The sequence below is a fragment of the Bufo bufo genome, chromosome 1, assembly GCF_905171765.1.
Source record: "Bufo bufo chromosome 1, aBufBuf1.1, whole genome shotgun sequence".
NCBI lineage: Eukaryota > Metazoa > Chordata > Amphibia > Anura > Bufonidae > Bufo > Bufo bufo.
Genome location: NC_053389.1, coordinates 666,460,882 through 666,603,463, shown reverse-complemented (window position 1 = coordinate 666,603,463; position 142,582 = coordinate 666,460,882). Strand labels below are relative to the sequence as shown.

The window sequence follows — 142,582 nt, the reverse complement described above, 5'->3', positions numbered from 1 at the left end:
TAGACACAGAAGTGGGATGGTTACGCTGATAATAGCGTTATCGCCGCTCACCATTTGTGTTGATTCCTCAAAGTTGCATAAAACCTCACAGAGGTCAGACATCAATGCCCACTCGTCGCTTTGGAAGAGTAGTAGCTGACTGGAAAGGCGAAGACCATGTTGCAGCTGGTATTCCAATACTGCCCTTTGCTGCTCACAAAGACTGGCCAACATGTGGAACGTCGAGTTCCAGCGCATGCTCACGTCGCACAATAGTCGGTGAGCTGGCAATTGCAAGCACTGCTGCAGCGTTGCCAGACCAGCTGAAGCTGTCGATGAATCGCGGAAATGGGCACACACCAGTAGCTCAGGAAAATTGGGGTAGATTTTGAGAAACCGCTGAACCACTAGGTTGAACACGTGGGCTAGGCATGGTATGTGTGTGAGCTTGCCGAGCTCCAAAGCCGCCACCAAGTTACAGCCATTATCAGACACAACCATGCCTGGTTGTAGGTTGAGTGGCGAGAGCCACAGCTCAGTCTGGTCCCTTATCCCCTGCCACAGCTCTGCGGCGGTGTGCTGTTTGTCAGCAGATCAGTTTAAGCACGGGCTGTTGCCGCTTCCCCACTGCAGTGCTACACTGCTTCCAGCTACTGACTGATGGCTGACTGGTGCTGCAACATGATAATTCAGAGGTGGAAGTGGAGGAGGAGGGTCAGGAGGAGAAGGGTGGGTTGCAGCCACGAATGTAGGTGGCGGCGGAAAATTCTGATGGAAGTAGGGCCCGCAATCCTTGGCTTCGGTAGCACCTGTGCCATCCCAGGGTACGACTCGCTCCCGGCCTCCACAAGATTCACCCAGTGTGCCATCAGGGAAAAGTAGCATCCCTGGCCAAAAGCACTTGTCCATGTGTCAGTCGTTAAGTGGACCTTCCCAATAACTGCGTTGGTCAGGGCACGGGTGATGTTACGGGACACATGCTGGTGTAAGGCTGGGACTGCACACCGTGAAAAATATTGGTGGCTGGGAACAGAGTACCGCGGGACAATCGCCGCCATCAGGCTGCGGAAAGCCTCAGTGTCCACAAGCCTAAATGGCAACATTTCCAGGGCCAGCAATTTGGAAAAGTGCACATTTAGTGCTATGGTCTGTGGGTGGGTGGCTGGGTATTTGCACTTTCTTTCAAAGGCCTGGGGTATAGACATCTGTACGCTGCGCTGGGACACAGAAGTGGATGTGCTAGCTCAGTGGTGGGCAACCTTTTTTTCAACTGAGCCAAATCTCGCCAAAACCACGATTGAAATTTATTTTGAGAGCCACATTTTTAAAACCGAAAATACATAGGATGGTACACTGTTTTTAGTTTCAATAAGTTTTTATTGAGAATATTGTGCATGCAAGTATCCACATAGGTCGGGTACTGTGGGACTCTTTGCACCGGCCCTGTCACGTGGACGTGACCAGAGCCTGTGCAAGGATTTTTTGGCAACACAAGCGAAGCTACATCTCGGTGACCCCCCCCCCCCCCTCCCCCCGCCCCGCCCGCAGCTCACCTGGTCCTGGTTCTGTCTGCAGCAGCTGGCTTCTCCTCTGTGTGGTCCTGATATCTTCGCTCTGCTTCAATCTGGTTTGAGGACTGTACTTTTCACCCTATAAGATGCACATAGGTTTTAGAGGAGTATAATAAGAAACAATATTTTCCATTATACCTCAGGTCAGACCACCAATCAGACCCCCAATGTTAATCATACCTCAGATCAGCCCCCCATATCAGCCGTCAGCACCCCATCCATCATGCCCATGTCAGCCCCCATCCATCATGCCCCCATGTCAGCCGTCATGCCCCTATGTCAGCCGTCAGCCCCCCATGTCAGCACCCCATCCATCATGCCCATGTCAGCCGTCAGCACCCCATCCATCATGCCCATGTCAGCCGTCAGCACCCCATCCATCATGCCCATGTCAGCCGTCAGCACCCCATCCATCATGCCCATGTCAGCCGTCAGCACCCCATCATGCCCATGTCAGCCCCCATCCATCATTACCCCCCATGTCAGCCATCAGCCCCCCATGTCAGCCATCATGCCCCCCATGTCAGCCGTCAGCACCCCATCCATCATGCCCATGTCAGCTGTCAGCCCCCATCCATCATGCCCCCCATGTCAGCCGTCATGCCCCTATGTCAGCCGTCAGCACCCCATGTCAGCCGTCAGCCCCCCATGTCAGCACTCCATCCATCATGTCCATGTCAGCCGTCAGCCCCCATCCATCATGCCCCCCATGTCAGCCATCATGACCTTATGTCAGCCGTCAGCCCCCCATGTCAGCACCCCATCCATCATGCCCATGTCAGCCGTCAGCACCCCATCCATCATGCCCATGTCAGCCGTCAGCACCCCATCCATCATGCCCATGTCAGCCGTCAGCACCCCATCATGCCCATGTCAGCCCCCATCCATCATTACCCCCCATGTCAGCCATCATGCCCCCCATGTCAGCCGTCAGCACCCCATCCATCATGCCCATGTCAGCTGTCAGCCCCCATCCATCATGCCCCCCATGTCAGCCGTCATGCCCCTATGTCAGCTGTCAGCACCCCATGTCAGCCGTCAGCCATCAGCCCCCCATGTCAGCACTCCATCCATCATGTCCATGTCAGCCGTCAGCCCCCATCCATCATGCCCCCCATGTCAGCCATCATGACCTTATGTCAGCCGTCAGCCCCCCATGTCAGCACCCCATCCATCATGCCCATGTCAGCCGTCAGCACCCCATCATGCCCATGTCAGCCCCCATCCATCATTACCCCCCCATGTCAGCCATCAGCCCCCCATGTCAGCCATCATGCCCCCCATGTCAGCCGTCAGCACCCCATCCATCATGCCCATGTCAGCTGTCAGCCCCCATCCATCATGCCCCCCATGTCAGCCGTCATGCCCCTATGTCAGCCGTCAGCACCCCATGTCAGCCGTCAGCCATCAGCCCCCCATGTCAGCACTCCATCCATCATGCCCATGTCAGCCGTCAGCCCCCATCCATCATGCCCCCCATGTCAGCCATCATGACCTTATGTCAGCCGTCAGCCCCCCATGTCAGCACCCCATCCATCATGCCCATGTCAGCCGTCAGCACCCCATCCATCATGCCCATGTCAGCCGTCAGCACCCATCCATCATTACTCCCATGTCAGCCATCATGCCCCCCATGACAGCCGTCAGCCCCCATCCATTATGCTCCCTAATGGGGGACAATGTTGGAGTCTGCACCATCGGGGGGGTGACATGATGAGGGACAATGTTGGAGTCGGTACCTGATATATCACTGGGGTCTGGCTGGAGTCGGGTCGGTCTGGTCCTGGCTCCAATCTCAGCTGGCTCTGCCTTAAGGTGTCTTCTCCAGAGTCCAGACTAGAGTCCAGCAGGGTCGGCCAGGTTCCAACAAGTCGTGCCTCAGTGTTACTCTGTGACTGTGTTCTTCTGCTGCCAGCCTGGAGGGGCAGCTTTTACAGGCCATAGCAGACAGAGCAGCTCCGCCTCCTCGCCTCCCTCCGCCGCGGCCCCACTGACAGTCAGTGACGCCTCCTTTGGCCTGAGCGCCGCACGGCACACATGTAGGCAGGACAGCCGCAGGCTGCCGCCCCCGAGAGGAGGGAGGGGAGCGGGCGCCCGGCACACAGAACAGTGCTCCAGACTAAAAAAAAATCCTAGTAGCCATTGGCTCCTGAACTGAAAAATTTAGGAGCCAAATCAAATTTTTTGTCGCCAAATCGAAACTGAATCAAAATTTTGGTATCGTGACAACGCTACGCCGATCAGATCGGCGTAGGGTTGTTTTGAAACCAAAATTTTGATTCGCTTTCGTCACCATAAAGTATTGTGATACTCAATACCGTGCAAAAAAAAAAAACACCAAAAAAAGCTGCGTGCATTTCGCATTTTATGAAACATTCGGCCCATAATAGAACAGTCCTATGCTATTTTTTGGGGTGACAAGGTGACTAAAAAGGCTATGTAATATGTTTATTTATTTATTGTTTATATATTTTATATGTAAAATTGGGAAAGGGGGGATTTAAACGTAATATTTTAAAGTACTTTCACATTTGCGTTTTTCATTTCCGGCACTGAGTTCCGTCACAGGGGCTCTATACCGGAAAATAACTGATCAGTTTTATCCCCATGCATTCTGAATGGAGAGTAATCCGTTCAGGATGCATCAGCATGTCTTCAGTTCAGTCATTTTGACTGATCAGGCAAAAGATAAAACTGTAGCATGCTACGGTTTTATCTCCGGCGAAAAAAAATTAAGATTTGCCTGAATGCCGGCTCCGGCATTTTTCCCCATAGGAATGTATTAGTGCTGGATCCGGCATTCAAAATACTGGAATGCACCCGCACTAAATCCGGACCCATTCACTTCCCTGGGGCTGTGCACATGAGCGGTGATTTTCACACATCACTTGTGCGTTGCGTGAAAATCGCAGCATGCTCTGTTGTGCGTTTTTCGCGCAACGCAGGCCCCATAGAAGTTAATGGGGCTGTGTGAAAATCGCAAGCAAGTGCGATTTTCACGCATGGTTCCTAGGATGAAAGTCTATTCACTGTATTATTTTCCCTTATAACATGGTTATAAGGGAAAATAATAGCATTCTGAATACAGAATGCATAGTAGAAGGTCAATATAATAAACATTGGTGGCGCAGTGCGCCCCCCATCACCCCAATATAATAAACATTGGTGGCGCAGTGCGCCCCCCCTCAATATAATAAACATTAGTGGCGCAGTGCGCCCCCCCATCACCCCAATATAATAAACATTGGTGGCGCAGTGCGCCCCCCCTCAATATAATAAACATTGGTGGCGCAGTGCGCCCCCCCATCACCCCAATATAATAAACATTGGTGGCGCAGTGCGCCCCCCCTCAATATAATAAACATTGGTGGCGCAGTGCGCCCCCCCTAAATATAATAAAAATTGGTGGCGCAGTGCGCCCCCCCCCCCATCACCCCAATATAATAAACATTGGTGGCGCAGTGCGCCCCCCCATCACCCCAATATAATATACATTGGTGGCGCAGTGCGCCCCCCCAACACCCCAGTATAATAAACATTGGTGGCGCAGTGCGCCCCCCCAACACCCCAGTATAATAAACATTGGTGGCGCAGTGCGCCCCCCCATCACCCCAATATAATAAACATTGGTGGCGCAGTGCGCCCCCCCTCAATATAATAAACATTGGTGGCGCAGTGGGCAGTGCCAATGAGGGTTAAAAAATAAAAAAATAATTAACTCACCTCCTCCAATTGATCGTCTCCTGTTCTTACTTCTTTCTAGTTTCTTCAGGACGCAGGACCTGTGGTGACATCACTGTGCTCATCACATGATCCATCACCATGGTAATGGGCCATGTGATGAGCTCAGTGACGTCACCACAGGTCCTGAAGAAACTAGAAAGAAGTAAGAACAGGAGAACGGCAGCTACCTGATAAACTGGAGGAGGTGAGTTAATTTTCTTTTATTATTTTTAACCCTCATTGGCACTTCCCACTGTGCCACCAACGTTTATTATACTGGGGGGGGCGCACTGTGCCACCAACGTTTATTATACTGGGGGGGGGGGGGGGGCGCACTGTGCCACCAACGTTTATTATACTGGGGGGGGGGCACTGTGCCACCAACGTTTCTTATACAAATACAGGAGGCGGGTGCCGGAATCAAATAGCCGGCACCCGACCTTTGTGACAGGGAGCTGCGATCAGCGGCAGTTAACCCCCCGTACCGCACCTGAAGGGTTAACTCAACTGCAGCGGATCGCAGCTCCCTGTCACAGAGGTCGGGTGCCGGCTATTTGATTCCGGCACCCGCCTCCTGTATTTGTATTAACAGGTCAGTTTTCTTCATTGGTGGCGCAGTGGCCACAGCCCCTCCCCTCCTCCTCCCGTCTCTTCTTATTGGCAGCGGCGGGGGCAGCAGCACAGTGGGGAGGGAGAGACTCCTCCTGCGCTGCTGAGAACGATCATCTCCTGTGCCCCGCCGCTGTATTGAGCAGAGCTGCGGCGGCAGGTCCAGTCGCAAATGGCATCTGGAGCCCTGCAGAAGAGCCGCATTAAAGTGTGTAAAGAGCCGCATGTGGCTCGCGAGCTGCGGCTTGCCGACCACTGTGCTAGCTGATGGTGCTTGCGAAAGTCCAGGTGCATTGTGGGAGGCATCACGTAACACAGGGGAAGAGGAGGCAGTGGTGTGACCCGCAGACACTGGTTGGGGACCCAGGCGTTCCGCCCACCTATTAGGATGCTTTGATGCCATGTGGCGGATCATGCTGGTGGTGGTGAGGTTGATAGTAATGATGGACGAACATCGGCCGGGACAATTCGTGAACGCAATCAAATAATCGCGAACCGCAAGTTCGCGGTTGGCCCCATTCACTTTAATGGCAGGCGAACCTGAAAAACCTTCAGGCCATATTTGCAGCCACCAAATACTTACAAGAAGTGCACAAATCGTCCCACAACATGGACAGTGACATACCAGAGGGGGATCAATGGCAAAAATTCCCCCCAAAAATATGTATTTTAATCAGGGGCCATTTTGATGCGTCTTAAAGGGGACCTGTCACCTCCAAAACACATTTTAAACTGACATCATTACCTTAAATTAGCCCCCAGTGTGTTCCTAATCATATTTTTCATTCCTCCACTGGTTGTTGTATACTTTATAAAAACGCAGTTTTAATCTGTGTTTTCACTATCCTCAGAGTCAGCTTGAAGTCAAGCTAAGCCCGCCCCTTATCCGTCCTCCCTTCATTGTGATTGACATCCTGTGTGAGGCTGGGATCGTGCAAGTCTCGCGCATGCGCGGTGCGCTCCTTGTCACTGCGCGATCCCGTCTCCGGCTCCCGCATTCAGCCGGCCGCTTTCCTCTCTCTGCGCATGCGCCGGGCTTTTCCATTGTGCGCGCGCGCACCCAGCGCATGCTTAGAGAGAGGAAAGTGGCCGGCTGAGTGCGGGAGCCTGAGACGGGATCGCGCAGTGACAAGGAGTGCACCGCGCATGCGCGAGACTTGCACGATCCCAGCCTCACAGCAGGATGTCAATCACAGTGAAGGGAGGACAGGTAAGGGGCGGGCTTAGCTTGACTTGAAGCAAGGAGGCCGCTGCCCTCATGACTTCAAGCTGACTCTGAGGATAGCGAAAACACAGATTAAAACAGCGTTTTTATAAAGTATACAACAAGTGGAGGAATGAAAAACATGATTAGGAACACACTGAGGGCTACTGTAAGGTAATGATGTCGGTTTAAAATGTGTTTTGGAGGTGACAGGCTCCCTTTAAAGGGAAATTCTCAGAAATGTGCCCTGCTGGAGCCTAGAAATTTTTTATTTTAGGCCACGGGAGTACGGCTCGAGGTACATTATGCGGTCAATGGATAAAAAAAAAATTTGCGGGCCACTGGAGTACAGGCCCCAAACATTAGGCATTCACCGGACAGAAAAGAACAAGTAATTATGTGGCTGGAGGTATATTAGACGGTCATTGGATATCAATTTTACTGTAGGCCAGTGGACTACAGGCCCCACACATTAGACATTTACCAGATAGAAAAGAACAAGTAATTATGTTGTGGCTGGAGGTATATTAGACGGTGTCACGAGGGTATCAAGAGCCACGTCTGACTCCGTTATACCCGGGGTCAGGAAGTCGCAGCGGGTGGCTGCGCGCTCTATATCTAAAGATCATGGTGTTTCTTAGTTATTGTTTTCTGTGTTTGCCTTGCTATCCTTTTTGTCTCTCTCAGGGATCCGTAGCTTCTCCTCCTCAGCTGTTTCGTGTCTGCCACTCCCTACCTCCTTATATTCTCCCCTCACACTTCTCTAGTTGCCAGTTATAGAGCTTCCTGCCTGGACATCTATACTGACCCACTGGAGTGGTTAATCCTGGTTGTTGTTCCTGTGTGCTACCCTCCGGATCCCTGTTTGGCTTATTGTTGTCTCCTGTTGTCGCCCACCTGGGAATATATGTTGAGTCTGTGTTGTCTGTCCTCCCCTTGGTGTTTTCCCTTAGATTTAGTGGTGCGGACTAGTGTTCCCATCGCCCTGTTCACTACCTAGGGCTCAGCTCAGGGAAAGCCAGGGCTTTAGGCACGTGATCGGCGTACGGGTGAGGAACCCGTCTAGGGACGTCAGGGCAGCCAGGTGCCAGCCGCCAGGTGAGTCAGGGGTCACCATCTTCCCTCTCACTTGGGCAGGGCCTTCCTCGTTCCCTCCCTCTGTGTCACGTATGTGATAGCCACGCCGACCGTGATAGACGGTCATTGGATATCAATTTTACTGCAGGCCAGTGCACTACAGGCCCCCAAAATTATTCATTCATCGTTCAGAAAAGAACAATTGATAATGTGGCTGGAGGTACATTAGGCGGTCACCGTATAACAATTTAACTGTTGGCCAGAAGAATACAGGCCCCAAAAATTATGCATTCAACGTACATAAATGATCAAGTGATTATGTGGCCGGAGGTATATTAGAAGGTCAATGGAAATCAATTTTACAGAATGCCAGTGGACTACAGGCCCCAAAAATTATTCATTCACTGTACAGAAAAGCACAATTGATAATGTGGCTGGAGGTAAATTAGGCGGTCACCGTATAACAATTTTACTGTGGCCAGTTAGATTACAGGCCCCAGAAATTATGCATTCCACTGTACATAAAAGATGAAGTGATTATGTGGCCGGAGGTATATTAGACGGTCAATGTATATCAATTTTACTGCAGGCCAGTGGACTACAGGCCCCAAAAATTATTCATTCACCGTACATAAAAGAACAATTGATAATGTGGATAGAGGTACATTAGGCATTCACCGTATAACAATTTTACTGTTGGCCAGTTAGATTACAGGCCCCAAAAAGTATGCATTCACCGTACATAAAAGATCAAGTGATTGTGTGGCCGGAGGTATATTAGACGGTCAATGGATATCAATTTTACTGCAGGCCAGTGGACTACAGGCCCCAAAAATTATTCATTCATCGTACAGAAAAGAATTATTGATAATGTGGATGGAGGTACATTAGGCGGTCACAGTATAACAATTTTACTGTTGGCCAGTTAGATTACAGGCCCCAAAAATTATGCATTCTCACCGTACATAAAAGATCAAGTGATTATGTGACCGGAGGTATATAAGACGGTCAATGGATATCAATTTTACTGCAGGCCAGTGGACTACAGGCCCCAAAAATTATTCATTCACCGTACAAAAAAGAAAAATTGATAATGTGGCTGGAGGTACAGTAGGCGGTCACTGTATAATAATTTTACTGTTGGCCAGTTAGATTACAGGCCCCAAAAATTATGCATTCACCGTACATAAAAGATCAAGTGATTATGTGGCTGGAGGTATATTAGATGGCCATTCAATATTCAATTTTACTGCAGGCCAGTGTAGTACAGGCCCCAAACATTAGGCATTCACCGGACAGAAAAGAACAAGTAATTATGTGGCTGGAGGTATATTAGACGGTCATTGGATATCAATTTTACTGCAGGCCAGTACAAATAGATGGCAAATACATATCATAACATAACAAAAAATATAAAATTGGGAGGGCGTGACTGGAAGCCGAGGAGTGAGGCCGCAGTTCCACGCTGCTCCGTCTGTGCCGGACCTTTGAGGTTCTTCCCGCCCTGACCCGACGTACCCACAAAGGCGACTCTGCTCCGCTCCGCTCCGCTGTCGGGGGTCCTGTAGATCATTTTGAGATCTTCCCGGTCCCGATACGCGAGTCGGGTCGGTATCGCCCAGTGCGGCCTACTTCACGGATGGAGGCCTTCTGACGGCGCTGGTGCGCACTTGCGACTCCCGCGCTGCACGGGTCTTCAGCGTGGTTGGCGGTCTTCTAAGGCCAGGAGATGGGTGAGAGACTGACCCTTTGTTACAAGAGGCCTCCTCCCTGCTTACCTTAAAGCTGCAGGAGTTTGCAGCCTGTGGCCACAACTGTCGGCACTCTACAGGTCCCAGCAGCCGGCCCTGATTACATTACAGGCCGGCCCTGGGGGCAGCCGACTCCTGGTAGCCAGGACCTTTATATATCTGGATTTGTCACCCCCCTCCACCGTCAGTTATGAGAGGCTGAGACATCAGTGGCGGGGGTGCCTGTGGGGCGGTTCCTATCCTACAGCCTGCATCTGAATAGCCCACATGGTGGGCACCAGGAAAAGCTCTAAAAGTAATACGCCTGCTAAAGGAAAGCCCAGTCCACACAGGGGTTTACGTAGCTACTTTATGGTGCGCGATCGACGCTTTGCAACTCAATATTGACGCACAGCCTTTTGCTCCTGGTGCACGAATCCCACGAGTTCTTCTCCAGTACAAGGAAGCTCTGTGGCCTCAGCTATTGTGGACATCCCAAGGTACTTGCCTGTTTCACATTTGCAGTCCCCAGCTTCTGCAACAATGGGACCTAAACCTAACTGGGACTGGAAAGAACACGTAAAACTTCTTCCTACCAGACAAGAAATGGAGAAATTTATGGAACGCTTGGAAAATTCCTATAAACAGGAACTGTCAGTAGTTACTGCAAATATACAAGCTATTGAGGAATGGGTGGCAGATCAGATAGAAAGATCAGCGAAAGATCAGATAGACCGGCCGAGGGACGCGACGGGTGTGGAAGCAGCGGTACGAGCGGCAGGGTAAGTATCATAATCATCCCCTAGACATCGCTGCACTTTAGCTCCTTCTGCCTGGCTGAGAGAGGAGCGCTCTGATTGGCTGCGCTCTCAGCCAAGGCCCATAGCAAAGAAAAAAGTTTAGCAACGCCCCATACAAAAAAGCGCTTGAGTGACAGGCGCTGCAGCAGAACAAACGGGGCTATTATTTCAACATTCGGTGGCCGATTTGAAAAAAAAAAAAAAGGGGGAACATCAGTGGAAGCCGCACTATTAGGTAGGGTTATTAGTTTATTAAAATTATACTGATGAAAGGTCCTCTTTAAACAATACTTTGAGTCTTTATTTATGGGAGAGGCTTAGACCATGATGAGGGGGAAGCGCTTCCCCTGACCTAGCTGGCTGTGTTGTGCCGGAAGCCAGGAGCGAGGGTAAGCCTAGTAGTGGGCGTACCCTAAGGGGAGTGTTTGAAAACAGGGGTGGGTGGGTGGGTATGAACAGAAGCGCCCTGAGGAGCTGGGGGCTGGAGCTTAAGAAGGTAAGATGCTCCTCCCACAAATTCAGGCTGACTTTTCAGCCTTTCACTTATGGGAGAGGCTTAAACTATGATGAGGGGGAAGCGCTTCCCCTGACCTAGCTGTCTGTGTTGTGCTGGAAGCCAGGAGCAAGGGTAAGCCTAGTAGTGGGCAAAAATAGACGAGGAGAGCAGAGTAGTGTCCAAAAAAAATCTTTAATTCCTCTCAGAGAGCAAGGTTACAGAACGCCTGGGAAATCTCTACGTTCGGGTTCGGGATGTACCTCGTGAAGCAAGAAGAGCGCCAGCGACCCATGCATTTAATCACGTGCGCCGATTCGGAGCGAGTGTCCTGTGATGGCCAGCGGGTTGTAACCGAGACCCGAGGCCAGCGTTCTGATGTGGGACACGAACTGGATTGACGTCAGCTACCCCCCATGCCAAGGAAGCAGCGGGCCATCTAGGGGGGCATATTGCAACAGGGCTAACAATTGACGGAGGACCATGACCGGGCACCAATCGTTTGAGGTTTTAAAGAACCTGACCTCCGAGGGAGGCCCATGCTGATTGGCCTTCGTGGAAGGGAGCCAGAGGACAAAATGGTCATGGACCCAGGACAATTGCCGCACCTGCAATCCCTGACGTTTAGGGGAGGTGCTGGTGAACTCACCTGGCCTAAGGAACCCGTAAAACCCGAGGTACATGGCTGCCTTAATAACTAAACTAGGAGAGTGCCCAAAAGGAAGTCCATCCAGCACGGACGACAGTCTCCTAAACATCTCGCCGGAGACAGGCTGCCTACGGGCGGGAGGGGCTTCCCCGCACTTCTGAATCCCCCTAAGGGCCGCTTTGACTGCCTGCACTGAAAAAATGGAACCTCCATTTGGGTTATGAAGCATGGCGCAGTGCTGTATCCCCGCTAGGTACAGCTTGATGGTGTTAAATGATAGCCTGAGATTGCGGTGACAGTGGGCTATGAAGGCCAGGGTGTAGGAGACATCGTCCAAGCCACCTTGCGGGTGGGACCTGGCAAAACCTTCGTAAACCTTGATGCCGGTTTGGTAGTTCCTGATGGTATTGGAGGAGAGGGAATGCTGAACCAGGTTCCTGGCGTGAGCAAGGAGGGACTCTAGTCCATCACTAGAGTTTGGAAGACCGGAAGGGGGAACCCCGTGGGGTCCGCTCCTGGCAGCACCTGAAAAAAGAGGGGGAAATTAAATCGGGACAGGGCATCCGCCGCCACGTTCTCGACTCCCGGGATGTGGTTGCAGAACACATGGAAATTAGGAGTGAGAGAAAGCCAAACCAGTCTGCGCAGGAGGGACATGATCCTGGAGGATTTAGCCCGACCTCTTGTGATGATGTCCACCAGCGCTTGGTTATCGGTGATGAACATCACCGGTGTGTTTGCCCACCGATGACCCCACACCTGGGTCGCCGCCACAATGGGGTAAAGCTCCAGGAGGGAAGACGAGCTCAGATTTTCGGAGACTGACCGGATCTCTACGGGCCACTGGCCAGCCAGCCAATGGGACCCAAAAATAGCAGCATACCCCCGGGACGCGGCAGCGTCCGAGAAAACGGTGGGGTATGACGGTGCCCATGATGGTACGAAAAGAGAGATCCCGTTCCATGAGGATAGGAACAGGGACCACATGGCCAAGTCCGCCCTGGCATGGCTGTCCAAGTGGACGATGCTGCTCTGGTCAGGAGCCGAAGGCAACAGCTGGAGCAACCTGGAGGTTAAAGCCCTGCCCTGGGGCATAATTCTGGAGGCGAAGTTGAAACGCCCCAGCAGGGATTGGAGCTCCACCCTGGACAGATAGCCCACGGACATGGCGTGGGAAATTGCCGCACGGCAATTCGCCAGTTTTTCCTCCGGGAGGCTGGCCTCCATCCGGATGGAATCCAGGGTGACGCCGAGGAACGTCACCCTATTGGCGGGGCCCTCAGTTTTTGCGTGGGCTATCGGGACCTGCAGGCTGGAAAAAATTTGGAGAAGAGTAGCCAGGTTGCCCGAACCGCCTTGTGGACCCTCGATGATCAAGAAGTCATCGAGGTAGTGGATGACCGTGGGTAATCCGCCATGGTGAACGAGGATCCAGTGCAGGGCCTTGGCAAATTGGTCGAACAACCATGGGCTACTCTTTGACCCAAACGTGAGCCTGTTCACGAAATAATAGCGATCGGCCCATCTAAGCCCGTAGTAACCCCATAGGTGCAGTTTAACGGGGAGGAGCTTGAAGGCGTCCGAGATGTCCGCCTTTGTCAACCAGGAACCCCTGCCGGAGTTCACTATGTCTTTAATCGCCTCGTCTATAGAGGAATACTTCATGGAGAACTCCTCGGATGGAATGAGCGAGTTGAGGCTGGGGACGGCAGAGGCATGAGGCGCGGACAGGTCATAGATTAACCTCTTTTTATTTGAATTTTTCTTGGACACCAGGCCAATGGGGTTGATGCGACAGGAAGGAAACGGTATTGACTCAAGCGGCCCGATGAGGAAACCCTTGTCGACTTCTGACTGGAGCAACTCCTCAACCGCTGCTGGGTCCTCAGAAGCCGACCTCAGGTTTCCGCCTTCCTAAGACGTCTGCGGCAGGGCGATGAGGCCCGTGTGAAATCCCTCTGCGAAGCCGGACAGCAAGAATTGCACAAACCCCCTGTCGGGGTGCTCCTGCAGAAGGATTCCAAGGAGGTCGAGGTCAATGTCGGATAGTCATAGTTGCCTCGCAGACCTCTTGGGACAGGCGGGACGCGGGTGAGCCCTGAAACACAGCGAGCAGATATGGAGGGCCCTGCAACTATTGAAGCCGCAACCGTTCATGTTAAAATTGTTGCAGACCTGGCTCTTGCCCAGGTACGCAATGGGCCTGCCCAGGGACCTATCCTGGACAGGGTTGACCGCGTTCGGACACCAGTCCGAGGAATGGAAGATGGACTGGCACCCTGAGCAAGACGGGGCCCTGAGACCCGCGAAGTGGCGGCAGAACAACTCCATATCTATATTTGCCCAGTTGGTGACGAACTGGAATTGAGCCAGGGCAGCCGCAGCCTTAGCCGAGAAGGAGCGGTGATAGTCATAGAATGACGCACCACCGTACTTATGCCCCAGATTGGTGACCAGATAGAGGTAGGAATCTAATTCCTCCCTTCTTCTAGGCTGGGCCGAGCACACGATATCCCTGAACAGGCTAAACGCTAAAACAAATTCCGGGATGGTGAGCTTTCGGTTCAGCCTCGCGTCTTTGGCCCTCAGGACGAGGGAGACGTCACCACAGTTGATGACCCTGTTCTCAGGGAGGTCTTGTGAGGCGATAAGGATGGACGCCAGGTTCACATCCTTTCCCGCCAGAATATCCTTTTTAATACCGTCCGGGATGAAATGAGCCGGGGCCACCCGGGGGGTGAAAATGGCCGTACCTACAGAGGCCGTCTGAGGAACAACGGACTCGGCCGGAGGGTGGGGCACCTGGGGGGGCGGGGCCCGTGACTCCAGTACCGAAACCCTGGACTGAGCATCAGTCACCATGCCGACCAGAGAGTCAATGGTGGTTTGCAGGTGCCTCAATGACTGTTGAGTGTCCGTGGTGCCGTGGTGCCACGGACCCGGAGTGGTCATCAACAGCTTGTATAACTCTGCTTTGCAGGCAGAGGCCGGGTGAGGGATGCCCCTCTTATTGAGTTCGGCGATGAGCCTGGGAATCGTCCAGCTTCTCAGGGATGTGTTGCCCGGCTGGCCTGAGACGGACGTTCCAGGGAGTGACATGGTGTCCCCCATGTCTGAAGCATGTGACATGCTTAACCTGTAAAGAAAGAAATGGTCCCGAATAACTATATGTGATCGGAACGTAGTACGACCGGTGCCTACGAGAAGGCTTGAGTTGGTCTGGGTAACGTACCTGGGCTTAGAGGCTACTACCTGTACTGATGTCTTGGGTCACCTGACCTTGGTCCAAATGTCGTACAAGTGAACGGTCAGGACACGTTCCTGAGAGGACAAATCCATAAAGTTCGGAAGGGAAAGAGAACATAACTGAGGAGAATGACAGGCCTGGGTGAACCAGGAGACAGAGGTAGGTGCTTGCATGGGCGATCCAGGAGGCAGAGGTAGGTGTGAGCCTGGGCGAACCAGGAGACAGAGGTAGGTGCGTGCCTGGGCGATCCAGGAGGCAGAGGTAGGTATGAGTCTGGGCGAACCAGGAGACAGAGGTAGGTGCGTGCCTGGGCGATCCAGGAGGCAGAGGTAGGTATGAGCCTGGGCGAACCAGGAGACAGAGGTAGGTGCGTGCCTGGGCGATCCAGGAGGCAGAGGTAGGTATGAGCCTGGGCGATTCAGGAGACAGAAGTAGGTGTGAGCCTGGGCGATCCAGGAGACAGAGGTAGGTATGAGCCTGGGCGAACCAGGAGACAGAGGTAGTTGAGAGCCTGGGCGATCCAGGAGGCAGAGGTAGGTATGAGCCTGGGCGACCCAGGAGACAGAGGTAGATGAGAGCCTGGGCGAGCCAGTAGAGCAGGGAGACAACAGCATATAACGTGAAAGCACATACATATATCACGTGGCCCTGTCGCCACCATAGAATAGATGACTGCAGTGAGCGTTTAGTGACCGCTGATCGCGTATGGCGTGTGATAACGACCTAGCCTACTCGTGGTGAGACCCCCAGCTCTCTTTGACCACCGCCCTGAAACTAGCGCCCTTCCAGCCCAGCGGGGACCCAGGAGCCCTCCCCCTATATGAGGGGACCGAGGATGACTTTGTCTTCCTCCCACCTGGCGCTGCGTGGCACAGCGGGAGTGCGTATGAGATGGCTGGCTGTTGGATAATCCTGCTGAGGTTTTTTTTTTATTTTTTTTGGAGGCTGTTTGTAGACGTGGGCCGTTGTTGCCCAGGGGCTAGATACCCCTACTTACTTCGTATGTTTTGACGTGCGTTCTACCCTGGAACGCACCGCCATCTGCCCCGGAAGTAGATGGTTCGTAATGGAATGTGCAGGGGGGTGACCATGTGGACTGGTAGACTGGGGGACGGGGCCCACCCGTCCCGAGTAGTAAGTGGGGCGGGAGACCCGGGTGTGGGGCAAGAAACGGCGTGTGTTTTCAGAAGGGAAGGGACCCAGTGGGGACAGAATTTTACCTACACTGGAGCCGCCGCACTGGAGTCGCCAGGTCGATTAAGTTCGCTGGGCCTGAGTGAAGATTCCGGCGTGCGCTCCACTCTGGAACGCACGCCGAACACGTGACCAGGAGCCCATGCCTGGCGGCGGATTTCCGGCGTGCGCTCCACGCTGGAACGCACGCCGGGCTGCAGCGGCGCCCAAGCAAAAGACGGGGGACGGGGGAGGCCTCGTGGAGGGGGTAACCCGCAGGCCGGACCCTGCCCCCCCTGCCGCCTCAGGAGGGAGGTGAAAAATTGCTTGGACCAGGAATGTGTATCGGCGACGCCGACCCAGGGAGCCGGAAGTATGTGACCGCCGCTGGAGGAACCCTTGTGGAGCATCGTTGCACATTATTTACCTCTCCTGAAGACGTGAACGGCAGTGTATGGAAAACTAAACGAAGCAGATGAAGCAACTCACGACATGCACAGATGCAGTACCAGAGCAAGCGACTCCTTATCCAGTGTATGAACAGAAGCGCCCTGAGGAGCTGGGGGCTGGAGCTTAAGAAGGTAAAATGCCCCTCCCACAAATTCAGGCTGACTTTTCAGCCTTCCACATAACATTAATCATCAGTTAGATAATAGCGCAATAAATATTCTAGATAGTCGCATTCATCAATATATTATGGACACGGCCCTCCCCACTATTCCCGTGGACACAATGGCTGACATTGAGAATGATTTCATGGAACCCGAACTCAGAACAATCATCTCCAACCTAAAAGGAGGGAAAAGCCCAGGCCCAGATGGCTTTACGGCTTCCTTTTTTAAAATATTTGCTGACCTCCTTGTCCCTTTCCTTCTTAAAGTTTTTAATAGCATCTCCCAGTCTAATCCTTTTCCGAAACAGGCGCTAGAAGCGCATATAGTCCTAATCCCGAAACCTAACAAAGATGCCTCCTGCTGCAGTAATTACCATCCCATATCCCTTATCAATGGTGACATTAAGATGTATTCCAAATTATTGGCCTCCCGCCTTAACTTGGTGCTCCCGACGGTGATTCATAGGGACCAAGTGGGGTTTATCCCTGGCAGGGAAGCTAGGGATAACCCTAACAGAACCATTAACCTTATTGTGACAGCAAAACGCCTGCGGAAACCCTTTTGTCTTATCTCAATAGATGCCAAGAAGGCTTTTGATCGGGTTCGATGGAGCTTCATGATAGCTGCCCTGCGTCAGATAGGTTTTGGCCCGAACCTGATTTACAAAGTTAGTGCCCTATACTCCAGTCCATCCGCCAGAGTGAAAATAAATGGTATTCTCACCTCCGCTTTTAATATTCGTAATGGCACGCGTCAGGGGTGCCCTCTTTCGCCACTTCTCTACGTCCTTGCAATGGAACACCTTGCCATTGCATTACGTAACAAGCCCGACATCACGAGGATAGATTTACCACCATCATAAGCTAGCTCTTTATGCGGACGATTCACTCTTATATGTTGCGAACCCTCATATTACCCTGCCATCTATTTTGCAAGAATTTCATCAATTCGGATCTCTGAGTTTAAGGTCAATATGAATAAAAGTGAAATGTTAAATATCTCACTACCGGCTGCTGAAATTACACTTATTCAATCCAATTTCACCTTCAAATGTCAGAAAACAAGCATTATGTACCTGGGATTGCAAATCCCGGCTCACCCCCACCTCCTATACCCGCCTAACTACTTACCTCTCCAAACTAAAATAATCTCGGAGCTGGGAAATTACTCTCTAAAATCCCTTTCGTGGTTCGCTAGAATAAACGTAGTTAAAATGGATATCCTACCAAAATTCTTGTATTTGTTTCAAACAATCCCCATTTGTGTTCCAGGGAAGTTTTTAATAACCATTAATAGAGCAATAACTAGATTTGTATGGGGTAAGGGTAAACCCAGACTGAATGCTCGTATACTGACTAAACCCAAGAACAGGGGTGGCATGGGTTTGCCAGATTTGAAACTGTACCATTCGGCGGCTGTTCTCATGCGGATCCTTAATTGGTCCAAGGGCTCTAAAGCTAAACTGTGGGTCCAGATGGACCAGGATCTTGCTCTAATGGATTGTTTGGTGGCCCCATGGGTTCCGCAGGAGGATAGACCGCCATCGGAGGAATGGCCCTTTTTAATACGTCACACTCTCTCTATTTGGGACAAATGGACTCAAAAATTTGGTCTGTCTCAACTACCTGGCCCCATGACTCCTCTAATGGGTAATCCATCTTTCGCCCCTGGTCATCTGCACTGGTCTGGCCGATCTCATCCTAGGGTCCGTGATGTCCTTAACGGGAGTACGTTTGTTCCCTTGGATACTTTAATTCCTTCGGATAGTAGACAGGGGCAATATTGGCTAGAGTATGCTCAGCTTAAATCATTTATCAGGGATCTCCTTCCACACCTCTCATGCCCGGAGTTGACTGACTTTGACGGCCTTTTCTTGAAACCAGACCTACACTACAAAGTGCTTTCTCAGCTTTACAAGACCTTGACGAAACTTAGTAATTACGACCTAGCGCCTTGCTTTGGGAAGTGGGAATTGGACCTTCATCGCACTTTCTCCCCAGCAGAGGTTGATAAAATATGTACACTCTCTCACGGTCTATCGATTTCGACTCAGGCTCAGGAAAAGAATTTCAAGATTCTGTCCCGATGGTACTACTGCCCTTCCACCCTCCATAAAATGTTTCCTTCAACTACTGATATTTGTTGGAGATGCAAAGTGCTAGATGTCTTTAAGCAGTTTTCAGGGAAAGTGATTACTAACTCACCTGACCTTACGCTTCTCTCCTTGATACCTGGCTCGGTTTCCATGGTAAAGAAAAGTGCTTTAAGATTTTTCCTCACGGCGACCCGGATGACTATTCCGAGGCACTGGAAGATGGGTCGCGCTCCCTCTCTCTATGAATGGGCTGGGGAATTAAGGTTTCTGATTAGGATGGAGGAACTAATTGCTACCTCACACGATCGGTATCATAGATTTGAGGCTTGGTGGAGGCCCCTTATTGATTTTATTGGTTCTCCTGAGTTTTCCACAAGAATACAGGATCTGGGGTCTTCAACGTAATAGATTATAGTGTTCGGCTGGTTCCAGAGACTAGAAATACCTGGTTAGTGAGTAAACCGGGGCGTTGCACTCAGAGTTTCCCTCACCTTCCTTGCCTCCCTCCTGTTTTCTGCTCTTTCTCTTTTCTATTCTGTCTTTCTGTGTTATTCGTTATTAGCTTACTCAGATTGTGATTGGTTCATAGATTCTTATTTCACCTTATTGCTATTAACAGAGGATCCGTTGTGGTCCTTTAAGGTCATATTCTGCTTTGACTTAGACGAACACCTTGTTTACCAATTTTTAGCTATTAGCAGAGGAGTCTGTGTGTTCTCTTAATGCCTGTATATTGTTATGACATATACACTCACCTAAAGAATTATTAGGAACACCATACTAATACGGTGTTGGACCCCCTTTTGCCTTCAGAACTGCCTTAATTCTACGTGGCATTGATTCAACAAGGTGCTTATAGCATTCTTTAGAAATGTTCCCCCATATTGATAGGATAGCATCTTGCAGTTGATGGAGATTTGAGGGATGCACATCCAGGGCACGAAGCTCCCGTTCCACCACATCCCAAAGATGCTCTATTGGGTTGAGATCTGGTGACTGTGGGGGCCATTTTAGTACATTGAACTCATTGTCATGTTCCAGAAACCAATTTGAAATGATTCGAGCTTTGTGACATGGTGCGTTATCCTGCTGGAAGTAGCCATCAGAGGATGCATACATGTTCTCATTCTGTTTACGCCAAATTCGGACTCTACCATTTGAATGTCTCAACAGAAATCGAGACTCATCAGACCAGGCAACATTTTTCCGGTCTTCAACAGTCCAATTTTGGTGAGCTCGTGCAAATTGTAGCCTCTTTTTCCTATTTGTAGTGGAGATGAGTGGTACCCGGTGGGGTCTTCTGCTGTTGTAGCCCATCCGCCTCAAGGTTGTGCGTGTAGTGGCTTCACAAATGCTTTGCTGCATACCTCGGTTGTAACGAGTGGTTATTTCAGTCAACGTTGCTCTTCTATCAGCTTGAATCAGTCGGCCCATTCTCCTCTGACCTCTAGCATCCACAAGGCATTTTTGCCCACAGGACTGCCGCATACTGGATGTTTTTCCCTTTTCACACCATTCTTTGTAAACCCTAGAAATGGTTGTGCGTGAAAATCCCAGTAACTGAGCAGATTGTGAAATACTCAGACCGGCCCGTCTGGTACCAACAACCATGCCACGCTCAAAATTGCTTTAATCGCCCTTTACTGATTGACTTATGGTCAAGCATTTTCCAATTAGTGGGAAAGGTAGCTGGACGCAAACTGGACAGAGACCCAGCTTTGGCTTTACTTTTTATTAACATAACGGAAATACCGTATAAATCTAGGACCATAGCCATGCATCTGTTCCTGGCCACAAAATTAGCTATAACCAGATATTGGAAAAGCATAAATATCCCGACTGTACAGGAAATCATTAATTCAGTAGATACTACCAGGTCTTTTGAAAAAATGATCGCACATAAAGGCTTCGCGCTTTGCAGATTTGAAAAAGAATGGGCGCAATGGAGCAACCCACCTGGGGACTGACATATTGTCATTATTAAACTATGACATAGATGCTAATTGGGTACACATGGGAATGTTTGAACAGAATGCTACTAAGGGCTCTTTCACACCTGCGTTATTGTCTTCCGGCATAGAGTTCCGTCGTCGGGACTCTATGCCGGAAGAATACTGATCAGGATTATCCTAATGCATTCTGAATGGAGTGAAATCCGTTCAGGATGCATCAGGATGTCTTCAGTTCCGGTACGGAACGTTTTTTGGCCGGAGAAAATACCGCAGCATGCTGCGCTTTTTGCTCCGGCCAAAAATCCTGAAGACTTGCCGCAAGGCCGGATCCGGGATCAATGCCCATTGAAAGGCATTGATCCGGATCCGGCTTTAAGCTAAACGTCGTTTCGGCGCATTGCCGGAGCCGACATTTAGCTTTTTCAGAGTGGTTACCATGGCTGCCGGGACGCTAAAGTCCTGACAGCCATGGTAAGTGTAGCGGGGAGCAGGGGAGCAGCATACTTACCGTCCGTGCGGCTCCCCGGGCGCTCCAGAGTGACGTCAGGGCGCCCCAAGCGCATGGATCACGTGATCACATGGATCACGTCATCCATGCGCATGGGGCGCTCTGACGTCATTCTGGAGCGCCCCGGGAGCCGCACGGACTGTAAGTATACTGCTCCCCCGCTCCCCGCTCCTACTATGGCAACCAGGACTTTAATAGCGTCCTGGGTGCCATAGTAACACTGAACGCATTTGGAAGACGGTTCCGTCTTCAAATGCTTTCAGTACACTTGCGTTGTTACGGATCCGGCAGGCACCTCCGGCAACGGAAGTGCATGCCGGATCCCAACAACGCAAGTGTGAAAGAGGCCTTAGGATGTACACCTTACAGTTTTGGCCTTCCTTTATAATCTCTGCCAAACTCCTTTTATTTCTCCCCTTATTTTTCCCTTTGCTTTTGTCTATTTCCCATGTTCACTGTGTTAGATATTGCCACTGGAATGTACTGAGGCTATACCAACTGTCATAAAGATGTAACTAATGGAGTACATGTTGACATCTTGCTCCTATGAATAATTTACATACTAACATAATATGACCCGTTATGTGGGTAATATGTACGATTCCTTGGAATATTGTTTTCTTTGACTTATGCAAAAACCAATAAAGATTTATTGAAAGATAAAATTGCTTTAATCACCTTTCTTTCCCATTCTGACATTCAGTTTGGAGTTCAGGAGATTGTCTTGACCAGGAGCACACCCCTAAATGCATTGAAGCAACTGCCATGTGATTGGTTGACTAGATAATTGCATTAATGAGAAATAGAACAGGTGTTCCTAATAATTCTTTAGGTGAGTGTATGTAAAACATGGAAACAGTTTTTTTTGGCTTTTGATTGTTATCAACTAAGGATCCTGCGTGTACCTGTCGTGACCTTATTTGCTTTGAATATTCTGAAAACTTTAATAAATTTAGAGTAAACATAAAAAATATAAAATTGGATTAAAAACATGGCTAACAAAATCCCCCCTCTTGAAAAATCTCCAAATGATAATAGTTGAAATTCGATAACACAGGTCGTCACAGGTGTTGAATTCCTCCGAGGTCCCAAACATTAGGCTTTCACCAGACAGAAAAGACCTTTTATGCCGCTGTATTTACCTAAGACAGGGACCATTATTTGTTCTGGCTGGTGGCGGATATTTGTGGGCTGTCATGAGGAAATTAAATTAAATGTGGTCGTCACAGGTGTTGAATTCCTCCGAGATCCATGCCTCATTCATTTTTGGAAATGTGAGGTAGTCCACAGTGTCGTGAGCTAGGCGAGTGGGCTTATTGGTCACGATATCCCCTGCTGCGCTGAACATCCTTTCGGACAGGACACTCGACGAGGGGCAAGCCAAGAGTTCCATGGCAAATTGTGCCAGCTCTGGCCACAGATCAAGCCTGCACACCCAGTAGTCAAGGGGTTCCTCGCTTTCAGAGCGTCCGGCTGGATCCGGAGGGCGGCTGTTGATGGGTTGGCTGCAAGAATGATCTCATATCTGAAGTGACCAACATATTTTCAAAGCGCCCTATTTTTGCATGCGCTGTAGGATTGGTACTCGCAACTGTTTCTCTGTGGGTGGAAATTCCTCTGCCAGCGCCCGCAACAGCAGAAGGCAGCATCTCTCGCAGCAAGGCCTGGAAACGCTGCATTCTGACATCCCTCTGTGATGCTGGTAACATATCCGCCATTTTGTGTTTGTACCGGGGGTCTAAGTACGTTGCCACCCAGTACTGGTCCTTGCCCTTTATGCTTTTTATACAGGGGTCCCTCTTCAAACACTGGAGCATGAAGGCCCCCATTTGCACTAAATTGGAAGGGGTGGAGAGGCCTGGCTCCTGTTCATCGCCCAGGAGAATGTCGTCCTTGGTCTCCTCCCCCCATCCACAGACAACACCAGGGATCCCAGAAAAGTTTAAAGCCTGCTCTTATTGCTCCTCCTCCTCCCCCCAGGCACCATCCTCCTCTGACTCCTCTTCAGACTCCTTCTGACTTGTCTCAGATGAAGTAGCCCCCCATGGGAATTCATTCAGTATTGCAACTTCCTCATCTTACTGCTCCTACTCCTCAATGGCTTGATTAATGACACAATGCAATGCACGCTCCAGAAAGAAGGCGTAAGGTAGAATGTCACTGATGGCGCCCTGACTGCGACTGACCAGTTTGGTGATCTCATCAAATGGCCGCAGAAGTCTGTATGCGTCGCACATGAGCATACTGAAGAGGCAGCACGGTGAAAAAAAAAACAAGCTCCCCAGAACCTGTCCTGCCGCAGAATTCGTACAGGTAGTCGTTAACGGCATGTTTCTGCTGGAGAAGCCTATCAAGCATATACAAGGTGGAGTTCCAGCGCATCGGGCAGCCACAAATCAGACATCTGACGGGCAAGTGGTGTCGCTGCTGAACGTCAGCAAGGCGAGCCATGGCCGTGTAAGATCTTCTAAAATGGGAGAGATTTTCCTGGCCTGCCGCAGACATCCTGGACCATGGGGTATTTGGCAATGCATCTCTGCACGACTAAGTTCAGGACGTATGCCATGCATGGCATGTGTGTCATTTTGCCCTGTTTCAGTGTGCTCAGCAGATTGGCACCGTTGTCGCAGACCACTTTACCAACTGTCAAATTGAGCGGGGTTAGCCACTGAACGGCCTGTGACCGCAGAGCTGAAAGGAGTGCAGGACAGGTGTGGCTCTTGGCTTACAGGCACAACAGCCACAGCACAGCATGGCAACGTCTCACCTGGCACGTCGAATAGGTTCTGGGGAGCTTCGGGGTGCAGCGGAAGAGGCGGTAGCAGTGGAAAAGGAGGAGTCAGGCGAGGAGGAGACGGAGGATGGAGTAGGAGGAGGAGAAGAAGAGGCAGGCCTGCATGCAATCCGTGGCGGTAACACCTAATCCATGGGTTACATGCTTGACGGCTGTCAGAAGGTTCACCCCGTGGGCAGTAAAAGTTATGTACCTTCCCTGCCCGTGTTTGCTAGACCACGTGTCTGTGGTCAGATGTATCTTGGCACCGACACTGTGTGCCAGAGATATATTAACTTGCCGCTGAACGTGCCCATATAGTTCAGGGATGCCCTTCTGAGAGAAATATTTCCTTCCTGGGACCTTCCATTGCGGTGTGCCAATGGCCACAAATTTTCTAAAGGCCTCTGAGTCCACTAATTTATATGGAAGTAGTTGGCGGGCTAGCAGTTCCGATAAGCTATTGGGCAAGAGGATTATCCGGCGTCATAATTTTTTTACGCTCGAACATTTGGGCCACGGAAGCCTGCCTTGTGCCAGATAAACGCGACGACGGCACGGTGGAAGGTGGAGTGGAGGACAAATGGGAGGAGAGAGGAGAAGAGGCAGGACGTGAAGCGCCGGGAGTGTGGCTTTGTGGGTTCTGACGGCATTGCTCCCACTGGGCTTGGTGATGGGAGGCCAGGTGCCCTCTTAAGGCGGTCGTCCCTGGGTGAGTGTTGGGCTTACTGGGATGACAGCACAGGCTGCAGATGGCAACACTATTATCAGCAGCTGACACGTTAAAAAAAAGCCCACACTGCGGAGCCATGTGCCAGCGTCCTGGGAGCGCAAGATGTGACCGTGCATGCTGGATGGCTCGCTCCAGATACATTTGCAGTCTGCTTTTTGCCTCCTGTGCACTGCGAGTTCTGCCTGCTTCTCCTCCTTCTCCTCCCTATCTGCTGCTCCGTCTCTACCTCTGAACTCCCCTCCTCTTCCTCTCTTGTGGGCACCCACGTGACGTCCATCGACACGTCATCATCGTCATCTTCACCAACACTGATATTAGAGATCTAGGAGTAGGCAGCAACAGTGGGGACCACCCTCCATGGGCTGATCTGGGTTCTGTCGTCAGATCGCTGGGTGGCGGCCATTGCTACCTCTTCTTCCTCATCCGATGCCAAGAAAGGCTGCGCATCGGTAAGGTCTGGAAATTGATGGGAAAATAATTCCCCTGACTCAAGTGCAGGGGCTATGGTGGTGGTGGTGGTGTCTTTGGGGGTGCACACAGCAGGGAGTGAGGAGGGTGCTGATACAGAGGATGAGGAGGGTGCAGGAAGGCTGAGTGAGCCACTCAACCAACTCTGGTGCGTCCTTTGGTGCACCTACCCGACCCCTGCGGAACGGCCTGCCTCTTCCTCTACCTGTCATTTTCAAAATGACCCTGTGCCAAAGTCCCCAGAGAAGAGCAGTATTTGTGGAAGCAGGTATATAGAACCCCTTAATCAGTTTTCTTGGGGGCAACTGGTATATCACACCAGTTGCAATTAGTTGTTCCAATGACATTTGTCCCTCTGTATAGCTGCGGTATCTCAGCAGAACCGCACACAAATGCTGCACAATACAAATGCACTATTTAGAAATTATATTTTAGGTATATCGCTACCCTGCATCAATCAGATGTTTTGGGGGGCAACTGTTATATCACACCAGTTGCAATTAGTTGTTCCAATGACGTTAGTCCCTCTGTATAGCTGCGGTACCTCGGCAGAACCGCACACAAAGTTCTGCACAATGCAAAGAATATGGCGCCGGCGGATATCGCAATATGTTCGCCTGTTTAGCGAACGAGCAAAGTTTGCCGCGAAACGACCGCTGGGCGAACCGCAAGGCCATCTCTAGTTGATAGTGTTCACGCCCCTGCTCATTTTGGTATGGCACAGGTTGCAAATGACAATTCTTTTATCGTTCGCACTTTCCTCAAAAAAGCGCCAGACTGCGGAACACCTACCCCGGGGAACAATTGCGGGCCTGTTTGGTGGGGCCCGCCTTCTCCCTTTTGCCACACCACTGCCTCTTCCAGCCTGTAGCTGTGCTGCAGATCCCTCCCCCTCTGTACTACTGTCCTAGCTCGGCTTACCACCTTCCTAGGTTGGGTCAGTGACTTCATCGTCCAGCACCTCCTCTTCCACTTCCTCACTCTGGTCATCCTCCTGACTTGTTGACCTAACAACAACCCAGACACTAATTGCGGTTGACTTATTGGCAACTGTGTCTCATCATCATCATTCACCTCGTGAAACACTAATTGCCGTTCCCCACCGTCATCTTCTTCTGACTGTGGATGCTCCAGAGTTTGGGAATCATGGCACAAGATCTCCTAATCTCCCTCTTCAAGCGGGCTTGGCGAGAGGCCCAAATTAAGGAATGGCGATGAAAAGAGCTCCTCTGAATATCCGAGTGTGGGATCACTTCTTTGCCAAGACTCTCCATGGTGGGTGGAAGGAGTATCAGGGTGAGGATTCTGTTGACCAGACTCTTGGCTACTGAGACTGGACTTTATGGAAGATAGGGTGGTGCTTAACTGACTGGAAGCATTATCTGCTGCAATCCAACCGACCACCTGGTCGTACTGGTCTGACTTCGAGAGTGGTGTCCTGCGCCGCCCTGCCAACTGGGACATGAAACTAGGTATCGTGGATGAGTGTGTTTCTTGTGTTCTGGCAGCAGGCACAGTTTTACCGTGCCCAGGGCCACGGCCTCTGCGTGCACCATCAGCAGCACGGCCATTTTCCCGTCCCTTACTGCTCGCCTTGCGCATATTAAATGGTATGTATGCTTGCAAGTATGTCACACGTACAGTAGCGCAGGTTTTGTAAGTGTATGCGCAAATAAAGTACATAGAATGTCACAGATATTTTTAGGATGCGCACACGTTAAACAGGAGGTATAGCACAAGTAATGTCGCTGTCACCACCGCCTAATAAAAAATTACACTGAATGAATGTCACTCATATTTAGGATGGGCATACGTTAAACAGGAGGTATAGCGCAAGTAATGTCGCTATCACCAGCGGCTAATAAAAAATTTCAGTGAATGTCACTGATATTTAGGAAGCACAAACGTTACACAGGAGATGTAGCACAGATAATGTCGCTGTCACCAGTGGCGAAAAAAATTACACCGAATGTCACTGATATTTCGAATGTGCAAACGTTACACTGGAGATGTAGCGCAGATAATGTCGATGCCACCAGCAGCAAAAGCACTCAAGCACACGCGGTATTCGGCCGAACACCGCGATGCTCGAGTAAAATTAGTGTTCGGCCGAGCATGCTCGCCTAACACTAATGGGTACGTGATACAGAAATAAAGGATTTTAGTTGAAGTGTTTTATTGTGCAAAAATAGCAGTTAGTGGCTGGTGTCAAAATAACATAGGCAACATCTGTACAAATTTTGTATTTCTGAAATTTTACCGACCCAAAGAATTTTTATAATAACATGATATACGGTATGTGTGAAGTGAAAACAAAATGATACATGGTTTTAAAAATATTTAATAAATACAAATCTGGAAAGTGTGATATGCATTTGTATTCAGCCCCCCTGAGTCAATACCTTGTAGGACCACTTTTTGCTGCAATTACAACAGTCTTTTGGGGTGTGTATCTACCAGCTTTGCACATCTAGAGTCTGAAATTTTTGCTCATTCTTAGCTTAATAGCTGAAGCTCAGTCAGATTGGATGGAGAGTGTCTGTGAACAGCAATTTTTAAGTCTTGCCACAGATTCTCAATGGGATTTAGGTCTGGACTTTAAATGGGCTATTCTAACACATGAATATGCTTTGATCTAAACTATCCCGTTGTAGTTCTGGCTGTATATTTAGGGTCGTTGTCCTGCTGGAAGATGAACCTCTATCCTAGTTTCAAGACTTTTGCAGCCTTTACCAGATTTTCCTCCAGGATTGCCCTGTATTTAGCACCATCCATCATCCACCAACTCTGACCAGCCTCCCTGTCCCTGCTAAAGAAAAGCTGAATGGTTTGTTCATGGTGATGTGTAGTGTTAGTTTTCCACCACACAGCGTTTTGCATTTAGGCCAAAAAGTTCAACTTTGGTCTCATCTGGCCAGAGCACTTTTTTCCCCGTTGGCTGTGCCCCCTACATGGCTTGTGACAAACTGCAAACGGAACTTTTTATGGCTTGCTTTCAGAAATGGCTTTCTTCTTGATACTCTTCCATAAAAGACAGATTAATAGTTGTCCTGTGGACAGATTCTCCCACCTGAGCTATGGATCTCTGCAGCTCCTCCAGAGTGACCATGGGCCTCTTTGCTGCCTCTCTAATTAGTGCTCTTCTTGTCTGGGCTGTCAGTTTAGGTGGATGCCCATGTCTGTATAGGTTTGCAGTATGCTCTGTGAGATGTTAAGTACTTGGGATATTTTTTTACAACCTAACCCTACTTTACAATTCGCCACAACTTTATCCCTAACCTATCTGGTCGGATCCTTGATTTTCATGATACTGTTTGATCACTAATTTTCTCTAACAAATCTCTGTGGCCTTCACAGAACAGTTGCAGTTATACTGTGAATAAATTACACACAGGTGGGCTCTATTTACTAATTAGGTGACTTCTGAAGGTAATTTGTCATACTGGATTTTATTTAGGGGTATCAGAGTACAGGGGGTTGAACACAAATGCATGCCACACTTTTCAGACTTTATTGAAAATTTTGAAAACCATGTATCATTTTGTTTTTACTTTACACACACTTGCTACTATGTGTTGGTCTATTACATAAAGTCCCAATAAAATACATTTCAGTTTTTCAAGGCACAGTATACAATGCTTTTGTAAAGTGTTCAGACTCTTTCACTTTTTTCACATTTTATGTTGTAGCCTTGTGATACAATAAAACAAAATTCTAGTTCCCCATATCAGTCTGCACTCAGTACTCCATAATGACATGACAATGACAAGTTAAAACAGAATGATAGTAATCTTTGCTAATTTATGGAAAAGGAAAACTAAAATCTTGCATTGACAGCCATTACACCCTCCAGTCTACTCGGGTATAATGCCATAAGGTTGGTACATCTGGATTTGGGGAATTTCTACCATTCTTCTCTGCAGATCCTCTCAAGTTCTCTCAGGATGGACCTTCAGTGGACAGCCATTTCTAGGTCTCTCCAGAGATGTTCAAAATGGGTTCAAGTCAGGGTTCTGGCTGGGCAACTCAAGGACATTCACAGAATTGTCCCAGATTTTATACAGGTACCACTGAACTTTGTATTATTTAATGAGAAGTTATCACTCACCAGTGAAAAATAACTTTTAAAAATGACTTTTACCATCCATAACAAAAGCTATTCAACAAACTAAAATCCCAATGGTCATTCAAATAGCAACCACAAATACGGTATGTACTGTATATGCCCAAGACAAAGTGGCTAGGTAGTCACGAGAATGCTAATGCCACCAGTTCACATAGGTATTCTATAAATCATAATGTACATCAAGGAACATCATTCTATAGATAGCATAAAAACAGGCAGCATTTTACAAAAGGAGCAAACTGATAGTAATTGCAGCAACAGTGGGGGTGCATTAGATGAGGGGTTCAACAGACTAATATCTCCTAGTATAGGGGTGAAACATCATAGAGTATATAAATTACAATCCTCCCCCAATCCATGAACCTGGCACTAAGGTCAGTGTCTTATGCGTGCTGCTGATTATTTCCTGTATGCATATGTATAATACATATACCATACTTTTTGCCCTATAAGAAGTACTTTTTCACCCCAAAGTGGGGGGAAATGTCAGTGTGTCTTTAGGGGGTAAATACTAATGGTCACTTTCATTATGGAAGCGCTTATTAGTACAGGAGGACCGTGGAGCAGTGAATGCAGAGCTCCCCATGCGGGCTCTGTACTCACCGATCCTGATCTTCCTCAGCCGCTCGCTGTGCTGCATCCTGCTCACAGCGTGAGGACATCAGCATGCTGTGTGACCTCACGCTGTGCGGCATTGAGTCGCAGCACAGCGCGGCAGCGAGACAAGGAAGAGGGCTGGGTCTCAGGAGCGGTGGCGACGTCCGGAGCAGGAGAGGTAAGTTGATTCTTTTTTCTCTGATCTAAGGTCTGATTAACATGGGGAACTCATTAACATGAGGTCTGATTGGGGGTCTTATAAAAATTGGGCATCTGATGTAAGCCTTGATTGGGAGGTCTGATCTGAGGTCTGAATAGGGGCCTTAGGAGCAGACTAGGAACTTAAAGTGACCCTGGAAAAAATGGAAACCAAAAAACTCTCATTGTCGCCCTGATCCATTCCCGCCTTGATTACTGTAACTCACTATTAATTGGTCTCCCCGTCACCAGACTCTCCCCTCTCCGATCTATCCTTAATGCAGCAGCCAAGGTCACCTATCTGTCTTCCCGCTACTCCGATGCCTCCGCCAGTCATTGCACTGGTTGCCCATACAGTACAGAATACAATTTAAACTGCTCCGTTCTCACCCACAAAGCTCTCCACAGTGCTGCATTCCCCCTACATCTCCATCCTCATCTCTCTCTATCATCCTACCTGTGCTCCCCGTTCAGCCAATGACTCACGACTTATTTCCACCATAATCTGAACCTCTCACTCCCGGCTACAAGACTACTGCCAAGCTGCACCAGTTCTCTGAAATGCCCTACCCCAAGAAATTAGGCTAAATCGCAACATACACAGTTTTAGGCGCTCCCTAAAAACACATCTTTTTACGGTGGCCTATCACATCTCCTGATGTAACTCCTCTCCATATATAGACCATCTATCATTTCCTAAACCTGATCCTCCACCAAACGCTTCACCGCACCCAGAAACACTACATATATTAGCTGGTGATGGCTCATGCAGCTTTATATCTGTTCCCCTATTTTTCCAAAATATCTGGACCATTGCACAAAACAAGCAATTTTACATTTTGTGTCACCCCTGTCTCCTCATAGATTGTAAGCTCTTGTGATCAGGGTCCTCATTCCACTTGTTGTAATTATTGACATGTCTGTTACTATGTTATTTATGACTGTTTGTACATGAACCCCTGAACTGTAAAGCGCTGCGGAATATGTTGGCGCTATATAAATAAAGATTATTATTATAATATTATTATTATAAACTGGTGCTCCAAATAATGGATCTGTTTTTTCCCCCCTGATAGATCAGAAGAACAGAAAGCTAAAGGGGCTGAATACTTATGTCAATGCAATATTTTAGTTTTTCCTTTTCTATAAATGAGCAAAGACTTCTAACATTCTGTATTTGCTTTCTCATTATGAGTATTGAGTGCAGAATGATGGGGTAAAATGAAGGGGTACTTGATTTTTTATTTTATTTTATCACAAGGCCGTAATATAACAAAATGTGAAAAAAGTATATTATATATTATTATGACCATTTCCTACTTTCGATGTCAGCAATCAGGGCTGATTTACCAGAGTGGCAAAAAGGATGATTATTGGCTTTTAGGCTACTTTGACACTAGAGATTTTGCCGAATCCAGCAGGGCTCAGCAAAAAGCTTCCGTTATTAATAATACAACCATCTCTATCCGTTATGAACGGATCCGGTTGTATTATCTTTAACATTGCCAAGACGGATCTGTCATGAACTCCATTGAAAGTCAATGGAGGACAGATCAGTTTTCTATTGTGTCAGAGTAAGGCTACTTTCACACTTGCGTTCAGAGCGGATCTGTCTGGGGTCTGCCCAGACGGATCCGCTCATATAATGCAGACTTATGATCTGTTCAGAACGGATCCGTCTGCATTATATTGTAGAAAAAATTCTAAGTGTGAAAGTAGCTTCAGACGGATCCGTCCAGACTTTACATTGAAAGTCAATGGGGGACGGATCCATTTGAAAATTGAGCAATATAGTGTCAACTTCAAACGCATCCGTCCCCATTGACTTACATTGTAAGTCTGGACAGATCCGTTTGCCTCCGCACGGCCAGGCGGACACCCGAACGCTGCAAGCAGCATTCAGGTGTCCGCTTGCTGAGCGGAGGCTGAACGCTGCCAGACTGATGCATTCTGAGCGGATCCGCATCCACTCAGAATGCATTAGTAGCTGGACGGATACGTTCGGGGCCGCTTGTGAGACTCTTCAAACGGAGCTCACAAGCGGAGCCCCGACGCTAGTGTGAAAGTAGCCTTAAACTGATCCGTCCCCATTGACTTGCATTGTGGGTCATGATGGATCGGTCTTGCTCCGCATCCCATGACAGAAAGAAAACTGCAGCTTGCTGCGGTTTGCTCTCCGGTACAGAAACGCAACCAAACGGAACAGAGCATTTTGGAGCATTCCAATCTGTTCAGTTATGTTTTGTCCCCATTGACAATGAATGGGGACAAAACGGAAGCGTTTTTCACCGGTATTGAGATCCTATGACGGATCTCAATACCGGAAAATAGAAACTCTAGTGTAAAAGTAGCGTTAGGCCAAAGGTGGCAGTATTTCTGAAACTGTATAGTGATTGAACTGATTTTTGGACACCTGAATACTAGGCAATGGGTACTGGCCCTTTCCAGCTATGCCAGATTCGATGAACTGCAGAAAGGCTAGTTTCACACTACCGCTAAACTAAGTGAGAAAATGCATTTGAGGTTTAGCCTGCTGTTAATTGTATTTTCTCTTTTCATCAGCGGGTTTTTATTATGACATTTATTCTGCATAGTGTTTTCAGTATAACAGAACAAACAGCAGTGAGTTGTTATCACAGAAAAAGAGAACATGTGTGAAACGTGGGCTAGCATGGGCCAGGCACAGTGACATTTACCAATCAGAGTACAATATACAGAAAACAGAAACGATTGAAGCCAAGTGTTTATTCTTCTTTATTTTCTATTTGCCCGGAAGTCCTGCGGACCATGAGAAAAAGCCCAGATGAGGCTGAATAACCTGAACAGATAATCTCGTCAAATACTAGAGAAGTATGGCAACATTACGTTTGTACTTGACTTCTAATTTAAATAGAGATGTGAGGCTCTGTTCACATCATGCCTGTCATGTACAGTATGTTAAAGCGAACCTTTCACCTGGATTTCACTTAATAAACTATCACCAGTACCTTATAGATCATTCTCATTGTGTTCCCATACAGTCTTGTGCCGCTTTCCTGCGATGTATATTCATGAAAAAAAACGACTTATAAAGTACTCTTCTCCAGCTCCTGAAGTCACGTTAGAAGTCAAGGGGGTAGCCCTTCCCTCACTCCAGGCTGTAACTCCCCTGCCCTAACCTCGCCTCTAAGCAGTGTAATTGACACCCGGCTCAGTCGCCGGGACCGCGCTTGTACAGGCGGCGCATGCGCCGTTGGCCTCAGTAGCAGCGCGATCCCGTCTATCGCGCGGAGTGAAGCGCGATCCTGTAACTGAATCGCGCATGCGCCGCCCCCGATGCCTGCCTGCCTGTCTTCTCTTACTCACGCGCGATTCAGTTACAGGATCGCGCTTGAGTCCGACGGCGCATGCGCCGCCTGTACAAGCGCGGTCCCGGCGACTGAGTCAATTACACTGCTTAGAGGCGGGGTTAGGGCAGGGGAGTTACAGCCTGGAGTGAGGGAAGGGCTACCCCCTTGACTTCTACTGTGACTTGTGGAGCTGGAGAAGAGTACTTTATAAGTCGTTTTTTTCATGAATATACATCGCAGGAAAGCGGCACAAGACTGTATGGGAACACAATGAGGATGATCTATAAGGTACTGGTGATAGTTTATTAAGTGAAATCCAGATAAAAGGTTCGCTTTATTGTTGGGATCACTTCTTGACAAATATGCAAATGTGCCCATAGACTTCATTATTTAAATGTTGTTTAAATAATATAATGCATTTAATCACCATTTAAAAATATATATAATTCATAAAATACATTCCAGAATGTTAAAACTATATTAAAACAAAATAGAACGCTGTCACAGTCCCTTTAATAATAACATGCGGAGCTCACGCATGTACCGGTACTCTCATAGGTGACGGTCCTTGTGGCTTTATTATATATATAAGGATGTATGTATGTATGTGTGTTCCGGGATCACTCGAAAACGCAACCTCAAGGGAACGTGGTCTTAAGCCGCTGGTGTACATAGATTGGCGGTAATGTAATTGAATGTCTCAGGACCCCTTTTAGGCTACATGCACATGACCGTGCCATTTTTTGCGGTCCGCAAACCGCGGATCCACAAAAAAACGGAAGCTGCCCGTGTGCCTTCCGCAATTTGCGGAACGGAACGGGCGGCCCATTGTAGACATGCCTATTCTTGTCCGCAAAACGGACAAGAATAGGACATGCTATATATTTTTTGCGAGGCTTCGGAACGGAGCAACGGATGCGGACAGCACACGGAGTGCTATCCGCGTCTTTTGCAGCCCCATTGACGTAAATGGGTCCGCACCCGAGCCGCAAAAACTGCGGCCCGGATGCAGACCCGTAAAACGGTCGTGTGCATGAGGCCTTATCATGATCGGTGGGTGTTCCAGCAGTCAGACCCCAGCAATCTGATATTTATCACCTATCCTGTAGATAAGCAATAGGTCATTTTGGTAGGACAACCCTTTTAATTATAATGTAGATTATGTACAATATGAGGAGGTTAAGATTTGGCAAATTTCATGCCAGACATTTATGCTTAAAGGGGTTAAAGGGTTTGTCTCATTTCAGTAAATGGCATTTATCATGCAGTTAATACAAGGCACTTACTAATGTATTGTGATTGTCCAAATTGCCTCCTTTCCATCACATTATACACAGCACGTATCCGTGGTTACCACCGTGTAATCCAGCAGTGGTGGCCGTGCTTACACACTATAGGGAAAGGCTGGAAGTGCACATAGGCCAACACCTTTACCTATAGCGTGCAAGCACGGCCACCGCTGCTGGATTGCAGAGTGGTCAAAACCATGGATACGTGCTGTGTATAATGTGATGGAAAAGAGTCAATATGGACAATCACAATACATTAGTAAGGCTACTTTCACACTTGCGGTAGAGTGATCCGGCAAGCAGTTCCGTCGCAAAACGTATGTTAACTGATGGCATTTGTAAGACTGATCAGGATCCTCATCCGTCTTACAAATGCATTGAAATGCCGGATCCGTATTTCCAGGGTCATCGGGAAGGAGGGATCCGGCATTCCGGTATTTTGAATGCACTGAATGCATTCCTATGGAAAAAAAATGCCGGATCCGGCATTCAGGAAAGCGTTAATTTTTTTGGGCCGGAGATAAAACCGTAGCATGCTGCGGTTTTTTCTCTGTCCTGATCAGTCAAAAAGACTGAACTGAAGACATCCTGAATGGATTACTCTCCATTCAGAATGCATGGGGATAAAACTGATCAGTTATTTTCCGGTACAGAGCCCCTGTGACGGAGCTCTACGCCGGAAAAGAAAAACGCTAGTGTGAAAGTACCCTGAGTGCCTTGTATTGACTTTCTTTACATGATAAATTGCTGAAGTGAGACAACCCCTTTAAGTGTGCTACACTTAATAGGGTTAGGCATAAATGTATTGGTGTGTGCATTGCGTGTTTCCTGTGTGATTGGTGTGTGCTATATATGTTCTATGTATCAGTGGTGTATGTGCAGTATGTGACATAAGCATCAGTGGCATGTGAGCCATGTATAAGTTTCTTGTGTGCCACATGTGTCCAATGAGTGATTGGTGTGCACTGCATGTGTCTTGTTTCTGACTGACTTAAGTGCGTGGATGACCGAAGAATTCTTTCCCTGGTGAAGAAAACACCCTTCACAACAGTTGGCCACATCAAGAACACTCTCCAGGAGGTAGGTGTATGTGTGTCAAAGTCAACAATCAAGAGAAGACTTCACCAGAGTAAATACAGAGGGTTCACCACAAGATGTAAACCATTCGTGAGCCTCAAAAACAGGAAGGCCAGATTAGAGTTTGCCAAACGACATCTAAAAAAGCCTTCACAGTTCTGGAACAACATCCTATAGACAGATGAGACCAAGATCAACTTGTACCAGAGTGATGGCAAGAGAAGAGTATGGAGAAGGAAAGGAACTGCTCATGATCCTAAGCATACCACCTCATCAGTGAAGCATGGTGGTGGTAGTGTCATGGCGTGGGCATGTATGGCTGCCAATGGAACTGGTTCTCTTGTATTTATTGATGATGTGACTGCTGACAAAAGCAGCAGGATGAATTCTGAAGTGTTTCGGGCAATATTATCTGCTCATATTCAGCCAAATGCTTCAGAACTCATTGGACGGTGCTTCACAGTGCAGATGGACAATGACCCAAAGCATACTGCAAAAGCAACCAAAGAGTTTTTTAAGGGAAAGAAGTGGAATGTTATGCAATGGCCAAGTCAATCACCTGACCTGAATCCGATTGAGCATGCATTTTACTTGCTGAAGACAAAACTGAAGGGAAAATGCCCCAAGAACAAACAGGAACTGAAGACAGTTGCAGTAGAGGCCTGGCAGAGCATCACCAGGGATGAAACCCAGCGTCTGGTGATGTCTATGCGTTCCATACTTCAGGCTGTAATAAGTGTTAAAAAGTGAAAGAGTGATTTATGATTTTTATTCTGTCCCATTACTTTTGGTTCCTTAACAAGTGGGAGGCACATATGCAAACTGTTGTAATTTCTACACCGTTCACCTGATTTGGATGTAAATACCCTCAAATTAAAGCTGACAGTCTGCAGTTAAAGCACATCTTGTTCGTTTCATTTCAAATCCATTGTGGTGGTGTATAGAGCCAAAAATGTTAGAATTGTGTTGTTGTCCCAATATTTATGGACCTGACTATGTGTAAATTCTGCCACATGTATGTTTGTGCATTTTGCTGTGAATGTCTGCCATCATACTTCATCTTTAATATTTCTGTTATCACTAAGTGCTCATGCAGTCTGCAAATTGCGGATCTGCAAAATCTGGATACCGGGTGTGTGCATTCCACATTATGCGGAACAGAACAGCCGACCTCTAATAGAACAGTCCTATTCTTGTCTGTAATGTGGACAATTTGTATCGCACATCCTCATACCTATGCTTCTGATATAACAACTGTTTTCAATTATCAGCATTTCTTTTGATAAAACATGGCTATACAGCACTGTTATCAATCATTTGCTGTGCACTATAAAGAGGCAATTAGTATACAGTTTGATCAAAGAGCATAGGCCCACTTAACGCGACAAGGTTGCCTCTTGTTTAAGTGGGAACCTACTCTAACCATGGCGCAGAGCCGTGCGGCGACCACCGCGCCTCCACATCGCTCCAGCAGGCAACGCGATCCAGCAGCCCCACTGTACAGTGAGGCCACATGGGCCCCGGGTCCCATCACTCCACCAGCACGGCACAGAAGCAGAGATGGCCGCCGTCCAGCGCCGCATGTGAACTGGTGCAAAGAGCTCACCTGCCTCTCAGGAACTCCAACTGAGATGTGGTAGGAATTTATAGACCCTTTGCAGACTACTGCTAATTAAAAAGCACCTGAGCCACATGGGGAGGAGTGCTGATTCAGGGGGGGGGGGGGGGGAGAAGTTTATAGCATAAATTGTATAGATATGTAGAGAGAATCTCTAAATCGCACATCCTCATACCTATGCTTCTGATATAACAACTGTTTTCAATTATCAGCATTTCTTTTGATAAAACATGGCTATACAGCACTGTTATCAATCATTTGCTGTGCACTATAAAGAGGCAATTAGTATACAGTTAGATCAATGTGGACAATAATACGACATGTTATATCATTTTACAGAACGGCCGTGCGGACATACAGACACGGAATGCACGCTGAGTCATTTTATTTTATTTTTTTGAGGCCCCATTGAAGTGAAGTGAACGGTACAGACATGGAAAAAAATAAGTTAGTGTGCAGGAGCCCTAAGGTGGGCCCCCAGAATTAGTTACACTGGTGGGCCCTAAGTACCCCAGTCCGACACTGGTATCCAGGATATATTTGCAATAGATGAAGACAAATGCGTTTCGGAAACTCTGTTCCTTCCTCAGTGGCAAAAGGATTATAAATCCTGAGATTGGTAAGAGATATCTATCTCCCATTTACAGCAGCATTGGTAGTGTGTATGCGTCTGAAATACAAGAGGATACTGATATAGTATCACACAGCATTTTATAACTACTGGATAGAACGTTCAGCGCTATTGCAGCACAATATTTGTAACAAATCTGCCTAACAATAGAAAGACTGCTGTGTTAAATGGTGCTCTATAAGGCCTCATGCACACGACTGTTCTGCTCCGCATCCAAGCCGCAGTTTTTGCGGCTCGGGTGCGGAAACATTCACTTTAATGGGGCCACAAAAGATGCGGACAGCACTTGGTGTGCTGTCCGCATCCGTTGCTCTGTTACGTAGCCCCACAAAAAAAAAATAACATGTCCTATTCTTGTCCGTTTTGCAGACAAGAATATGCATTTCTACAATGGGCTGCCTGTTCCGTTCTGCAAATTGCTGAAGGCACACGGGCGGCTTCCATGTTTTGCGGATTCGCAATTTGCGGACTGCAAAAAATGGAACGGTCGTGTGCATGAGGCCTAAAGAGGACATATAGTGCGGAAAAACTCTGGCACTTAGCAAACATCTTGAATAGAAGAAATAGTGGACATTGCAATCTACAGGGTGGGCCATTTATATGGATACACCTTAATAAAATGGGAATGGTTGGTGATATTAACTTCCTGTTTGTGGCACATTAGTATATGTGAGGGGGTAAACTTTTCAAGATGGGTGGTGACCATGGCGGCCATTTTGAAGTCGGCCATTTTGAATCCAACTTTTGTTTTTTCAATAGGAAGAGGGTCATGTGACACATCAAACTTATTGGGAATTTCACAAGAAAAACAATGGTGTGCTTGATTTTAACGTAACTTTATTCTTTCATGAGTTATTTACAAGTTTCTGACCACTTATAAAATGTGTTCAATGTGCTGCCCATTGTGTTGGATTGTCAATGCAACCCTCTTCTCCCACTGATAGCAACACCGCAGGAGAAATGCTAGCACAGGCTTCCAGAATCTGTAGTTTCAGGTGCTGCACATCTCGTATCTTCACAGCATAGACAATTGCCTTCAGATGACCCCAAAGATAAAAGTCTAAGGGGGTCAGATCGGGAGACCTTGGGGACCATTCAACTGGCCCACGATGACCAATCGACTTTCCAGGAAACTGTTCATCTAGGAATGCTCGGACCTGACACCCATAATGTGGTTGTGCACCATCTTGCTGGAAAAACTCAGGGAATGTGCCAGCTTCAGTGCATAAAGAGGGAAACACATCATCATGTAGCAATTTCGCATATCCAGTGGCCTTGAGGTTTCCATTGATGAAGAATGGCCTTACTATCTTTTTACCCCATATACCACACCATACCATCAATTTTTTTGTTCCAACAGTCTTGGAGGGATCTATCCAATGTGGGTTAGTGTCAGACCAATAGCGGTGGTTTTGTTTGTTAACTTCATCATTCACATAAAAGTTTGCCTCATCACTGAACAAAATCTGCGTAAACTGAGGGTCCTGTTCCAATTTTTGTTTTGCCCATTCTGCAAATTCAGTGCGCCGATCTGGGTCATCCTCGTTGAGATGCTGCAGTAGCTGGAGTTTGTAAGGGTGCCATTTGTGAGTAGCTAATATCCGCCGAAGGGATGTTCGACTAATGCCACTCTCCAGTGACATGCGGCGAGTGCTACGCTGTGGGCTCTTGCTGAATAAAGCTAGCACAGCCACTGATGTTTCTTCATTAGAGACAGATTTCATGCGTCCACATTTTGGCAAATCCAACACTGAACCAGTTTCACGAAACTTAGCAAGCAGTTTGCTAACTGTAGCATGGGAGATGGGTGGTCTCGTAGGGTGTCTTGCATTGAAATCTGCTGCAATGACCCGGTTACTGCATTCACCAGACATCAACACAATTTCTATCCGCTCCTCACGTGTTAACCTCGGCGACATGTCAATGGCTGTAAACAAAGAGAAACTTGTAAATAACTCATGAAAGAATAAAGTTACGTTAAAACCAAGCACACCATTGTTTTTCGTGTGAAATTACCCTCTTCCTATCGAAAAAACAAAAGTTGGATTCAAAATGGCTGACTTCAAAATGGCCGCCATGGTCACCACCCATCTTGAAAAGTTTCCCCCCTCACATATACTAATGTGCCACAAACAGGAAGTTAATATCACCAACCATTCCCATTTTATTAAGGTGTATCCATATAAATGGCCCACCCTGTAGATATATATTATAATAAAGCCACAAGGACCGTCACCTATGAGAGTACCGGTACATGTGTGAGCTCCGCATGTTATTGTTATTATTAAAGTGACCGTGTTATATTTTGTTTTAGTATTGTTATAATATTCTGGAATGTATTTTATGAATTACATATATTTTTTAATGGTGATTAAATGTATTAATGGGACTGTGAGCCAGCCATATTCATTTACTGGTATTGTTTATAAGTGCCCAGAGGTGAAAGGCCGGCAGTGCTCCAGTTAAATTGCAATCTAATGAGCATCCCTACAATTAGTAGTTTAAATAGTAATATATGCTGGTACGCTATTATTACAAGGTGAACCAACAAAAATAATTTGGTTCATATTGATTAAAACTAGTATTTCCTACTCTAGTCTAAAATAAATAAATAGATTGTTGGAGGGAGCAAAATACTCCAAATTTATTGAACATCATTCATTTGGTGCTTTGTGGACTGTCCTAAAGTAAAAAATATGAAATCTACACAAGCTTTGGTATGTCTTTTAACTATTCCATACATATGCACAGCTGAGTGTGTGCGGAGTAAGCCACTTTAGACCCGTTTGGTGGCAGCTTATCTTAAAAGGATGTTCAAATCCAACAGCTTGATCGTTCTCTACACCAACATCTGCCGATGTCAGAAAGTTCACTGGTTTCACCGAGATTGGTGGGTTCAACTGACAGACAAGTGTACAGTCAACTTAAAGGGGTTGTCTCACTTCAGCAAATAGCATTTATTAAGTAGACAAAGTTAATACAAGGCACTTACTAAAGTATTGTGATTGCCAATATTGTCTCCTTTGCTGGCTTGATTCATTTTTCCATCACATTATACACTGCTCGTTTCCATGGTTATGACCACCCATCCATCAGTGGTGGTCGTGCTTACACACTATGGCTGGGTTCACACTTGAGCGTTTTACAGCGCGTTCAAACGCGCTGTAAAATGCTCAACACATGAAAAACAATGCTTCCCTATGGCCCTGGTTCTCACTTGAGCGTTTTACAGCGCGTTTGAACGCGCTGAAAAACGCGCTGAAAAACGCCCTACGCTCAAACAAGTTCTTGAGCATTTTTGGGGCGTTTTGACGCGCGTTTGTGGCCATAGGACACTGCAGTCAATCACACAAACGCGCGTCAAACGCGCGTTTACTATTGCAAAAAACGCGCATAAAAACGCGCGACAAAAACGCGCGTTAAACGCGCATATCAAATACGCTCGGGTCTGAACCCAGCCTATAGGAAAAAGCACTAGCCTATGTGCGCTCCCATGGTCCCGACCAACAGACAGACAGGTCCTTTTGCCTATAGTGTGATGTGACAGCAAGTGCACAGGCTGTCAATCTAAAGAGAGGGGCGCGATTTGAAGGAGAGGGGCGTCAGTATGGAAGACCAAGGGCGTCGCTGGAGCGGTGCTCGAATGGAATAAACCCGCCTCCTGGTGCTCCAATAACTCATTAGCATATTTATAAAAGTTAAGATGTCTCCACAACACTACTAACTACAGATAAAAGATAGGTATCGGTTTTATTCAGCGTCAGCAACACTATCAAGCTATATGCCTGGTTGTATAGGGTTGATCCGGGTGACAGAGCCACTTTAACCTCCATTGTATGGTGATAACACACAGATGGAACCATACATGACATACAGTCAGGTCCATAAATATTGGGACATCGACACAATTCAAAAAATTTTGGCTCTATACACCACCACAATGGATTTGAAATGAAACGAGCAAGAAGTGCTTTCACTGCAGACTGTCAGCTTTAATTTGAGGGTATTTGCATCCAAATCAGGTGAACGGTGTAGGAATTACAACAGTTTGCATATGTGCCTCCCACTTGTTAAGGGACCAAAGTAATGGGACAGAATAATAATCATAAATCAAACTTTCACTTTTTAATACTTGGTTGCAAATCCTTTGCAGTCAATTACAGCCTGAATTCTGGAACGCATAGATATCACCAGACGCTGGGTTTCATCCCTGGTGATGCTCTGCCAGGCCTCTACTGCAACTGTCTTCAGTTCCTGTTTGTTCTTGGGGCATTTTCCCTTCAGTTTTGTCTTCAGCAAGTAAAATGCATGCTCAATCGGATTCAGGTCAGGTGATTGACTTGGCCATTGCATCACATTCCACTTCTTTCCCTCAAAAAACGTTTTGGTTGCTTTTGCAGTATGCTTTGGGTCATTGTCTATCTGCACTGTGAAGCGCCGTCCAATGAGTTCTGAAGCATTTGGCTGAATATGAGCAGATAATATTGCCCGAAACACTTCAGAATTCATCCTACTGCTTTTGTCAGCAGTCACATCATCAATACAGGGAGTGCAGAATTATTAGGCAAGTTGTATTTTTGAGGATTAATTTTATTATTGAACAACAACCATGATCTCAATGAACCCAAAAAACTCATTAATATCAAAGCTGAATATTTTTGGAAGTAGTTTTTAGTTTGTTTTTAGTTTTAGCTATTTTAGGGGGATATCTGTGTGTGCAGGTGACTATTACTGTGCATAATTATTAGGCAACTTAACAAAAAACAAATATATACCCATTTCAATTATTTATTTTTACCAGTGAAACCAATATAACATCTCAACATTCACAAATATACATTTCTGACATCCAAAAACAAAACAAAAACAAATCAGTGACCAATATAGCCACCTTTCTTTGCAAGGACACTCAAAAGCCTGCCATCCATGGATTCTGTCAGTGTTTTGATCTGTTCACCATCAACATTGCGTGCAGCAGCAACCACAGCCTCCCAGACACTGTTCAGAGAGGTGTACTGTTTTCCCTCCTTGTAAATCTCACATTTGATGATGGACCACAGGTTCTCAATGGGGTTCAGATCAGGTGAACAAGGAGGCCATGTCATTAGATTTTCTTCTTTTATACCCTTTCTTGCCAGCCACGCTGTGGAGTACTTGGACGCGTGTGATGGAGCATTGTCCTGCATGAAAATCATGTTTTTCTTGAAGGATGCAGACTTCTTCCTGTATCACTGCTTGAAGAAGGTGTCTTCCAGAAACTGGCAGTAGGACTGGGAGTTGAGCTTGACTCCATCCTCAACCCGAAAAGGCCCCACAAGCTCATCTTTGATGATACCAGCCCAAACCAGTACTCCACCTCCACCTTGCTGGCGTCTGAGTCGGACTGGAGCTCTCTGCCCTTTACCAATCCAGCCACGGGCCCATCCATCTGGCCCATCAAGACTCACTCTCATTTCATCAGTCCATAAAACCTTAGAAAAATCAGTCTTGAGATATTTCTTGGCCCAGTCTTGACGTTTCAGCTTGTGTGTCTTGTTCAGTGGTGGTCGTCTTTCAGCCTTTCTTACCTTGGCCATGTCTCTGAGTATTGCACACCTTGTGCTTTTGGGCACTCCAGTGATGTTGCAGCTCTGAAATATGGCCAAACTGGTGGCAAGTGGCATCTTGGCAGCTGCACGCTTGACTTTTCTCAGTTCATGGGCAGTTATTTTGCGCCTTGGTTTTTCCACACGCTTCTTGCGACCCTGTTGACTATTTTGAATGAAACGCTTGATTGTTCGATGATCACGCTTCAGAAGCTTTGCAATTTTAAGAGTGCTGCATCCCTCTGCAAGATATCTCACTATTTTTGACTTTTCTGAGCCTGTCAAGTCCTTCTTTTGACCCATTTTGCCAAAGGAGAGGAAGTTGCCTAATAATTATGCACACCTAATATAGGGTGTTGATGTCATTAGACCACACCCCTTCTCATTACAGAGATGCACATCACCAAATATGCTTAATTGGTAGTAGGCTTTCGAGCCTATACAGCTTGGAGTAAGACAACATGCATAAAGAGGATTATGTGGTCAAAATACTCATTTGCCTAATAATTCTGCACGCAGTGTAAACACAAGAGAACCAGTTCTATTGGCAGCCATACATGCCCACGCCATGACACTACCACCACCATGCTTCACTGATGAGGTGGTATGCTTAGGATCATAAGCAGTTCCTATCCTTCTTTATACTCTTTTCTTCCCATCACTCTAGTACAAGTTGATCTTGGTCTCATCTGTCCATAGGATGTTGTTCCAGAACTGTGAAGTCTTTTTTAGATGTCGTTTGACAAACTCTAATCTGGCCTTTCTGTTTTTGAGGCTCACCAATGGTTTACATCTTGTGGGGAACCCTCTGTATTCACTCTGGTGAAGTCTTCTCTTGATTGTTGACTTTGACACACATACACCTACCTCCTGGAGAGTGTTCTTGATCTGGCCAACTGTTGTGAAGGGTGTTTCCTTCACCAGGGAAAGAATTCTTCGGTCATCCACCACAGTTGTTTTCTGTGGTCTTCCGGGTCTTTTGGTGCTGCTGAGCTCACCGATGCGTTCCTTCTTTTTAAGAATGTTCCAAACAGTAGTTTTGGCCACGTCTAATGTTTTTGCTATCTCTCTGATGGGTTTGTTTTGTTTTTTCAGCCTAATGATGGCTTGCTTCACTGATAGTGACAGCTCTTTGGATCTCATCTTGAGAGTTGACAGCAACAGATTCCAAATGCAAATAGCACACTTGAAATGAACTCTGGACCTTTTATCTGCTCATTGTAATTGGGATAATGAGGGAATAACACACACCTGGCCATGGAACAGCTGAGAAGCCAATTGTCCCATTACTTTTGGTTCCTTAACAAGTGGGAGGCACATATGCAAACTGTTGTAATTCCTACACCGTTCACCTGATTTGGATGTAAATACCCTCAAATTAAAGCTGACAGTCTGCAGTTAAAGCACATCTTGTACGTTTAAAAAATTTCTGACATGTATTTTACTGTGTGAACACGGCCTAACATATTTGGTTGACTCTTAAAGAGGACTTGTCACAAGAAAATGCAATGTAATCTGCAGGCAGCATGTTATAGAGCAGGAGGAGCTGAGGATTTTGATTTATATAGGGGGTCATTATCAGATTCTGGCATATATCTGTCACAGATTGCAGTGAAAAGGTTATTTGTGCCGCAATCTGCGACTTTTCCTTGCTTACACCAGGTCTAACAAAAGGGGACGCGGCGTGGGAGGCCTGGCAGGCCCATCTTATTTATTATTTTCTACACCTGTTTTAGGTGTAGAAAATGTTCTAAATCTACGCCAGCAAGAAAGCTGGCATAGATTTAGACCTCTGGTGGATGTGCCAAAGTTATGTAGAGGCTAGTGCCTCTACATAACTTTGCTGGATCCACGTCAGTGCAGTGGGTATTAATTGATGACCCCCATAGTTTTCTGGAAAAATATTCATGTAATTCATCGTTCACTGGGCAGTCAAGATCTTTCAGCCTGCTGAAAGATCTGGATTTGCCGGTGGCAGATCCCGCTGTCTAATAGCAATCTGCCGCCAGCACTTCGCTGTCCTGCATGGGGATAAGTGATGGCATTGTGATCACTCCTCCCCATGTTGCGGAGGACATTGCTGCATGTAATAGCAGTGGTGTCCTCCGCTAGCTATCTGCCGATTGCCGGGAGGGTACGCTTCCCTCCCGACAATCGCTAGCAGCATCTCGGTGTCTAATACACCCTTTACACAGAGAATGCTATCAATCACGGATAGCATCTCCCATGTAAACAATGAAGTCAGAAACAGCAGAAATGTAAATGTATAAGTTACAAGTTTCACTGAATCTTTCCCCACGAAGCTATAGATCAATCTGCTCTGCTCCTCCTGCTCTATAATATGCTGCCTGCAGATTGCACTGCATTTTCTGATGACAGGTTCTCTTTAAGCCAAAATGACTGCAGAGACACCTTTTTATAGCAGGCAATGACAGGCTTTATTCTAAGGCTACATGCACACGACCATATGTGTTTTCCGGTCCGCAAAAAAAAAAAAAAAAGGGATGACATTCGGATGGCATCCGTTTTTTTTTTTGAGGATCCATCGTAACAATGGCTAAAACTGACAAGAATAGGACATGGTGTTTTTTGCGGACCCATTGAAATGAATGGGTCTGCATCCTATCCGCAAAAAAAACAAAACCGGAACGGAAACAAACAACCTTCGTGTGCATGTAGCCTAAGGCTGCAGAATATATGTACAGCAGTAATTGTCTTGGACAGTAGGTGCTGTTTGTTCACATCAAGCATGTCCACAGATGAGGTAAGCATGAACAGACTTGCATGGCCTGGATGGGACCAAATTGCTGCATCCAATTGTTAAAGGAGTTGCTCAGGTTCGGAAATTTTAACAAACCCCTGCACCATGCTGTACTTGTTGAAAAACTCATTCACCTTCTGGTCCACGTCTAAAGTTCTGGAGAGATGGGGTCACGTGTTCTGCTGCAGCAGATGACTGGCCTCAGCGATGACATGTCCCCAGCAGTGAAAAAGTCTTTAAAGCTGGACAACCTGTTTAACTCTGCACCTGAACTCAAGGTGTAAGATGCTTCACCACTTCCTTGGTCTTTTAAAACTTTTTAAAGTAAATAGTTGCATCTACATGCCTTTACAGACAGTTGAACGTCCTTACACATTTTAGTATGCAGTCAAAGAAACGTTTTAGCTTAGATCCTCCTTTATACAATTCGAAAAAATAAAAGAACCAGTCTTGTAATCTATTTATTGTTGTTGACACATTCAAACATGATTTTCAGAATCATGGCACACTCACTCTTTGTGAATATGCTGCAGTGCATAGTGTGAAATCCATGGCAAATCTGTAGCATAAAATCGAATGGTAAAAGTCCACTACATCCCATATTTGTGTGCAATCAGGGCAGAGCTGTTTGTTGTGGAAATCAATGGGTCAGATGCACTAATACTGTCTAAAAGACAATGTTAAAGAGGACCTTTCACGGGTCCAGACATTATTATAGAACTAGTGGGTTGTGTAGGGCATACTGATGGCATGTTACAGCGCTTACTGTTTTCTCTATGCGCCGCTCCGTTTGACCGCTGTGGCCCCCCCTATTGGTTTCCCGCCTGGTATGCAAATTCATACCATTGGTACAGGGAGGAGGAGACGGCCGTGTTTCTCAATTGGTGTTTCCTTCTCCGTGTCCAATCGCAGTGGACAGCGTCACAGCCAGGAAGAAGGTGAGCTTTTTTTTCTTGAGAAACAGAGCCGTATCCTCCTCCTTGTACTGATGGTATGAATTTACAAACCAGGTGGGAAACCAATATGGGAGAGGCACAGCGGGTGAACAGAGCAGTGCATAGAGAAAATAGTAAGTGCTGTAACATGCCATCAGTATGCCCTACACAACCCGTGAAAGGTCCTCTTTAAAGCAGGACTTGCACTGTACATGTACAGTCGAGGCTTTAAAAATGGCGCCAGCTCAGGATCTGAGCAGGCACCATAGTTGCCAGGTTCTTGCAGTTGTACAAAGCAGACACTCGAAGGCATTGTACATGATTGGCAACAACGCAGATCACAGACATTTAGCTCCTCAATTGCGACCACAGTATCTGAGAGGTCTTGCCCGAATGGCTCCCCGGCGCCAAGATGAAGGGAGCCAGTTGGTTGCTATAGAGCCTTCTGAAAGCTTTGAGGCCTGTCATAGTGAAGTTCCTATGGAGCCCTATAACCAGGTATAGGAACATAGTGACTCTCCTAAAGGCTGCAATGGTGAACCGTTGCAGTCCAAGGCAGAAGAGATCAGACGATCGCATGTTAAAGTTCCCAAGGGGGACTTAAAGGGAACCTGTCACCAGTTTTATGGTGTCCTAACTAAGGGCAACATAAATAAGTGACTGATTCTCTTAGCACAATGCTGGGTCACTTTCTTTAATTGACCCAATCTGCCAACATCTTGTATTGAAAAGCTCCAGCTGATAATGATGAGTCCTGAATATTCATGAGCTCCTGACTCTCCCTGCCTACCTGCTGCTGATTGACAGTTATTTTCCATATGAATCAGCAGCAGGTGGGCAGGGGAGTGGCTATAGCTCTGAAACGCTGGACTCAATGACATCACGCTGGACTCAAATAGGCTCATTAGCATGCGGCATGTGGCATCTTTGTGTGTATATTATGAGGTAACCATCTGTCACACCAGTAAGTGAATACATCCAAGGTACTTTTTAGTAGTTAATGATTGTATATAATTAGTTAGATAATAATCAAATATCCACGACAGGTTCCCTTTAAGTGTAAAAAAAAAAATATCAAAAGACTTTAAAGATTGAAAAATCTAAATATTCAAAATCACTCCCCTTCCCTCATATTAAAAATTAAACATCATTAGTATCGCTGCATCCATGTCAAAACTATTAAAACATAAAAATATTTATCCAGTACAATGAAATGGAACTGGATAAAAAGTCATAGTCAACGATTCGTCATATCTGCATCTCAGGGCCGCTTCTAGGGGCAGCAAACTGAGGGTAGTTTCTGTATAGGCTTGGGAAGCATGTGAATCTATCTTCAATTTGCTTTCCATGTAAAACCAACACCTTGTTATGTTTGTGAATGGGAAAATACTAGTTTGTGTCCAGAGACTACAACTGATACACACTTCAATGGGGATGTGCCACAAAAACTATCCTACATTTTTTAAACCAGCACCTGGATCTGAATACTTTTGCATTTGTATCGCCACTGAGCTATTTAATAAAAGGTATCCGTATAGCACCACCTACTGTTTGTACTTTTCATTATTTCTTACCCACCTCAATGAGGTGGTCGCACGTGCTCAGTTTAAATCTTCAAAGCCATATCTTCTGTTAGAACCTGTTGCAGTTAGAGGGAATAAGTTACAGCAGAAAGGGCACAATCCTGAGGTGTGATAGGAAGAGTTGCAGCAGAAAGGAAACGTCCCTTGCGCTGCCAACCTGAAATATACCTAGCAGAACAATTGGAACAGTGAGTGGGAATTTTTTTTCCCCCGTGTGCGCTCCGTTTTTTTTTGCGGCCCGTATGCGGAACTATTCAGTTCAATGGGGCCAGAAAGACTATGGAAATGACTCCATGTGAATTCCGTGTCTGTATGTCCACATGTGCTATTATTGTCCATATTACAGACAAAGATAGGACTGCCCTATTAGGGGCCGGCCCTTCCATTTCGCAAAATGCGGAAGGCATTCGGCCAGTATCCGGGTTTTGCGGACCCGCAATTTGCAGACCACAAAACACCGGTTGTGTGCATGAGCCCTTAGCTAGAGATTTTCATTTCTTACATCAGTCAAGGCATACCACCTTTAAGGGGTTAAACGGCACTAGATTTATCACAGTGGCCGATACTGGATGATAAATTTGGAGCATCACCACTGTCTAGTTTGAACTTCCACCACTATACTTCCTTGTCAGAGGAGTTGAGAAATGTATCATTTGTTTTGCAAAGCACATATGTGTTTGGTGCAAACTGAGCCAGAATTCCAGAGCATTTTGATTAGTAAATCTCTCCCTCGGCTTATAGGCAATTGCCAATAATATTCTGCTTCTTCCACTGGTTTTGGAGGATCAGGGAAAGGCAGAGAGAAAGCGCTGACACTGCAAACACTTCTGTGTCTTTCAGGATGCAGGTCTTTAAATAGAAATAATGTCAATAGCTCTGTCCTAAGAGATGCAGAGAAACTAATCTCCCCGGGTCCCTGCACATGTTGGGGATTATGTGCGGTTTTTCCAATGTGTAAAACTGAAACGTAATACAATACCAGCAAAGTGAATGAATGAGCCCCCCCAGAGCGTCTAGCTTGGGGGGAACATGGGGGCACATACACATGAAGGGTTAATTTTAGTTATAAGGTTTTTTTGTTGGCGCCTTTTCTCTCCCCCCCTTTTTATTTCCTCAGGTGAAGTTACCTCAAGAAAAGCTTACCTGGGAAACCGGTGTTGGCTGGTTTGAAGCGGTTCTTGGGAAGTATTACAGGACCCTCCTGATTGGCTACGGCGGTTGCTGGGGGAGAAATCCGTCAATGTGATTTGTTAGGGAGGAAAACGGCGGGAAGCTGGCACCTTTATATTGCGGCATTCCGCTGTATTGAGGTGCCAGTTGAAGAAGACTGTGATCTGCGCTGGATCTGCGGCTGAAGACGTCATGGAAGAGCTACTCCGGCAGCTGATTGTGAGAGCTGAGTCGGCCGGCGGTGAAGAATGGCTCAGAAGCTGTTTGAGCCAAGCGCCGCCTGTGGAAAGGCAGCCGGAAGAGGGGAGCTCAGCAGCGCCGGGGACAGCAGCGGAAGAGGCGGCGGTCTGTCAGCTGATGGAGGGGGAGTTGTTGGCGCTTCCTTGCAAAAGAGCTAGGAAGTCTGGGAGCGCCTATACTCCTCCTTCTGAGGCGGGACGCCGACGCAGCAGAAGACAGAATGCTTCGCCGGCAAGTGGTAGCAGGAAGACGCGGCGGGAGGTTTCCAGTGCACAGAGCGGCCAGCCTGCTGAGGAACAGAGAGAAGACGTCGCAGAGGAGCGCTGGCTGGGGGCGGAGCTACGAGGTCTTGTGATCAGCCTGCTTCTAATGCCCTGAATGAGAAGAGCAGTGCGGGAAATTCAAATATTAACAGCGTCTTGGGGCAGCTTGTTGAGGGGCTCCGTCCCTCCTTTGGGGGTTGAGGTACCTCCAAGCCCCCATGGAAGAATGATGTCAGCCTCTGGTGCGGTCCAGGAGGAGCATGTGGATGGTGAGAGTTTCAATGTACAGTCTGTGTCTGAGTCCACGCTGTTGTCTGGGCTGGTTAAGCTGCTGGCAGAGTTTGATAGCAGGCAGGTGCCCCACACAGCGTCTGACGTATGGATTAAGAATAAAAAGCAGGTTGCTACTAGCAACGCTGCAGTGAGTTCAAGGCCAGTGTTGGAAAAAGGTTTTGGTGTTAATGAAGTGTGTATGAAGGAGGCTATGGTTTGTGAAGTATCACCCCTGGGTTATCATTTAGCTGCCGGTATTAACCACTTCAGCCCCCCTAGCTTAAACACCCTTAATGACCAGGCCACTTTTTACACTTCTGCACTACACTACATTCACCGTTTATTGCTCGGTCATGCAACTTACCACCCAAATGAATTTTACCTCCTTTTCTTCTCACTAATAGAGCTTTCATTTGGTGGTATTTCATTGCTGCTGACATTTTTACTTTTTTTGTTATTAATCGAAATTTAACGATTTTTTTTGCAAAAAAATGACATTTTTCACTTTCAGTTGTAAAATTTTGCAAAAAAAACGACATCCATATATAAATTTTTCTCTAAATTTATTGTTATACATGTGTTTGATTAAAAAAAAAAATGTTTGGGTAAAAAAAAAAATGGTTTGGGTAAAAGTTATAGCGTTTACAAACTATGGTACAAAAATGTGAATATCCGCATTTTGAAGCAGCTCTGACTTTCTGAGCACCTGTCATGTTTCCTGAGGTTCTACAATGCCCAGACAGTACAAACACCCCACAAATGACCCCATTTCGGAAAGTAGACACCCTAAGGTACTCCTGAGTACGGCAATACCACATGTGTGACACTTTTTTGCAGCCTAGGTGGGCAAAGGGGCCCAAATTCCAAAGAGCACCTTTAGGATTTCACAGGTCATTTTTTACACATTTTGATTTCAAACTACTTACCACACATTAGGGCCCCTAGAATGCCAGGGCAGTATAACTACCCCACAAGTGACCCCATTTTGGAAAGAAGACACCCCAAGGTATTCCGTGAGGGGCATGGCGAGTTCCTAGAATTTTTTATTTTTTGTCACAAGTTAGCGGAAAATGATGATTTTTTATTTTTTTTTTCTTCTTACAATGTCTCATATTCCACTAACTTGTGACAAAAAATAAAAACTTCCATGAACTCACTATGCCCATCACGAAATACCTGGGGGTGTCTTCTTTCCAAAATGGGGTCACTTGTGGGGTAGTTATACTGCCCTGGCATTTTAGGGGCCCGAATGCGTGAGAAGTGGTTTGAAATCAAAATCTGTAAAAAATGGCCGGTGAAATCCGAAAGGTGCTCTTTGGAATGTGGGCCCCTTTGCCCACCTAGGCTGCAAAAAAGTGTCACACATCTGGTATTGCCGTACTCAGGAGAAGTTGGGCAATGTGTTTTGGGGTGTCATTTTACATATACCCATGCTGGGTGAGATAAATATCTCGGTCAAATGCCAACTTTGTATAAAAAAAATGGGAAAAGTTGTCTTTTGCCAAGATATTTCTCTCACCCAGCATGGGTATATGTAAAAAGACACCCCAAAACACATTGCCCAACTTCTCCTGAGTACGGTGATACCAGATGTGTGACACTTATTTGCAGCCTAGGTGGGCAAAGGGGCCCACATTCCAAAGAGCACCTTTAGGATTTCACAGGTCATTTTTTACAGATTTTGATTTCAAACCACTTCTCACGCCTTCGGGCCCCTAAAATGCCAGGGCAGTATAACTACCCCACAAGTGACCCCATTTTAGAAAGAAGACACCCCCAGGTATTTCATGATGGGCATAGTGAGTTCATGGAAGTTTTTATTTTTTGTCACAAGTTAGTGGAATATGAGACTTTGTAGGAAAAAAAAAAATCATAATTTTCCGCTAACTTGTGAAAAAAAATAAAAAATTCTAGGAACTCACCATGCCCCTCACGGAATACCTTGGGGTGTCTTCTTTCCAAAATGGGGTCACTTGTGGGGTAGTTATACTGCCCTGGCATTCTAGGGGCCCTAATGTGTGGTAAGTAGTTTGAAATCAAAATGTGTAAAAAATGACCTGTGAAATCCTAAAGGTGCTCTTTGGAATGTGGGCCCCTTTGCCCAGCTAGGCTGCAAAAAAGTGTCACACATGTGGTATCGCCGTACTCAGGAGAAGTTGGGCAATGTGTTTTGGGGTGTCTTTTTACATATACTCATGCTGGGTGAGAGAAATATCTTGGCAAAAGACAACTTTTCCCATTTTTTATACAAAGTTGGCATTTGACCAAGATATTTATCTCACCCAGCATGGGTATATGTAAAATGACACCCCAAAACACATTGCCCAACTTCTCCTGAGTACGGCGATACCAGATGTGTGACACTTTTTTGCAGCCTAGATGCGCAAAGGGGCCCATAATATTTACAAGTGATCCACTGGACCCAGGAGGTCAAGTATTTCAGTTTCAATAGTCTAGGACTATAATTTCTGTTTCTGGCCTTTTCTCTAATTGTTAAAATATAAACTTTATTTCTCCTTTAATAAACAATATAGCCACAAAAAACATATAAATTTAAAACAACATATGGAGGGCAATGCTATTCGGGGGCTATAGGCTTAGCATCCACTGCTTATCTGTAGGTAAGCTGAGATCTTTATTTATCTTTTGCAAATTATTGTAGAGTGCGTGTCTGTAATGTCAGCCGACATCAGACACCTTGCAGCTAAAGCTCTTGGGATTATTACCCAACCTACAGTGCTATATGTGTCCAGGTACGATATATTTTATCAAGTACTCATAGCGGCTCTTACGGCCTGCATTTTTGCCTATTTTCTGCCCCTATAATATATGTCTAGAAGTGGCGTCTGCAGATCGCTGTCCAATTAATCATTCCTTTGCCCTGCCATAATCATTAAAAACTAATGGTGCAGCTCCCCCGACATGTTTCACCGCGAGATGCGGCTTCTTCAGGGGGGTAAGGAGCTACTAACAACATGAGTGTTACGTTTGTAAGGACTTGTATAGGGGCCCACATTCCTTTTATGAGGGCATTTTTAGACATTTGGATCCCAGACTTCTTCTCACGCTTTAGGGCCCCTAAAATGCCAGGGCAGTATAAATACCGCACATGTGACCCCATTTTGGAAAGAAGACACCCCAAGGTATTCAATGAGGGGCATGGCGAGTTCATAGAATTATTATTTTTTTTTGGCACAAGTTAGCGGAAATAGATTTTTATTTTATTTTTTTTCACACAAAGTCTCCCTTTCCGCTAACTTGGGACAAAAATTTCAATCTTTCATGAACTCAATATGCCCCTCACGAAATACCTTGGGGTGTCTTCTTTCTGAAATGGGGTCACATGTGGGGTGGTTTATACTGCCCGGGCATTTTAGGGGCCCTAAAGCGTGAGAAGAAGTCTGGAATATAAATGTCTAAAAAATTTTACGCATTTGGATTCTGTGAGGGGTATGGTGAGTTCATGTGAGATTTAATTTTTTGACACAAGTTAGTGGAATTTGAGACTTTGTAAGAAATAAAATAATAATTTCCGCTAACTTGGGCCAAAAAAATGTCTGAATGGAGCCTTACAGGGGGGTGATCAATGACAGGGGGGGTGATCAGGGAGTCTACATGGGGTGATCACCCCCCTGTCATTGATCACCCCCTGTAAGGCTTCATTCAGACGTCCGTATGTTTTTTACAGATCCACGGATACATGGATCGGATCCGCAAAACACATACGGACATCTGAATGGAGTCTTACAGGGGGGTGATCACCCCATATAGACTCCCTAATCACCCCCCTGTCATTGATCACCCCCTGTAAGGCTCCATTCAGACGTCTGTATGTGTTTTGCGGATCCGATCCATGTATCCGTGGATCCGTAAAAAACATACGGACATCTGAATGGAGCCTTACAGGGGGGTGATCAATAACAGGGGGTGATCAATGACAGGGGGGTGATCAGGGAGTCTATATGGGGTGATCACCCCCCTGTAAGGCTCCATTCAGACGTCTGTATGTGTTTTGCGGATCCGATCCATGTATCCGTGGATCCGTAAAAAACATACGGACATCTGAATGGAGCCTTACAGGGGGGTGATCAATAACAGGGGGTGATCAATGACAGGGAGGTGATCAGGGAGTCTATATGGGGTGATCACCCCGCTGTCATTGATCACCCCCTTATAAGGCTCCATTCAGATGTCCGTATGTTTTTTACGGATCCACGGATACAGGGATCGGATCCGCAAAACACATACAGACGTCTGAATGGAGCCTTACAGGGGGGTGATCAATGACAGGGGGTGATCAATGACAGGGGGGTGATCAGGGAGTCTATATGGGGTGATCACCCCCCTGTAAGGCTCCATTCAGACGTCCGTATGTGTTTTGCGGATCCGATCCATGTATCCGTAAAAAACAAGCTGGGTAGACAATATGAAATCCGCTATTTTATTTAAGGATGTAGTCAAGAGTAAATTGTTTAAAGAATTAGAATTAGGTAGAATAGCTGGACCTTTTGTCAACCCTCCTTTTTTAAATTTTCGTATTTCGCCTTTGGGAATTGTTCCCAAAAAGGTTTCTGGGGAATTTAGACCTATACACCATTTGTCATTTCCTGATGAGTGTTCGCTTAATGATGAGGTGGATAAGTCTAAGTCCTCTGTATTTTATGCGTCATTTGATGACACTTTGGCATTGGTAAGGCAATTTGGGATGGGGGCCTTTCTGGCTAAGGCGGATGTAAAATCAGCCTTTCGCTTATTGCTAGTCAGGCCCTCTGGATTTAATTCGTTAGGTTTCCAGTTTGATGGTAGTTATTATTTTGACAAATGGGGTTTTCTTTATCTTGTTTTTATTTTGAAGCATTTTCAACATTTATTAATTGGGTTTTACAGTCTTTAGTGCCAAATGGAGGTTTATTACATTACTTAGATGATTTTTTGTTTGTTGGCGATTGCAGTTCTAGTTTATGTTCAGAGTTGTTGTTTAAATTTTTAAAAGTGTGTGAAGGGTTTGGGATACCGGTAGCAGAAGAAAAGACAGTCTTTCCTTGTACATGTTTAGAATTTTTGGGCATAGTTATAGATACAGTTAACATGGAATTTCGTTTGTCATCAGAGAAGTTAGATAAGATTAAATTGCTGTTGATTTTGTTACTAAGAAAGGAAAAATGCACTTTGAAAGAGATGCAGTCTTTGCTAGGGTCGTTAAATTTCGCCTGTAGAATTATTCCTATGGGAAGGGTTTTCTCTAAGCGTTTATATTTTGCGACGCGGGGCCTTAAATCTCCTCGCTCGCATATCAGGTTAACTAGAAGTTTAAAAGATGATATGGCTATGTGGTTGGAATTTTTAGAAAATTTTTAGAAAATTTTAATGGAGCAATTTGCTGGCAGGAGGAGTTTGTGGAGTCGGATGCTCTGGGTTTAGTCACAGATGCAGCTGGAAGCTGTGGTTACGGGGCTTATTGGGATGGCAAGTGGTCGGCAGAGGCGTGGCCATCCTCTTGGATTGTCAACGGGGTAACTCGCAATATTGTCTTGCTAGAGTTTTTTGGTGGTGGTCTCAATTGTTTTATGGGGAAGTAATTTTAGGAATAGAAGGATAGTAGTCAATTCGGATAATAAAGGAGTGGTTTTTGCAATTAATACACTGTCATCTAAGTGTGAGTTAGTAGTTAAATTGCTGAGGCATTTTGTGCTTTGTTGCTTGAAGCTTAATATTTGGGTTAAGGCTAAGTATGTTCAAGGTAAATTTAATAATGTGGCGGATTCTCTATCTCGTTTCCAGTTTGCCAGATTTCGGGAGCTAGCGCCAGGAGCGGAGTTGGAGGGATTGCCGTGCCCTCAACATCTTTGGGACCTATTATGGGACTGATATCAGAATCAATCAGACAGTCGGTGGCTGAAAAAACATGGGCTGCGTATGCAGCCGCATGGCGGGACTGGGTTCTATTCTCTAATCCATTGTCTAATGATATGGATGACCTTGGTTGTGGTATGTTATTTATAGCTAGTCTATTTAAAAGAAACCTATCATTTTCGTCAGTTGCTAGGACAATAGCAGGGCTTTCCTTTTTTCTTAAGCTGGCAGGTAAGAAGCCGTTAGCAGCTTATTTTCCTATTAAACAAATGATGAAAGGTTACCGTAAAAAATTTCCGTGTATTGATAATAGGAGGCCAATATCAGTTGAGTTATTGGGGAGTTTATATGAAATTTTGTCTGCCATTTGTCTTGATTTTTTTTTGAAGTTTTGCTTTTTCGGACGAGTTTTATATTAGCATTTTTTGCAGCATTAAGAATTAGTGAATTAGTGTCTGCCAGTCGTTCGGTATGTTCTGGTTTAAAAATGGAGGAGGTTGTGTTAAATACCGGTTTTGTTGAAATTTTGTTGAAGCGTTCAAAGACGGATCAATATGGGAGGGGCAAAATTATAAGGTTGAACGAGTGGGTGGGTTCTTCATTGTGTCCAGTTGGCATGGTTCGTGCTTGGCTTGAGGTTCGTCCGTCTGGTCCGGCCCCTTTTTTAATTCATAAGGATGGTTTTCCCTTGACTAAATTTCTATTTAGCGCTGTACTTAAAAAATGCTTGGCGGCACTTGGGCTGAGTTCTTTAAAAATTTCTTCACATTCCTTTAGAATTGGTGCAGCAACGGAGGCAGCTAGGTTCGGGTTAGATGATGCCGTCATCAAAAGGATAGGTCGCTGGGATTCAAATAGAGTTAGATTATATGTTAGGCCGGATTTATTATGACCAGACTAAATTATTTTCAATTTTTTCAGGGAGTCAGATAATTGTTTGGATTTTGGGCCCGTCGTATATATACTGGGGCCAGAAGAGAGCAGAGAAGAGAACGTACACTGAAAACTTATCTTTTGATGGCTCATCCTTGCAGGTGTTTTGGCAGGGTATTAGAGGAATGGGATGGAGCGGTGTGTTACGTGAAATACAAAAGTTATGCGCTAGTCTTCCCCATCCTAATATTTTAATTTTTCATGTGGACGGGAACGATTTAGGTAAAATTAAGACATGTAGGTTATTATGGGAAATGAAGAGGGATTTGTCATTATTGAGATGCATGTTGCCAGACACTGTTTTGTTTTTTTCTGAAATAGTGCCTCGCTTGGTTTGGTCTTTTAAAGAGTATTCCTTCTGTGAAAAAATTCGTAAAAGGGTTAATAGAGCCATGAATAAATTCATGCCCTTGCTTGGCGGGTTCTCTTACAGGAATATTGATCTGGAAGGATGGGAGATAGGTCTTTTCAGGTCGGATAATGTGCACCTGTCTGAAATTGGAATTTACATTTTTAATTTAGGTTTGGAGGACGCTATTGAGAAAGGGCTGCAATGCTTGTGGGGGGCCTCGCCTTTTTAAGGCGTGGCGTGTGGGATTTATCGCTCAGCTACAGCTGAGTGGATTGTGTTTTTTAATGGTTAATGGACTGAGTTTTAATGGTTAAATTATTTATTTATGCTAATTTATTGAGTAATGAATTTTAAGGTAATTTATTGGTAACTCATAATAAAGCATTGTGGCCTTTTCATGCAACTTTGATGTGTTATTTTGTTTAAGTATTGTCAATGTGTATCGGGGATTATTGTGTGTAGTGTGCCTCCATGAATGAGCCCCCCCAGAGCGTCTAGCTTGGGGGGGGACATGGGAGCACATACACATGAAGGGTTAATTTTAGTTATAAAATTTAGTTATAAAATTGTAACTGGAAAATTTTTAGTTTTTGTATAACTCATCCCGCAAAAATCATACCCTACTCAAGGTTATCGCCAAAAAACAGAAAAAATTATGGCTCTCAGACTATGGAAACAGTAAAACATGATTTTTTTTTGCTTCAAAAATGAAATCATTGTGTAAAACTTACATAAATAAAAAAAAAAGTATACATATTAGGTATCGCGGCATCTGTGACAATCTGGTCTATAAAAATATCACATGATCTAACCTGTCAGATGAATGTTGTAAATAACAAAAAATAAAAACGGTGCCAAAACAGCTATTTCTTGTTATCTTGCCTCACAAAAAGTGTAATATAGAGCAACCAAAAATCATATGTACCCTAAACTAGTACCAACAATACTGCAACCCTATCTGGTAGTTTCTAAAATGGGGCCACTTTTTTGGAGTTTCTACTCTAGGGGTGCATCAGGTGGGCTTCAAATGGGACATGGTGTAAAAAAAAACTGTCCAGCAAAACCTGCCTTCCAAAAACCGTATGGCATTCCTTTCCTTCTGCGCCCTGCCGTGTGCCCGTACAGCGGTTTACGACCACATATGGGGTGTTTCTGTAAACTACAGAATCAGGGCCATAAATATTGAGTTTGGTTTGGCTGTTAACCCTTGCTTTGTAACTGGGAAAAAAAATATATTAAAATGGAAAATCTGCCAAAAAAGTGAAATTTTTAAATTGTATCTCTATTTTCCATTAATTCTTGTGGAACACCTAAAGGGTTAACAAAGTTTGTAAAATCAGTTTTGAATACCTTGGGGGGTGTAGTTTATAGAATGGGGTCATTTTTGGGTGGTTTCTATTATGTAAGCCTCGCAAAGTGACTTCAGACCTGAACTGGTCCCTAAAAATTGGGTTTTTGAAAATTTCGGAAAAATTTCAAGATTTGCTTCTAAACTTCTAAACCTTGTAACATCCCCAAAAAATAAAATATCATTTCCAAATTGATCCAAACATGAAGTAGACATATGGGGAATGTAAAGTAATAACTATTTTTGGAGGTATTACTATGTATTATAGAAGTAGAGAAATTGAAACTTGGAAATTTGCAATTTTTAAAAATTTTCTGGTAAATTTAGTATTTTTTTTATAAATAAAAAATATTTTTTTTTTACTTCATTTTACCAGTGTCATGAAGTACAATATGTGACGAAAAAACGATCTCATAATGGCCTGGATAAGTGAAAGAGTTTTAAAGTTATCACCACTTAAAGTGACACTGGTCAGATTTGCAAAAAATGGCCGGGTCTTTAAGGTGAAATAGGGCGGAGTCCTTAAGGGGTTAATAGTGAAAGTAAGAGCATTTCCACACACACAATGCGAAGAGAACTCAAGGGATTGGGACTGAACAGCTGTGTAGCCTAAGAAAACCACTAATTAGTGAGACAAACCAGAAAAAAAGGCTTCAATTTGTTAGGGAGCATAAAGATTGGACTCTGGAGCAATGGAAGAAGGTCATGTGGTCTGATGAGTCCAGATTTACCCTGTTCCAGAGTGATGACCGCACCAGGGTAAGAAGAAAGGCAGATTAAGTGATGCCCCCATCATGCCTAGTGCCTACTGTACCAGCCTGTGGGGGCAGTGCTATGATCTGGGGTTGCTGCAGTTGGTCAGGTCTAGGTTCAGCAACAGTATGTGCTCCAAGAATGAGGTCAGCTGACTACCTGAACATACTGAATGACCAGGTTATTCCATCCATGGATTTGTTCTTCCCTGATGGCACGGGCATATTCCAAGACGACAATGCCAGGATTCAATCTTTGGGATGTGCTGGAGAAGGCTTTGCGCAGCAGCGGTCAGACTCTACCATCATCAATGCAAGATCTAGGTGAAAAATGAATGCAACACTGGATGGAAATAAATCTTGTGACATTGCAGAAGCTTATCGAAACAATGCCACAGCGAATGCGTGCCATAATCAAAGCTAAAGGCGGTCCAACAAAATATTAGAGTGTGACCTTTTTTTTTTTTTGACAGGCAGTGTACATACACACTTGGTAAAGATGAGTGTGCATGGCTATGAAGAAGTTGAGAGGAGATGGATAAGAGTTGCTGAGACGTCTGTTCAGCCATTGCATTTAAATGGATAGGTTAATTTTAACAGAAGATAAGTGATAAGGTGTGAGAATCTTCAGCCTTCAAGTTATTGAAATGCTCTTTGGATCTCTGTATAATCACATCCCAAACTGTTCAGAATCCAAATGCACACTGTAAGTGACCTCTCACTTAAGGCTACTTTCACACTTGCGTTCGGTGCGCATCCATCTTGTATCTGCACAGACTGATCCGCACCGATAATGCAACCGCTTATATCCGTTCAGAACAGATCCGTTTGCATTATTCTTAAAAAAAAAAAGTCTATGTCAAAACGGATCTGTCCTGACTTACATTGAAAGTCAATGGGGGACGGATCAGTTTTCAATTGCACCATACTGTGTCAATGAAAACGGATCCGTTCCCATTGACTTACATTGTAATCCAGGACGGATCTGTTTGGCTCCGCATCGCCAGGCGGACACCAAAACGCGGCAAGCAGCATTTTGTTGTCCGCCTCCAGAGCAGAATGGAGGCTGAACGGAGCCAAACGGATGCATTCTGAATGGATCCTTATCCATTCAGAATGCATTGGGGCTGAACTGATCCGTTTTTGACCGCTTATGAGAGCCCTGAAACGGATCTCACAAGCGGACCGAGAAACGCCAGTGTGAAAGTAGCCTTAGCTGCATACGATGTTACAAGACTCACAACTTACAAGATCATAGAATCCCTTATATATAAGATCTTTAATGCGTTTCTAGACATGACAACCAATCTATGGACAATTGAACAATTTTCTCCCAGTAAACATGTTTATATATAAACAGCCTCATTACTGATCTCTAAGTTAAATAGTGGCACATCTCTGGATTTCCTGGGCGGTAGTACATTTCATTAATATATTTGGTCTGCTGATGCCCATTAAAAAATAAATAACAGAAGTAAAAGTTAAACAATACACTGGGAGAGATTTATCAAACCTGGTGTAAAGGAAAACTGGTTAGGTTGCCCATAGCAACCAATCTGATCCTTTCATTTTCCAAAGAAGCTCTGAAAAATGAAAGGTGGAGTCTGACTGGTTGATGTGACAACTAAACCAGTTTTCCTTTACACCCGTTTTGATAAGTCTCCCCTAATGTGTACATATGAGTGCCCCCTCTAAAATATACTTACTGCTGTCATGCTAAGGAAACAGCAAATTCATTGTGGACTGGATGATACTCATGCTGTCAAATGGCTGAGAGCAAATAATATTACCGAGGCAGAAGGGACAGGGGTAAAGGGATTGTCTGACCAAAATACATTTTTGATGAAAGTCTGACAATGGTGTAAAATAATAAACTAATTTATACTCACCTTACCGATCCACCGGTGCACCTATTATGATGCTTTCCGATTCCCCGCTAGACTTGATGGGTCCCTCTGGATAAAACAGGAACCAATTTTTTAGCCAAATCGCTATCTGAGGTTGGGCACCACTGGAGTCAGTGACTGGGTGGTCATTTCCTGTGTGTCAACAGGGGTCAGAAAGTAGAGACTAGCAGGGAACCAGAAAGTGCTTAATAGGAGTGACAGAAATTGGCATTTTCTTGTTTTACACCATTCTCAGCATTTTTTTCTTAAACATTTTTAAGAAAGGTCATTTTCTAAACAATTACAAAAACCTAGCTAAACAGTTAAAGGGGCTGTGTCACTTCAGCGAATAGCATTTTTTATGTAGAGAAAGTTAATACAAGGCACTTACTAATGTATTGCTATTATCCCAATTGCTTCCTTTGCTGGCTGGATTCATTCCTCCATTAGATTATACACTGCTTGTTTCCATGGTTACGACCACCCTTTTAATCCTAGACTAGCCTATGTGAGATTCCACTGTCCCGGCCACTAGAGAGGCCGGCACTTTTTCCTATAGTATGCAAGCATGGCCACCGCTGATGGATTGCTGGGTGGTCGTAACCATGGAAACGAGCTGTGTATAATGTGATGGAAAAATTAATGCAGCCAGCAAAGAAGGCAATATGGACAATCACTATACATTAGTAAGTGCCTTGTATTAACTTTGTCTACTTAATAAATGCTATTTGCTGAAGAACAACACACAACCTCTTTAAAGGGAGTCTGTCAGCACATTTTCCCCTTTTTAACAGTTCCCATAGCGCTGTAGCCGCAACACAGATGATTAAAACGGTACCTTTATATGCTTTTGTGGACTTGTAAAACTACCAAAAATGAACTTTGATGCATATGTAAATGAGGGCTCGCAAGTGCCCAGGGGCGGAGTCCACCGCGTTGGTGCCCAGGCATCTCTGCCTTTTCGGCTCTTATCCCCGCCCAGCCTCTTCCTCTGCCCGCCCATCTGTTTTCTCTCCCCCTCAGCGAGATCCCGCGCCTGTGCGCTGACTTCCTTGGCCGGGGCATGCGCACTGCGAAGCCCATTGCTGGTACGGCATCGCGGTAGCTTTATGCGCATGCTAACAGATCATACAGAGAGGTAAATTTATCTGCATGATCCGTTAGCCGGTGCATGCGCATAAGCTACTGCGATGCCGTACCAGCAATGGGCATCGCAGTGCGCATGCCCCAGCCAAGGAAGTCAGTGCGCAGGCGCGGGATCTCGCTGAGGGGGAGAGAAAACAGATGGGCGGGCAGAGGAAGAGGCTGGGCGGGGATAAGAGCCGAAGAGGCAGAGATGCCTGGGCACCAACGCGGTGGACTCCGCCCCTGGGCACTTGCGAGCCCTCATTTACATATGCATCAAAGTTCGTTTTTGGTAGTTTTACAAGTCCACAAAAGCATATAAAGGTACCGTTTTAATCATCTGTGTTGCGGCTACAGCGCTATGGGAACTGTTAAAAAGGGGAAAATGTGCTGACAGACTCCCTTTAAGCAGCTTTGCAAATTATTTACATATTCTTTACTAACGTTGAACAGATTTTGACTTCTGGTTTGCAGTTACCAGCGAGCGGTGCATTGTAAACCTGCTGTCCGCTGTTAACCACTAGCTATGAACTGGGAATATGAAATCAAATCAGAACAAAAAGAATAGTATATCCAAAGTTACTCCACTTTTATTTTAGATTTTAATTCCTCAACCCAATAAATATGGGTTATTCGTATTGTGAAATATGATATAAATCTGGTATCCATCATTCCATCAGATAGCTAACTGCAATAAGAGATAGCCACATGTAAAAATAATACCCTCATATATTTTGATTGTTTTGTACTTAATACTCTGTCACATTATTTTCATGAAAAAAGGAAACAATTGCATATTTAATTTTAACAAAATGATAACATAATTACATTGTACAATGACAGTTCTGTGTAATAACAGGAATATTTTACTTATCATTCCTTTTGTTTTCTTGGAATAAAGTCAGAACATCTATGTGATTGATTAAAAAAAAAATATTTAGTTCGTAATTTGTGCATAGAAACAATGTGCCAGAAGGATAACATAAACTTACTGAATGAATATAAAAAAAAGGTTAAATGTAATTTATGCTTTCCATATCCCAAAGCCTAGCAGAACTCTAAACCATACCTGCCCTGTTTTAGGTAAACATGAAGACTAAACGAACTGTTCCTCAAATAAGGATAGTTAAGCCACCATTTCAATAATTCCTTGACACGTCTGCCTTACGAAATAGCAATTAAGGATCTGAAGATCTCATTATCTTCTTCTCCAGATGCATTGATCTGTACGTGTTAATAAAAGCTTTTCGATGGAAGCCATTTTACGCTTTGTAGCCCGCTAGGTTCCCCAAATTTGAGTCTGGTGGACTATGGTAGATGTAACAAGCCAATTATCAGTGTATAGAAAAGGACCATTCCATATATAAAGATAAATGCCTGTTCATGAGAGATAGCACAGCCCGATATGTGCAGAAATAGAAAAAATGCATGCATCATATGTACAAAAGTTTCTTCTCAAAAAATATTAGCTTCATATACATGTAAATCTACCTGGATGTTTCAGAAGTTAAACATATAAAATTTTTGCTTAGTAGAAAAAGAAATAAAGGTTCAAATAATAGGAGACACAAATGAAAAGCTGTACAAAGATTTCCACTAGGAAATGGTAAGCTCAAAGGCCACGTTGATCTGTTTAAAGAAAGCACTGCAGATTTGAGGCGTTTGCCCATTTTTGCGGAAGGTGCACAATGGAGAGAGAGGTACGTCGCTGCCCTCTTACACGCAGAATGCTGTCAAAGCTTTGACATGGTATTCTCTGCAGCTTTCAAAAGCCAGAATCAACAAATATGCTAATTGTAATAAAACAAAACAAAAAAACTATTTACAGTATTTTTTAAATACTTTTCACAAGGGTTGACCTTATTAAGACCAGCACTATTAGGATAAGTGTTCTTGCTGGAGATCTGTTCTCACGATATCCGTGTCCCACTTGTGGCACACAAAAGCACACAGAAAAGATTGGGGCGTCTTGTGAATGAAAATATGAAAACCCATATGTCCACTAGCTGTTACACCACCTCCTTATTAGTCTGCAGCCTGGTCATGGCTTCTAGCTTCTGTCTGTAGGCCTCTGCCTCCTGTTCTTTTTTGAACAGCTGCTGGCGGTATTTATGAGCTTCTCTGTTGGCCTCATCTAGTTGCTTCTGAAGGGATTCTCTTTCCTGTGAATAAGAGAAAATAAAGGGATTTTTACAATCATGCTATTGTAGAACATCTCAGGCCTGGAGCCTGCATTGTTAAAGTGGACCAATTCCTTTCATGTATAAGAAATAAAATAACAAAATAACAATGTTTTATTGTATTTTTGATGAAGTAAACTAGAATTGTAATCTATGTCCGTTAACTTTTTTAATGGGGTTGTCCAAGATTCCAAAAAAAGTGAGACAGAGCATAAAAACTAAATAAAAAAAGGAGGTACTTAAATACTTACCTGCTGAATCATCTGCTGCTCCAGTGCTGACATTTAGGTCCTTCCCACCGCTCTATCTACAGGGCTGCAGGGCTGACATCACGTGACTACTGCAGCCTCATTAGCTTACCTTTAAGGCCAATGATATGCCTTAAAGGTACGCGGCAGCTCTGTAAACAAAGACTGGAGCAGAGGACTGAAACTGTTTCATTTGTTATTTTACACCAGCTTAAATTTTTCATAATCTTGACAACCCCTTAAAGGGAACCTGTCACCTGGATTTTGTGTATAGAGCTGTGGACATGCTCTGCTAGATGGCCGCTAGCACATCCGCAATACCCAGTCCCCATAGCTCTGTGTGCTTTTATTGTGTCAAAAAAACGATTTGATATATATATGTAAATGAGGCAAGTAAGGTGCCCAAGGGGCTGTTACTAACGTTTCTGGTGCCCAACCACGCCCACTGTGAAGAAGCCCAGCACCGCCCGCATCATCCGAATATCCTCCCAATGTCACAAAGTTAGAGCGCCGTAATCTCGCGCATGCGCAAGTACGCCGCATGTCAGTGCCGCCATAGTGTTCCTTCCCTGTGCTGGCACCAGCCTCAGGGAACGAACTGCGCATGCGCTAGCTGTGAGATTACGGCGCTCTAACTTTGTGACGTCGGGGAGCAAGGAGGAGATTCGGCGGATGCGGGGTGGTGCTGGGCTCCTTCACAGTGGGCGTGGCTGGGCACCAGAAACGTTAGTAACAGCCCCTTGGGCACCTTACTTGCCTCATTTACATACATATAAAATCGTTTTTTTTTGGACACAATGAAAGCACAGAGAGCTATGGGGACTGGATATTGCAGGCATGCGAGTGACAATCTAGCAGAGCATGTCCACAGCTCTATAGGCAAAATCCAGGTGACAGAATCCCTTTAAAATAAAAGGTCAGTGGAAAACAGCACATAAAAATGGCAATTGTATGCAGAAATAAATCTGCAGATGCTACAAAAATACCCTGATACTAATGGTAACAGGTCCACTTTACCACACATGAATGGCTGACATATTGATATTGTTTGAAATCCAGCGATCAATGGGCACAAATACATGAAGGGCTATAAAATGTAATAAAATGCTTATTGGGCGTATCTGAGCAGCTCTGTAATTAACAGCAAAAAATCTGATGTGAAGCTTCAAATGGATACTGGTTATAGTATATATCAGACGCTTATCTACCGTAACTACCCAGGAATACAGGTGGCTGCTGAATGATAATACAAAACTAGAATCATTATTAGCAGATACATCCAGAATTATTGACTGCTTCAAAAGGCAAACAAGAAAATAAAATTGATAAATCAAATAAAACTTGGGTGACTACATGAAAGCCAATGGGAAAGGCAAAAAAAAAGGTCCCACACAGAAAGGATAGGGCTTCATGCACACAAAAGTTTTATTGGTCAGGAAACATAAAAAGAAACCAAAATCATACACACATCACCCACAAAAGCTGGAGAAGACGGGTTTGTCCAGAGATTCTCTCGGAAACATACAAGACTGGTTTAAAATGTATACAGGTACCTGAGAGAACTCTTGAGTATTCACAATATAGATTTCTGACCCAGAAGTTTCTGGAATCTGGCAGGCCGAAAAAAATTTAAAAAGGAGAAAAACAGTTTTACAATAACTAATGTAAGAAATCAGCATTGCATGCTGCCAACAAGAAATTACTGAAAGATAAAAAATAAAAAAAAAGTTCCAAAGCAAGGAATCCTATTAAAAGGGGTTTTCCATCTGGACCAGCACCATAAATGTCTACTAGGTCCTGGTCTAACCTCTCGGACCAACTCCTATATCAAGAACATACCCATCACACCGCGCCAAAAAGGGAGAGTAGGTTGTGCATGTGCAGCTCCCTCCATTCACGGTTATGAGCCTTACAGAAACAGCTGAGTAAGCGCACTTGGCTACTATGGGAAGTCACATAGCATTGAATGGAGACAGACATGCATGCGCGGCCTGCTCTTCATTCCCGGCCCCGTTCTTGAGTAGGGACCAACACCTATTAGACATTTATAGAATATCCTGTGGATATGCCATAAATGTTCAGATGGGAATAACCCTTTAAAGATTGTATAAGCGTTACTGCAATCACTGACCATTCCTAGCAAAAGAAACAGATATACAAACTAAGGGCTCAGGCACACTAACGTAAGGGCTCAGTGCCCGTGCTGTGGACCGCAAATAGTGCACGGGCCCCGGCTGTGTGCACTAGGTGCTGTGGAGCCATTAAGTTGAATGGGTCCACGATCCGCAAGATACAGTAAAAGATAGGACATGTTTTATCGTTTGTAGAGCGGAAGCACGAAACCCGTGAGCCCACAAAAGCACTTTGCAGTGTTTTGTGGGCTTCCGATACGTGCCCTCTGCTCCGCAAAAGATAGGATGTCCTATATTTGGCCATATCTTGCTGATCGCAGACCCATTCAAGTCAATGGGTCCGCATCTGCAGCACCGAGTGCACATGGCCAGTGGCCATATATTGCGGACTCGCCGTTTCCAGTCCGCAATATGGGCACAGAGCCCTTAGGTTCGTGGGCATGAGCCCCCACGCTGGGTTTACAAATTGCAAATACAGTACCTGATCCCAACTTTTACAGACACAGCCTAGTAATTACGTTTCCCATCAACCCTCTTTACATTCTAAGATCATGCAATCAAAGAGACTGGCATAGATTTATTTTATGCAAATTAAAGGTGCACTTCTGTCAGAAATGGGTATTTTTAAACACAAAATTCATAGAAAACGTTTTCTTTTTCATTTCAGCAGTACCATACGACTCAAATTTATATTCAAAATACTGTGCTTCTGTAGCAGTCATCACAAATGATAAGGCCCCCCTAGATAGATAAGTGTGGCTGTGAAGGGAAGATGTTTTCTCCAAGGTAACCTTCATGATAATAATCGGCACAGAACTGGGGTAACACTATGATAGCTCTATTGTTCTCTTGATGGGCCTAGTAAAAGATGCCAACCGAAGAGAAATGCAGTTATCAATGTAACAGGCGATGCTCTAATTCAGTCACTAAAAGGGGTGCTCCCTTTGTCCGCAGACCTGCTGAATTCAGCAGGCCGACACTTCTGGACTAGAATTCAGTACTTTTACAGTGCTTCTCAGTACTGCGCACACCAGTGCTGCGATGGAAAGGAGCTTGATGAGACTTGTGGCCTCGCCCTCCCCATGACTGGCAGCTTTCATTCATTTTATGCATAGGAAAGAAATCTGCCTGTCATTTTTAGGATGCGTGGACGGGCGGAGCCACGAGTCTCATCTCACTTGCAGTGCTGGTGTGCACTGCAAAGTTTGTCCTCCTAGTACTGTGAAAGTACTGAATTCTAGCACAGAAGTGACAGCCAGCCGAAATCAGTGGGTCTGTCACTAAACTATCAGCAAGGGCAGCATTGTAGAGATGACAGGATCGCTTTCATTGAAGTGGAGGGTCAATGTCACTAGATTTGGTGTTCTGGGGTACAGGGAATTAAATTCTCCAGGAATTATGAAAATACTTAAATATTACTTTATTATAAACATATTCCCAAATACCTTTCATTTGTTATAATGGCTTGTTTTGTCTGGAGAGCAATCAGGGGAAATAAAATGGCCGCCTATTAGTACACACAGAACCTGTCCTTATCACAGACAAGGACAAGTTACTTCACAACACTGAGCTAAAAAACTGCCTCATCCTCCTCTCTGCTCATCAGGGATTATGATCCCTCTTTAGGAATGGAGTTCATGAGGAGACATGAAGGACAGAGAGGACGGACAGGACAGACTGTCGTAATGTGGGGCTGTGGTAATGGAGACTGCATACAAGTGCTGCTGCTCTTTAGCATCATACCCACCCTCCACTCTGCTCTTCATGTCTCCTCAGCTTTCTCCTACAGAGATTCAGCTGAAGATCATATTAAACTGTATTCAGGATCATCATAATACCTGACAAGTAGGAGAAATGGATGAGGCAGCTCTATAGTTCAGTCATCTGAAGTATCTTGTCCTGCTGTGTGATTAGGACAGGTTTTGTGTGTACTAATAAGATGGTGGCCATTTTATGTCTCCAGATGATTGCTCCCCATGCAAAACTAGCCATTATAACTAATGAAAGATATTTGGGAATGTATTTCTAAGAAAGTAATATTTAAGTATTTTCATTAATTTTATTTTCTTAATTCCCCAATAATTCCTTTAATAGTGTACAATCAGCCTCTGTTAACCAACGTATGCTGTCTTCTGAAACAAACAGTGCATATAATCACCTCAATAAAGAGTCTCTGTCAGCATAATCAACCCTATTAAACCAGTCATACTGCCTGGTAGGGTTGATCATGCTAACTAAAAACTTTCGTTTGTCTTAATGTTAATTAGCTGCAGAGATATCTGCATTTTATTCATATGCAAATTAGCACATTGGAGCATTTTTTTTGTCAGGGTTGTTGGCACAAAAATGGCATAAGGCCTCAGTTATATAAAAAGCTTTCCTTAAGGGCTGTTTCACACGAGCGGATGCCGTGCGTGACATCCGCTCCGTGAATGACAGCCAAGACCCGATGCAGACTGCAGAGGCACGGAGCATTAACATGATTGATAATGCTCCGTGCCTCTCTGTGATCTCTTTACTACGAAATCACAGTGACAACTTTATCTCACTGTGATTTCGTAGTAAAGAGATGACAGAGAGGCACGGAGCATTATCAATCATGTTAATGCTCCGTGCCTCTGCAGTCTGCATCGGGTCTTGGCTGTCATTCACGGAGCGGATGTCACGCACAGCATCCGCTCGTGTGAAACAGCCCTAAGGGTTCATTCACACGTCCGTGGAATGGGTCCGCATCTGTTCCGCAATATCCCGGAACGGGTGCGGACCCATTCATTCTCAATGGGGCAGGAATAGATGTGGAGAGCACACTATGCACGGCCCCGATCTTCCGGTCCGCAACGCTGGAAAAAAAATAGAACATGCCCTATTCTTGTCCGCAATACACCACGAACGTGTGAATGGACCCTAACTGTATTTGTGCCTCTATAAGACTACTTACACACTTGCGTTTACATTTTCCGGTATTGAGATCAGTCATAGGGTCTCAATACTGGAGAAAAACGTTTCCGTTTTGTCCACATTCATTGTCAATAGGAACAAAACGCAACTGAACAGAATGGAGTGCTCCAAAATGCATTCCGTTCCATTTGGTTGTGTTCTCATACCGGAGAGCAAACTGCAGCAAGCTGTAGTTTTCTGTCCGGAATGGGATGCGGATCAAAACGTATCCGTCATAACCCACAATGCAAGTCAATGGGTATGGATCAGTTTTCTCTGACACAATAGAAAACGGATCCATCCCCCATTGACTTTCAATGGAGTTCATGACGGATCCATAATTGCTATGCTAAAGATAATACAACCAAATCTGTTCATAACGGATGCTTGTATTATCAGTAACGGAAGCGTTCTTGCTGATCCCTGCCGGATCAGACAAAAACGCAAGTGTGAAAGTAGCCTAACAAAGTCACAAACAATCAGCAACTTCATCACTGTTAAGCCTCATGCACACGACAGTTGTTGTGTTCCGTTCCGCAAAATGGGGTTCCGTTGTTCCGTCATCCGTTTCCGTCTTTGTTTCCGTGTGTCTTCCTTTATTTTTGGAGGATCACCAGACATAAAGGAAAGTAAAAAAAAATCTAAGAAGGTTTGCCGTGCAAATGATAGGAAAAAAAAACGGACGCGGATGACAATCTTGTGTGCCTCCGTGTTTTTTAGCGGTCCCATTGACTTGAATAGGTCCGCGAACCATTTTCCGCAAAAATAATAGGACAGGTTATATTTTTTTTACGGACTGGAACCACGGATCACGGACGCAGATGACAAACGGTGCATTAGCCGAGTTTTCAACGGACCCATTGAAAGTCAATGGGTCTGCAGAAAATCATGAAAAACAGAACAACGGACACGGAATAAAACAACGGTCGTGTGCATGAGGCTCAGTTTTCATTATTTCATAGTAAAAGTTGGAAGGCTGATTCACTGCACATGATCTGCAATCACCAAGAAGAACCTGCAAAGACAAGTTTGGGCACTTATTTGGGGAAACATTTTCGAGCCATATTTTTTTCCTATATTCTGTTGGAATGGGCTGATTGTTTCAAGTGATTATTATGCTTACCAACACACACATATTCTCATCATAAAATCAGATTATATTTCTAGAGTAGAGTGCGCTGGACAAATAAGGGGGCTAATGTATCAAGCCCTGAACTCCACAAATCTGGTTTTAAAAAAAAGTCACAAAATAGGGCTTTGTGACTTTCTGGGCTTAGCTCTAAAAAATGTGCAACTTTTTACACCACTCACTTCACTTTTGAAAAGTGGTTGGGAAATGGTAATGGTTTGCTATGCTAAATATTTTCACTCCAGATTTATCACCATGAATTTGTAAACTTCCCAGTGGAGGAAGGGAGGTTGGAGTAGGAAAGATGGAGCAGCATTTCTTCACAAAAAAAATTAGGTTTAAATATACGCCAAATTTATACATTATACAAGATTTGATAAATTTGGCGCAAAGTGTGCAGACACAGACTAAAGCAAAACGGACTTTAAATATTACCCTCACAATAAATTCTCCCAATTCTTCCATAGCACACACAGATTTGGTCACAGAAAATAAATGCACTGTATTGAATTTATACTTCATACAGCTATAAAGTGCATTTAGACAAAATTTGGCACAAAAAGGGGTTGTCCTGTTCAACAACTTAATCCCTATCCACAGGATAGGGAATAAGTGTTTATTCGGCAGGGTCTGGCCACAGGGGCCCCAGCCAGTCACTATAAGGGAGACCCATGTTCTTCCATTTGAATGAAGTGGCGGACACGTATGTATGCTGCTGTTCTATTCAAACCTATAGGGCGTCTCATCTTTGATTAGTACAACCAATACGTTATTTTTCTACTGTAGCAACTGATGTTGAAGCTTCTGCCCGGATTCGATAGAAAGGTTTTTTCACACATAATAATTGCATTCAGGAAAAATTGCTGCAAAAAACACTAAGTCCTCTTTCACACGGGCGTTGCGGGAAAATGTGCGGGTGCGTTACGGGAACACCCGCGATTTTTCCGGGCGAGTGCAAAACATTGTAATGCGTTTTGCACTCGCATGAGAAAAATCGCGCATGTTTGGTACCCAAACCCGAACTTCTTCACAGAAGTTCGGGCTTGGGATCGGTGTTCTGTAGATTGTATTATTTTCCCTTATAACATGGTTATAAGGGAAAATAATAGCATTCTGAATACAGAATGCATAGTAAAATAGCGCTGGAGGGGTTAAAAATAAATAAATAATAATTTAACTCACCTTAATCCACTTGCTGGCGCTGCCGGCATCTCGTCTGTCTCCTTCTTTGCTGAACAGGACCTGTGGTGAGCATTCATTCCAGGACCTGTGGTGATGTCACTCCGGTCATCACATGATCCATCACATGACCCATCACCATGGTAAAAGATCATGTGATGACCGGAGTGACATCACCACAGGTCCTGGAATGAATGCTCACCACAGGTCCTGTTCAGCAAAGAAGAAGACAGACGAGATGCCGGCAGCGCCAGCAAGTGGATTAAGGTGAGTTAAATTATTATTTATTTATTTTTAACCCCTCCAGCGCTATTTTACTATGCATTCTGTATTCAGAATGCTATTATTTTCCCTTATAACCATGTTATAAGGGAAAATAATAATGATCGGGTATCCATCCCGATCGTCTCCTAGCAACCGTGCGTGAAAATCGTACCGCATCCGCACTTGCTTGCGGATGCTTGCGATTTTCACGCAACCCCATTCACTTCTATGGGGCACAATATAGAGCATGCTGCGATTTTCACGCAACGCACAAATGATGCGTGAAAATCACCGCTCATGTGAACAGCCCCATAGAAATGAATGGGTCAGTATTCAGTGCGGGTGCAATGCGTTCACCTCACGCATCGCATCCGCGCGGAATACTCGCCCGTGTGAAAGGGGCCTTACACACTGAACGCAATTGCAGAAAAAACTGACTGAACTTGTGTGCAAAACCATTAGTTCTTCCCTGAACAGATCCTGACACAATCTGTATCGCTCATGTGAAAGAGGCCTTAAAGGGCTTGTCCCCCTTTTGGTGTGGCTTGGTTGGCAAACCTCCCTGCAAAGTGTTGGGTCTTTACATGCTCCCAGCCGTGGGTCCTGAATCTTTTGCTCCCCTTCCTAGGCTGTCTTGCTCTGGTCCCCCACTGTCAACATCTGCTTTGACACCCGCTGCAGCAGTGACCTGCCCCCCTATTGTCATGTGACCAACTGATATGACGCAAGTGGAGCAGCCCTTTAAAAGAATTTGGCACCAGTGTTCTCCAAGGGGCATTTTAAAAAACTGCTACATATCCTTTCTGGCAATATTATTATGGGGTTTATTTGCAGCTCTATTCCTTTAACAAGAAAGGAGAAAACTGCAACCACATTGGAAACTGTACTGTATTCAAATCTGCTGTTTTCAAACCATTTTTCTTTGTTATACCGCAAAGGCTTGGCCCTGGAAGTGGATAAAAGGCACAATAAAAAAAAATCCACATACCATTATGTGGGGCAAACTAAAACTGTTCAAAAACGCAGTTTCTATGCAGTGCGTTTTTTGTAGTTTTTGCTGGTCCCTGGCTGCCCCTAGCCCACGGTGTCACAGGATTTGTACACGGTTCGTGCTCTCTTCAGCTTAGAGAAATGGTGCACTAACTGGCTTGCCTGAATTAGAGCGTCCAACAGATGCTAAAATTTAAAGCGGTCGATCACCATGAGCCACTCTCTTTTTAACACACTACATAAGAAATAAGGCGTGTATAAGTTTGTGTAACATTTACATTCTTAATAATTACTTAGAATACTGTTGCTTTAACAAATAAATAAATAAGCAAAATGACAAAACGAGTTATTTCTTAACCACCTAACTGTTTTGCCTGAGTCCAGCTGGGGCAGTGGGAAAAGAAGCCAACTGTTCTGCCCAAGCTGGGCTCGGGCAGAAAGTAGAGTGGGGAGGGCTGCTTTAAATGCTGCTATCTCCTGAATGGTAGCAACTGGTCTTGTTTGAAAGCTGACAGTCCAGGCTTTCATACAAGACAACAATGACAACATTAGTCCAAGCAACAGAGGAGAAATCACTGTCAGAAATCGAGTCGGGAATAATGGCGGGTAAAACAAGGCTGCAGGAGGAGAAAAATATTAAAAATATATAGAAAAGTGGCATTATCATTATTGTAGTGACCCAGATAATAAAATTATATTATTTTTACCACACAGTGAACGTAATTTTATCTCCCCCCCCCCCCCCCCCCCCACTAAGTGATAAATACCCATTTAGAAGAAAAAACACTTGGGGCCACAAGGAGACGTTATACTGTGTGGGGACAGCCGCAAGGAGACGTTATACTGTATGGGGACAGCCGCAAGGAGACGTTATACTGTATGGGGACAGCCGCAAGGAGACGTTATACTGTATGGGGACAGCCGCAAGGAGACGTTATACTGTGTGGGACAGCCGCAAGGAGCCATTATACTGGGTGGGGGCAGCCGCAAGGAGCCATTATACTGTGTGGGGCAGCCGCAAGGAGACGTTATACTGTATGGGGGCAGCCACAAGGAGACGTTATACTGTATGGGGGCAGCCACAAGGAGACGTTATACTGTATGGTGGCAGCCACAAGGAGACGTTATAATGTATGGGGGCAGCCACAAGGAGACGTTATAATGTATGGGGGCAGCCACAAGGAGACGTCATACTGTATGGGGGCGGCCACAAGGAGACGTTATAATGTATGGTGGCAGCCACAAGGAGACGTTATAATGTATGGGGGCAGCCACAAGGAGACGTTATAATGTATGGGGGCAGACACAAGCAGACGTCATACTGTTGGGGGCAGCCACAAGGAGACGTCATACTGTTGGGGGCAGCCACAAGGAGACGTCATACTGTTGGGGGCAGCCACAAGGTGACGTCATACTGTTGGGGGCAGCCACAAGGAGACGTCATACTGTTGGGGGCAGCCACAAGGAGACGTCATACTGTTGGGGGCAGCCACAAGGAGACGTCATACTGTTGGGGGCAGCCACAAGGAGACGTCATACTGTTGGGGGCAGCCACAAGGAGACGTCATACTGTTGGGGGCAGCCACAAGGAGACGTCATACTGTTGGGGGCAGCCACAAGGAGACATTATGTTATGGACTATTGATATAAAATGGATACTTGCTTGTTGAGAACTATACTGTAGTTAAAATGGCGGTCAGGTACCCAGCCAATGCCTATAACAAGAATCTTGCTCTTTGATTTATCATGTGTCACAAGACGGTTTCCGTTCAGCTCAAGCAAGCAGCCTCAAAGAGACAGAAAGTAACAGCTTCCCCCATCTGGAAGGGGGAGGGGGAATTTCCTCTTGCACATAGATGTGACAGAAGATACAGAGTTTATAGCCAATAGAAAAGATATACGCCACCGTACACCCCCCACTTATTCCTGTACTATATACTGTCTGCTGTTCGGCAATAAAGCAGAGATCCTGTTATGACCTCCAGCTGTGTGTTGTCTCAGTATTGATCTCTCAGTATATGTATACTTAAAGGGGTATTCCCATGTTCAGTTTTCATACTTACCTTCGTCCAGCGCGACGTTCACTTCCTGGATTCGGCGGTGTTTGATTGAAGTCTTCTCCCGGCCAGGCCGCGCTTGCGCAGAAGACTGAAGTTTTTCTCCCGGCCGGGCAATGTCCTGAATGCGCATGCGCCATGGTGACTTATTCCTGGTCTGTATAGTACAGAGCCGGCGTGCGCGTTCGCGGCTCTGTACTATACTGGCCAGGAAGAAGTCATCATGGCGCATGCGCGGCGGCGTGCGCGTTCAGGACATTGCGTGGCTCGACCGGGAGAGAATCTTTAGTCTTCTGCGCAAGCACGGCCTGGCGGGATTCGACAGGAGAGGTGGCCGTAACCAGGGCCGACGAAAGACAACAATCAGGTAAGAGGGGACTTATATTCTCAAAAAGGGTGGGAATTGGGTAATAAAATGTATTTAGAAAAATGATCACTGTCAAATCATTAACAGATTTAACAGTGATCATTGTGATGGGAATACCCCTTTAACATTAATTAATTTGGAGCAGTACATCAACCGAACTGGCAGCTTGACCAGAACCAGAACAGTAATATTGTATGGGGGCAGCCGCAAGGAGATGTTATACTGTATGGGGGCAGCCGCAAGGAGACGTTATACTGTATGGGGGCAGCCACAAGGAGACGTTATACTGTATGGGGGCAGCCGCAAGAAGACGCTATACTGTATGGCGGCAGCCGCAAAGAGACGTTATACTGTATGGGGGCAGCCGCAAGGAGACATTATACTGTATGGGGGCAGCCGCAAGGAGACATTATACTGTATGGGGGCAGCCACAAGGAGACATTATACTGTATGGGGGCAGCCACAAGGAGACATTATACTGTATGGGGCAGCCACAATACATTATACTGTATGGGGCACTGGGGCAGCCACAAGGAAACTTTATACTGTATGGGGGCAGCCGCAAGGAGACGTTCTACTGTATGGGGGCAGCCGCAAGGAGACGTTATACTGTGTGGGGGCAGCCGCAAGGAGACGTTATACTGTGTGGGACAGCCGCAAGGAGACATTATACTGGGTGGGGGCAGCCACAAGGAGCCATTATACTGTGTGGGGCAGCCGCAAGGAGACGTTATACTGTATGGGGACAGCCGCAAGGAGACGTTATACTGTATGGGGACAGCCTCAAGGAGACGTTATACTGTATGGGGACAGCCTCAAGGAGACGTTATACTGTATGGGGACAGCCTCAAGGAGACGTTATACTGTATGGGGACAGCCACAAGGAGACGTTATACTGTATGGGGACAGCCACAAGGAGACATTATACTGTATGGGGACAGCCACAAGGAGCCATTATACTGTTTGGGGCAGCCGCAAGGAGCCATTATAATGTATGGGGGCAGCCGCAAGGAGACGTTATACTGTATGGCGGCAGCCGCAAGGAGATGTTATACTGTATGGGGGCAGCCGCAAGGAGACGTTATACTGTATGGGGGAAGCCGCAAGGAGACATTATACTGTATGGGGGCAGCCACAAGGAGACATTATACTGTATGGGGGCAGCCACAAGGTGACATTATACTGTATGGGGGCAGCCACAATACATTATACTGTATGGGGCACTGGGGCAGCCACAAGGAAACTTTATACTGTATGGGGGCAGCCGCAAGGAGACGTTATACTGTATGGGGCAGCCACAAGGAGACGTTATACTGTATGGGGGCAGCCGCAAGGAGACATTATATACTGTATGGGCAGGCAGCAGGGCACAAGGAAACATATACTGTATGGGCAGGCAGCGGGGCACAAGGAGACATTATATACTGTATGGGCAGGCAGCAGGGCACAAGGAGACATTATATACTGTATGGGCAGGCAGCAGGCCACAAGGAGACATTATATACTGTATGGGCAGGCAGCAGGCCACAAGGAGACATTATATACTATATGGGCTGGCCGCTCGGCAGGCAGTGGGCCACAAGAGTCACTATACTGCATGGGGCCACCAGGAGACATTATACTGTCTGGACTTGGGAACTAAACTGTAAGAGGGCCACAAGGTGACATCATACTGTATGGGACAACAATTTGTAACCCCGCCGCCATCAGTATAATAATGTTTTGTGGCCCCCATACAGTAATGTCTTCTTGTTGCTCCTGTATGGGGGACACAGAGAGACATTATAGTTTATCAAGTGCCATCACCATGTGCAGTGCAGCTTGCAGGCAGGGCCAGGGCCGCAGAAGACAGACAGTACAACCTTTATTTCTGACACCTGGGCCGTTAGGGTCTCTCACTCCTCTTCCCCACCTTGGTTTGGACACGGACTGCTGACTGACTTTGCGGCCGCTGCAGGAAGTAAAATGTACGGTACGCATATGCACGATGCAGGGGCGGGCTGACACAGATTTAGGAGCGTTCAGCACACAAATTACCGCTCCTATGATGTCACCAAATACCACGGTTATTTGGAAACAGCGATATCGCCGTTTCTTAATACTGCGGTATATCGTTGACACCGGTTTACCGCTCAACCGTACCCTCCCCACACACACACACAAAGGGCGCAGTCATGTGACCACTCTCCGGAGTGAGACAGAAAAAGTAGTGCAAGTACATTAGTAAGTTGCAGGGCCTGGCAGGGAAAGCACAGGGAAAAGGAAACACGTATAACCCCTTTAATTTTATGAGCACAGTGTGATGTGAAGCAAGACTCAATGCCATGTACTGACCATGTGCCGCCTGTCCCCAGCACTACATACACTAGTACTATTAATATTTCAGGAGCAAGGAAAATAAGCGTAAAAAATTCAATTCCTCTTTGACTGATGGCATAGCCCGAGGCCTGAAAAAAAGAAGCTCAAAGATTAATTTTTTTTGATTTGTGTAATTCCAGCTGAATAAAAAGTAAAAGGCCTGTTCCTCAGCTTCTGAAGCATTAGAGGCCTTTATGTAAGCAAAACCAAAGCATCAAAGATAGGTGTGACAGAGAGAACCAATAAAAATAAAAATAAAAAGATGGTGGAAATATTGGAAAGTGACACCCCAAAGTGCTGTTAAATTTGTAAGAACCGCACACCTGTGATAGCTGAAGGCACTTTCACATCATGTAAATGGTAAAATCAGAGATATTGTATATTCATAAGGTATCTTCCTTCCAAAAACTGCACAATAAAGAGGAACACATCGTCAAGTGTCAGGCATTTAAAAGTTTGGTAATTTTTTTTTTTTTAAAGTTGTAAAATGCATGTGCTGGACACATTGGCAAATTCTAAGCAAACAAAATAAATGAGTAGTGAAAAAGTTCAATTATTAAAGGCTATGGACACCTTCGCAGTATATGTTTTTGTTTTACTCTTTTGCTACCTAAATGCAAAAATCAAACAACTTACTAAATAGTCTTCATTCCCAACTTCCTGGCATTTTGCAGTGTAGAACAGGTTTCTCGCCATGCTGAATTTGACATAGAGCTAACTGTAAACCGCTCCTGCCTGTGATGGCTCTCTCCCTCCCTTCTCTCATTGTAAGGCTGCTTTCATACCGTGTGTGGTCAGTAATTTCCATCACTGTGATCCAAAACCAGGGGCAGGTCAAAAACACAGAACAGGAGCAAATCCTCCCACTATCCCTCATCTCTGTGTAGACTCCAATGCTGGTTTTGGCCATCATTGATGATAATCACTGACCTTAACAATGACTGTGTGGACGTGGCCTCAGAGATAGCAGCAGGGAGTAGGAGGAGGCTGTACACAGAGTGTGGAAAGGGATGATGGAACCCAAGTTCTGCAGGATGGGCAAGAGGCTGTACCGTATCAGCGTAGAAGGGAGCGCACAGGAGAATATGCAGAGCAAAGAGGGAGAGCAAAAACCCTGGCCAAACAGACCTCACATCCAACATGTATTACTGAGAGGGACATGCCCATATCAGAAAAATGTAAAGGAGGGTACAGCCTACATGTTAGAAGTTCTGAAAATGAATAAAGGAATTCAAATATCAGCCTGGAACAGAGTGAAACTTTTTTTTTTTTACTTAAATGTCCATAGCTTTTAAGGGTATGTTAATGATTTCCCTCCAATGAGATAGCTTCAGTTACACTAATAAGACTACACTAGAGCCTCACATGTAATAAACAAGCCAGTAAAGCAGGACGGGGCTACAGAATCTAATATGCCACTGTAGAGACTATATAGTGAGCATACAGCTCAAAATCGGATTTCCAGTGGATATTGAGACGCTAAACCCGTAGACATTACCTCGATCTCAGCAGAGTCCACACGATTTTCAATGATCTCATAGCACTGTCTTTTAGACGGGGGCTCTTCACTGATTACAGTTTCTTCTGCAATATCAGTTGCAGGGACCGTCAATACTACAACAATAAAAGCAAATGTATGCTCAGATATTAACCCCTTTTTGTTTTTGCGTTTTAATTTTTCCTCACTGCCTTCCAAAAGCCATAATGTTTTACATTTTCCATTCACATAACCATATGAAGGCGTATTTTTTGATGAACCAAGTTGCAATTATTAATTGCACCATTTAATTTACCATGTCTTGTATTGGAAAAAATTATCTGTGGCGTGAAACTGAAAAAAGCGCATGCACTAAAAATTACAACAACCTTATTCTGTAGGTCAGTACGATTACAGAGGTGCCACATTTATTTTAGTTAGTTTTTAGGGTACTTTCACACTTGCGGCAGAGGATTCCGGCAGGCAGATCTATCTCTGGAACTGCCTGCCGGATTGGTCAAAAAGAATGCAAACTGATAGCATTTGTCTGATCCGTATGACAAATGCATTGAAATGCCGGATCCGTCTCTCCGGTGTCATACGGAAAAACAGATCCGGCATTTATTTTTTTCATATTTTTTGCAGTCTGAGCATGCGCAGACCACAAAAACGGATCCGTTTTGCTGGAACACTCGGGGCCGGCATTAATGCATGTTAATGGGGGAAAAAAAAATGTACCTTTATTATGTTTTACTACTTAAAAAAAAAAAAAAAAAATCATTCTCTTAGCAGGGGCAAGCTTTAGTTTTTATTGGTACAATTTTGGGGGACATTTGAACTTTTGATTACTTTTTCCTTTTTTTTTGGGGGGGGGGGGGCGGGACATTTTTTTCCATTATGGCATCCACAACGCAAAAAATAAAAATTATAATAAGTTTTAATTTTAATTGTTCGGACATTTTCAGATGCGGCCATACCTCTTATGTACCATAATTAATTTTTATATGTAAAATTAGGAAAGGGGTGATGTGAAGTTTTTATATTTGTGTATTTTTTTTTTTACTTTTTTAAATTTCTTTTACTTTACTTTTTAGTCCCCTTACAGGACTTAAACACGAGATCCTCTGATTGGTTGTATCATAGACTACAATAGAATACTACTGCAGTCTAGTGGATTTTTATTGGCTACAAGTCAAGCCCTGCCAAAGGCATGGCTTAGCAGGCAGCTTGCCATGACAGGCCTGGGAGCCTTCACAAGGCTCAGGCTGTCATTGCAACAGATTGGATCCCTGCGATTTTTCAGCAGATACTTTGCCCAGAGAACAGAAGGGAACCCTGTCTCTTTGTCTAACCGCTCAGATGTCATGGTCACAGTCCACCATTCTGCGTTAAGGAGTAAGCAAAATAACTTAGTTTATATTTTGGGGATGAAGGAAGGCTCACAATTTACTGTACTGATTAGCCACCAGTCCTTTACTGCAAACATTTATATTCAAACACTAGCAACATTTGCATTTCTTTACTTACCTTGTTGACCATCTGGCATTGTGACAATAATTGGTTGACCCATGCCACTTGATGATTGAAGATTACCAAGATGGATGCCATCTGTCACTATTGTGATGACTTGCTGCCCACCAGAACTAACAACTTGTTGAATTGCGCCATCAACGGACTCAGCAGTTACAACCTCTTCCGTAGCCACCACTAGATAATACAATGGAAATAGAATGTAAGTACACACAGAAATGCCTTACAGTGATTATACACACACACACACATATATATATATATATATATATATATATACACACACACACACACACACACATATATACATACATACATACATACACACTCACCTAAAGAATTATTAGGAACACCTGTTCTATTTCTCATTAATGCAATTATCTAGTCAACCAATCACATGGCAGTTGCTTCAATGCATTTAGGGGGGTGGTCCTGGTCAAGACAATCTCCTGAACTCCAAACTGAATCTCAGAATGGGAAAGAAAGGTGATTTAAGCAATTTTGAGCGTGGCATGGTTGTTGGTGCCAGACGGGCCGGTCTGAGTATTTCACAATCTGCTCAGTTACTGGGATTTTCACGCACAACCATTTCTAGGGTTTACAAAGAATGGTGTGAAAAGGGAAAAACATCCAGTATGCGGCAGTCCTGTGGGCAAAAATGCCTTGTGGATGCTAGAGGTCAGAGGAGAATGGGCCGACTGATTCAAGCTGATAGAAGAGCAACGTTGACTGAAATAACCACTCGTTACAACCGAGGTATGCAGCAAAGCATTTGTGAAGCCACAACACGCACAACCTTGAGGCGGATGGGCTACAACAGCAGAAGACCCCACCGGGTACCACTCATCTCCACTACAAATAGGAAAAAGAGGCTACAATTTGCACGAGCTCACCAAAATTGGACTGTTGAAGACTGGAAAAATGTTGCCTGGTCTGATGAGTCTCGATTTCTGTTGAGACATTCAAATGGTAGAGTCCGAATTTGGCGTAAACAGAATGAGAACATGTATCCATCCTCTGATGGCTACTTCCAGCAGGATAAAGCACCATGTCACAAAGCTCGAATCATTTCAAATTGGTTTCTTGAACATGACAATGAGTTCACTGTACTAAAATGGCCCCCACAGTCACCAGATCTCAACCCAATAGAGCATCTTTGGGATGTGGTGGAACGGGAGCTTCGTGCCCTGGGTGTGCATCCCTCAAATCTCCATCAACTGCAAAATGCTATCCTATCAATATGGGCCAACATTTCTAAAGAATGCTATCAGCACCTTGTGGAATCAATGCCACGTAGAATTAAGGCAGTTCTGAAGGCAAAAGGGGGTCCAACACCGTATTAGTATGGTGTTCCTAATAATTCTTTAGGTGAGTGTATATATATATATATACACACCGTATTTTTGTTCAGTGTGCGAAACTTGCAAAGTGTGTCATGGAGACGTCCCATTCTGGCCTCCGCTCCTCTGACAGGCTCACACAGTATTATAAAATTATTTATAATGCCATGTAACCCTTAGAGTTATAGAAACTACTGAATTACACTGATATAATGCGGTTAGTGTAATACAACAGATTCCAAGACCCTCCGGGTCACGCTACATTATAAATCATTATTAATGCTGGGAGATCCTGGAGAGGTCAGAACGGGACCTCACACTGCCACATGCTAGTTTCACAAACTGAAATCACTTGAGTGTGTGTGTGTGTGTGTGTGTGTGTGTGTGTGTGTGTCTCGCCTTAAAGTGCATGGAATGGAGTTAAACTGTAAAATTCCTAAAACAAGATGATTTTCAAAAGGATGAAAGTGTTAGGAGAGGAAAATAATTCTCACATGCTGCAAAGTAAAAAAAACAAAAAAAAAACAAAACACTAAATACACAATTTATCATTATAAAACAATTTTGGGATAGCAGAATTTCAATGCCAAATGTTTGCTTTCCATTTCATCCACCATGACGGCCCACCTTGAGATTGACCCTTGACCTCTGTAGGGGCAGGAACACATAGAGAGTTTAAGAACCCCCCACCCCTCCACCTCCTCAGTGCTTTCCTGCCCCTACAGGGGCCAACACGTGGAGAGGATCCTCCTCAGGGAGGATTACATCGTTAGTTTTTACTTTGCAGGTTCTCCAGCTGGCCTCCCGCGGCATGGGCTAAGGCTGGCCAGCTTGGAACATCGAGGACCCTCGTCTCGGCCTATGCTGAGGCCTGTGGTCCTCCCCCATACCTCTCGTACTTCCTTCCCTCCTTAGGGAAGCAGTCGGGGGTGCCGGATTCGCGGGCGCGCGGTGTGCGGTATGCGACGTTCTTCCTCTGCATGCTGTGCGCTTGTGACCGGCTGGGGGAGCAGGTACGGCGAGGAGGCAGGCCGGACGCCGCACGCATCCTCTCATAGGCTCGTGTGGCACCGGCTCTTGCCGTCACTAGAGGCGCAGCTTGATGACGTCAGACGCCGGGAAAATTTGAAAAGGAAAGTAGACCGCGGTTCCCTCCAGCTCTTGCCTGCAGCACCGCGATGTCTGAGACACCTGCTCCCCGCCAGGAAGGCCCTGATCCCACTACTGCCAATACCGTGAGTCCCCTTCTGGGGGGTATATATTTTCAGTCTTTTGACATTGAAATTCTAATTGGCATATCTGGTTGTTTCCTCTCCAGGGCAGCAAGGAGTCAAAGCCAAAGTCCAAACTCCTAAAATGCTGCGCTTGTTCTAAGCGTCTCCCTGAGAACTACAAAAAAAGGTTGTGCAAATCTTGCACATCGGAAATTTGGAAAGAAGAACAACCAGATATTCTGTCTGAAATGAAATCTTTTATTGCAGACGAAATTAAGTCCTCTTTAGCCACCCTGACAACCCCCGCTAGTACTCCTATCCCCTCCAAGAAACGCAAGTTGTCCGCTATCTCCTCCTCTGAGGGCGAGGAGGTGGAAGTGGCTTCCATCTCGTCCAGACAATTTCCTAATGAGGAACCCTTGTCTGACGGGGAAATTCCGGACGAGGATAAAAAATATTTCTTCTCCGCTGATGAAATGGAGGAGCTGCTGAGAGCAGTTAGATCCACAATGGGTATCGAGGATACCCCTAAACCTCGTACGGTACAAGACGAAATGTTTGGGGGCCTTAGATCTAAATCCCCTATAGTTTTTCCCATTAATGAAAATATAAAAGGAGATGATAATGGAAGAATGGTCAGACCCGGAGAAGAGGTTAGGCGTTCCTAAGGAGTTCAGAAACAGGCTCTGCTTTGATCCGACTGAATGCAAACTTTACAATCAGACCCCTAAAGTGGATCTACAAGTGGCTAAGGTAGTAAAGAAGACCGCTCTACCCTTTGAAGACTCCTCACAGTTGAACGATCCTATGGATAGAAAGGCGGACGGGCTCCTAAAAAAAAAAAATCCTGGGAATCAGCCATGTTTGGGGTCAAGACTAATATCGCTGCTACTTCTGTTGCTAGAGCAATGTATATATGGCTAGGGGAGTTGGACGTACACCTGAAAAATAAAACCCCAAGAGAAGAGATCAGAGACTCGCTCCCTCTTCTACGCTCCGCCACTGCATTTCTGGCCGATGCTTCTGCAGAGTCGATCCGCTTCTCAGCCAAGGATGCGGCTCTTTCTAATGCAGCCCGGCGGGCGTTATGGATGAAGGCCTGGTCCGGGGACAAGGCTTCCAAGGCTAGACTCTGCTCCATCCCCTTCTCAGGGGAATTTGTCTTCGGTCCCACTTTGGATAAAATCCTAGAGGGGGCAGCAGACAAGAAAAAGGGGTTCCCAGAGGAGAAAGATTCTAAAAAGAAGCCCTTTCGTCAATTCCAGCCTCAGCAGAGATCCTACAGGGGGAAAGGGAAAACTGGCCGATGGAGCTATCCCAAAGGAGGGAGAGGAAGAGGCTTCATACTCAACCCCCAAAATAGACCAAACAAACAGCAGTGACGCCAGAGTAGGGGGGCGACTGATGGGTTTTCTATCTTCCTGGGAACAGGTAACTTCAAATCCCTGGGTTCTAAATGTAATCTCTCAGGGCTACAAGATAGAATTCGCATCAGTCCCCCCAGGAAGATTCTGCATCTCACACCAGCGCAGATCAGAACTTCCAAAAATTTGGCAGGGCGTCCAAGACCTCTTGGACCTAGGGGTGATTCAAAGGGTCCCTATCCCAGAGGAAAGGAGAGGGTTTTATTCCAGCCTTTTTTTAATAAAAAAGCCAGACCAATCCTTTCGCACCATTATAAACTTAAAACCCCTAAACAAGTCCATTCTATACAGGAGGTTCAGGATGGAAACAATCCTATCCATAATTCCCCTGATCCTGAAGGGGGCGTTCATGACATCGATCGATTTAAAGGACGCCTACTACCACGTCCCCATTCATCATCTCTCTCAGAGGTATCTAAGATTTGCTATAAAGGGTCAAGACGGATCAATCCATCACTTTCAATATGTGGCCCTTCCCTTCGGTATCTCCTCGGCCCCCAGGGTCTTCACAAAAGTAGTAGTAGAGATGGTGGCCTATCTTCGTCAAGAGGGAATTACAATCATCCCATATCTCGACGACTTCCTGATTCTGGGCAAAACAGAGTCCGAGAACCTCCGAGCTACGCAAAGATTCTCGGAATTCCTAAACAATCTCGGCTGGATCATAAATCTAAAGAAATCCACCCTAATCCCATCCAGGAGAATAAGGTTCCTGGGTGTGGAGCTGGACTCATCCCTGTTAAGAACCTTCCTCCCTCAGGACAAGGCCACGACTCTAGTGGAAAAGATCCGAGCATTTCAGAGGTCTCGCAGTTGCTCCATCCGGAAGGCTATGAGTCTCCTGGGAAGCCTAACAGCCTGCATCCCTTCGGTTGCCTGGTGCCAAGGCCACACAAGGGTGATCCAGAGTTGGATCCTAGGCATCTGGGACGGGAAGCAGGTAAGTCTGGACAAGACTTTCCGGATCCCGCAGGCCGTAAAAACAGACCTAGACTGGTGGAAAGAAAGAGGAAGACTGCTTGGAGGCCTACAGTGGCAGAACCATCCGGCAGTTCAGGTTATCACGGACGCAAGCCTCGGAGGCTGGGGTGCAAAGATTGGAGATCATCTTCTACAGGGCTCCTGGCCAGCCGAGATACGAGTCAAATCCTCAAACTACAGAGAGCTGTATGCAGTCCTGGAGGCGTTAGTAAGGGGAGAGAGTTTTTTAAAAGGGCAACACCTAAGAGTAATGTCCGACAACACCACAACGGTGGCCTATCTGCGACATCAAGGAGGGACAAGGTCACGGCCTTTGGGTGCGTTAGCAAGAAGAATCTTCTCCTGGGCAGAAGAGAACGTCTTATCTCTCTCCGCCATCCACCTAAAGGGCTGCGAAAATACGATAGCAGATTTCCTGAGCAGGAGGACGATAGATCCAGGAGAATGGTCTCTGAACAGGGACATCTTCCGGAAGATCTCGGAAAGATGGGGCCGTCCGGAGGTAGACTTGTTCGCCTCCAGAAAGAATGCGCAGGTGGAATGCTCCTGCTCCCTAAACCGGGAAGACAGACCCTGGGCAATCGATGCCCTATCGATACACTGGAATTGGAACCTGGCCTACGCCTTCCCCCCAATACCTCTTCTTCCCAGGGTCATCCAGAAACTCCTAGGGGAACCAACTACTCTGATCTTAATAGCCCCTTTGTGGCCGAAGAGGAGTTGGTTCTCCACTCTAAAACAGCTATCGCTGGAGGATCCATAGGAAATCCCTTTCCAGAAAGATGTTCTAGTCCAGGGCCCTCTACTTCATCCAGACCCCGGGATATTCAAACTGTCAGTCTGGATCCTGAGAGCGAGACATTAAGAAACAGGGGTCTTTCAGAAAAAGTGATATCTACCCTAAGGGCCAGTAGGAAAAATGTGACGTCTGCCATCTACCTAAAGATCTGGAAGAGATACTGTTCCTGGTTAGGAGTGGAGCGCCCAGACACCTCCTCCCCTCCCATCAATAGGATCTTGGATTTTCTACAGTGCGGCTTGGAATTGGGCCTAAGACCTAGTACCCTGAAAGTCCAGGTCTCTGCTCTCAGCTCCTTTTATGACTGCAGCCTAGCTAGCCACAGATGGATCAGGAGGTTCTTTATAGCGGTTTCAAGATTGAGACCCTCTCTGAAATCAAGGGCTCCTACTTGGGACCTTAACATAGTCCTAGAAGGCCTAACAAAACCTCCCTTCGTACCGTTATCAGAAATCTCTTTAAAACACCTTTCCCTAAAAACTGCCTTTTTAATTGCTATCACCTCAGCAAGACGTATTGGAGAGATCCAGGCCCTTTCTTGTAGGGAACCCTACCTCCAGATCACCCAAGATCACATCCGTTTAACTCTCGATCCAGGTTTTCTCCCAAAAGTAGTCTCTCCCTTCCATCGGGAACAGGAGATCTTTCTACCTTCCATCCCCAGATCTGAATCTTCAGGGTCTAGTGTTAATTTACATCTCTTAGATGTCAGGGATACAGTGATCCAGTACCTGGATTATACCAGGGATTTTAGGGTTGATGGCAATCTCCTTGTTCAGTTTTCGGGGAAAAATAAGGGAAAGAAACTAGCTAGGTCTTCCATAGCCAGATGGATCAGATCCACCATTGAATATTGTTACAGGTTCCAGAATATACCCAGTCCTGATAATGTTAAGGCCCACTCTACTAGGGCCACTGCCTCCTCTTGGGCTGAGAAGGGAGGAGTCTCGCTTGACCAGATTTGCAAGGCTGCAACCTGGTCAAGCACCAATACCTTTGTAAAACATTACCGTCTTAATCTTCCGGATTCGAATGAAACTCTTTTCGGCCGGAGGGTTTTACAGGCGTTATCCCCACCCTTTTAGTTATCTGTTATGTCTCAAGGTGGGCCGTCATGGTGGATGAAATGGAAAAACCGCAATTAGACTTACCGGTAATTCCATTTCCTTGAATCCACCATGACGGCCCATACTATTCCCCTTCCCAAAAAAAAAAAAAAAAAAAAAGGGGGAGATATATGCTTACGAATATATCTTTTCATACTTACGTACTTTAGGATAGATAGGAGTTTAAGGGTATGGATTAATATCCTTTTACTTTTGTTCCACCTTTTCGGGTAATTGTAAAGCACTGAGGAGGTGGAGGGGTGGGGGGTTCTTAAACTCTCTATGTGTTCCTGCCCCTACAGAGGTCAAGGGTCAATCTCAAGGTGGGCCGTCATGGTGGATTCAAGGAAACGGAATTACCGGTAAGTCTAATTGCGGTTTTTTTGTTCATTTTATAATGTATGCGGTATGTAGCATAACTAATAATCAAATTATTTTATCCCATCCATTCTTCTGGAATCAAATGAGTTAATTAGCATTAAAGGGTTGTCCAGACAAAAAAAAAATGTCACATTGAAATGTTCAGGTCATAAGCATAATGGATAAAGAAATAAAATGCCATGTCCTTGTAAAGTTTACTTGGTACAACATATGGATTTGGTGAGATAATAGATATCATGCACCCATCATGTAGTATAGTAGCTTCCATACATTTCAACCAAATAGCTATCCTTACTTAAGGGGAACTGCAGCCAATTGTAAATTTGTCCTGCAATTATCTGCCATAAAGGCAAGCTACTCAAACCTCACCAATGTGTTCTTTGATTTCTGTTATTTTCTGTGTACCAAGTCTTCCTTTTACGTCATGACAGAGTCCAAGATCTAAGATATTCCTGCTATGATTCAAGCTTTCATCTCTACAATTAATTAGTCAATTGCATTCAATAGACAGTCATCCCGATAATAAGGGTGCTTTCAGACTCCAGGCATGGAATAACCAAATTATGTGACATTATTTACAAATTGCAAATAGCACCATCTAAGCATAAATCGATTTTTTCAGCAATCTATTCAAATGAAACAATGTATAAAACTATGGTTTTTGATTCAATAGTACCACCATAATTGTGACCCCTTAAATCTGTAGTCACCCACACTTGCCCGGTTTTGCTTTCTGAAAGAAAATGATTGTACACAGAGACTGAGGTGAGGACAACGCATTCTATACTGTATCTGAATGGCAGCCTGGAGGTTTCAGCACAGACCTGGCCAGAAGCTTGAACATTACTCCAAAATTTTACTTTATTTAAAAGAAATAAATAAAATTATATATATTAGCATAGATGTAATAAGATTTATTACTCAGTCCAGGTAGATATGGGTGACGACAGCTGCTTGTAAAGGGTAAAGCAGCTGTTTCTGCCGACTCCACCATACACATGCATGCTCAGCTGAGTGTTCATGTTTATTTCAGTGGGAAATGGGATCATCAACATGTCCACTAACACCCTCTTCTCCAAATATACCGCCAGGAGTTCCCCATAAACTGGCATTACATGCAATCAGTCAGCTGACCACTTTGGACAGTCATCAGTTTAAAATCTGATATAAACAAAAGAGTGATCTGTCTCTCTCATAGCTGAAACTATGCATATATGGCATAACTGGTCAGCTACAGATAATCATGTACCACTTTTTTTTACACTTGAAGTGCATTCTGTTTTTGTAATCAGTCTGGCACATCGATGGTGGGACTGCTGTTACTTGTCACGCATTTGTATCTCCAGCTTTCATCAGAGTCTCTCACTAGACGCACATAGAGCCAGAAGCAGTCACATGAGAGTGGCATGATTTGCTGGCTCTAGCTCTTCTCCATAATGCACAATATCCAGCATAGTTACACAGTAAATCTCCCAGCTGTATATAAACAGTCTGTCTTTTGTAAGAAGGTACAAGGAATCGTGGATGATAGGTACATGTCACCGAGGTTCCTGGCCTTGGTGGAGTAAGAGCCGGTTTTTATGTGTCAGCAGCAGTTGCTGTTTGATACCTTAATATTTAGTATGGCTGTATAGCTGATCCAGGGCGGCTCTTACTGGGAGTAGTCAAAGTGCTGGGTGGGTGTCTACTCCCCATGCTCCAGGTCAGGTTTGGCCAGGCCTAAAAACCAGCAGCACTGCCAGGTGAGGAGGATTACCTCAGTCTGACAGTGGAGCTCAGGAGGTGTGTGTGCTGGGATCTGAGGCTTGTGCCGTGCTGGAGGGCTGAGACCCGTCTGCAAGGGAAACAGGCCCCCTTAAAGCCTGCTATGGACTGCTAGAGGCAGATCTGCCAAGTGCCAACAAGGTGATTTTTTGCTATGTGGACTTTCCATTGTGTGTGGACTAACACCAAGACTGCAAAGTGATGTTTTGTTTTTGCTTCATGTGTGAATAAACACAGAAGTTTGATTCAAGAACTGGTAATTTGCCTCTGTACTGCGTCCGCACACCCTGTCTACCAGAGCGAATCCCCACACCTTTCTCAGCTCAAGGCTAGAGGTCTCATTGTGGGATCCCGACTACATTCTGCTGTATACGGTGAGCGTCTATCACTAAATTAGAGAGGTACATGTAAAAAGGTTCCCAATTATGTATTTTTAGCCTTATTTCCTCACAAGGTTTTCAAGTGAAAATGCCTCCACTTTCTTATTCCCAGATAAGCTTCTGCCTTGCAAGGAACATACACAATTTAAAAATCTTACAAATTTCAATCACTACTAGAAAGTTATATAAAAATGGTTCTGTGTGATAGACTGCATACACTGCTACACATGCATATTTCACATTTACAGAATACCTCCTGCCAGTTTCTAGGACCGTTGTTTATTCACACAACCGTGAAAAATGGCAGTTTTCACACGGTCGTTTTTTTTAATGGCAAGTGAATAGTGGCTGTCCAAAAATAGATGTCTACACTGAAATCAATGGGCTCTTTTCAACAGCTGTATAGACACCGTATAGCACTCATCTAATGGGAGTTAAAAATGACCAAAAGGGTCTTTTAGGAGTTAAAATAATAATAATAAAAAAAAAAAAAAAAAAAACACCTCATCCACTTTAACTCGCACTAGTCACTGAATGCAGCAGGACCTTCGCTCCCAGTGTCGTGATTCAGGTCCTGCTGCATCCAGTGAACTGCAACGGTTCGCTGCAGCGGTTGGGGTTTTAACTTAGGCTACTTTCACACTCGCGTTTGGTGCGGATCCGTCATGGATCTGCACAGACGGATCCGTTCAGATAATACAACTGCATGCATCCGTTCAGAACGGATTCGTTTGTATTATCTGTAACATAGCCAAAACGGATCCATCTCGAACACCATTGAAAGTCAATGGGGGACGGATCAGTTTTCTATTGTGCCTGTAAAAACGGATCCATCCCCATGGACTTACATTGAGTGTCAGGACGGATCCATTTGCCTCCGCATTGTCAGGCGGACAACAAAACGCTGCAAGCAGCGTTTTGGTGTCCGCCTCCAGAGCGGAATGGAGACGGAACGGAGGCAAACTGATGCATTCTGAACGGATCCTTTTCCATTCAGAATGCATTAGGGCAAACCTGATCCGTTTTGGACCGCCGGTGAGAGCCCTGAAACGGAAACCAAAACGCCAGTGCCAAAGTAGCCTTAAAATATGAATAAAAATCATAAATTTTTCAATGCTGTTAAAAATGATGAAGGGAAAATGCATGCATGAATTGGTTAAAAATGGCCATGAAAAACAGAGTCCGTTTTTACCATCCCTTTTTTTCACTGTTGTGTGAAAGCAGTCCTACTTGAACCACCTCCCACTGATTGTATTCAAAGCTATGTAATGTTCATCTCTACCGACACTCTGTGGGTGGTCCTCCCTATAACCTATAACAAACAGATGGTCACCAGGATCGTTACCAGTCAGTTTCCTGCTCTCTCATTCTGGTCTGTCCTGAACTACTGATCTACATATTCTGTCTGGCCCTAGCTAGCTTGTGTTGGAAAAATGCATTCATGTTGGAGGGAATATATACAGTATATTTGTCTGCATCACTGGGTGTATTTGTAACAGATAGGAAAGTAAAATCTGTCATATGAGCTTTTCAAGGTGTTAAAACCTAAAGCCCACTTACTGGATACGCTTGAATACCCTGCAGGCATTGTAAATATTGCATTCCAGTGAAATTAAATAGGATACATGAAAGTCACATGCACTGTCTACGTTTACACGATCCACAATGAACAGCGAACCATCAAGACTGTCCCAGCAGGGATCATGTGCTGTTCATCATGACAAGACCCTAAGGCCAGTGCTAGACAGATACAATACTCCCACAGAGTGTAAGCTATGTACTCAGTGAGGTAGGTGCACCATGCTGCTGCAGTTCAGCTGAAGTTAATGGCGACGTGCCTAGGATGTCATACTCAGGGCCATGAAAACCAAAAAAGAGAAGTGAGAGAATAGCTGCTGCTGCAGAGTTACCATCAACATTGTAGTGAAGGGTTTCTGCAGGGAAATTAGCAATCTATTGATGACCAAAGTTCTCTTTTACAAGCTTTACCCTTTGTGCACTGGAAATATCAGGAAACAAAGGGAAATTATTTGTTGATGTCCTATATAAGATAAACCCGCATATTCCCTATGGATATATTCAGCTTGTATCCAGTCTCTTAGAACCTATATTATACCTATGAATGTAATTAACTGCAGTAACATAACAGGTCTATACCTGCATTGCTTTCTGGTAATGTAAGCAAATTTTTCCTGACAAAGTAAGAGTGTGAACATAGAAAGTTTACAGCTGCTATGCAGATCTATGTGTCTCCATGGTTACAGACAACACACCTTGTGTAGAGCAATCCTGCAGTCATACTGCCGTCAATCTGTCCCCTACTGCAGTGACAAGCGAACTCCATTACAATGCTGACGGTGCTCTGGCGATGAAGCGACATAGACCAGCTGATTGGTGGAGGTCCAGCACTCCGCATCCCTGCCAATCAGCTAGTGATGGCCTATATTGAGGATAGGCCATCACTTAAAAAAGGCTGGACAATCCCTTTAAAGTGTCACTGAGCTTTCACAAAAACTTTTGGTATGTCATAGCAACTCAAAGGTTTTGATCAAAGGGGGTCTGAGTGTCGAGAAGAACCAATCGCTAGAACCAAAAAAGAGAAGTGCTCACACAGCACACTCTCTCTACTGGTTTCAGCGATCGGCGGGGTCTCAGCAATCAGACCCCCACCGATCAAAACCTTTGATACATCACTATGACACATCAAAAGATTTGTGAAAACTCAGTGACCCTCTAACATGGAGACACAGGTCTGCACAGAAGCTGTAGATCGAGAATTATAGCATATTTTTAATGAAGATTATTTGAAAGTCGCTTCTTTTTTGGTGGGGAAGTGTTCATCTGTGTTTTTTTCTATTATTTTGTTTCAACTTTAATTCACAAAAAGTCAGCAATTTTTAAACTGTCACCTTCAAATAATAAGATATATACGAACCTGGTGTATCCGATGAATTGGACAATGGCGCAGAAGCTTCAGCTAGTGCTGCTAATGTAGCCAAGACAGAGGTTGATGAATTGCCAAACTGCACCGTAGAGGAAATCCCATTATCATCTAAAAAAGGAGCATGTACAACTTTAATATAGAAACATACAAACAACCTATACAGATGTCAATAAGAAGTAGCAGCTGTTATAATTTTGGTGCATTTTCTGCATGCCAACTCATCCCCCACCAAGAGTGGATCCTAAATTGAAAAGCATAAATGAAAGGCTAATTAAATATATTAAATATTAAAGGGGTTTTCACCCAGGCAGCCCTCCTGACTTGAGCATTGGAGCAGTTCATGCTCCGATGCTCTCCTTTGCCCTGCGCTAAATCGCACAGGCCAAAGGCATTTTCAAGAGTTCCAGTGACGTACCGGGGCTCTCCATGGGGCTGCCAGGAAGCCCGGTGACATCACCGGCACTGATGAGCAGGTTTTAGCGCTGCCCTAGCCAGTAAAATGGCTAGGACAGCGCTAAAGCACCCCCATCAGAGCCGGTGACGTCACCGAACACAGTGTTATTGTAAACAAAAGAGCCCATGCCCTGCGAGATCTAGCGCAGGGCAAGGGAGCGCATTGGAGCATTAGATGCTCCGATGGCAACATCAGGGGTGCTGCCTGGGTGAAAATAAGGGTATGTCCGGGTTCAGCTCTGAACCCGGACAACCCCTTTAAAATTTCTACCAAGCCATCAATTAGCATAAAATAACAAAAGTTTATTCCACTCTGCTGACTCTGCTACTCTATAGTCACTGCAGCAATGATGTGTCAGTATATTCCATGTGTCTTCTGCAGCCAATGGCCTTGGTGGTCTCATGTCATATACTGTAGAGAACAGTGACTGACTGCAGCGGTATACCTCATCACTGCAGTAAAAATGGCGACGTCACGGGTGCAGTAACGAGGGGAATCGGAGCAGTGGTGCTGGATGTAATGGGTGAGTATACATTCTTTTATTATTTTCTGCTATTTGCTTGCTTGGGTGGACTTTTGTAATAAGTCAGGCAACCCCTTTAAATACATTCGAAATATATTTAAAAAGCATGGACAAATTCCCCAAAAGTGCGCAGTGAACAAAGCCTAACAGATTTAAATGCTACAACCCATTTTGGGGGCGAACGCTTTCAAACTATTTTTATTTCTTGCAACTGCAGATAAAGCTGTAAGATAGACGTATACAACTACAACAGTTAATTCTAATCATGCTTTCTTTGTCTTACCTGTTAAATTGACTACTCCCCCCGGTCCAATGAAAAATTGTGGCGTTGCTGTATGTATTGTTACAGTGTCTGGGCTTTCAGGATTAGTATTAATTTGGTTCTGCATTGCAATCTAACACAAAAATAAAGCACAATTTAGTTTCTAAAACACCTAGACCCCCATATATATCACAGACTAATGAGAAAACCAAATAAGAAACTAGTGAGTGTGGTGTATGTTAAAGGGGTCCTCCAAGATTTTCATATTGATGTTCTATCCTCAAGATAGGTTATCAATATGAGATTGGTGGGGGTCCAACTCAGTGGCTGTGTTTGGTATTGATGCACAGCCCCATTCACTTGAATGGGACTGAGCTGTGCCTAGGCCACATGACCAATGAATGTGACATCACATGGCCTAGGAAGAGTCCTAAGGGCTCACAGGCGCACCACAGCCTTTTCCTAAAGGGAGTGGACCCCCACAAATAAGACACTGATTACTTATCCTGAGGATACAGCATCAATATCAAAGCCCTGGAGAACCTCTTTAAATTACTATGTCAATGAAAAGTGCTATTAGTGCTCATATTAAGGCTCTTTCTCGCCCTGATCACCTCTTCAACTGTTATATATTCTGGTGCTTCTGATCAGTCCCAAGAAGGCTTAGGAACAATAAGAGACCCACCTAAGAGCTTCATTTTATGAAGGCATCATATACCGTACGTACTGACATACCAATACTAATGACGAAGCAGCAATGCTCTCTGGGTACATACCGGATTGGACCTTGTCACTTTAATAAGAGATTATATAAATCCCAAGCAAATCACTGATGTAAACCCACCTGGAGGATTTCTGCAAGATCTTCATTTCCATTATCCACAGAGATATCAAATGCAGTTTTACAGAACTTGCTTTGACTATGTACATCTGCCCCATACTTTATTAGCAGTTCCACTACTTCTTGATGATTGTGCTCTGTCGCCCAGTGGAGAGCAGTCATTTTCAACATATCTTTGGCATTAATGTCAGCACCATGCTAAAAAGAGGGGGGAAAACTTTATGTTGGAAATGCAAAGAAAAGATAACAGATATGGCATTCACAGTAGCAGCAAGGCTTACCAATCATTAAAAATATATTTAAATGGTATAAAATGGGTTGTCTCTCTTCAGCAAATAGCATTTATTATGTAGAGAAAGTTAATAGAAGCCACTTACTAATGTATTGGCTCCGATGAGCCGAAGTTTTTGCTTCCCGAAGTCTCGCGAGATTTTGTGCAATAACTCCATAAATTAATTTGTACTGTATAAAACCATTTCCTGAACTCGGGTTCGGTTCCAAGTGGTACCTTGGAAACGAACCAGAGTTCGGGAAGTGTTTCTTTACAGTATAAATTAATGTATTAAGTTATTGCACAAAGTCTCGCAAGACTTCGGGAAGCAATAACTTCGGCTCATCGGAGCCAATACATTCTAATACTGTACGGAGCTCCTGCTCCGTACAGTATTGGAACGAAGTTTTATGCGAATCGACTTCGGATGAAACATCTGAAGTCGATTCGCTCATCCCTAGTTATGACCACCCTGCAATCCAGCAGCCGTGGTCGTGCTTGCACACTATAGGAAAAAGCATCAGCATCTCTTGGCCGGGACCCTGGGACAACACATAGGCTGGTGCTTTTTCCTATAGTATGCAAGCTCGGCCACCACTGATGGATTGCAGAGTGGTCGTAACCATAGAAACCAGCAGTGTATAATGTGAGGGGGAGCTGGTGGCACTGGGGGGTGCAGTGCCACTGCTGGAGGAACTAATTGCATTGGAGGTGGAACTGATGGCACTGGAGAGGGAACTGATGGCAAGGGAGCTGATGAGTTTTTATAGAAAACGTTCTTTTAATTAGCTTTTTCTTATTAGAGTACTCGATTAATCGTAGAATTAATCGGTAGAATACTTGATTACTAAAATAATCAATAGCTGACTGCAGCGCTAATTTTATTTTACATTAAAAAAAATTTTTTAACGATACTTTGCAAACAGGCTTGGCTACAAACATACCGTAACCACAGCTCTGTTCACTGCTATGTGACTGCCAGCTAGAGTGCTCAGCTATTTCAGTCAGCCCCTTAGAAGTGAATGGAGCGCTAGTCAACTACCAGCACTAGCGGCCCATTTACACAGAGGACTCAGGGACCAGCGTTCTTGTGATCAGACATTTACCACCTATCCTGTGGAGAGGAGATAATGCTGTTTGTGTGCTGATCCCTTAGGGACCATTCACACGTCAGTGTATGTTTTGCGGATCCACAAAACACGGACACCGGCAATGTGTGTTCCGCATTTTGCGGACCGCACTTCGCCGGCACTTAATAGAAAATGCCTACTCTTGTCCAATTGCGGACAAGAATAGGACATGTTCTATTTTTTTCGGGAGCGGAATTGCGGACCCGGAAGTGCGGATCCGCAATTCTGGGTCCGGGCAGCACATTGTGCAGCCCCATAGAAATAAATGGGTGCGCAATTCCGTTCCGCAAAATGCGGAACAGAATTGCGGACGAGTGAATGGACCCTTAGAAGGGTATTGTCCCAACAATACATGACATATTTTATAGATTATAAAAATTAAGCATATTTGCCATTTACTTGCTGGTAAAATATGATCCCATGAGGAATTACAACATATTCTTACATAGAAATAGCATAGTGCACGTGTTGCTCAAAGAGTACAGAAATGTGCACCTCCTCAGCAGACAGCTTCTCCCCACAGGTCTCTGCATAGGGATCCCCGGTTTACTGCAGAGCAGCTAATAGAAGTAGCTTTCTGCTCAGCTCCTCCTGTCCTAGAATATGATGCACACAAGAAGGGACTGGATTTTCATGGTGAATGCGCCTTTAAGGCCACGTTCATGAAAAAAAAAAAAAATGCTGGGAACAGGACTCGTGGCACTAAGCCAAGCTCCTCAGTGTCCACATTTTGACTGACGTCGTCTCTGATGATAATGCAGTCTTGAAGCTGATCAGATATGGTAGTTAACTTACCTGTTCCAATTGATCGCGCAGCCGGCATTAACTTCTTGCTTCTTCTTTCAGGACCTGCAAAAGGACCTTTTGGTGACGTAATCACGCTCACCACACGGTGACGTCAGCGCAGGTCCTGCTGAATAAAGATAGAAGATTCTATCTTTATTCAGCAGGACCTGCGCTGACGTCACCGTGTGGTGAGCGTGATTACGTCACCAAAAGGTCCTTTTGCAGGTCCTGAAAGAAGAAGCAAGAAGAGGATGCCGGCTGCGCGATCAATTGGAACAGGCAAGTTATTTTTTATATTATTTTTTAACCCCTCCAGCCCTATTGTACTATGCATTCTGTATTAAGAATGCTATTATTTTCCCTTATAACCATGTTATAAGGGAAAATAATAAAGATCGGGTCCCCATCCCAATAGTCATCTAGCAACAATGCGTGAAAATCGCACCACATACGCACTTGCTTGCAGATGCTTGCGTTTTTTCACGCAGCCCCATTCACTTCCATGGGGCCTGCGTTGCGTGAAAAGTGCACAATATAGAGCTTGCTGCGATTTTCACGCAACGCACAAGTGATACGTGAAAATCACCGCTCATGTACACAGCCCCATTGAAGTGAATGGGTCCGGATTCAGTGCAGGTGCAATGCGTTCACCTAACGCATTGCACCCGCGTGGAATTCTCGCCCGTGTGAAAGGGGCCTAAGTGTTCACTTCTTGGGGTGGGGATTTGTTAAACGGGTCATATCATCTCAAGCGTTAGGCTACTTTCACACTGGCGTTTTGGCTTTCCGTTTGTGAGATCCGTCATGGGCTCTCAGAAGCGGTCCAAAACGGATCAGTTTTGCCCTAATGCTTTCTGAATGGAAAGGATCCGCTCAGAATGCATCAGTTTGGCTCAGTTCCGTCTCCATTCCGCTTTGGAGGCGGACACCAAAACGCTGCTTGCAGCGTTTTGGTGTCCGTCTGACAAAACTGAGCGAAACGGATCTGTTCTGACACACAATGTAAGTCAATGGGGACGGATCCGTTTTCTCTGACACAATCTGGCACAATAGAAAGCAGATCCGTCTCCCATTGACTTACAATGGAGTTCATGACGGATCCGTCTTGGCTATGTTACAGATAATACAAACGGATGCATGCGGTTGTATTATTGTAACAGATCCGTTTTTGCAGATCCATGACGGATCTGCCCAAAATGCGAGTGGGAAAGTAGCCTTAGTGGCATATTGCTAGGATATGCCACCTCTGGGACCCGCACCTATCAGACATTGATGGCATATCCTAGCGATATGCCACCAATCCTTGAAATGACACAACCCCTTTAAGACTCATTTTTTTTACATCATTCTTAAAGGAGTTGTCTCATCACAGACAATGGGGGCGTATCACTAGGATATGCCCCCATTGTCTTATAAGTGCGGGTTCCAGCGTTGGGACCCGCACCTATATCAGGAACGGAGCCCCACAAGGTGGTGGCTGGAGGACTCTGATCCACCCACCACCAAGCCGTCTCCCCATAGAAGTGAATGGGAGCGCACCGCGCATGACCGCCCACCGCTCCCATTCACTTCTATGGGTCTGACGGAAATAGCAGAGCCAGTGCTCGGCTATTTTCGGCGGCCCCATAGAAAATGAATGGAGGGCGGTTCTGTTCTCGGTGGGACCCTATAAGACAATGGGGCATATCTTAGCGACATGCCGCCATTGTCTGTGATGAGACAACCCCTTTGAAAAAATAAAATAAAATGGAGTAGTGTAAAAGACCCAAAAGTAAAAAAATAAATAAATCACGAAATGGTTTTTGCAAATATATGCAACTTTTTGATACCACTTTTCTGGCACAAGAGGCTTGATCAATTCCCCCCAATGTGTCAAGTGCCAGTGGTCAGACATCTTCAATAGCTCAGCCCTACTGCCGGGATCCTCTAGTACAGTGATGGTGAACCTTTTAGAGACAGAGTGCCCAAACTGCAACCCAAAACCCACTTATTTATTGCAAAGTGCCAACATGGCAATTTACCCTGAGTACTACAGTCCAATATAGTATATCTTCCATGTACTTTATCATTTAGCTATAATAGCCTGCCTACATTCAATGCGTTTCCTGAGCCATTCATATTGCGCCCTGTCCTGATGAATGGCAGGAACAGTCTAAGGCATATTGGTATACCATAGACTTTTTCCAGGGTGTGCATTCCCACAGAGAGGGCTCTGAGTGCTGCCTCTGGCACCCGTGCCATAAGTTCGCCACCACTGCTCTAGTATAGTGTTTCCCAACCAGTGTGCCTCCAGCTGTTGCAAAACTACAACTCCCAGCATGCCCGCACAGCCAAAGGCTGTCCGGGCATGCTGGGAGTTCTAGTTTTGCAACAGCTGGAGGCACACTGGTTGGGAAACACTGCTCTAGTACATACGTGGTGGAGTGAATACGGCTACTGTACAAGCCAGCCGATAAGAATGGGCACACTAGGAGTGGCTTTTTTTTCCATCAGCCAAGGTCACATTAGATGGGGCACTGTAACAAGTACCAAACAGCAATATCTAGACCATGGGTAGGCAACCTATAGCACTCCAGCTGTTGTGAAACTACAACTCCCAGCATTAATACTTGCTCTTCTCAGTACTCTCACAGAATCAAATGGAGCATTCTGGGAATTGTAGTTTCAGAACAGCTGATTCCGATCAAAAAACTGTTATCACTGTACATAATCTCACAGAGAAATGTTAGATCACTGGACAATCCCTTTAATTACTGCATAAGAGAAAGACTGGGCAACTTTCAAATTATATGCTTCCTGTTTCAATAACGCAAAGATTTCTGCTTGCTTTCAGTGAATTGGAACATTTTTGTTTAACTGCAGGGACTAAAGGGTATATTAGACGGGCAGATTTTCTGCTCATTAGCGATCATCTTGCAGTATAATACTGCCGCCGATTGCACGATGAACACGCTAACAAGATAGCACACCGTGTACTGTACGTGGCCTTATGTCTGTTCTGTTGTCTGCATTACGGACAAGGATAGGACTGTTCTATTAAGGGCCAGACATTCTGTTCAGCAAAATGCGGAGTGCACACAGGGTAACCAGGGGCGGACTGGGAACTTAAAGTGGCCCTGGAAAAAATACTAAAAGTGGCCCATTTTTTAGTCAGGTATAAATTGATGGAAGGCAGGGCCGGCAATACCAAATTGTGGCACATTATACCACCCCAACAGAGCCAAATACCACAGTCCATCACAAAATACTGCCGGCAGCACAAAATATATCCCCAGAAACTTACACTGGCCGGCCGTGAGGAGGGCTCAGGCTGCCCCCCTGGGCATCGGCCCACCAGGAAATTCCCCTGTAAGGTCTATGGTCTATGTAAGGTCTATGGCCAATCCACCCCTGCCGGTAACTGTGTTTTGCGGATCACAAAACAGGCAACAGTTGTGTGCATGAGCCCTAATAGAAAAGAATGCTATTACACAGTATTAAATTTGTGTAAATTAGGGTATTCACTTTCTGTAATAAGATAATTTTATAATACCGACTATTTAAATTGTATGTGCCTAAAACCAGAAAAGAAATCAATTAACAGGGAAGAGAAAGTAAGTTTATTTAGCATGTTTATTTCTGCAGTCATACATATTTCGGAGCTGCTTACCTTGAGTAACACCTCTACTATGTTTGCATGTCCTTCTGAAGCAGCCATGTGCAAAGGGGTTCTGTCAACTTTTGTACGTGCATCTCTACTCACTCCTGCTCTAAGCAGCACTTCAGTTGTGGAATAATGGCCATACTGGGCAGCTAGATGGAGTGGAGATGTCCCAAGCTGGAATCACAGAAACATAAATAAGAATCTGTCTACGTATCATGTCATAAACATCCCGGTGACCAAATAGTTCAAGACGCTAAACCTTAAAGACACCTTTGCATCAAATGTTTTTTTTTGTGTTGCATCTACTATGTGATAACATGTTTGCAGTGTGAGCAGTTCTCTTCTCCTGCAGCCTTCATGTGTTCAGTCCCCGTCAGATGAGCAGTCTCATCTTAACAGATCATTCACAGAGCGACAGACCGAGCCATCAGACAGTCTGATGTATTCCACTCTGAAAGGGACAGAATAGCCTTCAACGTATGTGAACACATGCAGGATGCAGTTGAGAGAATTGTTAACTAAAACCAATTAAACTGTTACTTGTATCACATAATACATGAAACAAGAATGTGAAGATGTCAGGCTACATTTACACTCGCGTTTGAGTGGATCCATCATGGATCTGCAAAAAGGGATCCGTTACAACAATACAACTGTCTGCATCCGTCATGAACGGATCCATTTGTATTATCTGTAACATAGCCAAAACGGATCTGTCATGAACTCCATTGAAAGTCAATGGGTGACGGATCCGTTTTCTATTGTGTCAGAGAAAACGGATCCGTCCCCATTGACTTACATTGTGTGTCAGGACGGATCCGTTTGGCTCAGTTTCATCAGACGGACACCAAAATGCTGCAAGCAGCGTTTTGGTGTCCGCCTCCAGAGCGGAATGGAGACGGAACGGAGCCAAACTGATGCATTGTGAGCGGATCCTTCTCCATTCAGAATGCATTAGGGCAAAAATGATCCGTTTTGGACCGCTTGTGAGAGCCCTGATTGGATCTCACAAACGGAAAGCCAAAATGCAAGTTTGAAAGTAGCCTTAATACTCTTTACAAAGAAGCACATTTTCTGGGCAGTTAATGCTAACTCACTAGCTAGATTCTGGCTGTACTGTTTCATTCCACCTCGGTTTTTCCTAATAGGCAGCTGTGTCTGTGACCACCAGTCCCTTCTTTACCACGCTCCACCCTTCTTGGGGCTCAGCCCCCCCCCCCCCCCCTTTCAGCAATGTATACAATGGTGCTGAAGATATCATGCTGCCCTATATGGAGCAGAGCAATGCTATAATAGGTAAATCCATACAAAAATTAGCCGCAGAGTTATAATCCTTCTGCCTATACTATCTGTATGTGCAGAATCTCCAGTATATTTCTTTGTGATGCAGCGTCACCCTGCTCTCCCCTGCCTCCTGCTTGTAAGAGCCAACAGAGAGAAACCATCACAATCGGGGGGGGGGGGGGGGGAGTGGACAGTCTGAAGCTGAATCACATAGTCACTGATTTAGTCACTTGCTGCCCTTTGGGGGGGAAAGAGGAAATCAAGAAAGCAGGCTACCCATAAATGGCACATGAACAAGAGTCTCCATGTTATTCTATAATAACAACCTATGCTATATTATTTAGGAAAAAAATGTTGGAAGTCTTTTTTAAGTCTATGTAAAGACTCGTGAATTCTGACTCTATATGGCCCTAAGCAGATGCCTTGGCGAGACACAATATGCTCCCGTCTCCTATGCTTCTAGCCTGTGTAATATGGCAAGTGATCCACATACAGTGGATGCTCATACAATGTATCTACACTTTAAATTCAATAAAACCGCAAATTTCAAAACAGCAATTGTGCCACCAAACACCAACAACTTAAAGGGAACCTGTCACCAGGATTTTGTGTATAGAGCTGAGGACATGGGTTGCTAGATGGCCGCTAGCACATCCGCAATACCCTGTCCCCATAGCTCTGTGTGCTTTTATTGTGTAAAAAAAACGATTTGATACATATGCAAATTAACCTGAGTTGAGTCAGAACTTGAAAATGACTCTTTTATGTTAATTTGCATATGTAACAAATCGGTTTTTTTTTTCACAATAAAAGCACACAGAGCTATGGGGACAGGGTATTGCGGATGTGCTAGTGGCCATCTAGCAACCCATGTCCTCAGCTCTATACCCAAAATCCCGGTGACAGGTTCCCTTTAAATCACCATATGAAGAATTACCCAATCTGTAGTAAAAGGTGCTCCATTTGCCATTAAAATACGGACTTCATCATCTTGACCAGCTCGAGCAGCCTCTAAAAGTTTCTTCCCCAAATCTACCAGGGACATCTTTGAAGAAAAAGAAAAATAAGTGAATTCCTGAAAGAAATCAATTGGTTTGCATAGTTTTCTACAACATCAAATAATTGTTACATTACACACCTTTTTGCATGCAGACAAAGAGAAAAGTTTTCTTTCTTCCACCAAGTCAAAACGGAATAGGTTGGTGGTGGATTTTACACTCAGTTTTTGCACTTTTCTAGGTAGAGTTGTATCCAAATACACAAAACTATCAATTTTCAAATCATATTTTCCAAAACTGATAGGAATGGGCGGTATATTATTCTTGTTTGGTCATATTGGTTTGGTGAACTTGATTTTTGTGGATATCCATATTCCTCTAGCTTTTAATTCCACTGGTTCAGGCTTCTTTCACACAAGCAAGTTTTCTGTCCGTGTGCGATGTGTGAAGTGAATGCATCACATCCAGACTGAATCCCGACCCATTCATTTTAATGGGTCTGTCCACATGAGCTTCGTTTCTTCACACAGCATCGCTGCATTGTGGAAAATACGCAGTATGTCCTATATTGTCCGTCCTTCATGAATGGGGCTGCGTGAAAACCAGAAGGCACCCGGGTGCAATGCATTTTCACTGATGGTTGCTACAAGATGTTGATTGTTAGGCTGAGTTCACACGAGCGTGTCCGGATTAGGTCCGGATAAGGTTCAGATGCGTTGCGGCAAACCCGCGCGAGTAGGTACCCAATTGCAGTCAGTTTTGACTGCGAATGCGTTCCATTGTTCAGTTTTTATCGCGCGGGTGCAATGCCTTTTGCACGCACATGATAAACTGAATTTGGTACCCAGACCCGAACTTCTTCACAGAAGTTCAGGTTTGGGTTAGGTGTTGTGTAGATGTTATTATTTTCCCTTATAACATGGTTATAAGGGAAAATAATAGCATTCTTAAATACAGAATGCTTAGTAGGTGGTCAATTGAGGGTTAAAAAATAAAAAATTATTAACTCACCTTCTCCTCTTGATCGCGTAGCTGCCGGTCTCTTCTTACTTCTTTAATCATGAGCTGCCGGCTAAAGGACCTGTGGTGACGTCAGATCACATGGTCCATCACCACAGTGATGGACCATGTGATGTGACGTCACCACAGGTCCTTTAGCCGGCAGCTCATGATTAAAGAAGTAAGAAGAGACCGGCAGCTACGTGATCAAGAGGAGAAGGTGAGTTAATAATTTTTTAACCCTCAATTGACCACCTACTAAGCATTCTGTATTTAAGAATGCTATTATTTTCCCTTATAACCATGTTATAAGGGAAAATAATACAGTGAATAGACTGTCATCTTAGCAACCATGCGTGAAAATCGCACCGCATCCACACTTGATTGCGGATGCTTGCGATTTTCACTCAGCCCCATTCACTTCTATGGGGCCTGCGTTGCATGATAAACGCACAATATAGAGTATGCTGAGATTTTCACGCAACGCATAAGTGATGTGTGAAAATCACGGCTCATGTGCACAGCCCTATAGAAATGAATGGGTCCAGATTCAGTGCGGGTGCAATGCGTTCACCTCACGCATTGCACCCGCGCGGAAATCTTGCCCGTGTGAACTCAGCCTTAGGCCTCTTTCACACGGGCATGTCCGGATTAGGTCCGGATGCGTCCCGGTCCATTGCGGCAAACCCGCGCGAGTAGAAACGCAATTGCAGTCAGTTTTGACTGCGATTGCGTTCCGATGTTCAGTTTTTATCGCGCGGGTGCAATGTGTTTTGCACGCGCATGATAAAAAACCGACTGTGGTACCCAGACCCGAACTTCTTTACAGAAGTTCAGGTTTGGGTTAGGTGTTGTGTAGATTGTATTATTTCCCCTTATAACATGGTTATAAGGGAAAATAATAGCATTTTGAATACAGAATGCATAGTACAATAGGGCTGGAGGGGTTAAAAAAATAAAATAATTTAACTCACCTTAATCCACTTGTTTGCGCAGCCGGCTTCTCTTCTGTCTTCATCTGTGAGCAATAGGACCTTTGATGACGTCACTGCGTTCATCACATGGTCCATCACATGATGATGGATCATGTGATGAGCGTACTGACGTCATCAAAGGTCCTATTGCTCACAGATAAAGTCAGAAGAGATGCCGGCTGCGCAAACAAGTGGATTAAGGTGAGTTAAAAAATTTTTTTTACCCCTCCAGCCCTATTTTACTATGCATTCTGTATTCAGAATGCTATTATTTTCCCTTATAACCATGTTATAAGGGGAAATAATAATGATCTGGTCTCCCTCCCGATCGTTACCTAGAAACCGTGCGTGAAAATCGCACCGCATCCGCACTTGCTTGCGGATGCTTACGATTTTTACGCAACCCCATTCATTTCTATGGGGCCTGCGTTACGTTAAAAACGCACAAAGAGGAGCATGCTGCGATTTTCACGCAACGCACAAGTGATGCGTGAAAATCACCGCTCGTGTGCACAGCCCCATAGAAATGAATGGGTCAGGATTCAGTGCGGGTGCAATGCGTTCAACTCACGCATCGCATCCGTGCGGAATACTCGCCCGTGTGAAAGGGGCCTTAGTCTTTAGTTTTTTCACTCGCATAAAATGAGGATACAAACCAGACGGAAAAAACGCAAACAATGAACGAAATCGCAAAAAATAAAAAACCCATTGAACTTCTGTGCAAAACCATCAGTTTTTTTCTTGAACAGATTTTGACACAATTTGCATAGCTCGTGTGAAAGTGGCCTAAGGGTCCATTCACGCGTCCGTAGTGTATTGCAGATCCGCAATACACCCGGCCGGCACCCCCATAGAACTGTCTATTCTTGTCCGCAATTGCGGACATGTTCTATTTTTTTCCTGGAGCCGCGGACCGGAAGTTCGCATCCATTCCTGTCCCATAGAGAATGAAAAGGTCTGCACCTGTTCCACATTCTTAAGAAAAAGAAAATACTTAGGCCCCTTGCAGGCAAGCGTTTGTCACGCTGCGAGTCCACAGCGCAGCTCCCGGCCTGACCGGGTCACTTCGCATTATATTGATTTATGATGCTATGTAACCCTTACAGTTCTGGAATGTACTAGATGACAGTGACAGCATTATGTCAGTGTCATCTAATACATTCCAGAACTGTAAGGGTTACATAGCATCATAAATCAATAGAATGCGAAATGACCCGGTCAGGCCGGGAGCTGCGCTGTGGACTCGCAGCGTGACAAACGCTTGTCTGCAAGGGGCCTTAAAGGGGTTGTCTAACTTCAGCAAATAGCATTTATCATGTAGAGAAAGTTAATACAAGGCACTGACTAATGTATTGCGATTGTCCATATTGTCTCCTTTGCTGGCTGGATTTATTTTTCTATCGCATTATACACTTCTCGTATAAAGGAAAAAGTGCCGGCCTCTCTGGTGGACATTCCGCAGGGGTGCGCATAGGCTGGTGCTTTTTCCTATAGTGTGCAAGCACGACCACTGCTGCTGGATTGCAGGAGGGTCATAACCATGGATACAAGTAACGTATAATGCGATGGAAAAATGAATCCAGCCAGCAAAGGAGACAATATGGACAATCACAATACATTAGTAAGTGCCTTGTGTTAAAGGGGTTCTGCACTTTGTTTTAACTGATGATCTATCCTCTGCATAGATCATCAGCTTCTGATCGGCGGGGGTCCGACACCTGGGCCCCCCGCCGATCAGCTGTTTGGAAAGGCAGTGGCGCCGCGGCCTTCTCACTGTTTACCGCCGGCCCACTGACGTCACGACTAGTATCACTGACCTGGGCGCGGCTAAGCTCCGTTCACTTGAATGGAGCTTAGCCCTGCCCACGCTAGTTGATACTAGTCGTGACATCACTGGGCCGGCGGTAAACAGTGAGAAGGCCGCGGCGCTACTGGAGCACCACTGCCTTCTCAAACAGCTGATCGGCGGGGGTCCCGGGTGTCGGACCCCCACCGATCAGAAGCTGATGATCTATCCAGTTTTATCCTAATATATTCTGAATGGAGAGCATTGCGTTCAGGATGTCTTCAGTTCAGTCCCTCTTAAGTTTTTTGGCCGGAGAAAATACCGCAGCATGCTGCAGTTCTCTCTCCGGCCAAAAATCCTGAACACTTGCCGGAATCAGCATTAATTTCCATTGAAATGTATTAGTGGCAGATCCGGCATTACAATTGCCGCATTGACATTCTTCCGGTCCAAGCATGCGCAGACCTTTAAATCTGTGAAAAATATAAATACCGGATCCGTTTTTCCAGATGATACCAGAGAGACGGATCCAGTATTTCAATGCATTTGTCAGACGGCTCCGCATCTGGATCCGTCAGACAAATGCCATCCGTTTGCGTCCAAGTGTACTTTCCTCTGCCGCAAGTGTGAAAGTACCCTTAGTTATAATGTCTCGTTTTGTCTGGGGAGCAATCTTTAGCGAAATAAAATGGCCGCTGTCTTATTAGTACACAAAAAACCTGTCCTAATCACACAGCAGGACAAGTTACTTCACAACACTGAGCTAAAGAGCTGCCTCATCCTCCTCTATGATCCTGAATACAGTTTGAAGAGGACCCTGTTTTAATAGCTTCATGCATTCTCCATGTAAAAACTATTCTGGAGCATCTATTCTTATCGCTCTATGTTGTGCCATAGGTCCTTGCAAAATTCTCAGAAGCAGCTAACGTTGATAAACCGCTTGATGCTTTAAAGACTAGACTCTATTGGGTAGGACTATCTGTAGGAGGTCCTGAAGAGATTTGGTTGTGGAGATAATTTTCTGGCTCAGGTGAAGCCGTTGTATTTATTGGCTAAGATTATGGTTGATGGGGAGATCTGACATCCTCTCAAATAGTTTAGAATGACGTGCCAGAGATGTCCTCCTGTTCCTTTGTTGTTTTCAGCCACAATTGTGATTAGAAATGACAGTCGTTTTTAAGGAGTCTGACACCGACTTTTCCAGCGCAGTACATTCCCTTTTCTGGGCTACTGCCTCGGAGATATGTTCTGTGCAAGTGCTGAGGCAATAGCCCCTCAAGGGGAATGTAGCACTCAGGACCCAGAAGAGCAGCAGGGGGCACCTGTGCAAGATTTGGGGACACACCGCTGTGACATCAGGGGAGAGGGGCGAAAGGCTTGAGGTTAGGAGAGAAGCTGGCATCCGGGAAAAGCGGCAGGCTTGAAAACTTTGGGAGGAATCCTGTTATTTTCCTGGACATTCACTAAACACTCAAATTACATACAGAGGATTTTCCTATACCATGTACTGATGGATATTGCTGGTAAATTTTATTATCCCCTTAAAGTGGACATTTCATCAGTTTTGACATAGGCTAATTATGTATTACCTTGATGCCATGGGTGTTTTTTTAATTTTTTATTTGTGAGCGTGATCCAATCAGAGCGGACCGTTCACAGCCAGGGAGAAGGAGACGCCCACAGCAGAAGATTGCGTCTCCTCCCCATTGCAAGTTTACTGCTCATTATAAGGCCTATTGCACACGACCGTATGGCTTTTTCAGTGTTTTGCGATCCGTTTTTCACGGATCCGTTGTTCCGTTTTTTTGTTTCCGTTGTGTTTCCGTTACTGTTCCGTTTTTCCGTATGGCATATACAGTATACAGTAATTACATAGATAAAATTGGGCTGGGCGTAACATTTTCAATAGATGGTTCAGCAAAAAACGGAACGGAAACGGAAGACATACGGATGCATTTCCGTATGTGTTCCGTTTTTTTGCGGACCCATTGACTTGAATGGAGCCACAGACTGTGATTTGCGGGCAATAATAGGACATGTTCTATGTTTAAACGGAACGGAAATACGGAAACGGAATGCATACGGAGTACATTCCGTTTTTTTCGCGGACCCATTGAAATGAATGGTTCCGTATACGGACCGTATACGGAACGCAAAAAACGGCCAGTAAACGGGAAAAAAAAACGTCCGTGTGCAATAGGCCTAATACAGCGCACCAAATCATGCGGGGGGCCCTTTTAGAGATAACTAATGAAAATGCTACATTTAAAGGGCATCTGTCAGCAGATTTGTACCTTGGCAGCTGAAGGCATCTGTGTTGGTCCCATGTTCATATGTGCCAGCACTGCTGGGAAAAATGATTTTTTAGTATATGCAAATAAGCCTGTAGGAGCAACAGGGGCGTGGCTGTTACACCTAGAGGCTCAGATCTCTCTGCAACTGTGCGCCCTCTGCACCTTGATTGACAGGACCAGGTGTGATGATGTTTTCACTGCCTGGCCCTGTCCATCAAACTAGAGAGGGCGCGGCAGCTGCAGAGAGAGCAGAGCCTCTAGGTGTAACAGCCACGCCCCCGTTGCTCCCAGAAGAGAGGGCAGTGAGTACATTTGTGAGGTCAGACATTGATGTTGGAGAGAAGGGCTCGTGTGCAGGTGGTGTTACAAATCATCCCTAAGCTGTCTGATGAGGTTGAGGGCACAGTCATGTACATTATCCTTCACTGGAAATAACCACAGCACAATACCATTCTGCCTCCGGGACTAAAGTGAACCCAGATTTTGACTCCAGAACACATCTATCTCTTTTTTTTAAAAAGTATACATTTTTTTATTAAATTTAAAAATTGCAAGTTAAAATATACCGTTCACCTTTTTTCCATTGAAAAAATGCTTTCAATGGAAAAATTGCAAAACTAAAATCTCCTCCACATATTTGGTAACAACCCCGCACTACATAATCATCATGTAATTTAAAAAAGGCCAGAATTGCAGCCTTTTTTTCTGCATTTATCATTTCCCATAAACTTTACCCGAAACACTGAAAAAAATGCAGCAAGAACCACAAAAACAGCGTGACAGCCTAAATGTGACTGAAACATAGAAGCGGGCCATGCCCACATCCTAGTGTAAAAAGATATACTGTAGAGGATGTTGAAATTCATAGTTTTTGGTGCATCTGAAAAATTTCTATAACATAAGATGCGTCAAAATTCTGGTGCAAACATGTAAGGGACGTTGGCATAGTAAACGTGTGCCAGTTTTCCAAGCACACAAAATGTGTAGGTAAAAATGAAGTGATCTACATCAGCGGTCCCTGGAAGATTGTTAGCCGGGCCGCAGAGGAGCGGAGACACCACACGCATGTGCCTGACGCGCACATCAGAGTGGTTAGCGTCAGTGGAGAAGGAGGGAGGGAATCCCTCCCATGACGCGGCCGCCGCAGAGCCCAATAAAAACATGTATCAGGCAGCCAGCAAGATTTGGGGAAAATGGGAATCATTAACCGCAATGTTGCCAGTAGCCATAATTTGAGAAGATTGGGTCACCTATTATTAATCTGAGGTAGATGGTGCTATTACATTAGTCCCCCCAATGTACCTCACATTAAGGCCTCTTTCACATGAACGTGTGCGCCCCGTGGCGTGCTTCCGTGGGGTTTCGTCCCGTACTTCCATTCCACAAAAAGATAGAACATGTCCTATCTTTTCGTGCACTGGCCAGACGGCCCCACAGACGGTGTTCGTGCATTGCAGCCCGCAGCACAACCACGGGACGCACACGTTCGTGTGCAAGAGGCCTAAAAGTAAGTGGCCTCAAGCACCTCGTCAAATAATGGGCAACATTGGGTTAACCATTAATGTGAGGTACACATGATGAGGTTACCTACTATTAATGTGAGGTACACATGATGAGGTTACCTACTATTAATGTGAGGCACACATGATGAGGTTACCTACTATTAATGTGAGGCACACATGATGAGGTTACCTACTATTAATGTGAGGCACACATGATGAGGTTACTTAGTATTAATGTGAGGCACACATGATGAGGTTACCTACTATTAATGTGAGGCACACATGATGAGGTTACTTAGTATTAATGTGAGGCACACATGATGAGGTTACCTACTATTAATGTGAGGCACACATGATGAGGTTACTTAGTATTAATGTGAGGCACACATGATGAGGTTACTTAGTATTAATGTGAGGCACACATGATGAGGTTACCTAGTATTAATGTGAGGCACACATGATGAGGTTACCTACTATTAATGTGAGGCACACATGATGAGGTTACCTACTATTAATGTGAGGCACAGATGATGAGGTTACTTACTATTAATGTGAGGCACACATGATGAGGTTACCTACTATTAATGTGAGGCACACATGATGAGGTTACTTAGTATTAATGTGAGGCACACATGATGAGGTTACTTAGTATTAATGTGAGGCACACATGATGAGGTTACTTAGTATTAATGTGAGGCACACATGATGAGGTTACTTAGTATTAATGTGAGGCACACATGATGAGGTTACCTAGTATTAATGTGAGGCACACATGATGAGGTTACTTAGTATTAATGTGAGGCACACATGATGAGGTTACCTAGTATTAATGTGAGGCACACATGATGAGGTTACTTAGTATTAATGTGAGGCACACATGATGAGGTTACCTACTATTAATGTGAGGCACACATGATGAGGTTACTTACTATTAATGTGAGGCACACATGATGAGGTTACTTACTATTAATGTGAGGCACACATGATGAGGTTACCTAGTATTAATGTGAGGCACACATGATGAGGTTACTTACTATTAATGTGAGGCACACATGATGAGGTTACTTACTATTAATGTGAGGTACACATGATGAGGTTACTTACTATTAATGTGAGGTACACGTGATGAGGTTACTTAGTATTATTGTGAGGCACATGCAGGTCCAAATTGATAAAACAATGTGCCTCATATTAACAGCAAGTTACTCCAGCATGTACCTGATGCCATTAACCCCATCATTATAGTGTTATGTATTTTAATATGCACCTTGTATTTTGTTATGTGCGTAAATCAGTCAGCACTGACCAGCACCCCCCCCCCCCACCCGGTCCCTGGGAAAATTGTTTTGCATGAAACTGGTCCTTGGTGCAAAAAAGGTTGGGGACCACTGACCTACATGATATAGCCATGCTCCCATTATATAAGTACATCACAGTAGGCCTGTGGTCAGGGGTGCGGTGTCTGATCCTGGCAATTTGCCCATCACCCGCTTCCTGGACAGAACGTGCTCGTGTGAAAAAAGCCTTTTAGTAACTACTTGCATTCCCCATGAAATAACATTTCTGGTGCACCTTTTTCATACAATGGTCTTGTTTCGCTTTTCTATTCTTTCTATACATTTATGAATTGCCATTATTTAGCAATAAAGGTCCATCTGGGTATCTGGGTGTTACCAGTTTGGGGGGGGTTTCCCTGCAGTAGCAGCACTGACTGGATAGGTGACACCCGGACAGATTGCAATAATAATAAAGAAACAGCACAACATAACGGGGCAGAATTACTACTGTAGAAGCGCCAGTCTTTTTTACTCAACTTGCTCCATTGTTGCATTGAAGTTTCTGAAAAGTATTAAAAGCAGGATAAGGCTACTTTCACACTTGCGTTCGGTGCGGATCCGTCTGGTATCTACACAGACGGATCCGCACCTATAATGCAAATGCTTGCATCCATTCAGAACGGATCCGTCTGCATAAACAGCTTTTTCAGATCTGAGTTTTCACATGGTGAAAACTAAGATCCGACAGTATATTCTAACACAGAGGCGTTCCCATGGTGATGGGGACGCTTCAAGTTAGAATATACTAAGAACTGTGTACATAACTGCCCCCCTGCTGCCTGGCAGCACCCGATCTCTTACAGGGGGCTGTGATCCGCACAATTAACCCCTCAGGTGCCGCACCTGAGGGGTCAATTGTGCGTATCATAGCCCCCTCTAAGAGATCAGCTGCCGCCAGGCAGCAGAGGCCAGACCCCCCTCCCTCCCCAGTTTTAAATTCATTGGTGGCCAGTGTGGCCCCCCTCCCTCCCTCCACTGTATTACATTCATTGGTGGCCAGTGCGGGCCCCCCTCCCTCCCTCCCCTGTATTAACCACTTCCCGTCCACCCATAGGATATAAACGTCCTATGGGTGGACCTCTATTTCTGAAAGCATGTTTTAAAACGTCCTTTCAGAAATAGCAGCTGCACACTAATCGTGCAGCTGCTGATCGGGTTGCCCGCTGTCAGTGACAGCAGGGCAACCCAGAGAGGAGGCAGGGACAGTGCCCAGGTGTCCCTGCCTTCAGGATCGCTGCAGACACAGCGCTCGCTGTGCGCTTCCTGTTCCAGCCCGGCGGTCATGTGACCGCCGGGACCGGAAAGTGCAGGGGCTGTGTGAGGTCTCTCAGAGACCTCGATCAGCCCTGCTGTGAGGCTGTACAGCGCTGGATTGCTGCTGTACAGCCTCTCTAGGGGTGCATTTGTCCTGTAACTGGGGCTACTATGTCAGCCCCAGTTACAGGAGAAATCAACAGTGAAAAAAAAAAAGTGAAGTAAATGTCCCCCAGAGATCTTGTATGACCTTATGGGGGACGAAAAGTGTAAAATAAAAAAAATTAAAATAAAAAGGTTGAAAATAAAAAAAAAGTTTCACATGTAAAAAAAAAAAAAAAGTCCCCAAGTAAGGGTACTTTCACACTTGCGGCAGGACGGATCCGACATTCTGTTCACCATGTCGGATCCGTCCTGCGGCTGTTTCGCCGTGCCGCCGCTCCGTCCCCATTGACTATAATGGGGATGGGGGCGGAGCTCCGGCGCAGCACAGCGGTGCACGGCTTAAGGCCGCCGGACTAAAATTACTGCATGTCAGGTTTTTTAGTCCGGCGGCTTTCTCCGTGCACCGCCGGAGCTCCGCCCCGTCCCCATTATAGTCAATGGGGACGGAGCGGGGGCACGGCGAAACAGCCGCAGGACGGATCCGACATGGTGAACAGCATGTCGGATCCGTCCTGCCGCAAGTGTGAAACTAGCCTAAGTAAGGAATGAAAAAAAAAATGTTAAAAATAGAAAAAATAAAATAGACATATTTGGTATTGCCACGTCCGTAAAAACTAGCTCTATAAAAATATCACATGACCTAACCCCTCGGGTGAACACCGTAAAAAAAAAAAAAAAACTGTGTCAAAACAAGCAATTTTTGTCACCTTGTATCACAAAAGGTGCAACACCAAGTGATCAAAAACGCGTATGTCCCACAAAATAGTACCAATAAAACCGTCACCTCATCCCGCAAAAAATTAGCCCCTACATAAGAAAATCTCTCAAAAAATAAAAAAACTATAGCTCTCAGAACATCGACACATTAAAACATAATTTTTTTGTTTCAAAAATGCTATTATTGTGTAAAACTTTAATAAATGAGAAAAAGTATACATATTAGGTATCGCCACGTCCGTACCAATCTGCTCTATAAAAATGTCACTTGACTGAACCCCTCAGGTGAACGCTGTAAAAATAAATAAATAGAAACTGTGCTAAAACAACCAATTTTTTGGTCACCTTGCCCCATAAAGTGTTATAATGAATGATCAAAAAATCATATGTACCCAAAAATAGTACCAATAAAACTGGCACCTTATCCCCTAGTTTCCAAAATGGGTTCACTTCTTGGTAGTTTCTACTGTAAGGGTGCATCAGGGGGCTTCAAATGGGACATGGCATCTAAAAACCATGTGGAGTTCCTTTTCTTCTGCGCCCTGCCGTGTGCCCATACAGCAGTTTATGACCACATGTGGGGTGTTTCTGTAAACCGCAGAATCTGGGTAATAAATATTGAGTTTTGTTTGGCTGTTAACCATCGATGTGTTAAAGAAAAAAATTGATTAAAATGGAAAATCTGCCAAAAAAGTGAAATTTAAAAATTTGATCTCCATTTTCCTTTAATTTTTGTGGAACGCCTAAAGGGTTAACAAAGTTTGTAAAATCGGTTTTGAATACCTTGAGGGGTGTAGTTTCTACAATGGGGTCATTTATGGGGGTATCCACTATGTAGGCCCCACAAAGTGACTTCAGACCTGAACTGGTCTTTAAAAAGTGGGTTTTGGCAATTTTCTTAAAAATTTGAAGAATTGCTTCTAAACTTCTAAGCCTTCTAACGTCCTAAAAAAATAAAATGACATTTCCAAAATGATGCCAACATAAAGTAGACATATGGGGAATGTTAAGTAATAAATATTTTATGAGGTATCACTTTCTGTTTTAAAAGCAGAGAAATTGAAATTTAGAAAATTGCAAATTTTTCAAATTTTTGGGTAAATTTGTGATTTTTTCATAAATAAAGGTGAAATATTTTGACTCAAATTTATGACTATCATAAAGTACAATGTGTCACGAGAAAACAATCTCTGAATGACTTGGATAAATAAAGGCGTTCCAAAGTTATTACCACATAAAGTGAGATATGTCAGTTTTGCTAAATTTGGCCTGGTCAGGAAGGGGGCAAATGGCCCAGATGGCAGGTGGTTAAATTCATTGGTAGCCAGTGCAGCCCCCCTCCCTCCTCAGTATTAAATTCATTGGTGGCCAGTGCGGCCCCCCCCCCCCCCCCCCCCCCTGTATTAAATTCATTGGTGGCCAGTGCGGCCTCCCCTCTCCCCCCTTCCCCATCATTGGTGGCAGCTGAGAGTTCCAATCAGAGCCCCAGGGGGCTATGATACGCAAAATTAACCCCTCAGTTGCAGCACCTGAGGGGTTAATTGTGCGGATCACAGCCCCCTCTAAGAGATCGGGTGCTGCCAGGCAGCAGGGGGCAGTCATGTACACAGTTCTTAGTATATTCTAACTTGAAGCGTCCCCATCACTATGGGAACGCCTCTGTGTTAGAATATACTGTCGGACTTGAGTTTTCACGATCTAACTCAAATCCGATGGTATATTCTAACATAGAGGCGTTCCCATGGTGATGGGGACGCTTCAAGTTAAAATATACCATCGGATTGGAGAAAACTCAGATCCGATGGTATATTAATAGGGACTCCTGACTTTACATTGAAAGTCAATGGGGGACAGATCCGTTTGCAATTGCACCATATTGTGTCAACGTGAAACGGATCCGTCCCCATTGACTTGCATTGTAAGTCAGGACGGATCCGTTTGGCTCCGCACGGCCAGGCAAACATCAAAACGCTGCAAGCTGCGTTTTGGTGTCCGCCTCCAGAGTGGAATGGAGGCGGAACTGAGCCAAACTGATGCATTCTGAGCGGATCCTTATCCATTCAGAATGCATTGGGGATGAATGGATCCGTTTGGGGCCGCTTGTGAGAGCCCTCAAACGGATCTCACAAGTGGAACCCCAAACGCAAGTGTGAAAGTAGCCTCAGTTGTTTACTACCGGTATGTTTTTAGTCTAATTTATACCCTCTATTTTTTCGGTTAGGGTAGGTTCACATCTTCAGCAACCTACTCGGGTAGAACAGACTACCGGAGCAGCCTTTTTCAGCATACTGCAGTGCGCCGTCAGATCACCATCGACTACAATGGAATCCATCGGCCTCCCGGCATAAAAGCGGTCTTCTGGCCCAGACAAATACCACTGCACGACGCTGTATTAGTCTCTAGATCCTATAAGAATCATGTGGTGCTCGGCAGTAGTCTATTATACATACTACTGAGGTGGGTTGCTGCAGATGTGAACCCATCCTTACAGGAGCTGAGTAGCAGCTGACTATTGGGGAGGAAGTGTCGGCTGCTCGTTCAGTGGGGGTGAAGCTCATGCAGCGATCACCTCCACAGTATGAAGTTGAGGGATCACTCGTCCTCGTACAGCTGCATTGTTACTGGGTCACTGAGTACACAGCACTTGCCCAGAAACTATCATTTTTGTGCCTGCACTAATGACAGTGTCATCTGATGAACGATGTTTCCCTCGTTCATCGGCAGATTAATGGGAATGACTGTTTGCAGGAACGTTCGTCCCCAATAATCGTCCCACTCCCAACTATAGGGCCGTGTAAACCCGCCATTAGCCTACACTGAAAATCTGTCCATCTAATCTGTGCTATTTTAATGTGCCAGAACGGTGGATTTCCTAACAAACCTGGTATTAAATCAATACGGCCTCAGGGAGCCAATGGTATCCGTTGTAGGACAGAAGCCACAATGCAGATGTGTGGCCGCCTACTTTTTATAGGCTCCTTGACTCCGATTAGAAAATACTGCCAAAACAGAATAGGACATGGGACATGGTGACTGGCACTGACTGCATCATTCACCCCCAGTTATCCGTCACCCTTTCCATTCCACCATCGCTCTTCAGATCTGACTGCACAGCCGTGGACTTGTCAATGGCAGACCCAGACCAGTCCTACAGCGAGGCTCACCCACCTCTTTGGGAGCTGTACTCCACTGGGGAGAATGCCGGCCTCAGCTATAAAACAGTGCTGTTAGGTAGGAAAATCTTTCCATTACATCTGATCTCTGAGTAGGCTTCACTACTGGTTTTGGCTCACAATCACTGATCGAAATAACTGAAGTGTGAACTCGGCCTTAGGCTACTCTCACACTGGCGTTTTGGCTTTCAGTTTCTGAGATCCGTTCAGAGCTCTCACAAGCGGTCCAAAACGGATCAGTTTGGCCCTAATGCATTCTGAATGGAAAAGGATCCGCTTAGAATGCATCAGTTCAGTCTCCATTCTGCTTTAGAGGCGGACACCGAAACGCTGCTTGCAGTGTCTGTCTGACGAAACTGAGCCAAACAGATCCGTCCTGACACACAATGTAAGTCAATGGGGACGGATCCGTTTTATCTGACACATTAGAAAACAGATCCGTCCTTTATTGACCTTCAATGGTGTTCAAGATGGATACAAGATGTTAAAGATAATACAAACGGATCCGTTCTGAACGGATGCAGACGGTTGTATTATCTGAACAGATCCGTCCATGATGGATCCGCACCAAACGCGAGCGTGAAAGTAGTCTTAAAAGGGTTTTCTGCTTTCCCCATATTGATGACATGGCAGCAGCGTAATTACAGCTCCTGGTCCCAGTCACTTCCAGTTGTAGTTACACCCTAGTGCAGCCATGGCCAACCTGCGGCTCTCCAGCTGCTGTAAAACTACAACTCCCACCATGCCCTGCTGTAGGCTTATAGCTGTAGACTGTCCGGGCATGATGAGAGTTGTAGTTTTGCAACAGCTGGAGAGCCTCAGGTTGGCCATCCCTGCCCTAGGGCCTGGGACGGAGACATCTGCTTCCCGCTGCAACTGCCAAACAATGAAAAGAACAGCGACTGGAGGAGGTGTCAGTAGTCGGACCCCACCAATATGAGAAAAGCAGAAAACCCCTTTAAAATATCCCGAAGACTTTTTTCAGGGGTGGGCACAAAGTGTGAAAAAACAAAGACAAAATAATAAAACTACCCTACGGCACTGCAGTTTCTAGCCCCACGCCTGGCGATCACTATCAGTTTTGCAGTCCAAAAAATACGTATACCAGCAGTGCACATTGAGCAATTTTTCTACCAGAAACAACTATTCTTGTCTGCGAAACAGCCAGGCTCTAAGACGTGCAGAGGAGCACAGAGGACATCCATGAGGGGTTTTAGATTTCTTTGTGAATGAACAAATGTTTGTGCTATTAAGAAAAAGGTTGAGAAACAGACTTTATTCCATTTTTTTTTTTTACATTTTTCTGAACTGGTTAGGGGTCCTGGTACTCACTAGGGGTCATTTATCAAACTAGTGTAAAGTAGAACTGGCCTAGTTGCCCATAGCACCCAGATTCCACCTTTACTTTTCCAAAGGAGCTGTGAAAAATTAAATGGTGGAATCTGATTGGTTGCTATGGGCAACTAAGCCAGTTCTACTTTACACCGGTTTGATAAACGACCCCCATTGTTCCATAAACCTCCTAGTGGCCATACAGGGTACTGCAGCTTTGGTGGTTAGGGAGCACAATGGGGATAGTATCAAAACTAGTACAAAGCGAAAGTGGCGCAGTTGCCCGTGGAAACCAAAGTTTCAGATGCCCTCTAGAGGCTGAAAGACGCTGCAATCTGATTGGCTGTCACAGAAAGGAATCCACTTTCCCTTAGCACCAGTATGGCTACACGTCTGCCCAGACGCTTCCGTCATTACACGGTCTTCTTGCGGTTCGCTTGAGAAAACTTAAGAGAACCCCCGAGGATCCGCCCCGTGTGAACGCACACCACGTACACTATACACCGCAGCACAATGGCCTCTCTGCCCCTCCATGTTACATAACGTGCGGCTTCCACTAGGACCCCGTTATCCCGGCAGGCGGTTTCCCGCCCAGTGTCCGGCGACGTCCCGGTGGGGTCGGGCGAGGCCTCCATTCCCGCCACTCGGTCACACGCACCAGCCGTTCCCGCCGCGCGGTCCCCGTAGCCCGGGATTCACACTGCACAGCCCCGGGTCCCCGGAAACCTGCCGACTTTAACGCAATAAACAGGAAATCGTTCGGATGATCTGGGTTCCGGGGGAAGTTGAATTATTTTTTACCACAGAAGAGATCAACTTCCACATCCGGTAGGGTCCGACACCCAACACTGACCTGGAAAAGATTCGGTAACCCGACAGAAATGCGCTCCCTCTGCTTACCGTGCTCACCGTGGCTGTGCCGCCCACCCCGCTCCTGGCTGCTGAACTTCCGGCTGAGGGGCTTCTCACTCAACCGACCCGGTTTACTTCAAATGCAATCTCATCGGCGCCGAAAATCCCCGAAGAAAAGTCCCCCGCGTTGTGCGCGGATGTGTACAGTGATCTCTATAGGGCCGCATCACCTCCACTCACGTCGTGGATGCAGCTTCGCTATATTGCAATGAACTGGGTCACTGTTATGGCGTTTGGCCGGTTTATTAAACGTGTTGTTTTTTTAGACAGCTGAAAGGTGACGTTATTATAAACCGCGCAGTGGTGAGGGCCGAATTTTAATTTACGAAAAGAAGCAGCCGGCGGAGGGATACTGATGTAAGGCGGTGCCGGGACGCAGATAGCGCAGGCGCAGTGGTGGAGGGCCATGATGAGGGGGTCTTTTCCGAGTAGTGTAAAGGCTGGGCTAGCACTGGGGGGGGTCTCCTGTCCATGTACTACGTGTCCTGTGGTCCTAACAGCAGCACATGCTCCTGGGTGCGATCTCTGCACCTAGAAAGCCGCATTTTGTACCACGTTTATCTTTTCCTGATCTATATTGGGGGAGGGGAGGTTTTTATCAGTGTGATTATGGATTACAATGTCTTGTTTTACATGTCCTTATGTTATTGCACCTTTCCTTCCTGCAGAGTCCAGTAAAAAAATAAAAATGTTTTTTTTTTTTTTTTTAAACATGGAATTCTATGGCATCTGTTTTAATATATGCATTTTTTGTATAGGAACACTGGTTAGCGATTATCTGGCGGTGTAAGGCTAGGGCTACATGGCGACATTCCTAAGGCCCTACAGTTGTTATAAACCTACAGCTTCCATCATCCCTGGACAACCTACAGCTATCAGGGCATGCTGGGAGTTGTAGTTTTGCAACAGTTGGAGGGCCGCAGGTTTTGCATCCCTGGTATATGGTGTTGCACTGCGACATGCTGCAGCTTCAACACAGCAATCACAAAATATCCAGCAGCACGACGCTTTAAATGTTACTTTACACATGTAGCTGCACAACTAAGGCTACGTCTACACGACGACATTTGTCGCACGACAATTTTTATAATGGCAGTCTATGGTGTCGCACTGCAACATGCTGCAGCTGCGACGCAACAGTCGCAGAAAATCCATTCGAGATGGATTTTTCTGCGACTGTTGCGTCGCAGTGCGACACCATAGACTGCCATTATAAAAATTGTCGCGCGACATTAGTGCAACAAAATGTTGTGCCCTATCTGTCGCGCGACAAATGTCATCGTGTAGACCTAGCCTCAGGCTACTTTCACACTAGCATTTTAGTTTTCCGGTATTAAGATCCATCATAGGGTCTCAATACCGGGGACAAAACGTAACTGAACGGAGTGCTCCAAAATGCATTCCGTTCCATTTGGTTGCGTTCTCATACTGGAGAGCAAATCGCAGCATGCTGTCGTTTGCTTTCCGTCCTGGGATGCGGAGCAAGACGGATCTGGTACGACCCACAATGCAAGTCATTGGGGACGGATCCGTTTTCTCTGCCACAATAGAAAACGGATCCATCCTCCATTGACTTTCAATGGAGGTCATGAGGGATCCGTCTTGGCTATGTTACAAATGATACAACCGGATCCGTTTATAACGGATGCAGATGGTTGTATTATCAGTAACGGAAGCGTTTTTGCTGAACCCTGCCGGATCCAGCAAAAACGCTAGTGGCAAAGTAGCCTTAGGCTGCTTTCACATTTACCTTTTTAACCACTTCACATCCGTCCATAGGATATAAACGTCCTATGGGTGGATGTTTATCTCTGAATGAACGTTCTGGAGCATCCATTCAGAGATGGCAGCTGCTCGCTAATCATGCAGCTGCCGAGTGGGGGCCAGCTCTCAGTGACGGCGGGCAACCCAGAGAGAAGGCAGGGATAGTTCCCAGGTGTTCTTTGGTAGATAAAATCCTCGTCTTTAGGCCTCATGCACACGACCGTATTTTTTTGCGGTCCGCAAAACGGGGTTCCGTTTTCCCGTGATCCGTGACCGTTTTTTCGTCCGTGGGTCTTCCTTGATTTTTGGAGGATCCACGGACATGAAAAAAAAGTCGTTTTGGTGTCCGCCTGGCCGTGCGGAGCCAAACGGATCCGTCCTGAATTACAATGCAAGTCAATGGGGACGGATCCGTTTGACGTTGACACAATATGGTGCAATTTCAAACGGATCCGTCCCCATTGACTTTCAATGTAAAGTCTGGAGTCCCTTTTATACCATCAGATCGGAGTTTTCTCCAATCCGATGGTATATTTTAACTTGAAGCGTCCCCATCACCATGGGAACGCCTCTATGTTAGAATATACTGTCGGATATGAGTTAGATCGTGAAACCTCATTTCCGACAGTATATTCTAACACAGAGGCGTTCCCATGGTGATGGGGACGCTTCTAGTTAGAATATACTACAAACTGTGTACATGACTGCCCCCTGCTGCCTAGCAGCATCCGATCTCTTACAGGGGGCCGTGATCAGCACAATTAACCCCTCAGGTGCCGCACCTGAAGGGGTTAATTGTACTATCATATCCCCCTGTAAGAGATCAGGGCTGCCAGGCAGCAGGGGGCAGACCCCCCCCCCCCCCCCCTCCCCAGTTTGAATATCATTGGTGGCCAGTGTGGCCCCCCCCCTCCCTTCCTCCCTCTATTGTAATAATTCGTTGGTGGCACAGTGTGCCCCCCCCCCTTCCTCCCTCTATTGTAATAATTCGTTGGTGGCACAGTGTGCGCCCCCCATTGGCCCCCCCTCCCTCTATAGCATTAACAACATTGGTGGCCAGTGTGCGGCCTCCCATCTCCCCCCCTTCCCCCCCGATCATTGGTGGCAGCGGGTTACTAGCAATAGTACAATAGTAAAAGATTCATACTTACCTGGGAGCTGCGATGTTCGTGTCCGGCCGGGAGCTCCTCCTACTAGTAAGTGACAGTTCATTTAGCAATGCGCCGCACAGACCCTGTCACTTACCAGTAGGTGGAGCTCCCGGCCGGACACGAACATCGCAGCAGCAGGTAAGTATGAATCTTCTACTATTGTACTATTGCTAAGTAACCATGGCAACCAGGACTGTAGTAGCGTCCCGGTTGCCATGGTTACCGATCGGAGCCCCAGCGATTAAACTGGGACTCCGATCGGAACTCCGCTGCCACCAATGATGGGGGGGAGATGGGAGGCCGCACACTGGCCACCAATGTTGTTAATGCTATAGAGGGATGGGGGGCGCACACTGTGCCACCAACGAATTATTACAATAGAGGGAGGGAGGGGGGGGGGGGGCGCCCACTGTGCCACCAACAAATTATTACAATAGAGGGAGGGGGGGGGGCGCACTGGCCACCAATGATATTCAAACTGGGGAGGGGGGGAGGGTCTGCCCCCTGCTGCCTGGCAGCCCTGATCTCTTACAGGGGGCCGTGATCAGCACAATTAACCCCTTCAGGTGCGGCACCTGAAGGGGTTAATTGTGCTGATCACGGCCCCCTGTAAGAGATCGGGTGCTGCCAGGCAGCAGGGGGCAGTCTTGTACACAGTTTGTAGTGTATTCTAACTAGAAGCGTCCCCATCGCCATGGGAACGCTTCTGTGTTAGAATATACTGTCGGTTCTGAGTTTTCACGAAGTGAAAACTCAGCTTTGAAAAAGCTTTTATGCAGACGGATCTTCGGATCCGTCTGTATAAAAACTAACCTACGGCCACGGATCACGGACACGGATGCCAATCTTGTGTGCATCCGTGTTCTTTCACGGACCCATTGACTTGAATGGGTCCGTGAACCGTTGGCCGTGAAAAAAATAGGACAGGTCATATTTTTTTCACGGCCAGGAAACACGGCTCACGGATGCGGCTGCCAAACGGTGCATTCTCCGTTTTTTCCTCGGACCCATTGAAAGTCAATGGGTCCGCGAAAAAAAACGGAAAACGGCACAACGGCCACGGATGCACACAACGGTCGTGTGCATGAGGCCTTATTCAGGCAGTAGAAGCAATATACAGGACATGCGCCCACTAGTGTAGCAACATTGACGTATTTCAAACAAAGTTCTTAACTGTGAGCAGTAAGAAGGAAAAGGTGGAACCTTCTATTCCCTATATAAGGGTCCATTCACACGTCCGCAGTTTCGTTCCGCATTTTGCGGAACGTTATTGCGGACCCATTCATTTCTATGGGGCAGCACGGGATGTGCTGCCCGGACACGGAATTCCGCAGTTCCGTTCCCGAAAAAAATAGAACATGTCCTATTCTATTAGTGCTGGCAATGTGCGGTCCGCAAAATGCGGAATGCACATTGCCGCTGTCCGTGTTTTGTGGATCCGCAAAACACGTTGCGGACGTGTGAATGGACCCTTAGGCACTGTTCACATTGTCAAGCAATATAATTGCAAATCGCATCAGTTTAACTAGATGACTATATCTTAAAAGTGACAATTCCAATAATAAACATATAAAAATACACACACAAAAAAGGACTGTCATATATGAGTATATAGCCATATACAAATATATCATATGCAATATATACAAACCTTATTCCCAAATTACCTACCGAAAAATGGTCAATAAAAATGCATAAGTTCATTTCTCACATTGAGACCATTGGGGTGTCTGGTATCCAATTTAAAAATCCAAAAAGCTTCCCTTAATCTTACAAGGCGCTTTAAATCACCTCCTCTCTTTGGTAACCTCACTTGTTCAATAGCGAAGGCTCTAAAGTGTTTCACATTTTGTTTATGTATAAAATGTCTAGCGACATTGGATATTTTCACACTTGCAGGATTGTCGATGTAGTTGTAGTGCTCCAACCCGCAGGCCATGCAGCGAATAACATATACAACACCGATAGAGTTGCAATTAATGTAAGATTTAATTGGATATATAATGGAAGTATTCGCATAATACGAATGCGAATACTTCACAAAATACATACAGTCGTGTGCATGAGCCCTTACATTGATGCCTGATCAGTTTTGCAAAATGGACACAAAAACGCTGCTTGCATCGGGTTTTGTATCCGGCCCCAAAACACAACTGATGCATCCTGATCAGTTTTGTCCCCATTCGCTCCTGAACTGAAAAATGTAGTTGCCAAATTAATTTTTTAGTTGCCAAATTTAAATACATATAATTAAAAAAAGACTTGGAGGAGAAGATGAGACAGTAGTGAATCAGTTCTACATACAGCATGCTTCCTGCCAGCACTAGGAAACATCTAGGAGACTACAGCAACACATACCTCTTACATCCAGTGACATCTTCTGTCATGTAGATCTTCTCTTTCCTCTTCTCCTTCGTTTGACCCAGACCGCCATGACAGATTCTTTCAGACGCATCTAGGCTCTACAGAGTTTATTAAAAACATGTTGGATTTCTTAATTTTTCTATAAGCTTCCCCACATTTTCAACACAACCTCCCCATCCTGGTTTCCCAACAATGTCATCCTGCTGTCTCTCCCAGCCCTGTGTCCACTGTGCTCCCCAATGCCCCTGCTGAAAAAATAGTGACCCCAGTAGACATAGTGTCCCTATATTGCCTCCAGCAATTATAATGCCCCCTAGAGTGCCGACCCCTAGTAATAATAATGTCTGCTAAAATGTATTAAAAATTCCTCTAGAGTGCCCCAATAATGCTGCCAGTTATGTCCCCCACAGTGATCCCCAGTATTAATGTCCCCCAAAGTGCCCCTCCACTAATAATGTCCCCCACAGTACCCCTCCTGTAGTAATTCCCCCCACAATGCCTCTCCTGTAGAAATGTCCCCTAGTAGTGTCCCTCATAGTGCTCCCATTAAGTAATGACCCCAAAGTGCCCCTTCAGTATTATGCCCCCTGCAGTGCTATCCTTCCTGTTAGTAAAGGCCCCCAAGTAGGCAGTTAAAAAAACGAATACTCACCTGTATCCCACTTTCCCCGGTGTTCACAATGCAGGCCGCAACCTCTTCTGGTCTACGGCCACATCGCTTCACTGTGTCCCGGCGCAGGCAGGCGTGATTATGTCATCAAGCATGCGCCGGCCATGATGATGTCATTACACACCCCTGCCCAGGTATTTACTACCTCATAGGCTTCAGGCCTTCTAAGCCTGAATCCTATGAGGGTGATCGGCGGCGGGGCAGAGAACTATCATCTCCTGTGCCCCACCGCAGTATTGAACTGCAGAGCTGGGTCTAGTCGCAAATGGCGACAAGACTAAAAATTCTTGTCGCCATTTGTAAATTCTAAGTCGCATTGGCGACCATTTTGGTCGCCATCTGGAGCACTGAGATGTGAAAGTAGCCTTATGTCGCCGTGTAGCCCTAGCCTAAAGGTGCTGCCGATGAACGAGCATAATTGCATCATTCATGAGATCACAAAAATTGACGTTTGCAAACAGCAAGTCAGTATGGGAAAGAACAATGGCATTAGCTATCACTCCTCCCCATACTGTGGAGGAGATCACTGCATGTAAACGGTCAAGCAGTCGATTGCCAGGAAGGAACGTCTCCCTCCCGACCATCACTTGCTAAATTGGCCCATGTAAAAGATCTTTTAAATATGAGACAAAAACGTGATTTGAACCCAGCCTTTGACACAAAACTGGTGGCGCTTTAGAGTCGTGCGGGTGCCAGTTCTGAACCTGTCTTCTGGAAAGGTCATTAGTATCTGGTGGGGGTCCCACACCCAGGACCCCTGGCGTTCAGCTGTTTGAGAATGTACTGGTGCTTCTGTGAGTGCTGCGGCCTTCTTTGTGCTCTCCAAGTACAGTTCTGTACTCTTTATAGCGGCTGTGCTTGGTATCGCGCTCAGCCCCATTCACTTCTATGGGGCTGAGCTGCACCTCTAGGCCACGTGACGGATGAACTTGTCGTCACTGGCCTAGAAAAAGCTGAGAGAAGGCCGTGGCGCTACAGCAAAATTGATGACGGGTCAGTGCAGGTGGGAAGCAAAGACCAGCATAAAAAGCCAGTCTTTGTAAATAACCCCCTAAGGCCCCTTGCAGACGAGCCTGTCTGGATTAGGTCCGGATGCGTCGCGGTGCATTGTGGCAAACCCGCGCAAGTAGGTACGCAATTGCAGTCAGTTTTGACTGCGATTGCGTTCCGTTGTTCAGTTTTTATCGCGTGTGTGCAATGTGTTTTGCACGCGCGTGATAAAAACTGACTGTGGTACCCAGACCCGAACTTCTTCACAGAAGTTCAGGTTTGGGTGCAAGGTTGTGTAGATTGTATTATTTTCCCTTATAACATGGTTATAAGGGAAAATAATAGCATTCTGAATACAGAATGCATAGTACAATAGGGCTGCAGGGGTTAAAAATAAATAAATAATAATTTAACTCACCTCATCCACTTGTTCGCGCAGCCGGCATCTCTTCTGTCTTCATCTGTGATGAAAAGGACCTTTGATGACGTCACTACGCTCATCACATGGTCAGTCGTCATGGGTCATGTGACGGACCATGTGATGAACGTAGTGACGTCATCAAAGGTCCTATTCCTCACAGAACAAGACAGAAGAGATGCCGGCTGCGCGAACAAGTGGATTAAGGTGAGTTAAATTATTTATTTATTTATTTTAACCCCTCCAGCCCTATTTTGCTATGCATTCTGTATTCAGAATGCTATTATTTTCCCTTATAACCATGTTATAAGGGAAAATAATAATGATCGGGTCCCCATCCCGATCGTCTCCTAGCAACCGTGCGTGAAAATCGCACCGCATCCGCATTTGCTTGCGGATGCTTGCGATTTTCACGCAACCCCATTCATTTCTATGGGGCCTGTGTTACGTGAAAAACACACAAAGAGGAGCATGGTGCGATTTTCACGCAACGCACAAGTGATGCGTGAAAATCACCACTCATGTGCACAGCCCCATAGAAATGAATGGGTCCGGATTCAGTGCGGGTGCAATACGTTCAACTCACGCATTGCACCCGCGCGGAAATCTCGCCCGTGTGAAAGGGGCCTAAGTGTTACTAAACTACACATCTATCACCCACTGACAAAGAGCCATAGGCCACAATCTCAGATGGCCATAACACAGTTCTGTTCAGAAGTTCTGCAGCATATTTTGTGGCGTTTAATCACATCAGAATAATGGCCCATTCACACGACCATATGGCTGCTGTGCCCGTGTTGCGACTGCTGGACCATTGACTTGAATGGGTACGCAATCGGCAAGCTATGGCAAAAGATAGGACATTTCTTATCTTTTGCAGTGTGAAAGCACGGACCTGAAAGCCCACAGAAGGACTTCTAATGCTTCCGATCCGTGCCTCCGCACCACAAAAGATAGGACTAACTTGAATCACAGACCCATTCGAGTCAGTGGGTCCACATTGCAGCACAGAGTTCACACGGCCAGTAATCCTGTATTGCAGGCCTGCTGTTTACGGTCCACAACACGGGCACAGCGTCCATATGGTTGTGTGATTGGGGCCTAAAGTAGGGAAACCATTAGGCCGCTTTCAGAGAAGTGACATGGAATTTGTTGGTTTCAGTAAAAATAGATGATTTTGAATGCATGATGAATCAGTTTTGTCTGCGATTGTGTAAAACATTTCCATTCACAGTGCAGCCATTTTTTATGCGTGTGAAAAAAACTGAAGAATAACAACATCTCCTAGCAACCATCAGTGAAAAATGGACCAGACACAGGTGCCGTCTGTGTGCTGTCACTGACCCATTGACTTATTCTGAGTGAAAAACAGATGAAAATTCACTCTCTGAAAAAAATAAAGCCCCAGGGTAGAAATGTCGTATTGCTGCAAAACTCAGTCATACATTTATATCTCAGCCACATACAGTCAGGTCCATATATATTGGGACATCGACACATTCTAACATTTTTGGCTCTATACACAACCACAATGGATTTGAAGTGAAACAAACAAGATGTGCTTTAACTGCAGACTGTCAGCTTTAATTTGAGGGTATTTACATTCAAATCAGGTGAACGGTGTAGGAATTACAACAGTTTGCATATGTGCCTCCCACTTGTTGAGGGACCAAAAGTAATGGGACAATTGGCTTCTCAGCTGTTCCATGGCCAGGTGTGTGTTATTCCCTCATTATCCCAATTACAACGAGCAGATAAAAGGTCCTGAGTTCAATTCAAGTGTGCTATTTTCATTTGGAATCAGTTGCTGTCAAGATGAGATTCAAAGAGCTGTCACTATCAGTGAAGCAAGCCATCATTAGGCTGAAAAAACAAAACTAACCCATCAGAGAGATATCAAAAACATTAGGAGTGGTCAAAACAACTGTTTGGAACATTCTTAAAAAGAAGGAACGCACCGGTGAGCTCAGCAACACCAAAAGGCCCTGAAGACCACAGAAAACAACTGTGGTGGATGACCGAAGAATTCTTTCCCTGGTGAAGAAAACACCGTTCACAACAGTTGGTCAGATCAAGAACACTCTCCAGGAGGTAGGTGTATGTGTGTCAAAGTCAACAATCAAGAGAAGACTTCACCAGAGTGAATACAGAGTGTTGACCACAAGATGTAAACCATTGTTGAGCCTCAAAAACAGGAAGGCCAGATTAGAGTTTGCCAAACGACATCTAAAAAAGCCTTCACAGTTCTGGAACAACATCCTATGGACAGATGAGACCAAGATCAACTTGTACCAGAGTGATGGGAAGAGAAGAGTATGGAGAAGGAAAGGAACTTCTCATGATCCTAAGCATACAACCTCATCAGTGAAGTATGGTGGTGGTAGTGTCATGGCGTGGGCATGTATGGCTGCCAATGGAACTGGTTCTCTTGTATTTATTGATGATGTGACTGCTGACAAAAGCAGCAGGATGAATTCTGAAGTGTTTCGGGCAATATTATCTGCTCACATTCAGCCAAATGCTTCAGAACTCATTGGACGGCGCTTCACAGTGCAGATGGACAATGACCCAAAACATACTGCAAAAGCAACCAAAGAGTTTTTTAAGGGAAAGAGGTGGAATGTTATTTAATGGCCAAGTCATTCACCTGACCTGAATCCGATTGAGCATGCATTTCACTTGCTGAAGACAAAACTGAAGGGAAAATGCTCCAAGAACAAGCAGGAACTGAAGACAGTTGCAGTAGATGCCTGGCAGAGCATCACCAGGGATGAAACCCAGCGTCTGGTGATGTCTATGCGTTCCAGACTTCAGGCTGTAATTGACTGCAAAGGATTTGCAACCAAGTATTAAAAAGTGAAAGTTGGATTTATGATTACTATTATGTCCCATTACTTTTAGTCCCTTAACAAGTGGGAGGCACATATGCAAACTGTTGTAATTCCTACACCGTTCACCTGATTTGGATGTAAATACCCTCAAATTAAAGTTGACAGTCTGCAGTTAAAGCACATCTTGTTTGTTTCATTTCAAATCCATTGTGGTGGTGTATAGAGCCAAAAATGTTAGAATTGTGTTGATGTCCCAATATTTATGGACCTGACTGTATGTGCAGTGCTTTGAGAAAAGTATTCATAGTCCTTGAACTTTTCCACATTTTTTCACATTACACCCACAAACTTAAATGGATTTTATTTGGATTTTATGTGATAGATCAACAAACATAAAGTAGCAAGTATGTGTAAAGTGAAAGGAAAAAGATCCATGGTTTTACATTTTTTTTATAAATAAAATCCTGAAGTGTGGCGTGCATTTGTATTCAGCCCTCTACTTTGATTTTTATTTTATTTATTTTTTATTCAATTTTTTTGTCATTACACATGTAAAGTACAGGGTAACGAAATTCAGTTTCCATCTAATCAGAAGTGGAAAGGGCAGAAAGTGCAATAAAAACAAGTTATATACAGATAAGGATAGTGTAGAAAGTAGGAATAGTTATGTACAGATTACAAGTTATACAATTATAAGTTACGTATACAGGTGTTTATATTACTATACAGAGAGCAAATATACAGATGTACTATAGACAGATGTACTGATGTATACATATTGTTGTGGAAACTTTATTAGGATGTGTTTCTAATATATTGTGCATTGTCATCATGTCTCTCCGTGTCAGGGTAAACCATTGGAGTGGATATCTTCCTGTGTATGTCCTGTCACAGCTGCTGGGCGCAGAGGTCTCCGTCGGTGAATGGTCCATGTGCTATGCACTGGGCTGTGGGCCGGGGGAGACTGATGTGTTCAGCAGAGCAGTGTTTTGTTGGCTGATGTATGGACGCCGGCTAGGGCCCCCGCGCAAGACGCAGATTTATTGGCTTGGTGTGGATGCATTTGTTAAGAGAACAATATAACGAAAGGAACGTGCGTTTGTTGTCTCTAGTGCGCCTGATCAGCCGCTGGAGATAATGACGTTGTCCTGTAAATAAACATGCATGGGGATCATAGTAACTTTATCTGGTATTGATCACTGAGCAAGGCTGGATAAAGTTCACTCCAGTTGTAATGGGTGTTAGCTGGCTATGTTATTCTAAATGATGGTGTCTTGTCCTCCTATGTCATCACTTCCTGCACCCTTGTTACATGAAGTAAGTGGTCGGGTGATGGGCCAGCCCCTTTTCTATTGTTACACCTTTTGTGAGTAAACAATAAAGTGTACAGACTGGGCGGGATCGAGGCAGTTGCTCAGAAGAACTGAACATGAAAACACCTTTGTCTGACTGCGGTTCAGGAGATTTGCCTGTCCTTACACAAAGTCTGATGGGAGTGGATTTCTAATATTAATATTTCTACAACAATATATACAGATAAACTGTTCTATTGCTATACAGACGGCGAATACACAGAGGTACTATGAACAGTTAGGGCTCGTTCACACAAACGCATTTTGCGTTCCGTATATGGGCCGTTTTCTGCGTTCCATATACGGAACTATTCATTTCAATGGTTCCGCCCCAAAAAACACAATGTACTCTATTGATGTCGCCGTGTGCTCCTTTGTCTCGTTCTCACAACCGAAAACGACCGCCAAAAGTACAATCGGGAAATACTTGGTGTAGTGTGAGTCGATGTGTGCGCAATTCCTCCAAAATAACATCACAGAGACCAGGGAAGGGCTGGCAGCCTTAGTCCTGGGGGGCAAATCCAGTCAAGTAGCCCATTTTAGCCCCGCCCATTATTAAAAGCCCCTCCTACATATAATAGGCCACTCCCAACAAACACTGTACAGCTGACATTCTATAGTTGAGGCCTGTCTCTACACATCATACGGAGAGAGGGGAAGCCTGTCCTGGCTGCACTGCCTGCTTCACATTATACAATAAACAGCAGGCTACAGCCAGGAAGCTCCTCCGCTCTCCTCCCTCCCCAGATCCTGCTCAAGGCCTGTGGTTCCCCCCACCATCTGCCACCCGCCTGTGGCCTGCTGCCCCCTTTCGTTGTCCTCACCCAGCTCTGAATCCTCCTTCTGCAAATGGCAAGGGGATGAGCCGGAGCATCTCCTCTCCTACATAGCACCACATTCCTCTTACATCCAGTGATGTCACCTTTGTTGTAGATGTTATCTTTCTTTATCTTCTCCATTCAGACCAGACCGCCATGATGATTTTTCTACCATCTCCCGTCTCTGCAGAGATTGAGAAAGACATTAGTTTCCCACATTTCCATCATCTTCACATCTTCTGAACCCCCTTTCCTGCCACCCCCAATACTATACTGCAGAAACAGTCCCCCTGGGAATACTACTACCACACAGATAGTGCCCCCAATACTGTGCCCCCAATACTATACTGCAGAAACAGTCCCCCTAGAAATACTACTACCACACAGATAGTGCCCTCAATACTGTGCCCCCAATACTATACTGCAGAAACAGTCTCGCTGGAAATACTACCACACAGATAGTGCCCCCTTAAACAATTATTGGCACACAGTGCTCTAAAAAATAACTGCGCCCAGACACTAATAGTATAAAGATATTGTCCCCCAAAAATAATTGTGCTAAGCTGATACTATGCCAGGGTGCCCCCAAAGTAACAGTGCTCCCCAAAATCCCACCAATAGAAATAATTCTCTGCCAGAGCACACTTAGTAGTAATAATGCCCCTATAGTGCCCTAGTAATCATGTTCCTCATAGCCCCCCAGTAGTAGTAAAGCTCCCCATAATACCCCCTAGTAGTACTAATTCTCCCTATAATATGACAGTACATGAAATACCCCCGCTTAGTGCCCGCAGTTGAGCTAATGTCCCCATAATGTATGCCAGTATAAAATACCCCTATATAGTGCCCCAGTAAATGCCCTCATAGTGCTCCTTTCCTCCTTCCCCATAGTGTCCCCCATAATATGGCAGTAAAAAAATTCCCCTTCTTAGTGCCCCCAGCAGATGCCCCTATAGTGCTCCTCTCCCCCACAATGCGCCAGTAAAAAATGCCCCTTCTTAGTGCCACCATATGCCCCAATAGTGCTCCACTCCCCCATAGTGCCCCCAAATAATGCCCCATAGTGCCGCTCTCCCCTATAGTGCCTCCCATAATGTGCCAGTAAAAAATGCCCCCTTAGTGCCACCAAATGCCATAGTGCCCCCCATAATGTGCCAATACAAAAGGCCCCTTTAGAGCTCCCACTTCCCCATAGTGCCCCCAAATAATGCCCCTATAGTAACACCAGATGCCCCATAGTGCCGCTCTCCCCTATAGTGCCCCCAATAATGTGCCAATAATTAAAAAAAAAGCCCCTTTAGAGCCCCCAGATACCCCCATAGTGCTCCTCTCCCCCATGGTGCTCCCCATAATGTGCCAGTAAGAAATGCCCCCATAGTGCCAGCTCCTCCCATAGTGCCAGCTCCCCCCCATAGTGCCAGCCCCCCCATAGTGCCAGCTCCCCCATAGTGCCAGCTCCCCCTATAGTGCCAGCCCCCTCATAGTGCCAGCTCCCCCATAGTGCCAGCCCCCCCATAGTGCCAGCTCCCCCATAGTGCCAGCTCCCCCATAGTGCCAGCCCCCCCATAGTGCCAGCTCCCCCCCATAGTGCCAGCCCCCCCATATAGTTCCAGCTCCCCCATAGTGCCAGCCCCCCTATAGTGCCAGCTCCCCCTATAGTGCAAGCCCCCCCATAGTGCCTGCTCCCCCCATAGTGCCAGCTCCCCCATAGCCATAGTGCCAGCTCCCTCAAAGCCATAGTGCCAGCTCCCCCCATAGTGCCAGCTCTCCCCCCATAGTGCAATCTCCCCCCCCCCATAGTGCCAGTTCCCCCATAGCCATAGTGACAGCTCCCTCATAGCCATAGTGCCAGCTCCCCCCATAGTGCCATCTCCCCCCCATAGTGCAAGCCCCCCCCATAGTGCCAGTTCCCCCATAGCCATAGTGACAGCTCCCCCCGCAAAGAAAAAAAAACAAAACACTAATACTTACCTCCATCAGCAGCTATGCAGGCCTCTTCCAGCCTGTGTCCCTGCTGTGTGCTGCCCGACTCAGGCGGCGCGATGATAATGACATCATCGCGCTGCCTGAGCCGGCCTCTGATAGGCTGCAGGCATTAGTGCCTGCAGCCTATCAGAAGAACAGTGGAGAGACACGCCTCTCCCTCCCCTGCCCCACAGCAGAGCCATCTGTTGTCACGCCCATGTTTATGGTTGTGACTCCTGGATCCGCATGCAGTTGCCTGCGATTTAGTTTTATTGTCAACCACATGGTGATGGCTGCTTGTATGTTGTCGCCTCACGTGTGGTTGCCACTGGCAACATGTTTGTACTTGGCAGTATAGCAGCCTGAGCTGTTGCTAGGCAGCTTGCTGTCAGGTGCATGCGGGTACACCACAGAACAAGGGTGCTTATAGAACAGTCTACACAGTGTAGAGGTATACTGTATATTGTGTGGCACAGTGTAGAGGTATACTGTATATTGTGGGGCACAGTGTAGAGGTATACTGTATATTGTGGGGCACAGTGTATGCTATATGTGTATAACATAAACATATTTCACATGAAAACTTACAATTACTTGGCTTGGCCCTTGGGGATCTCGGACACCACTTCAACACTTGGCTGGGGGGGCTCGGTGGAGCTGATGTTGTGTTTTATCCTAATGAGAAAGATTTCATAATAAGGATTTGGAGAAGGGGCAGAGGGGTCGCAGAGCAGGGAGAGGCTGGTGCTGCTACTAGGGGGTCATACCATGAGGGAGTAATAAAGCCCACCATAATGCCCCCCAGTAGAAATAATTCTCCTTATAATGTGACAATGCAAAAAAAAACCCCTTGTAATGCCTCCAGTTGAGCTAATGTCCCCATAATGTGTCAGTATAAAATACCCCTATATAGTGCCCCCAGTAAATGCCCCCATAGTGCTCCTCTCCCCCTTCCTCCTAATGCTCCCCATAATGTATAAAATACCCCTTCTTAGTGCCCCCGTAGATGACTCCATAGTACTCCTCTACCCCCTTCCCCATAGTACCCACCATAATGTGTCCCAGTATAAAATACTACTGTACAGAGCCCCCCATATAAAATACCCCTTCTTTGTGGCCTCAGTAGATGCCCCTATAGTGCCCACCGATAACGTTCCAGTAATAAGTGCCCCCAATAACATGCCAGTAATAAGTGCCCCCAATAAAATGCCAGCAATAAGTGCCCCCAATCATGTGCCAGTAACAAGAGCCCCCAAATGTGCCAGTAATAAGAGCCCAAGCCCCTATCAAGTGCCAGTAATAAGAGCCCCCCCAATGTTCCAGTAACAAGGGTCCCCCATCATGTGCCAGTAATAAGCCCCCCATAATGTGCCAGTAATAAGCCCCCATTACGTGCCAGTAATAAGCCCCCCATCATGTGCCAGTAATAAGCCCCCCCATCATGTGCCAGTAATAAGCCCCCCATCATGTGCCAGTAATAAGCCCCCATGATGTGCCAGTAATAAGCCCCCCCATCATGTGCCAGTAATTAGCCCCCCCATGATGTGCCAGTAATAAGCCCCCCATCATGTGCCAGTAATAAGCCCCCCATCATGTGCCAGTAATAAGCCCCCCATCATGTGCCAGTAATAAGCCCCCCCATCATGTGCCAGTAATAAGCCCCCCATCATGTGCCAGTAATAAGCCCCCCATTATGTGCCAGTAATAAGCCCCCCATCATGTGCCAGTAATAAGCCCCCCATCATGTGCCAGTAATAAGCCCCCCATCATGTGCCAGTAATAAGCCCACCCATCATGTGCCAGTAATAAGCCCCCCCATGATGTGCCAGTAATAAGCCCCCCATCATGTGCCAGTAATAAGCCCCCCCATCATGTGCAAGTAATAAGCCCCCCCAATGTGCCAGTAACAAGAGCCCCCCTAATGTGCCTGTAAAACTATTGTAAAAAAAAAAACACTGCAGGCCCCCACCGGATAACCATCTGAGACCCATACCCTCTTCCTCTCATTCCTGACCTGTTTAATCAGATTGCGGGTGCTAGGTGGTTCTCCAAACTTGATCTTAGGGGGGCCTACAATCTGATTCGTATCAAGGAAGGGGATGAGTGGAAGACAGCTTTTAACACCCCTGAGGGGCATTATGAAAATCTAGTCATGCCTTTCGGTCTGACCAATGCTCCTGCTGTCTTCCAACATTTTGTTAATGACATTTTTAGTCATCTTATCGGCAGGTTTGTGGTGATATACCTAGATGATATTTTAATTTATTCGTCGGATCTGAAAACACATGAGGTGCATGTCAGAAAGGTACTGCAGGTCCCACGGACGAATAAATTATATGCTAAAATTGAAAAGTGTGTTTTCGCCGTTCAGGAAATACAGTTCCTAGGGTATTTATTATCTGCTTCAGGTTTCCGTATGGATCCTAGGAAGGTCCAGGCAATTTTAGATTGGGATCTTCCTGAGAACCTCAAAGCACTGCAACGGTTCTTGGGCTTCGCAAATTTCTATAGAAAATTCATAAAAAATTATTCGGTGATTGTAAAACCCCTTACTGACATGACTAGGAAGGGGACTGATTTTTCTAAATGGTCTGACGCCGCTAAAATTGCTTTTTCCTCTCTAAAAGAGAGGTTTACCTCGGCACCTGTACTAATCCAACCTGATGTCTCCCAGCCTTTTATTGTTGAAGTAGATGCGTCAGAGGGGGGCTGTGCTGTCTCAGGGTCCGTCTCCTGGCAAATGGCGTCCTTGTGCTTTCTTTTCTATAAAACTATCTGCAGCAGAGAAGAACTATGATATTGGCAATAGGGAACTATTAGCTATTAAACTAGCGTTTGAAGATTGGCGTCACTTTTTAGAGGGGGCAATCCACCCCGTCATGGTGATTACAGACCACGAAAACCTTCTGTACCTCGAATCAGCTAAGCGTCTCACCCTTAGACAAGCTAGGTGGTCGCTATTTTTTACCAGGTTTAACTTTGTTATAACCTATCGTCCTGGGGCAAAAAATACCAAGGCAGATGCATTATCGCGTTGTTTCCCTGGAGGGGGTAATGTGAGTGATCCGGTACACATTCTACAAAGAGGAGTGGTTGTCTCTGCGGTACACTCTGTTCTGGAGGGAAAGGTGTTAGAGGCCCAGGGGGACGCCCCGGTCTCTTGCCCCTCAGAGAAATTGTTTGTACCGTTGAACCTGCGTCTCGAATTATTAAAGGAACATCATAATTCGGCACTTGCTGGGCACCCGGGTAGTAAAGCAACCTTGGAGCTATTGTCTCATTGTTTTTGGTGGCCAAGGTTGCGTTAGGATGTAATGGATTTTGTGTCTTCTTGTTCTACTTGTGCGCGCGCGAAAGTCTCTCATACACGTCCTGCAGGGTCTTTATTGCCACTTGTCATTCCCAATAGGCCATGGACACATCTGTGAATGGATTTTATCACTGACTTACCTTTGTCTGCGGGTAAAACAGTTATCTTGGTAGTAGTGGACAGGTTTAGCAAAATGTATAAAAAATGGAAGTGGGGCACACTCTTAAAGTATAGGGATCTTTATTGCAACACACTAGTAAAATAATCACAGTATAATATCGGCTAGTAAAACAATCACAAATATCAACAGTAAAAGAGAAGAAAAATTATTTAAGCGGTATAAGTGGTGTCAGTAATATTTAACCACTTGCCGCCGCGCTAACGCTGAAAGGCGTCATTGCGGCGGCTCTCCCAGGTCACACTAACGCCGATTGGCGTCATCTCGCGTGAGCCGAGATTTCCTGTGAACGCGCGCACACAGGAACGGAAGGTAAGAGAGTGGATCTCCAGCCTGCCAGCGGCGATCGTTCGCTGGCAGGCTGGAGATGTGATTTTTTTAACCCCTAACAGGTATATTAGACGCCGTTTTGATAACAGCGTCTAATATACCTGATACCTGGTCCTCTGGTGGTCCCCTTTGTTTGGATCGACCACCAGAGGACACAGGTAGCTCAGTAATATGTTGCACCAAGCACCACTACACTACACCCCCCCCCCGTGTCACTTTTTAACCCCTTATTCACCCTTGATCACCCCTGATCACCCCATATAGACTCCCTGATCACCCCCTGTCATTGATCACCCCCCTGTCATTGATCACCCCCCTGTAAAGCTCCATTCAGATGTCCGCATGATTTTTACGGATCCACTGATAGATGGATCGGATCCGCAAAACGCATACGGACGTCTGAATGGAGCCTTACAGGGGCGTGATCAATGACTGTGGTGATCACCCCATATAGACTCCCTGATCACCCCCCTGTCATTGATCACCCCCCTGTAAGGCTCCATTCAGACATTTTTTTGGCCCAAGTTAGCGGAAATTATTATTTTTTTCTTACAAAGTCTCATATTCCACTAACTTGTGTCAAAAAATAAAATCTCACATGAAGTCACCCTACGCCTCACGGAATCCAAATGCGTAAAAATTTTTAGACATTTATATTCCAGACTTCTTCTCACGCTTTAGGGCCCCTAGAATGCCAGGGCAGTATAAATACCCCACATGTGACCCCATTTCGGAAAGAAGACACCCCCAGGTATTCTGTGAGGGGCATATTGAGTCCATGAAAGATTGAAATATTTGTCCCAAGTTAGCGGAAAGGGAGACTTTGTGAGAAAAAAATAAATAAAATCAATTTCCGCTAACTTGTGCCCAAAAAATTTTTTTCTATGAACTCGCCATGCCCCTCATTGAATACCTTGGGGTGTCTTCTTTCCAAAATGGGGTCACATGTGGGGTATATATACTGCCCTGGCATTTTAGGGGCCCTAAAGCGTGAGAAGAAGTCTGGGATCCAAATGTCTAAAAATGCCCTCATAAAAGGAATGTGGGCCCCTTTGCGCATCTAGGCTGCAAAAAAGTGTCACACATCTGGTATCGCCGTACTCAGGAGAAGCTGGGCAATGTGTTTTGGGTTGTCATTTTACATATACCCATGCTGGGTGAGATAAATATCTTGGTCAAATGCCAACTTTGTATAAAAAAATGGGAAAAGTTGTCTTTTGCCGAGATATTTCTCTCACCCAGCATGAGTATATGTAAAAAGACACCCCAAAACACATTGCCCAACTTCTCCTGAATACGGCGATACCACATGTGTGACACTTTTTTGCAGCCTAGGTGGGCAAAGGGGCCCACATTCCAAAGAGCACCTTTAGGATTTCACAGGTCATTTAACTACTTGCCACACATTAGGGCCCCTGGAAAATGCCAGGGCAGTATAACTACCCCACAAGTGACCCCATTTTGGAAAGAAGACACCCCAAGGTATTCCGTGAGGGGCATGGCGAGTTCCTAGAATTTTATATTTTTTGTCACAAGTTAGCGGAAAATTATGATTTATTTTTTATTTATTTTTTTCCTTACAAAGTCTCATATTCCACTAACTTGTGACAAAAAATAAAAACTTCCATGAACTCACTATGCCCATCACGAAATACCTTGGGGTGTCTTCTTTCCAAAATGGGGTCACTTGTGGGGTAGTTATACTGCCCTGGCATTTTAGGGGCCGAATGCGTGAGAAGTGGTTTGAAATCAAAATCTGTAAAAAATGGCCGGTGAAATCCGAAAGGTGCTCTTTGGAATGTGGGCCCCTTTGCGCACCTAGGCTGCAAAAAAGTGTCACACATGTGGTATCTCCGTACTCAGGAGAAGTTGGGCAATGTGTTTTGGGGTGTCATTTTACATATACCCATGCTGGGTGAGAGAAATATCTTGGCAAAAGACAACTTTTCCCATTTTTTTATACAAAGTTGGCATTTGACCAAGATATTTATCTCACCCAGCATGGGTATATGTAAAATGACACCCCAAAACACATTCCCCAACTTCTCCTGAGTACGGCGATACCACATGTGTGGCACTTTTTTGCAGCCTAGGTGGGCAAAGGGGCCCACATTCCAAAGAGCACCTTTCGGATTTCACAGGTCATTTACCTACTTACCACACATTAGGGCCCCTGGAAAATGCCAGGGCAGTATAACTACCCCACAAGTGACCCCATTTTGGAAAGAAGACACCCCAAGGTATTCCGTGAGGGGCATGGCGAGTTCCTAGAATTTTATATTTTTTGTCACAAGTTAGCGGAAAATGATGATTTTTTTTTTTTTCCTTACAAAGTCTCATATTCCACTAACTTGTGACAAAAAATAAAAACTTCCATGAACTCACTATGCCCATCACGAAATACCTGGGGGTGTCTTCTTTCCAAAATGGGGTCACTTGTGGGGTAGTTATACTGCCCTGGCATTCTAGGGGCCCAAATGTGTGGTAAGAAGTTTGAAATCAAAATGTGTAAAAAATGACCGGTGAAATCCGAAAGGTGCTCTTTGGAATATGGGCCCCTTTGCCCACCTAGGCTGCAAGAAAGTGTCACACATGTGGTATCTCCGTACTCAAGAGAAGTTGGGGAATGTGTTTTGGGGTGTAATTTTACATATACCCATGCTGGGTGAGAGAAATATCTTGGCAAAAGACAACTTTTCCCATTTTTTTATACAAAGTTGTGTCATGGTCTTACCTTCTTGCTGTTCTCCTTCGTTTGACATGTGCTGGCGGCCATCTTGGTTTCTGGGTTTCTTGTAGCCTCCCACCCTGCGGCTCCTCCTTCCCATTGGGAGGAGCTGGATGCCCAGCTCATATATATAGGAGGTCTGTGGCTTCAGTTCCTTGCTTGGTCCTCCTGTGTTCACATGCTTCTAGACTGCTGCTGCTTCTGGTTCCTGATCCTGGTTTCGTCCGACTACCCTGCTGGTTCCTGATCCTGGTTTCGTCCGACTACCCTGCTGGTTCCTGATCCTGGCTTCGTCTGACTACCCTGCTGGTTCCTGATCCTGGCTTCGTCTGACTACCCTTCTGGTTCCTGACCTCTGGCTTCGCAAAGACTCTGCTTCGGTTTCGCCATCCGTTTGGACTTTTGCTTTACAGCTTTATTTTCAATAAAGCCTTCTATTTTCACTTATCCCTTGTTGTACGTCTGGTTCATGGTTCCGTGACATTAGGACCAAGCCATGAATTCTGACGGTACAGGGCCATCCTCGCTACCCACGCTGGTTGCCAGACTTGATCAGCAGGATCACCTGTTGGG

General features: G+C 45.4%; 1 protein-coding gene across 5 annotated transcripts; it reads right to left on the bottom strand.

Moving 5' to 3' along the window:
* Nucleotides 1–63,887: 63,887 nt before the first annotated feature.
* Nucleotides 63,888–121,809, bottom strand: GABPB1 (GA binding protein transcription factor subunit beta 1). 5 transcript variants are annotated; one of them, XM_040414041.1, is made up of 11 exons: nucleotides 121,129–121,809; nucleotides 110,749–110,798; nucleotides 104,635–104,742; nucleotides 102,420–102,587; nucleotides 96,587–96,781; nucleotides 95,764–95,875; nucleotides 94,495–94,611; nucleotides 82,168–82,347; nucleotides 80,662–80,777; nucleotides 67,304–67,360; nucleotides 63,888–65,484 (listed from the first exon to the last, which is right to left on the bottom strand). In XM_040414041.1, exons 2-11 carry the CDS (start codon nucleotides 110,785–110,787, stop codon nucleotides 65,332–65,334), a joined length of 1,245 nt encoding a protein of 414 aa, XP_040269975.1. In that variant the 5' UTR covers nucleotides 110,788–110,798; nucleotides 121,129–121,809; the 3' UTR covers nucleotides 63,888–65,331. The 5 variants fall into 5 exon arrangements, with proteins under 5 accessions (XP_040269975.1, XP_040269974.1, XP_040269976.1 ...); XM_040414040.1 differs by lacking the exon at nucleotides 121,129–121,809 and adding an exon at nucleotides 120,887–120,905; XM_040414042.1 differs by lacking the exon at nucleotides 110,749–110,798.
* Between the last annotated feature and the right edge of the window lie 20,773 nt (nucleotides 121,810–142,582).

Excerpts from the sequence above, each read along its gene's own strand:
- GABPB1 (XM_040414041.1), bottom strand. The coding sequence starts at position 110,787 with ATGAACATGGGACCAACACAGATGCCTTCAGCTGCCAAG. Across the intron at positions 96,782-102,419 it reads TAGTAGAGGTGTTACTCAAG|CATGGTGCTGACATTAATGC; the intron begins GTAAGCAGCTCC and ends CCCTCTTTTTAG. Across the intron at positions 65,485-67,303 it reads ATACTCAAGAGTTCTCTCAG|GAAAGAGAATCCCTTCAGAA; the intron begins GTACCTGTATAC and ends TCTTATTCACAG.